This window comes from Salvelinus alpinus, chromosome 7, assembly GCF_045679555.1.
Source record: "Salvelinus alpinus chromosome 7, SLU_Salpinus.1, whole genome shotgun sequence".
Classification (NCBI taxonomy): Eukaryota; Metazoa; Chordata; class Actinopteri; order Salmoniformes; family Salmonidae; genus Salvelinus; species Salvelinus alpinus.
In genome coordinates, this window is record NC_092092.1 from 61,183,907 (window position 1) to 61,306,648 (window position 122,742).

General features: G+C 45.4%; 11 protein-coding genes and 1 long non-coding RNA gene across 29 annotated transcripts; 2 read left to right on the plus strand and 10 right to left on the minus strand.

The window, feature by feature from the left end:
• Positions 1 to 8,913: 8,913 nt before the first annotated feature.
• On the plus strand, positions 8,914 to 24,147 carry LOC139581404 (wolframin-like). Of its 2 annotated transcripts, none has more exons than XM_071411131.1 (10): positions 8,914 to 9,128; positions 11,133 to 11,513; positions 13,117 to 13,193; positions 13,411 to 13,555; positions 13,929 to 14,102; positions 16,766 to 16,846; positions 16,934 to 17,088; positions 17,253 to 17,489; positions 20,279 to 21,154; positions 21,536 to 24,147. In XM_071411131.1, exons 2-10 carry the CDS (start codon positions 11,135 to 11,137, stop codon positions 22,319 to 22,321), a joined length of 2,910 nt encoding a protein of 969 aa, XP_071267232.1. In that variant the 5' UTR covers positions 8,914 to 9,128; positions 11,133 to 11,134; the 3' UTR covers positions 22,322 to 24,147. The 2 variants fall into 2 exon arrangements, with proteins under 2 accessions (XP_071267232.1, XP_071267231.1); XM_071411130.1 differs by lacking the exon at positions 8,914 to 9,128 and adding an exon at positions 9,541 to 9,685.
• Positions 17,693 to 20,074, minus strand: LOC139580265 (probable cyclin-dependent serine/threonine-protein kinase DDB_G0292550). The gene is made up of 3 exons (XM_071408815.1): positions 18,697 to 20,074; positions 18,553 to 18,655; positions 17,693 to 18,491 (listed from the first exon to the last, which is right to left on the minus strand). The coding sequence occupies exons 1-3, from the start codon at positions 20,072 to 20,074 to the stop codon at positions 17,693 to 17,695; spliced, it is 2,280 nt and encodes a 759-aa protein (XP_071264916.1).
• A 336-nt stretch (positions 24,148 to 24,483) lies between the features above and the next one.
• LOC139581405 (serine/threonine-protein phosphatase 2A 55 kDa regulatory subunit B gamma isoform-like) lies at positions 24,484 to 58,320 on the minus strand. 5 transcript variants are annotated; one of them, XM_071411134.1, is made up of 10 exons: positions 57,412 to 58,320; positions 51,474 to 51,623; positions 40,343 to 40,440; positions 40,025 to 40,136; positions 39,743 to 39,855; positions 37,856 to 38,033; positions 37,223 to 37,387; positions 36,932 to 37,101; positions 26,842 to 26,933; positions 24,484 to 26,553 (listed from the first exon to the last, which is right to left on the minus strand). In XM_071411134.1, exons 2-10 carry the CDS (start codon positions 51,553 to 51,555, stop codon positions 26,259 to 26,261), a joined length of 1,305 nt encoding a protein of 434 aa, XP_071267235.1. In that variant the 5' UTR covers positions 51,556 to 51,623; positions 57,412 to 58,320; the 3' UTR covers positions 24,484 to 26,258. The 5 variants fall into 5 exon arrangements, with proteins under 5 accessions (XP_071267235.1, XP_071267233.1, XP_071267236.1 ...); XM_071411132.1 differs by having other exon boundaries at positions 40,025 to 40,190; positions 57,412 to 58,313; XM_071411135.1 differs by lacking the exon at positions 51,474 to 51,623.
• Positions 58,321 to 70,742: 12,422 nt separating this feature from the next.
• On the minus strand, positions 70,743 to 75,950 carry LOC139581407 (zinc finger protein 500-like). Of its 2 annotated transcripts, none has more exons than XM_071411144.1 (6): positions 75,572 to 75,950; positions 74,882 to 75,320; positions 74,654 to 74,778; positions 74,329 to 74,449; positions 73,017 to 73,797; positions 70,743 to 71,096 (listed from the first exon to the last, which is right to left on the minus strand). In XM_071411144.1, the coding sequence occupies exons 2-6, from the start codon at positions 75,183 to 75,185 to the stop codon at positions 70,985 to 70,987; spliced, it is 1,443 nt and encodes a 480-aa protein (XP_071267245.1). In that variant the 5' UTR covers positions 75,186 to 75,320; positions 75,572 to 75,950; the 3' UTR covers positions 70,743 to 70,984. The 2 variants fall into 2 exon arrangements, with proteins under 2 accessions (XP_071267245.1, XP_071267244.1); XM_071411143.1 differs by having other exon boundaries at positions 74,329 to 74,473; positions 75,572 to 75,941.
• A 4,363-nt stretch (positions 75,951 to 80,313) lies between these two features.
• On the minus strand, positions 80,314 to 86,051 carry LOC139581406 (zinc finger protein 25-like). 5 transcript variants are annotated; one of them, XM_071411137.1, is made up of 5 exons: positions 85,716 to 85,948; positions 84,753 to 85,105; positions 84,461 to 84,600; positions 82,364 to 82,424; positions 80,314 to 82,266 (listed from the first exon to the last, which is right to left on the minus strand). In XM_071411137.1, exons 2-5 carry the CDS (start codon positions 85,042 to 85,044, stop codon positions 80,864 to 80,866), a joined length of 1,896 nt encoding a protein of 631 aa, XP_071267238.1. In that variant the 5' UTR covers positions 85,045 to 85,105; positions 85,716 to 85,948; the 3' UTR covers positions 80,314 to 80,863. The 5 variants fall into 5 exon arrangements, with proteins under 5 accessions (XP_071267238.1, XP_071267241.1, XP_071267243.1 ...); XM_071411140.1 differs by lacking the exon at positions 85,716 to 85,948 and adding an exon at positions 85,951 to 86,051 and having other exon boundaries at positions 80,730 to 82,266; XM_071411142.1 differs by having other exon boundaries at positions 80,730 to 82,266; positions 82,364 to 82,421; positions 85,823 to 85,944.
• A 901-nt stretch (positions 86,052 to 86,952) lies between these two features.
• LOC139581408 (uncharacterized) lies at positions 86,953 to 94,670 on the minus strand. 4 transcript variants are annotated; one of them, XM_071411146.1, is made up of 3 exons: positions 93,957 to 94,670; positions 93,359 to 93,870; positions 86,953 to 87,967 (listed from the first exon to the last, which is right to left on the minus strand). In XM_071411146.1, exons 2-3 carry the CDS (start codon positions 93,678 to 93,680, stop codon positions 87,078 to 87,080), a joined length of 1,212 nt encoding a protein of 403 aa, XP_071267247.1. In that variant the 5' UTR covers positions 93,681 to 93,870; positions 93,957 to 94,670; the 3' UTR covers positions 86,953 to 87,077. The 4 variants fall into 4 exon arrangements, with proteins under 4 accessions (XP_071267247.1, XP_071267248.1, XP_071267246.1 ...); XM_071411147.1 differs by having other exon boundaries at positions 94,294 to 94,472; XM_071411145.1 differs by having other exon boundaries at positions 94,130 to 94,318.
• A 352-nt stretch (positions 94,671 to 95,022) lies between these two features.
• Positions 95,023 to 101,010, minus strand: LOC139581410 (zinc finger protein 316-like). 3 transcript variants are annotated; one of them, XM_071411151.1, is made up of 3 exons: positions 100,873 to 101,010; positions 96,059 to 96,543; positions 95,023 to 95,987 (listed from the first exon to the last, which is right to left on the minus strand). In XM_071411151.1, the coding sequence occupies exons 2-3, from the start codon at positions 96,378 to 96,380 to the stop codon at positions 95,143 to 95,145; spliced, it is 1,167 nt and encodes a 388-aa protein (XP_071267252.1). In that variant the 5' UTR covers positions 96,381 to 96,543; positions 100,873 to 101,010; the 3' UTR covers positions 95,023 to 95,142. The 3 variants fall into 3 exon arrangements, with proteins under 3 accessions (XP_071267252.1, XP_071267251.1, XP_071267253.1); XM_071411150.1 differs by lacking the exon at positions 100,873 to 101,010 and adding an exon at positions 97,752 to 98,050; XM_071411152.1 differs by lacking the exon at positions 100,873 to 101,010 and adding an exon at positions 97,752 to 97,968 and having other exon boundaries at positions 96,059 to 96,560.
• Positions 100,030 to 100,413, minus strand: LOC139581901 (gastrula zinc finger protein XlCGF7.1-like). Its single transcript, XM_071412100.1, has one exon. The coding sequence runs from the start codon at positions 100,411 to 100,413 to the stop codon at positions 100,030 to 100,032; it is 384 nt and encodes a 127-aa protein (XP_071268201.1).
• Positions 101,011 to 101,108: 98 nt separating the features above from the next.
• LOC139581413 (uncharacterized) lies at positions 101,109 to 102,667 on the plus strand. The gene is made up of 2 exons (XR_011676215.1): positions 101,109 to 101,246; positions 102,082 to 102,667. It is a non-coding gene; the product is annotated as an uncharacterized lncRNA (long non-coding RNA).
• A 12-nt stretch (positions 102,668 to 102,679) lies between these two features.
• LOC139581411 (zinc finger protein 232-like) lies at positions 102,680 to 105,360 on the minus strand. Of its 2 annotated transcripts, none has more exons than XM_071411153.1 (3): positions 105,185 to 105,360; positions 104,161 to 104,676; positions 102,680 to 104,078 (listed from the first exon to the last, which is right to left on the minus strand). In XM_071411153.1, exons 2-3 carry the CDS (start codon positions 104,480 to 104,482, stop codon positions 103,342 to 103,344), a joined length of 1,059 nt encoding a protein of 352 aa, XP_071267254.1. In that variant the 5' UTR covers positions 104,483 to 104,676; positions 105,185 to 105,360; the 3' UTR covers positions 102,680 to 103,341. The 2 variants fall into 2 exon arrangements, with proteins under 2 accessions (XP_071267254.1, XP_071267255.1); XM_071411154.1 differs by having other exon boundaries at positions 104,161 to 104,605; positions 105,185 to 105,320.
• Positions 105,361 to 106,000: 640 nt separating this feature from the next.
• Positions 106,001 to 107,917, minus strand: LOC139581412 (uncharacterized). Of its 2 annotated transcripts, none has more exons than XM_071411156.1 (3): positions 107,714 to 107,917; positions 106,954 to 107,375; positions 106,001 to 106,874 (listed from the first exon to the last, which is right to left on the minus strand). In XM_071411156.1, exons 2-3 carry the CDS (start codon positions 107,261 to 107,263, stop codon positions 106,432 to 106,434), a joined length of 753 nt encoding a protein of 250 aa, XP_071267257.1. In that variant the 5' UTR covers positions 107,264 to 107,375; positions 107,714 to 107,917; the 3' UTR covers positions 106,001 to 106,431. The 2 variants fall into 2 exon arrangements, with proteins under 2 accessions (XP_071267257.1, XP_071267256.1); XM_071411155.1 differs by having other exon boundaries at positions 106,001 to 106,877; positions 107,714 to 107,878.
• Positions 107,918 to 118,525: 10,608 nt separating this feature from the next.
• On the minus strand, positions 118,526 to 119,985 carry LOC139581418 (macrophage migration inhibitory factor-like). The gene is made up of 3 exons (XM_071411167.1): positions 119,512 to 119,985; positions 118,914 to 119,083; positions 118,526 to 118,826 (listed from the first exon to the last, which is right to left on the minus strand). The coding sequence occupies exons 1-3, from the start codon at positions 119,617 to 119,619 to the stop codon at positions 118,760 to 118,762; spliced, it is 345 nt and encodes a 114-aa protein (XP_071267268.1). The 5' UTR covers positions 119,620 to 119,985; the 3' UTR covers positions 118,526 to 118,759.
• Positions 119,986 to 122,742: the final 2,757 nt, after the last annotated feature.

Below are 122,742 nucleotides of genomic sequence, written 5' to 3' on the forward strand. Positions count from 1 at the left end.
TAATTCTCTTTTTATTCTGACATTTCACATTCTTAAAATAAAGTGGTGATCCTACCTGACCTAAGACAGGGGATTTTTACTAGGATTAAATGTCAGGAATTGTGAAAAACGGAGTTTAAATGTATTTGGCTAAGGTGTATGTAAACTTCTGACTTCAACTGTAGGTGACTAGGCTTCGTAGGCATGACTTACACTCTAATAGGTAGAGTACATGGGTTTGATTCTAGTGTTCCACATAGTTACCCAAAACAACAGCCAAAAGCACAAACAGAGCAGACCACAGACTGCACACAGTACATGTTGGTAGAAGAAGAGCTTGGTGTACCATTTATTGATTTGTTCCTGTCCATTCAAAGACCTAACGGGGTGTTCCTGTCCATTCAAAGACCTAACGGGGTGTTCCTGTCCATTCGAGGACCTAACGGGGTGTTCCTGTCCATTCGAAGACCTAACGGGGTGTTCCTGTCCATTCAAAGACTTAACGGGGTGTTCCTGTCCATTCAAAGACCTAACAGGGTGTTCCTGTCCATTCAAAGACCTAACGGGGTGTTCCTGTCCATTCAAAGACCTAACGGAGAGTTCCTGTCCATTTATAGACCTAACGGAGTGTTCCTGTCCATTTATAGACCTAACGGAGTGTTCCTGTCCATTCAAAGACCTAACGGGGTGTTCCTGTCCATTCAAAGACCTAACGGGATGTTCCTGTCCATTCAAAGACCTAACGGAGAGTTCCTGTCCATTCAAAGACCTAACGGGGTGTTCCTGTCCATTCAAAGACCTAACGGGGTGTTCCTGTCCATTCAAAGACCTAACGGGGTGTTCCTGTCCATTCAAAGACCTAACGGGGTGTTCCTGTCCATTCAAAGACCTAACGGGGTGTTCCTGTCCATTCAAAGACCTAACGGGGTGTTCCTGTCCATTCAAAGACCTAACGGGGTGTTCCTGTCCATTCAAAGACCTAACGGAGTGTTCCTGTCCATTTATAGACCTAACGGAGTGTTCCTGTCCATTTATAGACCTAACGGAGTGTTCCTGTCCATTCAAAGACCTAACGGAGTGTTCCTGTCCATTCAAAGACCTAACGGGGTGTTCCTGTACATTCAAAGACCTAACGGGGTGTTCCTGTCCATTCAAAGACCTAACGGGGTGTTCCTGTCCATTCAAAGACCTAACGGGGTGTTCCTGTCCATTCAAAGACCTAACGGGGTGTTCCTGTCCATTCAAAGACCTAACGGGGTGTTCCTGTCCATTCAAAGACCTAACGGGGTGTTCCTGTCCATTTATAGACCTAACGGGGTGTTCCTGTCCATTTATAGACCTAACGGAGTGTTCCTGTCCATTTATAGACCTAACGGAGTGTTCCTGTCCATTCAAAGACCTAACGGAGTGTTCCTGTCCATTCAAAGACCTAACGGAGTGTTCCTGTACATTCAAAGACCTAACGGGGTGTTCCTGTCCATTCAAAGACCTAACGGGGTGTTCCTGTCCATTCAAAGACCTAACTGGGTGTTCCTGTCCATTCAAAGACCTAACGGGGTGTTCCTGTCCATTCAAAGACCTAACGGGGTGTTCCTGTCCATTTTAAAAGACCTAACGGAGTGTTCCTGTCCATTCAAAGACCTAATGGAGTGTAAACAGATCGCCGTCTGTGAAGTTAACAGTGTATGAGAACAGAACCATGGAAACAGAACTGTTCCATTACGCATTTCAGTACTGTGCTTTACGTTAAAATAGCCCTTCATACCTTCGTCACTCAGCGTCATAATACAGAGCTAGAATATCTAGATCAGAATCAAGATCAAAAGCTGCTGTGTGGCCAGTGCAGGGAACAACACGTGGGCTCAGGATAGGAAATGGAATGGATATATTTGCTTCAGTGGTTGGAAAGTAAACATTCTAGTGTGTTCATTACAATGTTAAGAAAATGTTTAACAAAGCTTGTACATGCTGCTACATAGACTATATATACACACTGCTCCGGTGTTGTAATGAAGTGTCCTATACCAAAGCTGCTAACTAAGCAACATTCTACTGCGCACATACTCACTAGCAACAAACAGGATGTGTGTTAGCATAGCAACAGTTTACAAAAGACTTAAAGCTGTGAGAACTGACTCATCGCTCAAAACAAATAATACAACCCCAAAACCAAAGGAACACTCAAATCCACAAACAGAACAAAAACAGATGTGTACAGCTGCCAACCGATGGCCCCTTGCGGTCCTTGTTTAAAGTGCGTCCCTTCTTTCTCCCGGGCTTCATCCTTTATCCTCATCTTCATCATCCTCCTCATCTTCACATCTCCCAGAGCCTAAGAATAGAAGAGGATCAATTTGGAGAAGTGAGTTTGCCCGCCCCGCCTGCGATCTAGCAGGGAGCTACATCACACATGAGCACACTGGCTGAGCTGGGCTTCCTGTTACAATGTAAATCTCTTTGAGCTCTTGGAAAAACACCATGTAAATCCTATCCATCATCATTATCACAGCAGCATCTGTCACAAGTTACCACTCCTGTCAATATGGCTGCTGTGGTACTCAGGCTTGGTTCCATTCTAAAGAACTACTCCCTTCCCTACAAAGTAGTGGATACTAGGGCCACATTCATTCTGTTGGTGACACATACAGATGTTAATCTACTCAGTCACTGTCCGTTCTCACACGACCCCTGGCTGGTTGCTATGGTTACCTGAGGTTCCCTTCTTCCTGTGCGGCTCTGCTCATCAATTCGCCAGGGCAGCGATGGGCAGAGCCTGTTTCTGCAGAAGCCTGTTACCTAGAGACAGGGCTGCGTCAGTTCTGTAAATACTGTAACTCTTTCTATTGAACACAAATCATATTTCTGTTACCATAGTCTACATCTATCTTTTTCTTAATCGCCATTCCTTCCTGATCCCTGATCTGAATGAACTGTATAATAGGTGACATCAATACAGTGAATACCTAACATGAGGCTGGACCCTGTCCTATCGTTTTAAACCAGTCACCACCTGACAGGGACAAGGAAAGGATGATAGAGCTGATAGGAGGGTCAGAGAGTCTATTGTCTGGAACAAAACACTACTGTGATCTCTACCCTGAACCACTAAGTAACTGATGCTAGCTCCAGCCCTGCTGTTCTCCATCTGTAACCCTCCCTGGCCTGGCTGGGTGAAGACCTAACACCCTGATGGAGATTAGCACAATGAAAGGGATTGGCCTCATAACAAGCAAATTATTCCAAACCTCCGGCTTGAGTTTATTACCCAATCCATGGGAACGTGTGTGTGTGTGTGTGGACTTATATTACTATCCTCGTGGCTACCGGAAATCCCCACAAGGATAGTAAAACAAGGAACATTCTCCCACGTGAGAACATTTCCCAGGTCCCCAAGAGGACAAAGGCTATTTTAGGGTAAGGGTTAGGGTTAATGTTAGGTTTGAGGGTTAAGGAAAATCAGATTTTGAATGGAAAAAAATGTGTAGGTCCCCACAAAGCACAGTAATACCAGACATGTGTGTGTGGGTGGGTGGGTGCATGTGTGCATTCAGAAATGCAAGAGCAAAGGTACTACACAGAAAGTGTGTGTGTGTTTGTGTCACAGAGTTGAATGGAAAGTGCCCGAGCAGTAAACACCCACATCCCCTCCAACTGGATGCAGTAATCTACTAATCAGGTTTCATTTATAGAACTGCTTCAATGGAACTGCTGCCCTCTTTCCTGTCTCGCTCTCTCTCCCACTCTTTCGCTCTCTCTCTTTTTATTTCCCTCCATCTCTCACGTCCCTCTCATTCCCTCTCTTTCTCTTTGTCACCTCTGTCTGTGTGGAACAGCAGTGGTTACAGGGTGAGGGTGTGGAGCTGACAGTCCAGGCTCTCCCTGGAGGCCCTGAGAACCTGCATCTCAGACTCCAGACACGTTTTGCGCTCCTACAGAGAGAGAGAGAGAGAGAGAGAGGGGTGAGAGAGGGAAGGGGGTTTAGAAATAAAGTATTTCAGTGTGGTTTTTAGAAATGGTCTGTGTCAAAGTTGTAAATGTGGTCAGTACTGGTCAGTAGCTCTTATGCTTCATGTGTCTGAGCAGCAGCTCCAGCAGCACACTGAAGTCCTGCGAGTACAGACCCAACGTACGAGCCAACTCTGCCTCCTCTTCATCATCCTCCTCCCCCTCCTAAATCCTACAGTATATTCTATGGCTTTGAATGTATTTGTGTTTCTGTTCATTGGAGTTACTATGATGAACAGCACTTTACAATTAGAACCTGACTGACTGAGTCCTATACACCCATCTAATGGTGAAATACTGCTATTGCATCAGTTTCCAAATATGATAAAGGCTTGCACATAGCACTTAATCTGATATGCACCTCACTCGCACACACACACACACACACACAGACCTGTGAGGGCCTGCAGATGTTGTTTGCCCAGAAGGTGTTCTTTCTTGTTGTGCAGAGAGCTGAAGTACTGATTACAGGTATGACAGAACAAATCACTACAGTCAGACCCCTGAGAGAGGGGGGGAGAGCGACTGAGAGAGAGGGGGGGTGGCAGAGGGAGAGAAAGTGAGAGAGTAGGAGAGAGAGAGAGAGGGGGAGAGAGAGTCCCTCGAACCAATTTCACAAAAAAAAACGGGTTTTTTTTGGAACTCAGTCGGGGTCTCAACTTAAATTTGTTTGTGTACTATCTAAACTTGTAGAAAGCATGGTCGAATTACCGACCAGGGTGAGGCCCATTGATCAACAGTTTTCATATTAAAAACTGCAAACATTTGCCTCAACCCTATGGCAAGATGTGTAGAATTGCATGAAATTAGCTGTAAAACTGCAAATGTTTCTCTCAGCCCTTTGGCAAAATGTGCAGAATTGGAAGAAAGAAACTACAAAGTCTTCGCTGTCACGAAGCTAAAATGTTTTGCTCGTAAGGAGGGGGGTATGGATGTGGGTACGAAGACCCACGAGCCCCTGCTGCCCTTATGATGAGTTCCGTTTTTTGTGGCCCCCACCCCCGTCAAAGTTGCCTGTCAAGGTGAAGGTCAGAATGGCTTGTGTAGAAAGAGGAGCAGTTAAGTTACTTACATCTATGGGATTCAGAGCCATGGTCTCCTCCATCTCAGTGTCAACTCCCTGGGGTCCTGACAACAACAAAACATAACAACAATCATCAACAAAAACCATCAACATAGAGCTCATCTAATTACATAACTACTACACCCTAGAGTCTAGGCACTATGCTACACACTACACAAACATTGTACACAAACATTGAACACACACCAAAGAGCTTTGGTCCCCTGCTCAGGGCCTTCCTCCGGAGGAAGACTTTGTATGCCTCAGTGTTCTGGTAGTCTGTCAGCCCTGTGCTGTGGTGTCAGAGGAAGGCCCAAAAAATTGCCAAGGACTGCAGCCACCTTTGTCATAGACTGTTCTCTCTGCTACCACACGGCAAGTGGTACCGGAGTGCCAAGTCTAGGTCAAAAAGGCTTCTTAACAGCTTCTAACCACAAACCATAAAACTTCGAAACAGTCAATCAAAATGGCCAAAAGTATCTGGACATCTCATTCCAAAATCATGGGAATTAATATGAAGTTGTTCCCCCCCTTAGCTACTATAACAGCCTCCACTCTTCTGGGAAGGCTTTCCACTAGATGTAGGAACATTACTGCAGGGACTTGCTTCCATTCAGCCACAAGAGCATTAGTGAGGTCGGGCACTGAGGTTGGGCGATTAGGCCTGGCTCGCAGTCGACATTCCAATTCATCCCAAAGATGTTCGATGGGGTTGAGGTCGGGGCTCTGTGCAGGCCAGTCAAGTTTTTCCACAATGATCTCAACAAATCATTTCTGTATGGACTTTGCTTTGTGCATGGGGGCATTGTCATGCTGAAACAGGAAAGGGTCTTCCCCAAAGTTGGAAGCACAGAATCGTCTAGAATGTCATTGTATGCTGTAAAGTCAAAATTTTCCTTCACTGGAACTAAGGGGCCCGAACCATGAAAAACAGCCCCAGACAGTTATTCCTCCTCCACCAAACTTTACAGTTGGCACTACGCATTGGGGCAGGTAGCGTTCTCCTGGCATCCGCCAAACCCAGATTCGTTTGTCGGGCTGCCAGATGGTGAAGCGTGATTCATCACTCCAGAGAACGCGTTTCCACTGCTCCAGAGTCCAATGGTGGCAAGCTTTACACCACTCCAGACGACGCTTGGCATTGCGCATGGGAATCTTAGGCTTGTGTGCGGCTGCTTGGCCATGGAAACCCATTTCATAAAGCTCCTGATGAACAGTTATTGTGCTGACGTTGCTTCCAGAGGCAGTTTGGAACTCGGTAGTGAGTATTGCAACCGAGGACAGACGATTTTTACGCACTTCTGCACTCATCGGCCCCATTCTGTGAGCTTGTGTGACCTACCACTTCCGGCTGAGCCATTGTTTCTCCTAAACATTTCCACCTCACAATTACAGCACTTCCAGTTGACCAGGGCAACTCTGGCAGGGAAGAAATTTGACTAACTGACTTGTTGGAAAGGTGCCATCCTAAATAATGCAACTCCCCAATTCCAAAAAACGATCTGCATTTTAACCACACACAGTGCTAACTGCTATTTTGCTTCTCAATGATCATGCAAGTACCGCGCAATTAGGATACCTAGTGGTTCCACCTCTGGGCAGCCGAACGTTCTAGGCAGCGTGTGTTTGGAATGTCTAGTTCTAAATTGTCGACCAAATCTTTAGTGTACAACATGAAGTTTCCCCTCCATGTTAATGAGTGGGAAGTGGCAGCGGAGCAGTGGAAGCACTGAGCAGAACCTACGTAGGTAGCCGAGTGGGCAGCAGCTACGTAGGTAGCCGAGTGGGCAGTAGCTACGTAGGTAGCCGAGTGGGCAGCAGCTACGTAGGTAGCCGAGTGGGCAGCAGCTACGTAGGTAGCCGAGTGGGCAGCAGCTACGTAGGTAGCCGAGTGGGCAGCAGCTACGTAGGTAGCCGAGTGGGCAGCAGCTACGTAGGTAGCCGAGTGGGCAGCAGCTACGTAGGTAGCCGAGTGGGCAGCAGCTACGTAGGTAGCCGAGTGGGCAGCAGCTACGTAGGTAGCCGAGTGGGCAGCAGCTACGTAGGTAGCAGTGGGCAGAAGCTACGTAGGTAGCAGTGGGCAGAAGCTACGTAGGTAGCAGAGTGGGCCGCAGCTACGTTAAAAAAAATCCTGCACATGCGCAGAAATCTCCGTACCAATTGCCACGGCAAGTTGGGTTCCAGAAAATTTGGAACCGCAGCCACTCCATTTTTAAAATGTATTTTACGTCGGAGGGCGAACTCCGACCTTGCAGGCGTCCAGAGAAACTGTGTGTGTGTATGCATCACCCTGTTGTTGGAGCTCTAGGTGCTGTTAACTTTCTCTGAGGTTTCCTCTTCTTCCCCTTCGGCCAGCCACCTTTCCGTTTCTATGGCAAAATACAACATTGACATTGGCATCCCTGACCCATTAAAAACATCATCACTCTCAGTATCATTATGATTTAAAAACATCATCGCTGTCAGTATCATTATGATTTAAAAACATCATCGCTCTAAGTATCATTATGATTTAAAAACATCATCGCTGTCAGTATCATTATGATTTAAAAACATCATCGCTCTCAGTATCATTATGATTTAAAAACATCATCGCTCTCAGTATCATTATGATTTAAAAACATCATCGCTCTCAGTATCATTATGATTTAAAAACATCATCGCTCTAAGTATCATTATGATTTAAAAACATCATCGCTCTAAGTATCATTATGATTTAAAAACATCATCGCTGTCAGTATCAGTATGATATAAAAACATCATCGCTGTCAGTATCATTATGATTTAAAAACATCATCGCTGTCAGTATCATTATGATTTAAAAACATCATCGCTCTAAGTATCATTATGATTTAAAAACATCATCGCTGTCAGTATCATTATGATTTAAAAACATCATCGCTCTAAGTATCATTATGATTTGCATGCATGTCTGGAGAATAGTGTTATTGCTTTCTCTCCACCTTTTGGTTCAATCTGAATATGAACCTCCAGTGGTTCCTGGTCCTCCTCCAGCAGCAGACAGGGCTCCAGGGACACCATCAGGCCCAGGGGAGGGAGGGGAGACGGGGGCTGGGTGGCAGGGCTGTGGGGTTCCCCGTGAGGAGCTCCACACTGGTATGGAGGGATGACATGTCGTCCTGGAGCAGGAGGGGCTGTGGAGGTGCTGTTGTGAATATGCAGACGAACACACACAATCATCATCAATATAAAGTGATGCAGGTTTAACATTGTTGTAAATGGGCTGCTCTTACCATTAGACTGCAGTTCAGGTCTTGTCTCTGAGGTCAACTGACCCAGGTAGGACTCACTGGTACCATGAGGGTCAGACTCTGTGGGGACGCATACAATTCTGAGAAGCTAAATAAAAAATTAAATGCAGTAGATGGTTATCAGATCTGAGTCAACACATTATGAAATTAACTGCAAAAGGAAATAACATCTGAATTGGCCTTTTGTCTTAATGTAGCCTATTGCAGTGGCAGATCCACAAGTGGTGACCCCAAAATAAAGGTTGGCATCCCCGACCTACCTCTGCTGACCATCCACATTCTGGACGGACAAGGTGACATGTACCCCAACGATGAAGGTGACAGGTGGCGTTGTCCCATCCTCGTCCGGTGTTGTGTGTGTTTATTGCTTGCCAACATTTTACTCCCTCTATGTTAAATAACGCACATACATTAATAATTAATTTCGGTTGCCTATCCTGACGTGAAGTTTGTTCTATAGAAAGTGTTTGACTCTGATGTGTGCCACAAAGTATTTGACTCTAGTCACAAAATTAAGGAAATTAGAGGGGGGGGGTGAACTCTGGCAGGGGGGAGATTTTCGGCATAACACCTGTATCACTCCGGAGCCAGGTGCAATGTCGCGGCTCCCCGGTTCACACCCCGCCCCCAAGCTGGGCACCCGGACGAGAGCGAACCCGTGGAGGGAGATAGGAGAGACCTCTGTGACTGTCGCCCGGCTCTGCGGCAGCTCAAGGTTCATTGCGGGATATTAGAAATGCACTTAGACCTGCGACCAAGGAGACAGCCACAACAAATGATGTAACCAGGAAGAGCTAACGAGCAAGGAGGTAGGAGCTATGCAAATTTGAGTGGAACGTTTACATGAAAAGATAAAGGCTCTGGACATTCATTTACAATGTAAATTCTTATGACATGATGTGACTGAAGCATTCCCAATTTTACGCGTAACTGAACGTATGAGGTTTAGTGCTTATCGATGCATGTAGGTTATGGCACATCAAACCACGAAAAGATGTACAAATGTCATCAGCCAATTACCGTATTCTCTGAACCAGAGGCATTTCGATTATCTACTGGTGATGGCTGAAAGAGAAAGCTCGGGAAATGGTTCGACTTCCTGTTTCTGTAGCCAATGAAATTAAGAGAAAACGAAGGAGTCAATGAGAACGTCCAATCATAGGCGGAGTAGAAAGTGGGCGTTTATAATGTCTGTAGAGCTGAAGGAGTTCCCTCTCATCCATATAAGTAGAGTTTAATCACAGATGCGCTTGTGGAACGGAGTTGTCAAAAGTGAGATGACGAGGCCCTGAACAACTTAAACTGGACATTTCTAACAGAGTCTTATCGACTAGACGAAACACTGATTGAGTCTTTGACTGCAAAGGTGAGAGAATAAAGCTGACATTTTTGTTTTGGACATGCTGTACTCAGTGGTGTAAAAAAAAAAAAAAATGTAAGTACTACTTAAGTAGTTTTTGGGGGTATCTGTACTTTACTTTAATATTACATTTTTTTTTATGTTTACGTTTACATTCCTAAAGAAAATAATGTACTTTTTTACATAGATTTTCCCTGACACCCAAAGGTACTCGTTACATTCGGAATGCTTAGCAGTACAGGAAAATAGTCAAATTCACTCACTTATAAAGAGAACATCCCTGGTCATCCCTAATGCCTCTGATCAGATCGACTCAATAACACAAATGCTTTGTTTGTAAATGATGTCCGAGTGTTGGTGTGCAACTGGCTATCTGTAAAAAAGTAAATGTAAAACAATTGTGCCATCTGGTTTGCTTAATATAGGGAATGTGAAATAATTTAGACTTACTTTTGACACTTAAGTATATTTAACACCAAATACTTTTAGACTTTTACTTAAGTGACTTTCACTTTTACTTGAGTCATTTTCTATTAAGGTATTTTTTATTTCACTCAAGTATGACGGGTAATTTTTCCACCACGGGTTGTACCATAGTCAGAACTGCCAGCTCGTGGTCATATTTATGGTTCCTTTGTCGTTGACAGAAGAATAGATTTTAAAACGAGTGTCTGCATAAGGCGCTATAGATAAACGCATTTGCTAAATGCATATTTGTATAATATATTATTGTGTTTTCCACTAGATTTTAAACTGGTCACCAACTTTTAATAATGCATTCTAAAACATTGATTCACCTGTCATTTGCTTATTAGCTTTGTTATTGAATGACTTTCCTACTGGTGGAGTCATTGGCTTGGGGGAGATCCCCAGCATTGCAGCAAAGCACGTCATGGTCACTCAAGCTCTTGCATGCCAACCAGCTTGTCACCCTCCTCTTATTGTGCTAGCATCTTCATGCTGTCTGAAGTAGAATTGGTGTTTAGGCAATTTATTGGTTAGAGTTTGGCTGGGATAGCTGAACTTGGACCATATGGCAATTTGGGGGACAAGAAAGGCAGTGAAACTGACACAGCGCCATGTTTTGGGGTTGAGAGACATGTCTTAGCACTTTGTCCTGAAGGGAAGCTATGGGCTCCCTTAGACAGTGACAGTTGAATGATTGGAGCAGAAGAGCAGAGTGTGTCATGCAGCTGTTGTGTCACTGCACCAGGTGTCCTCCTCACATTGACAATGTGGCCACTCTCTCTCTCCTCTCCCCTGGCCACACTCTGCTGCAGCTGTGTCAACAGACCCTCGCTTCCAGCTGGCACGCCCCTCATGCATCGTTGTCCCTTCCTTGATTGATTACTGACAAGATTTTTGAATGATTCTGAAAAGCTCCATCTATAAAAGTTCAATGTTATTTACACCAGGCCGAGTTTAAACTATTTTATCCTCTTCTGTCTTTCAGACATGGAACCGTCACCCCCCAGCACCCCAACCACCCTGAAACCTAGCCCCACCTCCCCTCCCCCAGCTACCCCTAAATCTACCCAAGGCATTAGACCCACCTTGAACCTGCCTATATCCACCCCATCCATCCCGACCTCTCCGGTCTCATCTTCCTCCTCTTCTATTCCTGGTCCCCCTCTCTCTCCTTCCTCGCCCTCCCTCTCCACCCCTCCTGCCTCCCCCCTGCGACAGCCCATCAGGCCTGTCTCCCAGGCAGGACGATCCCAGCTCAATACTGCCAGCCGGTCAGCTGAGGAGAGGAGGGGGGCTGGTGCTGCTGGAGATACCCCGGTCAGCCCCCCTACTACCCCTCTACGACAGGCTTCAGTAGCTCAGCCAGGTGAGTACAGCCAAAGAGACACACACAACACATTACAACACAACACATTACAACACAACACATTACAACACAACACATTACAACACAATACATTACACTGCAACTGTAAGGACCAACGACTGAGATGAGAAACAGGTACAGGGAGTCAACATTTAATGAAGAACAGACATGAAACAAGACAGCCCCAGCGTCAGCACACGGGCAAAACAACGACATTCCACAATCAATGCAGCAGCGGGGAACCGAGATGGGGAACTGACAAATGTAGGGGAGGTAATAAACAGGTGATTGAGTCCAGGTGAGTCCAATAATACGCTGATGTGCGTGACGGGAAAAGGCAGGTGTGTGCGTAATGATGGTGGCAGGAGTGCGTAATACAGGGGAGCCTGGCGCCGTTGGGCGCCAGGGGGGGAAAAGCGGGAGCAGGCGTGACAGCAACACAACACATTACAAAGAACACAACACTTTACAAAAGAACACATCAATACATTACAACACATTACAACACAACACAACACATTACAACACAACACAACACATTACATTACATTACAACACAACACATTACAACACATTACATTACAACACAACACATTACATTACAACACAATACATTACAACACAGCACAACACATTACATTACAACACAATACATTACAACACAGCGCATTACAACACAGCGCATTACAACACAGCACATTACAACACAGCACATTACAACACAACACAACACATTACAACACAACACATTACAACACACCAAAGCTCAAACAACAATAATAACCATACCACGTATTTGTGATAAACGTGTTGGTGTCGTGTCAGTGCCAGGGGGTGAGAAGTAGATGTTGAGTGAGCTAAATAAACTGTTATTTTAGGGCTGAGGCGCAGGGCTGGGCTAGGTCCACAATGCTGCCAGGAATCGATGGCTTGTAAGGGAAGGAACTGGATGCATGTAGAAGCACAGCACATGCGGACGGTTCCCTCTGCTCCTTAGTGACACAACACAGATTTACCACCTCTAGAAGCTTTATACAGTACAGAAAGACCTCACTTAGCCTATATAGTATAACAAGGGCTCTAAAACACATTTGACCAACATTTGCCTGCTCATAGTTCTTTAAAATCACGATCATGCACATCAGATGATGTCATCAGTGATTTCATCTGAAACATGTATCTTCTGCTCTTTGACTCCAAAACAGATGATGATGTTGCTGGAGATGATGAATTTGATGTTGAAAAGGGTGGATGTTTCCTTTACAAATACACAAACGGTATTAGAGATGGGAAGAAGGACAGGTGTCAGTAACGGTTAGAGAGACTGTCTGTTGGGGGGGGCGCTACTGAAGTGGGCTCTGTTCAGTGACAGTTGTTGTGCGCAGTTAGCATCTGTCTACAGGAAGGAACATCCTGCTCTTAATGAATAACACAACTGCTCAAGACTGCTACTGTTTGTGTGAGTCATACTGTATGCATCTGTTGTTTCCTAAAATGCTATGCAACATCTGTTACTGTATGTATCAATGCTGCCGGTCACCATGTAATAACCTTGTGCCAATAACCATCATGATGAATAGATGGGTGTTGTGTCTCTGTGTAGAGGAGCCAGAGGAGGAGCTGAGTGTGGAGGAGCTGGAGGGGAGGGCCAAGTCTGGAGATGCCAAATCCCAGAGTAGGGTGAGTATTACCCATAGTCTACCTCAGAGAGACCACCAGAGCAAACATGAATAGTCCTAACATATGAACTACAACGGGTCTTCATAAGGACCCATTGTCAGTGTGGGCAGAACTGCAGATTCATTTAGTGTGATTAGAATTGTTTGCATCGTCCCACATCTGGCAAGTTTCTTTGAATGTGCACATATTGTAGGTGATATATATTGTCTGTGTGTAGATGGGCCGGTACTACTTGGCCCTGGCTGAGGAGAGAGATGAGGAGGTGAACAACTGTACAGCAGTGAGCTGGCTGGTGCAGGCCACCAAACAGGGCCGCAAGGACGCAGTCAAGATGCTACAGCGCTGCCTAGCAACCAGGAAAGGTGAGGGGGCGCGGCCTAAACCACTAACAGGAAGCATGGTTAGGTGTAGGGTGTAGTTACCCCTAAACTCTGATCTTAGATCAGTTCAGCATTTCCCCCTACTAATGGTTAAGGTTACAATTTGGGGGAGGGGAAGCTGATCCTAGATCTGTACCTAGGGGAAACTTCACCCTGGAACAGTATGGCGAACTAGAGCAAATCAAGATAATATTTTTGAATTGCGTCTGAAAAAGTAGTGTGCAATTAAATGGAGTATGCACTTAAACGATAAGAACTTATCAAGAGTCAACTGTCATTGGGAATGTTGAACTGATTGTTTCAGTGCATGGCGTTTATTATGAGGCATTAAGGTTGAGTTTGTGGTTACCATTAGGCATCACGTCAGAGAACTTTGAGGAGGTGAAGAAGCTGTGTACGGAGACAAGATTTGAGAGAGGAGTGAGGAAGGCTGCTCTGGTCATGTACTGGAAGCTCAACCCAGAGAAGAAGAGAAGGGTGGCAGTGTCTGAGATGCTGGAGAACGTGGAACACGTCAACACTGAGCCAGGTACTGTACTGACATGACATACAGTACCAGTCAAAAGTTTGGACACCTACTCATTCAAAGGTTTTTCTTTATTTTTACTATTTTCTACATTGTAGATAAATAGTGAAGACATCAAAACTATGAAATAACCCATATGGAATCATGTAGTAACCAAAAAACTGTTTTAGATTTTAGATTCTACAAAGTAGCCACCCTTTGCCTTGATGACAGCTTTGTACAATCTTGGCATTCTCTCAACCAGCTTCACCTGGAATGCTTTTCCAACAATCTTGAAGGAGTTCACACATTTGCTGAGTACTTGTTGGCTGCTTTTCCTTCACTCTGCAGTCCAACTGATTGTTTCAGTGCATGGCGTCTGTGCATCCAACTCATCCCGAAACTATCTTAATTGGGTTGAGGTCGGGTGATTGCGGAGGCCAGGTCATCTGATGCAGCATGATCACTCTCCTTCTTGGTCAAATAGCCCTTACACAGCCTGGAGGTGTGTTTTGGGTCATTGTCCTGTTGAAAAACAAATGATAGTCCCACTAAGCCCAAACCAGATGGGATGGCGTATTGCTGGAGAATGCTGTGGTAGCCATGCTGGTTAAGTCTGCCTTGAATTCTAAATAAATCACTAACAGTGTCACCAGCAAAGCACCGCCACACCTCCTCCTCCATGCTTCACGGTAGGAACCACACATGCAGAGATCATCCGTTCACCTGCTCTGTGTCTCACAAAGACACGGCGGTTGGAACAAAAAATTTGGATTCATCAGTCCAAAGGACAGATTTACACCATTGCTCGTTTCTTGGCCCAAGCAATTCTCTTCTTCTCATTGGTGTCCTTTAGTAGTGGTTTCTTTACAGCAATTGGACCATGAAGGCCTGATTCACGCAGTCTCCTCTGAACAGTTGATGTTGAGATGTCTTCGAATACTCATACTAACCGCACTAACTGTAGTATTTGTGATGTGAATTGGGTATATAGTATGGTTATTGGTCATAGTATGGATATAGTCAGTATGCGAAAAGCTTCCGGATGTCGTACTAAACTCGCTAAAATATGAAGTATACAGAGGACACTATTTCGTACTTTAGGGCCCATGACGCAATTTTTCAGGAAATGGGCGTGGCTTCACACCATTTTCAGATTTGAAGAAAATGGCGGAAAATATGCAGCCGAAGTACGAGAGCGCAAACAAATTCATTGCTTTAACTAATTATGACAAATGTTAAGAAAATGTTGAACAATGAAATAAAGTATTGACTTTTCAAATAAGTTACCTTACACGTTATGTTGACTGACAATTTGTTAGCTACATTGTCCTTACGAACTAAATAGCATATCATTACAGCAGTATGTACCGGTATGTTAGCTAGCAACCTAACGTTAGTTGGCTACTTATACATCAAAATTGCCAGGATATTAACTATAGGCTATCTAACTAACTACCCAACATTTGTTGACATGATTATTCCCGTCATTCTTAGCTTAGCTGAATGGAATAGTCATTGTGCGTTCTCAATGGACATTCGGGTGGTTTCGTAAATTCGCTCCGGCAATCTACTCCGATTTCAGAGCACTCGTCTGAGTGTACCAGAGCGCAGAAAAGTGAATTTACGAGCGTTCAACACCCATTGAATGTGGCCGATGTCAGTAAACGTCTGCAAAAAAAGTGTAATTAAATTGTTGCCAGCAGCACAGTTAGTCACCAACACTCTAGATAACATGACAACTGCCTAACCATCTCTGCTAGGGTGAGTAAAATGGTCAGAGTGGTCTCATTTGTGTCTGTAAGAAGCTAGCCAACGTTAGCTTGGGTGCTTGACTGCCGTTGTTAGGTCAGAACGCTCAAATCAACCCTACTCCTCGGCCCAAGCGTCCAGTGTGCTCTCTGAATTTACAAACGGACAACCTGACAGCGCTCTGAATTTACGAGCACACTCTGGCACTCCAAATTGAATTTAAGAACACATCCGAAGTCGTATAATGTAATTTGTTGCGCTAACTAGCTAGCAAGAAGTTGCATAGCAACAGCATCAACTTCCAGTAGACAGGTGACAAGCTAGTACGCTCAACTGAAAGGATACCGTTCGTTTCCAGTATACTAAAATGATGTTCCGGATTGACTGACCTTCATGTAATGATGGACTGTTTCTCTTTGCTTATTTGAGCTGTTCTTGCCATAATATGGACTTGGTCTTTTACCAAATAGGACTATCTTCTGTATACCAACCCTACCTTGTCACAAAACAACTGATTGGCTCAAATGCATTAAGAAGGAAATAAATTCCACTAATTAACTTTTAACAAGGCACACCTGTTAATTGAAATGCATTCCAGGTGACTACTGAAGAAAAAGTAGTCACCTGGAGTCGCCTACATTCAAGAAGCATATCAAACTGGGATAATGTTGTAGGTTACACTGGCAAGTACAATAATATTATATTTACCAGAGCATATTATTTAATTATAAATCTGATTATTTCACATGGAGATGTGGGAATCTAAAAGGCTAGCTAGCTTATTGGCTATGTTAGCCAGCTAACTAGCAAGGGGGAGACAACCAACTTTCAACTCAAACGAGAAGACAACAAGAGAACCTCTGCTATTTCAGGGTTACCAAAAGGTACACATTTAGTAAAAACTTTGTGTTTCTCTGTAATTCCTCCACCCCAAGATGACGCTGCCTCCCAGGGCCCCATATCCAGCTCTATGCAGAAACAGAGGAGAGTTCTGGAGAGCCTCGTCACCAGCAAAGGTTGGTGTGTGTTTGTGTTATAGGATCAAATGGAAAGGTAATGTAATAGTGAGTAAGGACTACCTCTCTCTCTCTGTGTCTCTGCAGCTAGTTGCTATGACGTGGGTCTGGATGACTTTGTAGAGACCACTAAGAAGTACGCTCAGGGCATCCCCCCCTCTCCCACCATGGCTGGGGACGGCGGTGACGATGACGATGATGAAGCTGTGAAGAACCCAGACGCCTTGCCCCTTCACAAGAAGGTCTGAACCTTTTTATCTCTCTGGGATTGCATGTGTTTATAACATCTTCACACACAGACGTAATTATCTTGCTCATGGATTTACCCTCTCTCTCTCTCTGTCTCTCTCTCGCTCTCTGTCACTCCCTCTCCACCTCCCTTTCTCTCCCCCTGCCTCTGCCCTAGGTGTTGAAGTTCCCCCTACACGCCCTGTTGGAGATCAAGGAGCACCTGATTAACTGGGCGTCCCGGGCAGGCATGCAGTGGCTCAGTGCCCTCATCCCCACGCACCACGTCAACGCTCTCATCTTCTTCTTCATCATCAGCAACCTCACCATCGACTTCTTCATCTTTCTCATCCCCCTGCTCATCTTCTACCTGTCCTTGTTCTCCATGGTCATCTGCACACTGCGCATCTTCCAGGTGGGATACCCTTCACACGGCTCTGGCCTTAGAGCAGAGGAACTGAAAGAGGATAACCTGTCGTTAACCTGTAACAAACTAGCAAGTACTCTCATTTAGGGAGTACTTGACCTTTGGTGTTTTCTTGAAAAACAGAATGAAAATGGTTAGTAGTATGTAACTGCTATGGTAAGTTATTCCATGACAGCTATAGGATTTGTGGTTCAGTGCGTAAAGAGCTGTTGGTGTTCTTGTTCTGTAGAGAGCTGTTGGTGTTGTGGTTCTGTAGAGAGCTGTTGGTGTTGTTCTGTAGAGAGCTGTTGGTGTTCTTGTTCTGTAGAGAGCTGTTGGTGTTGTTCTTGTTCTGTAGAGAGCTGTTGGTGTTGTTCTTGTTCTGTAAAGAGCTGTTGGTGTTGTTCTTGTTCTGTAAAGAGCTGTTGGTGTTGTTCTTGTTCTGTAGAGAGCTGTTGGTGTTGTTCTTGTTCTGTAGAGAGCTGTTGGTGTTGTTCTTGTTCTGTAGAGAGCTGTTGGTGTTGTTCTTGTTCTGTAGAGAGCTGTTGTTCTTGTTCTGTAGAGAGATGTTGTTCTTGTTCTGTAAAGAGCTGTTGTTGTTCTTGTTCTGTAAAGAGCTGTTGGTGTTGTTCTTGTTCTGTAGAGCCGTTGATGTTGTTCTTGTTCTGTAGAGAGCTGTTGGTGTTGTTCTGTAGAGAGCTGTTGGTGTTCTTGTTCTGTAAAGAACCGTTGGTGTTGTTCTTGTTCTGTAGAGAGCTGTTGGTGTTGTTCTGTAGCGAGTTGTTCTTGTTCTGTAGAGAGTTGTTCTTGTTCTGTAGAGAGCTGTTGGTGTTGTGGTTCTGTAGAGAGCTGTTGGTGTTGTGGTTCTGTAGAGAGCTGTTGGTGTTGTTCTGTAGAGAGATGTTGGTGTTCTTGTTCTGTAGAGAGCTGTTGGTGTTCTTGTTCTGTAGAGAGCTGTTGGTGTTGTTCTTGTTCTGTAGAGAGCTGTTGGTGTTCTTGTTCTGTAGAGAGCTGTTGGTGTTGTTCTTGTTCTGTAGAGAGCTGTTGGTGTTGTTCTTGTTCTGTAGAGAGCTGTTGGTGTTGTTCTTGTTCTGTAAAGAGCTGTTGTTGTTCTTGTTCTGTAAAGAGCTGTTGTTGTTCTTGTTCTGTAAAGAGCTGTTGGTGTTGTTCTTGTTCTGTAGAGAGCTGTTGGTGGTGTTCTTGTTCTGTAGAGAGCTGTTGGTGTTGTTCTTGTTCTGTAAAGAGCTGTTGGTGTTGTTCTTGTTCTGTAAAGAGCTGTTGGTGTTGTTCTTGTTCTGTAAAGAGCTGTTGGTGTTGTTCTTGTTCTGTAGAGAGCTGTTGGTGTTGTTCTTGTTCTGTAGAGAGATGTTGTTCTTGTTCTGTAAAGAGCTGTTGTTGTTCTTGTTCTGTAAAGAGCTGTTGGTGGTGTTCTTGTTCTGTAGAGAGCCGTTGATGTTGTTCTTGTTCTGTAGAGAGCTGTTGGTGTTGTTCTGTAGAGAGCTGTTGGTGTTCTTGTTCTGTAAAGAACCGTTGGTGTTGTTCTTGTTCTGTAGAGAGCTGTTGGTGTTGTTCTGTAGAGAGCTGTTGGTGTTGTTCTGTAGAGAGTTGTTCTTGTTCTGTAGAGAGCTGTTGGTGTTGTGGTTCTGTAGAGAGCTGTTGGTGTTGTGGTTCTGTAGAGAGCTGTTGGTGTTGTTCTGTAGAGAGCTGTTGGTGTTCTTGTTCTGTAGAGAGCTGTTGGTGTTGTTCTTGTTCTGTAGAGAGATGTTGGTGTTGTTCTTGTTCTGTAGAGAGTTGTTGATGTTCTTGTTCTGTAGAGAGCTGTTGGTGTTCTTGTTCTGTAGAGAGCTGTTGGTGTTCTTGTTCTGTATAGAGCTGTTGGTGTTGTTCTTGTTCTGTAGAGAGCTGTTGGTGTTGTTCTTGTTATGTAGAGAGCTGTTGGTGTTGTTCTTGTTCTGTAGAGAGCTGTTGGTGTTGTTCTTGTTCTGTAAAGAGCTGTTGGTGTTGTTCTTGTTCTGTAGAGAGCTGTTGGTGTTGTTCTGTAGAGAGATGTTGTTCTTGTTCTGTAGAGAGCTGTTGGTGTTGTTCTGTAGAGAGATGTTGTTCTTGTTCTGTAGAGAGCTGTTGGTGTTCTTGTTCTGTAGAGAGCTGTTGGTGTTCTTGTTCTGTATAGAGCTGTTGGTGTTGTTCTTGTTCTGTAGAGAGCTGTTGGTGTTGTTCTTGTTATGTAGAGAGCTGTTGGTGTTGTTCTTGTTCTGTAGAGAGCTGTTGGTGTTCTTGTTCTGTAGAGAGCTGTTGGTGTTGTTCTTGTTATGTAGAGAGCTGTTGGTGTTGTTCTTGTTCTGTAGAGAGCTGTTGGTGTTGTTCTTGTTCTGTAAAGAGCTGTTGGTGTTGTTCTTGTTCTGTAAAGAGCTGTTGTTGTTCTTGTTCTGTAAAGAGCTGTTGGTGTTGTTCTTGTTCTGTAGAGAGCTGTTGGTGTTGTTCTGTAGAGAGCTGTTGGTGTTGTTCTGTAGAGAGCTGTTCTTGTTCTGTAGAGAGCTGTTGGTGTTGTTCTTGTTCTGTAGAGAGCTGTTGGTGTTGTTCTTCCAGAACTCCATGATGACTTACAGGTAGTTTTAAAAGTAGTAGTGGTAGTGGGTTGCTAGGTAACGATGTAAATGATGCCGCTTTATATGAACGTGGCCATGTGTATGTTGTCTCATATATCATGGGCAGGAGAGGCTTTAATAATGGGACATCCAAACCACCCATTGTATAATGATTGTTCAGTGTGTAAAGAGCTGTTGGTGTTGTGCTTCCAGAACTCCAAGGCGTGGGAGAACTTCCGGGCCCTTACAGACCTGCTGTTACGTTTCGAGCCCGGCCTGGACCTAGAGCAAGCTGAGAGTAACTTCGGCTGGACCCACCTGGAGCCCTACCTCTACTTCCTGCTGTCGGTGGTCTTCGTGGTCTTCTCCTTCCCCGTGGCTGACAAGACCTGGATCCCCTGCTCCGAGCTGGCCACCGTGGCCCTGTTCTTCACCGTCACCTCCTTCCTCAGCCTCCAAGCCTCCGCTGAGCTCTTCGCCCGCCGCGCCCTGCTCACAGAGGTCTTATCGGGGGTCTGTGCCCTTACACAACTATTACCCGATAGTGTCTGGTTCCTGCGGGTGTTAGGAACAACGTTTGTGACGGTGCCGCTAGGGGAGATGGTGGCGCTGAACGTGGGCGTGCCGTGTCTTCTCTACGGGCACCTGATCTACCTGCTGTTCCGCATGGCCCAGCGGAGGGGCTTCAGGGGCACCTACCTCTGCCTCGTACCCTACATGGTCTGCTTCGTCTGGTGTGAGCTCTGCCTGGCCCTGCTCCACTCCTCCTCCACCATCGGTCTGATTCGGACCTGTGCGGGCTACCTCCTCTTTCTGTTCGCAATGCCTGTCCTCACCTTGGGCTTGGCGGCCATGTTGCTCTTCAAGGTCCTCCAGTGGTTCATGGCTCTGGAGATCACCAAGATGCTGGTGACTCTGACTGTGTGCGCGGTCCCGGTGGTGTTGCGGTTGTGGACGCGGGTCAGCCTGAACCCGCTGGCGGTGGTGCGGTTCCTGTCACGGAGCAGCGTGGTAAAGCTCATCCTGGTGTGGCTAAGTGCTTTGTTGATGTTCTGCTGGATGTATGTCTACCGCTCAGAAGGCATGAAGGTAATCACAAGAAGTAGTTTGCTACATTATGCTACATTATGCCCAAAGCGCTAATTAAAACAAAATACAGGTTATATTTACAGCAGAGTGCTATTTACAGCAGAGTGCTATTTACAGCAGAGTGCTATTTACAGCAGAGTGCTATTTACAGCAGAGTGCTATTTACAGCAGAGTGCTATTTACAGCAGAGTGCTATTTACAGCAGAGTGCTATTTACAGCAGAGTGCTATTTACAGCAGAGTGCTATTTACAGCAGAGTGCTATTTACAGTGTTCAAATGTAACAACATAAAGAATACATTAAGTGTATGAAAAGCGTTAAATGCAATACATTAACAATCTCAATATAAAGTTAAATCAAATGTGAATGTTTGTTGAACAGGTGTATAACTCCACCCTCACGTGGCCGGAGTACAGTAACCTGTGTGGGCCCAAGGCCTGGAAGGAATACAACATGGCTCAAACTCAGATCCTGTGTTCTCACCTGGAGGGCCACCGGGTCACCTGGACGGGACGCTTCAAATACGCCCGCATTACCGACATCGACAACGGAGCCCAGTCCGTCATCGGCCTACTTCCTGTGTTCGTAGGGAACTGGATGAGATGTCTCTATGGTGAGGCCTATCCCCTCTGTGAAAACACCACCGACCCCACTGCCCCTCACCAGGCCCTTCCCGCACCTTTTCCAGAAGACCCCTTATGCAAACTGAAAAAGCTGGCCAAGCACGAGTGCCACGTGAAGCACTTCGACCGCCACAAGTTCGAGGTGACCTTGGGCATGCCCCTGGAGAGGAAGAGTAAGAACGGGACCATCATAGAGGACGAGGACGCCACCAAGGACATCGTCCTGAGGGCCAGTAGTGAGTTTGGCCCAGTGCTGCTGCACCTGAGCGCTGGCAGCTTGGTAGAGTTCAGTACGGTTCTAGAAGGACGCTTGGGCTCCAAGTGGCCTGTGTTTGAGCTGAAGGCCATCCACTGTCTGACGTGTGCGGACGCCCGCGTGCCCAGCGGCAGGCAGTATAAGATAGAACACGACTGGAGGCGCACGGCCCAGGGGGCCCTGCAGTTTGCCTTTGACTTCTTCTTCAACCCCTTCCTCACCGCACGGCTGGAGCAGGACACTGAGACACAGACCACACAGGGCAGAGGAGGAGTGGACCAAGGCTAGTGGTGGATAAATGCAGAGGACTGTACACTATGTGGAGTGTATAAGTGTACACTATGTGCAGTGTGTAAGTGTACACTAAGAGAACTGATTCCAGTATGGATTGTAAGTAATGCATCATGTCGACCACTATCAGGAGTGTGAGTGTACACTATGTGGATTGTACACTGGGAATGTACACACAATCACATAAAGGTTTGTCAGTAAGACATGCATTATGTCTCCCTATAGAAGTCTGTGGTTCTGCAGGGTGTTTTCCACTATGCTGGAGTCCCAGTACCGCGGTTCAACTGCTTCTAGTGGGGGGGTGTCTGCTCTATGAGCCCCTACTGTAGACTAGTAAAACCAGCTTAGAATCATAGTTGAATCATAGTGTTCGTAGTGTGTGAGTGTTTTCATAGCTGCTGAGTCATAGTGGGAGAGGATAATATCACAGAACATAACGAAACCACTGAATTACAAAGGATGGAGACAATTTACACTAACTTTACACTTTCATACACCACAAACACAATCACTTCCACACAAATACACACACCACCTCAACCTCCTCATTCATAGACAGTGTTTTCGGTCTGTCAAAGTTTGAGAAAGTGTGTGGGACAATGCCGATCAACATTGTGGTCAATAAGCTTATTGACTTGCTCTTGACATGCAGTCCAAATGTCTAATTCTGCCATTCAACCACATAGTCCTGCCGTTTGCATCCATGACACTAAGGGCTAGATCATCATATTCGCACTAGCCGACACCCACATAACTGTGTCAGAGCTGTCAAATCCACAAGCGGCTCCTGGTATTATACCTAGCAGACATTGCCATTGGCTGCATGGAGTCGCATTAAGAGAAATCCCATGCAGCTTTGTTTTACAAGTTTGAACACTGGAATATGAGATGTAATCCACACCTCAATTAGGCTGATAGAAATCCTCATTATTTAGTTGAATGATTTTTCAATTTGAGCGTAATTATTTCTATATAGCCTTCACTTTCTCATTCTGAACTTCTAGCGTGAGTGGGACGGGTGTGGCTTCGTGACAATGATCAAGAGCAGCCGCTCACTGATTTGACAGCTCCAACACAGTTCCACCTCCGACACCGCCAAAACATCCACTGGTTAACGATCTGATTGAATCTAGGCCTTACTGGAAATGTTTTTGTCTGTTTGACTTATCAAGTCTGTTTACATATGAAGTAAAAGTAGGACTTTTTAACTACATTTAAAATACTTAATAGTGTTTGTGTTTTACGTATGAATTGTATTTTCAAAATGAACTGCTTTTTTTAACAGTTTGAGGCCTGAATTCAGTTTCATTTTAGGTACTTGTAAAGAATTGTACAGTTCTTGAATATTTTTTTTGTTTTCTTAAATAGTTTTTCATTATAAGATCATGATGGAGAAACAAATGGACGTAAACTGTTCCAGTTGTCTCCTTAAATATTGAGCTTTAATCATTGTCATGTTGAGACCCTTCATGTTGTGAATATTAATTGCCCTGTCTATTCAAATCACATTGGTAAATAGTTCTGATGCCACATTAACCTAGCAGCGTATAGGCTACTGAAATCCTGTCAGCGTTTCTCTTTACAGAGAATGACATATTCAACCTCCGATAGTTGACCTGTATCAAAGTGCACTTGTGTCCAAATAGATTTTTGCTGGTGTGCCTTGTTGTCCCTCCCTGCTGTGTGGGGTTCTGTTCTGATCTGATCCCACAGTTCCAGTCTGCAGCAGGCCTCTAATGATGAGGTCACTGTCACAGGATGTGATGTCACTATTGTAACCCTCTACTCTACCGTGACCAATAAACCAATCATGGAAATGTAAACCTCTCCTAAAGGGTTATTGCAATCACACATGCAAAGTTCTGATTCGGCTTCATTGTTGTAATGACAGTGTATTACCACTAGGTGATGGTCAAGACTACAACACAGACTCATCCACCCCGGGACTGTTTTAGTGATGTAGTTCAAATGTATTGATCCATATGAAGACTCATGTTGCAGCTACACTTCTATAAAGTACACAAACAGCAAAGAATAAATTATTAGCACTCACTATACATCAATGTTAACTGATTGAATAGTGATCATATTGGAATTGATTTAACAGCTACAGAAGTTTAATAGACACCACAGCCTAACCCTAACCCATTAGGATGCAATATTGTTGAAATCTTTATTCAAGAAAAAAAAAAAAACATTAACATATTCGTAATTGTTCATGAGATCTTTTTCCCGTTGAAAATACATGAACACAAAATATGTGAATCAATGCCAGGGCAGCAGGACATGAAATCAAACACAAGTGACAGATGTTAAAAATATATATAAATTAACAATAACTGTTCTCAAAAAAAATCTGAATTTGTTGAAAGGCTGGAGGGAAGAGTTTAATAATCCCTCTCTTGTTGCCATGAACACCATCGTCAGAGATGATTGGCTCTGCACTCTTGGTTCTTGATCCGAAACAACAAACCTAGAAATGTCAAAAAGAGTTGAATATACAGCAGATACCATTCAGGCCCTTTAAAGGTTTAGATTACAACGTTGATTAAACATTCCTCTAAAGGTTTAGATAACAACCCTGATAAATCATAACTTTAAAGGTTTAGATTACAACCCTGATAAAACAGTCCTTTAAAGGTTTAGATTACAACGTTAATAAAACATTCCTTTAAAGGTGTAGATTACAACATTAATAAAACATTCCTTTAAAGGTTTAGATTACAATGTTAATAAAACATTCCTTTAAAAGTTTAGATTGGAACGTTAATAAAACATTCCTTTAACAGTTTAGATTGGAACGTTAATAAAACATTCCTTTAACAGTTTAGATTACAACGTTGATAACATTCCCCATACCTCTGGTTCAGTATCTTCATTTAAAACCTATGTATTATTTGGGCTTCATTTCAAATGTACACCGTAAAACTGAACACTGGTAAACATGCTTTTTGTGTCCGGTAAACACAAACAAAAGGAGAGCTCTTTGTTGTTGTCTATGGTAACTAGTGCTGTGTAGAGGCAGAGCTCCAGAAGCCTTTTTACAGCCTGTTTATGGTTAGAAAGGCAGCCAGTATTTAGATTTAGATAAATTTAGATAAAAATAAAAAAAATCCATCATGCAGCATATTTTTTGCTTGATTGTTGGACTTGATTTTTGCTTCATTCCTTGTGTTTCATTGCAAAGTTGCACGACACAGCCAAGTTCCCCAGCAGTCTTCACAATCAACTGAAACATCAGGATTAAATGTCACCTAGGTGTGACAGACAGCCTTGTGGAACCCAATGTCCTACTGACTAATGTCTTGTGTACCATTAACTGTCATTGTCATCACTTTTACCATCATCATTAATGATAATTTAAAAATGTAACATGATTTAACAAAAAAACTATAATTAGACTTCAAACATTCCGCAAACATTTCCACTAGTTACCACCAGGAACCACAACGGGTTTTTTACACCAAAGTCAAGAATCAATCCAGACTGTAGGAGAGGACTGAGCACAGACATGTACAGAAACAGAGGGAGGAGGAAGGGGAAGAAGAGGCAGATGATCAGAAAAAGACAGACATGTGAAAGCTCCTCCTGTCAAGAGGTCAAACCCCTCAGAATGCAAAAATGACCAATAGCAAAACAAACACCATCAGATCAGTCACAATCCAGAGGTCAACATTCAACACATCCATGATTTAGAATTCCATAAACCATAACCCAGCATCATTCTTATTGGGTTATCCAGCTCCCCCTGTCTAGGCCTAGGGTGGACCAGTCCATCGACTGAGAACTGTGGAGTGTGTGTCTTTACAGCATCTCCCTGTCAACTAGAGAGAGAGTGTGTGTGTGTGTGCATATGTTACATGTTCTTGCTTGGCTTACTGTCTGAATGAATGTGTGCATCAGTGTGTGTGTCTCCAGCCTCCTGCTCTCTCTCTCAGCCATGCATCTCCTGGTTGAGTTTGTCCTGGAAGATGTACAGGTTGTTCGTGGCAGCGATGGCGATGATGTTCTCCGTGGGGTGCCAGGCCGTGTGCAGGATCTTCTTGGTGAAGTCCAGGCTGTCCACGCTGATGTCATCCTTGCGTTGTTTCCCGCCCTGGCAGACGCGCCGAGGCTTGAGCACGGCCCGAGGCTTACTGCTCTCCCTGGACGCCTCCAGGGTCACGTCACGGTTGGTGTTCCGGTCAAACATCCGGAAGAAATTGTTGTAGGCCCCAGTCATGATCACACTGGGAGAGGGGGATGGAGGGAGAAAGAGAAGAGTTGAGAGGAGACAGGAAGTCAATGTGCCTAGGTCCTTGAGAATGTCCAATTCTGCCCTTGCGCTGAATAACGCCATGAGCACAGACATTCATTCCCAGAGCAACGAACAAGGGATTAGAAGAGCCACTCACAATCTCTCTCACTCTCTCTCTCTCTCTCTCACTCACTCACTCACTCACTCACTCACTCACTCACTCACTCACTCACTCACTCACACACACACACACACACACACACACACACACTTCGTCTACCTGTCTGAGCCGTTCCAGGCACACTCAAACTTGTCGAAGATGCAGTCGTTCTCGTACAGGGAGCAAAGCTTGCTGCGGAGGTAGTCATGCACCTGCAGGATCACACACAGAGATTTAATCAACACACTGTTCACAGCCAACACACACACACACAGTCAGGACACAGTGTGCAACACTGACAGGGACAGCTCTAAACAGAATCCACAGCATAGTACTCACATAGACAGCTGTGAGTACCTAATATATTTTAGGAGAACTACAGAACCACATTCTAATCTAATCCATTTAGGACAGAGCCAGGCAGGTGCACGCGCAGGCGCATGCACACACACTTCGCTATTGATTTGTTGGACCTGTTTGCATCAGCATTTTGTCTGCGTGGTGATGTCTAAGTCCAGCGGTCAATCTACGGTCAAACTGAGTTTGTGGTATGGTTGTAAATCAAAACATATTGGTATGTTTGCTTCCATACCGTTCTCGCTGACCAATGAAAATGTGTTGAAGAAAACATTGCCTGTTCTCTCCCCTCACAACTCACCCACCCCTCCCTCCTTAACACTTGCACCCTCACATCTTTCCTTTTTTACTTCAGTGTTAACCTGTTCTCCCCCTCATCCTCTCCTGTCCTCTCCTCAATAAAGGAAAGACTTCAGTTAATACGGCCAAATCAGAAGAGTTTTACAGTTCTTACATTCTCCCATCCCCCCACCTTCTCTCAGTCTCCTTGCTGCATTGCAGATGTAGATAGGCCTCAGTAAGGTACCCCCCCTACTCTCCCAGTATAGTGGCTGAGTAAGGTATCCTCCCCTACTCTCCCAGTGTAGTGGCTCAGTAAGGTATCCCCCCTACTCTCCCAGTGTAGTGGCTCATTAAGGTATCATCCCCTCCTCTCCCAGTGTAGTGGCTCAGTAAAGATACCAGCCCTACTCTCCCAGTGTAGTGGCTCAGTAAGGTTTCCCCCCGCCCCCTACTCTCCCAGTGTAGTGGCTCAGTAAGGTATCCCCCCTACTCTCCCAGTGTAGTGGCTCAGTAAGGTATCCCCCCTACTCTCCCAGTGTAGTGGCTCCGTAAAGGTATCCCCCCTACTCTCCCAGTGTAGTGGCTCAGTAAGGTACCCCCCCTACTCTCCCAGTGTAGTGGCTCAGTAAGGTATCCCCCCCTACTCTCCCAGTGTAGTGGCTCAGTAAGGTATCCCCCCCTACTCTCCCAGTGTAGTGGCTCAGTAAGGTATCCCCCCTACTCTCCCAGTGTAGTGGCTCAGTAAGGTATCCCCCCCTACTCTCCCAGTGTAGTGGCTCAGTAAGGTACCCCCCCTACTCTCCCAGTGTAGTGGCTCCATAAAGGTATCCCCCCTACTCTCCCAGTGTAGTGGCTCCATAAAGGTATCCCCCCTACTCTCCCAGTGTAGTGGCTCAGTAAGGTATCCTCCCTACTCTCCCAGTGTAGTGGCTCCGTAAAGGTATCCTCCCCTACTCTCCCAGTGTAGTGGCTCAGTAAGGTATCCTCCCCTACTCTCCCAGTGTAGTGGCTCCGTAAAGGTATCCTCCCCTACTCTCCCAGTGTAGTGGCTCAGTAAAGTATCCTCCCTACTCTCCCAGTGTAGTGGCTCCGTAAAGGTATCCTCCCCTACTCTCCCAGTGTAGTGGCTCAGTAAGGTATCCTCCCTACTCTCCCAGTGTAGTGGCTCCGTAAAGGTATCCTCCCCTACTCTCCCAGTGTAGTGGCTCAGTAAGGTATCCCCCCTACTCTCCCAGTGTAGTGGCTCCGTAAAGGTATCCTCCCCTACTCTCCCAGTGTAGTGGCTCAGTAAGGTATCCTCCCCTACTCTCCCAGTGTAGTGGCTCAGTAAGGTATCCTCCCCTACTCTCCCAGTGTAGTGGCTCAGTAAGGTATCCCCCCCTACTCTCCCAGTGTAGTGGCTCAGTAAAGGTATCCCCCGTACTCTCCCAGTGTAGTGGCTCAGTAAGGTATCTCCCCTACTCTTCCTGTGTAGTGGCTCAGTAAGGTATCCCCCCTACTCTTCCAGTGTAGTGGCTCAGTAAAGGTATCCCCTGTACTCTCCCAGTGTAGTGGCTCAGTAAGGTATCTCCCCTACTCTTCCTGTGTAGTGGCTCAGTAAGGTATCCCCGCTACTCTTCCAGTGTAGTGGCTCAGTAAGGTATCCCCCCTACTCTCCCAGTGTAGTGGCTCATTAAGGTATCCCCCCCTACTCTCCCAGTGTAGTGGCTCAGTAAGGTATCCCCCCCTCCTCTCCCAGTGTAGTGGCTCAGTAAGGTTCCCCTCCTACTCTCCCAGTGTAGTGGCTCAGTAAGGTTTCCCCTCCTACTCTCCCAGCGTAGTGGCTCAGTAAGGTATCCCCCCTACTCTCTGTGTAGTGGCTCAGTAAGGTATCCCCCTACTCTCCCAGTATAGTGGCTCAGTAAGGTATCACCCCTACTCTCCCAGTGTAGTGGCTCAGTAAGGTATCCCCCCCTACTCTCCCAGTGTAGTGGCTCAGTAAGGTATCCCCCTACTCTCCCAGTATAGTGGCTCAGTAAGGTATCACCCCTACTCTCCCAGTATAGTGGCTCAGTAAGGGTATCCCCCCTACTCTCCCAGTGTAGTGGCTCAGTAAGGTATCCCCCCTACTCTCCCAGTGTAGTGGCTCAGTAAAGGTATCCCCCCTACTCTCCCAATGTAGTGGCTCAGTAAGGTATCCCCCCCTACTCTCCCAGTGTAGTGGCTCAGTAAGGTATCCCCCCTACTCTCCCAGTGTAGTGGCTCCATAAAGGTATCCCCCCTACTCTCCCAGTGTAGTGGCTCAGTAAGGTATCCCCCCTACTCTCCCAGTGTAGTGGCTCAGTAAGGTATCCCCCCTACTCTCCCAGTGTAGTGGCTCAGTAAGGTATCCCCCCTACTCTCCCAGTGTAGTGGCTCAGTAAGGTATCCCCCCTACTCTCCCAGTGTAGTGGCTCAGTAAGGTATCCCCCCTACTCTCTCAGTGTAGTGGCTCAGTAAGGTATCATCCCCTACTCTCCCAGTGTAGTGGCTCAGTAAAGGTATCCCCCCTACTCTCCCAGTGTAGTGGCTCCGTAAAGGTATCCTCCCCTACTCTCCCAGTGTAGTGGCTCAGTAAAGTATCCTCCCTACTCTCCCAGTGTAGTGGCTCCGTAAAGGTATCCTCCCCTACTCTCCCAGTGTAGTGGCTCAGTAAGGTATCCTCCCTACTCTCCCAGTGTAGTGGCTCCGTAAAGGTATCCTCCCCTACTCTCCCAGTGTAGTGGCTCAGTAAGGTATCCCCCCTACTCTCCCAGTGTAGTGGCTCCGTAAAGGTATCCTCCCCTACTCTCCCAGTGTAGTGGCTCAGTAAGGTATCCTCCCCTACTCTCCCAGTGTAGTGGCTCAGTAAGGTATCCCCCCCTACTCTCCCAGTGTAGTGGCTCAGTAAGGTATCCCCCCTACTCTCCCAGTGTAGTGGCTCCATAAAGGTATCCCCCCTACTCTCCCAGTGTAGTGGCTCAGTAAGGTATCCCCCCTTACTCTCCCAGTGTAGTGGCTCAGTAAGGTATCCCCCCTACTCTCCCAGTGTAGTGGCTCAGTAAGGTATCCCCCCTCCTCTCCCAGTGTAGTGGCTCAGTAAGGTATCCCCCCTACTCTCCCAGTGTAGTGGCTCAGTAAGGTATCCCCCCTACTCTCTCAGTGTAGTGGCTCAGTAAGGTATCATCCCCTACTCTCCCAGTGTAGTGGCTCAGTAAAGGTATCCCCCGTACTCTCCCAGTGTAGTGGCTCAGTAAAGGTATCCCCCGTACTCTCCCAGTGTAGTGGCTCAGTAAGGTATCCCCCCTACTCTCCCAGTGTAGTGGCTCAGTAAGGTATCCCCCCTACTCTCCCAGTGTAGTGGCTCAGTAAGGTATCCCCCCTACTCTTCCAGTGTAGTGGCTCAGTAAGGTATCCCCCCTACTCTTCCAGTGTAGTGGCTCAGTAAGGTATCCCCCCTACTCTTCCAGTGTAGTGGCTCAGTAAAGGTATCCCCCGTACTCTCCCAGTGTAGTGGCTCAGTAAGGTATCTCCCCTACTCTTCCAGTGTAGTGGCTCAGTAAGGTATCTCCCCTACTCTTCCAGTGTAGTGGCTCAGTAAAGGTATCCCCCGTACTCTCCCAGTGTAGTGGCTCAGTAAGGTATCTCCCCTACTCTTCCTGTGTAGTGGCTCAGTAAGGTATTCCCCCTACTCTTCCAGTGTAGTGGCTCAGTAAAGGTATCCCCTGTACTCTCCCAGTGTAGTGGCTCAGTAAGGTATCTCCCCTACTCTTCCTGTGTAGTGGCTCAGTAAGGTATCCCCCCTACTCTTCCAGTGTAGTGGCTCAGTAAGGTATCCCCCCTACTCTCCCAGTGTAGTGGCTCATTAAGGTATCCCCCCCTACTCTCCCAGTGTAGTGGCTCAGTAAGGTATCCCCCCCTCCTCTCCCAGTGTAGTGGCTCAGTAAGGTTTCCCCTCCTACTCTCCCAGTGTAGTGGCTCAGTAAGGTTTCCCCTCCTACTCTCCCAGCGTAGTGGCTCAGTAAGGTATCCCCCCTACTCTCTGTGTAGTGGCTCAGTAAGGTATCCCCCTACTCTCCCAGTATAGTGGCTCAGTAAGGTATCACCCCTACTCTCCCAGTGTAGTGGCTCAGTAAGGTATCCCCCCCTACTCTCCCAGTGTAGTGGCTCAGTAAGGTATCCCCCTACTCTCCCAGTGTAGTGGCTCCATAAAGGTATCCCCCCTACTCTCCCAGTGTAGTGGCTCAGTAAGGTATCCCCCCTACTCTCCCAGTGTAGTGGCTCAGTAAGGTATCCCCCCCTACTCTCTCAGTGTAGTGGCTCAGTAAGGTATCCCCCTACTCTCCCAGTATAGTGGCTCAGTAAGGTATCACCCCTACTCTCCCAGTATAGTGGCTCAGTAAGGGTATCCCCCCTACTCTCCCAGTGTAGTGGCTCAGTAAGGTATCCCCCCTACTCTCCCAGTGTAGTGGCTCAGTAAAGGTATCCCCCCTACTCTCCCAATGTAGTGGCTCAGTAAGGTATCCCCCCCTACTCTCCCAGTGTAGTGGCTCAGTAAGGTATCCCCCCTACTCTCCCAGTGTAGTGGCTCAGTAAGGTATCCCCCCTACTCTCCCAGTGTAGTGGCTCCGTAAAGGTATCCTCCCCTACTCTCCCAGTGTAGTGGCTCAGTAAGGTATCCCCCCCTACTCTCCCAGTGTAGTGGCTCAGTAAGGTATCCCCCCTACTCTCCCAGTGTAGTGGCTCCATAAAGGTATCCCCCCTACTCTCCCAGTGTAGTGGCTCAGTAAGGTATCCCCCCTACTCTCCCAGTGTAGTGGCTCAGTAAGGTATCCCCCCTACTCTTCCAGTGTAGTGGCTCAGTAAGGTATCCCCCCTACTCTCCCAGTGTAGTGGCTCATTAAGGTATCCCCCCTACTCTCCCAGTGTAGTGGCTCAGTAAGGTATCCCCCCCTCCTCTCCCAGTGTAGTGGCTCAGTAAGGTATCCTCCCCTACTCTCCCAGTGTAGTGGCTCAGTAAGGTATCCCCCCTACTCTCCCAGTGTAGTGGCTCAGTAAAGGTATCCCCCCCTACTCTCCCAGTGTAGTGGCTCAGTAAGGTATCCCCCCTACTCTCCCAGTGTAGTGGCTCCATAAAGGTATCCCCCCTACTCTCCCAGTGTAGTGGATCAGTAAGGTATCCCCCCCTACTCTCCCAGTGTAGTGGCTCAGTAAGGTATCCCCCCTACTCTCCCAGTGTAGTGGCTCAGTAAGGTATCCCCCCTACTCTCCCAGTGTAGTGGCTCAGTAAGGTATCCCCCCTACTCTCCCAGTGTAGTGGCTCAGTAAGGTATCCCCCCTACTCTCCCAGTGTAGTGGCTCAGTAAGGTATCCCCCCTACTCTCCCAGTGTAGTGGCTCAGTAAGGTATCATCCCCTACTCTCCCAGTGTAGTGGCTCAGTAAAGGTATCCCCCGTACTCTCCCAGTGTAGTGGCTCAGTAAAGGTATCCCCCGTACTCTCCAAGTGTAGTGGCTAAGTAAGGTATCCCCCCTACTCTCCCAGTGTAGTGGCTCAGTAAGGTATCCCCCCTACTCTCCCAGTGTAGTGGCTCAGTAAGGTATCCCCCCTACTCTTCCAGTGTAGTGGCTCAGTAAGGTATCCCCCCTACTCTTCAAGTGTAGTGGCTCAGTAAAGGTATCCCCCGTACTCTCCCAGTGTAGTGGCTCAGTAAGGTATCTCCCCTACTCTTCCAGTGTAGTGGCTCAGTAAGGTATCTCCCCTACTCTTCCAGTGTAGTGGCTCAGTAAAGGTATCCCCCGTACTCTCCCAGTGTAGTGGCTCAGTAAGGTATCTCCCCTACTCTTCCTGTGTAGTCGCTCAGTAAGGTATCCCCCCTACTCTTCCAGTGTAGTGGCTCAGTAAAGGTATCCCCCGTACTCTCCCAGTGTAGTGGCTCAGTAAGGTATCTCCCCTACTCTTCCTGTGTAGTGGCTCAGTAAGGTATCCCCCCTACTCTTCCAGTGTAGTGGCTCAGTAAGGTATCCCCCCTACTCTCCCAATGTAGTGGCTCATTAAGGTATCCCCCCCTACTCTCCCAGTGTAGTGGCTCAGTAAGGTATCCCCCCCTCCTCTCCCAGTGTAGTGGCTCAGTAAGGTTTCCCCTCCTACTCTCCCAGTGTAGTGGCTCAGTAAGGTTTCCCCTCCTACTCTCCCAGCGTAGTGGCTCAGTAAGGTATCCCCCCTACTCTCTGTGTAGTGGCTCAGTAAGGTATCCCCCTACTCTCCCAGTATAGTGGCTCAGTAAGGTATCACCCCTACTCTCCCAGTGTAGTGGCTCAGTAAGGTATCCCCCCCTACTCTCCCAGTGTAGTGGCTCAGTAAGGTATCCCCCCTACTCTCCCAGTGTAGTGGCTCCATAAAGGTATCCCCCCTACTCTCCCAGTGTAGTGGCTCAGTAAGGTATCCCCCCTACTCTCCCAGTGTAGTGGCTCAGTAAGGTATCCCCCCCTACTCTCTCAGTGTAGTGGCTCAGTAAGGTATCCCCCTACTCTCCCAGTATAGTGGCTCAGTAAGGTATCACCCCTACTCTCCCAGTATAGTGGCTCAGTAAGGGTATCCCCCCTACTCTCCCAGTGTAGTGGCTCAGTAAGGTATCCCCCCTACTCTCCCAGTGTAGTGGCTCAGTAAGGTATCCCCCCTACTCTCCCAATGTAGTGGCTCAGTAAGGTATCCCCCCCCTACTCTCCCAGTGTAGTGGCTCAGTAAGGTATCCCCCCTACTCTCCCAGTGTAGTGGCTCAGTAAGGTATCCCCCCTACTCTCCCAGTGTAGTGGCTCCGTAAAGGTATCCTCCCCTACTCTCCCAGTGTAGTGGCTCAGTAAGGTATCCCCCCCTACTCTCCCAGTGTAGTGGCTCAGTAAGGTATCCCCCCTACTCTCCCAGTGTAGTGGCTCCATAAAGGTATCCCCCCTACTCTCCCAGTGTAGTGGCTCAGTAAGGTATCCCCCCTACTCTCCCAGTGTAGTGGCTCAGTAAGGTATCCCCCCTACTCTCCCAGTGTAGTGGCTCAGTAAGGTATCCCCCCTACTCTCCCAGTGTAGTGGCTCATTAAGGTATCCCCCCCTACTCTCCCAGTGTAGTGGCTCAGTAAGGTATCCCCCCCTCCTCTCCCAGTGTAGTGGCTCAGTAAGGTTTCCCCTCCTACTCTCCCAGTGTAGTGGCTCAGTAAGGTTTCCCCTCCTACTCTCCCAGCGTAGTGGCTCAGTAAGGTATCCCCCCTACTCTCTGTGTAGTGGCTCAGTAAGGTATCCCCCTACTCTCCCAGTATAGTGGCTCAGTAAGGTATCACCCCTACTCTCCCAGTGTAGTGGCTCAGTAAGGTATCCCCCCCTACTCTCCCAGTGTAGTGGCTCAGTAAGGTATCCCCCCTACTCTCCCAGTGTAGTGGCTCCATAAAGGTATCCCCCCTACTCTCCCAGTGTAGTGGCTCAGTAAGGTATCCCCCCTACTCTCCCAGTGTAGTGGCTCAGTAAGGTATCCCCCCCTACTCTCCCAGTGTAGTGGCTCCATAAAGGTATCCCCCCTACTCTCCCAGTGTAGTGGCTCAGTAAGGTATCCCCCCCTACTCTCCCAGTGTAGTGGCTCAGTAAGGTATCCCCCCTACTCTCCCAGTGTAGTGGCTCAGTAAGGTATCCCCCCTACTCTCCCAGTGTAGTGGCTCAGTAAGGTATCCCCCCCTACTCTCTCAGTGTAGTGGCTCAGTAAGGTATCATCCCCTACTCTCCCAGTGTAGTGGCTCAGTAAGGTATCATCCCCTACTCTCCCAGTGTAGTGGCTCAGTAAAGGTATCCCCCGTACTCTCCCAGTGTAGTGGCTCAGTAAAGGTATCCCCCGTACTCTCCCAGTGTAGTGGCTCAGTAAGGTATCCCCCCTACTCTCCCAGTGTAGTGGCTCAGTAAGGTATCCCCCCTACTCTCCCAGTGTAGTGGCTCAGTAAGGTATCCCCCCTACTCTCCCAGTGTAGTGGCTCAGTAAGGTATCCCCCCTACTCTCCCAGTGTAGTGGCTCAGTAAGGTATCCCCCCTACTCTTCCAGTGTAGTGGCTCAGTAAAGGTATCCCCCGTACTCTCCCAGTGTAGTGGCTCAGTAAGGTATCTCCCCTACTCTTCCAGTGTAGTGGCTCAGTAAGGTATCCCCCCTACTCTTCCAGTGTAGTGGCTCAGTAAGGTATCCCCCCTACTCTCCCAGTGTAGTGGCTCATTAAGGTATCCCCCCCTACTCTCCCAGTGTAGTGGCTCAGTAAGGTATCCCCCCCTCCTCTCCCAGTGTAGTGGCTCAGTAAGGTTTCCCCTCCTACTCTCCCAGTGTAGTGGCTCAGTAAGGTTTCCCCTCCTACTCTCCCAGCATAGTGGCTCAGTAAGGTATCCCCCCTACTCTCTGTGTAGTGGCTCAGTAAGGTATCCCCCTACTCTCCCAGTATAGTGGCTCAGTAAGGTATCACCCCTACTCTCCCAGTGTAGTGGCTCAGTAAGGTATCCCCCTACTCTCCCAGTATAGTGGCTCAGTAAGGTATCACCCCTACTCTCCCAGTGTAGTGGCTCAGTAAGGTATCCCCCTTCTCTCCCAGTATAGTGGCTCAGTAAGGGTATCCCCCCTACTCTCCCAGTGTAGTGGCTCAGTAAGGTATCCCCCCTACTCTCCCAGTGTAGTGGCTCAGTAAGGTATCCCCCCTACTCTCCCAATGTAGTGGCTCAGTAAGGTATCCCCCCTACTCTCCCAATGTAGTGGCTCAGTAAGGTATCCCCCCTACTCTCCCAGTGTAGTGGCTCATTAAGGTATCCCCCCCTACTCTCCCAGTGTAGTGGCTCATTAAGGTATCCCCCCTACTCTCCCAGTTTAGTGGCTCAGTAAGGTATCCCCCCTACTCTCCCAGTGTAGTGGCTCATTAAGGTATCATCCCCTCCTCTCCCAGTGTAGTGGCTCAGTAAAGATACCCCCCCTACTCTCCCAGTGTAGTGGCTCAGTAAGGTATCCCCCCCTCCTCTCCCAGTGTAGTGGCTCAGTAAGGTATCCCCCCCTACTCTCCCAGTGTAGTGGCTCAGTAAAGATACCCCCCCTACTCTCCCAGTGTAGTGGCTCAGTAAGGTATCCCCCCCTACTCTCCCAGTGTAGTGGCTCAGTAAGGTATCCCCCCCTACTCTCCCAGTGTAGTGGCTCAGTAAAGATACCCCCCCTACTCTCCCAGTGTAGTGGCTCAGTAAGGTATCCCCCCTACTCTCCCAGTGTAGTGGCTCAGTAAGGTATCCCCCCCCTACTCTCCCAGTGTAGTGGCTCAGTAAGGTATCATCCCCTCCTCTCCCAGTGTAGTGGCTCAGTAAAGATACCCCCCCTACTCTCCCAGTGTAGTGGCTCAGTAAGGTATCCCCCCCTACTCTCCCAGTGTAGTGGCTCAGTAAGGTATCCCCCCTACTCTCCCAGTGTAGTGGCTCAGTAAGGTATCCCCACCTACTCTCCCAGTGTAGTGGCTCAGTAAGGTACCCCCACATTACATACTGTCTGTGTCTCTGTGTTAATAGTGATATTGGACTCCTCACCTGGTATATCTCCAGGGGCTTGTTCTCCATGTTGAGGTCCCACACCTTGGCGGTGAGGTAGTCTCTGGTCAGCAGGTAGCGCCCGCTGTGGCTGAACTTGACGTCCGACACAGACGAGATGATCTCCGAGAAGAAGGAGCGGTTACTGGGGTCTTCCGGCTCCTCAAACACTGGGGGAGGAGACGGGGAGAGAGAGAGAGAGAGAGAGAGAGTGTGTGTGTGTGTGATGTACATTATCTGTAATGTAAGTGTGTGTCTGACTGTAGGCTGTGTCTGTGTGTGTGTACTCACGTTTGGAGTGTTTGTCACACAGTGCGGCCTCTCTCATGTCACAGAGCCGTAGAGTTCCTTTACTGCTGCTATAGACCAGCAGGTTACAGTGGTGAGGGTGGAACTCTGCTGCTGTTATCACCTCTGTCAGATCCTCCATGTTCACTGGCTTGATGTCCACGATGTCTGGGGCACGGGTTCAGGACTACAACATACTGTCTATATAACAGCATACACACATTTGATTGCGTACGAGAGTGATTACAAACATAGCATATTCAGAATGATACACCAAAACACACTGACATTATTACATATAGTATTATACACATACCTTTAGGGGGTGCTAGCGGTAGTGGGAGGATAATCCCAATTTCAGATTAATTGTACCACGCAAATCCTGTCTGGGGTGAGGAGTGTGTGTGTTCTATTTAGCTGCGTTACATGCCACAAAAGGAGAGAAATATTTATAGATGTAATAATTAATTGAGCTGCATTTTCACTCCTCAGGAATGATTCCCCTCACCCGCATCACTGTGTGTGTGTGTGTGTGTGTGTGTGTGTGTGTGTGTGTGTGTGTGTGTGTGTGTGTGTGTGTGTGTGTGTGTGAATGAACAGTGTGTGTATTGACCCATTGTCTGATCTAAAGGATACTGAAGCTGCGGTTGGTGATGCCCAGGTGCCAGAGGTTGATCCTCAGGTCGTCAGCTGACATGTAGGTCTCGTGGTCGGAGTTGACGGAGATGGAGTTGACATGGTAGGTGTGGGCGTTGGCAAAGACACGCCGAGGACTCACCTCCACCATCAGATCCATGGGCTTCAACACCGGCACCTAGACAGAGTACAGACAGTCAGAACACACAACACACCAGGGTTCCCCAACTGGTGGCCCGCGTACCGAATGTGGCCCGCAGATGGTTTCATTTGGTCCCCTAAGGATTTTAAAAAGGATTTTTTTTAAATAAATACTTTTTATTTTCCATTCTTGGGCATAGAATACTATAAAAACACCAGCATGTCAGCTCCAAGTGATTTTAGTTTTGGAAATCTATTCCCAAGTATTTTCACGCATGTTTAAGTCAAATGTGACATCTGTTTGGGCTTCTTGCGGTCAATTTGCAGTCTACAAATATTTGTAATTACAGTATGTTCCGCGTCAAGACAAAATCCTCTGTCACGGCTGTCGTAAGAACGGGACCAAGGCGCAGCATATTTAATTCAAAGAGAAACTTAAACAAAACAAAATATATCAATAAACGTGACTATGTGGTGCACATGCACAAACACAAAACAATATCCCACAAACACAGGTGGGAAAAAATATCTACTTTAATATGATTACCAGCTGCCTCTAATTGGGAATCACACAAAAACACCAACATAGAAAACATAAACTAGAACACAACATAGAAATTATAAACTAGAATACCCCCTAGTCACGTCCTGACCTCATACACCATAGAGAAACAAGGGCTCTCTATGGTCAGGGCGTGACATCCTCCCGTGGCTGAATCTAGTTGATGATCCCTATCAGAGGATACAGCCTGAAACACAGATACATGTGTCATGTGGTGAGTAGACCCACAATGATGAGATCAAATGATAGAGTCCACATTCACAGAATAAGTCAAAAATAAATCGGTTTATTTCATTTTGGCCAAAATGGGAGATTCAAATTGATTGTATCTTTACAGAGAGCACAGAGAAATCACTGAGATATACCCATTAGGAATGCCTGTAATACTGGGATATTATCGCTTGTGGAAATTAAGGCAGAGAAAAGCTAGGTTTCTCACTAATTGATTTTTTCTGTATCTATTGGTCATGTGACATTGTTCAAAATCTTCCGTCTGTGCTTTAGTGCACAGGGATGATGATATGAAAAGAGTGCAACAAATAATGTCAACCACTAAAGAGGAGTATTGCTGTGTTTTCACCAACACAGAGACCACAGTCCCCCCCAAAAAAAACAGAACAGCTGGCAGTATGTTGTCGCCAAGCACACGCACGCACGCACGCACGCACGCACACACACACACACACACGCAGCGTTTCAATCGGTGACGTCACTCGCTCTGAGATCTTGAAGTAGTCATTTCCCTTGCTTAGCAAGGGCAGCGGCTTTTGTGGAGCAGTAGGTGGTGTGCTGGGAGGCAGCTGTTGATGTGTTCAGAGGGTCCCTGGTTCAAGTGCAGATTGGGACAAGGAGAGGGACAGAAGCAATAATCCTACACACACCTTGTGCCAATGACCCACTTTTATAAATGCAAACACATCTGCACCACTGACCTACTTATGCTATCTGATCTGGAACACGTGCATGTGTGCGAATGTGTGTGTGTGCACAGAACACACACAGGACATAGATACAGAGGGAAGGGAAAGAAAAACAGAGACAGACAGAAATAAAAACAGACAGACAGACAGTAGTCCAGAGTGACATGATACATTTAAGGAGAGATGGATAGATTCAGTAGATAGACAGATGAGACAGAAGAAGGAGAGGAGGAGAAAGCTGGTTGAGGAAGAGGAGGTGTGTACCTGTAGTGAGGTGACAGTGGAGAGGTTCTTCATCCTGCCCTCCTCATCCTTCAGGTTATAGCCTTCAGGCCTCTTGTCCCGCTCACTCACCTTCCACAGCTTAACGGTCTTATCTGATAGACGGACGGCACAATACTCCAATCATCCACCTCAAACAGTCTTATTACACAGACAGGATAATTCCCCAGTCATATGTCTCAAACCATCTTAACTGACTGACAGGCAGGACAAGTGTTAATGGTAGGGTAATAACTCCCTGGTGCAAAGGCAGCAATCCCTCACCATTGGTGGAGAGGAGGAAGTGAGAGGCGTTCTGCTGAGGCAGCCATCGTATCTTGTTGATCTTCTCCTCGATCTCCAGACTCTTCAGGTAGTCAAACTCCGGCTCATGACTCTGGAAGGTGTTGTAGACATTATACTCCCCCTGGGAGAACGGCTCTGTCTTACACTGTGTGTGTGTGTATATATATATGCACACATATGAATGAGAGCCAGAGAAGACAGTTTTGTAAGTAATCATGTGAAATTGACCCTAAACCTGAACATCTATGTAATGAACAAACACAGTGCCAGGTCTGTGGCTGGTGTGTGTGCATGTACCTCAGGTTCACTCTGGAAGATGACCACACGCCCCCCCTTGTCCCCCGTGGCCAGGAGCTCTCCAGTGTGGTTGAACTCTACAGTGGAGATGATATCAGCTGGGGGGGAGATGGGAGAGAGAGATGGGAGAGAGAGAGAGAGGGGGGGGGGGTGAGATGGGAGAGAGATAGAGGTGGGGTGAAATGGGGGAGAGAGGGGGGGGGGGGTGAGATGGGAGAGAGAGAGAGAGATGGGGTGAGATGGGAGAGAGGGAGAGAGAGATGGGGTTAGATGGGAGAGAAAGAGAGAGAGAGAGATGGGGTGAGATGGGAGAGAGAGGTGGGGTGAGATGGGGGAGAGAGAGAGATTGGGTGAGATGTGTGTGTGTGTGTGAGAGAGAGAGCGAGAGAGCGAGAGAGAGCGAGAGAGAGAGAGAGAGAGAGAGAGAGAGAGAGAGAGAGACGGGGTGAGATGTGTGTGTGTGTGAGAGAGAGAGAGAGAGAGAGAGAGAGAGAGAGAGAGAGAGAGAGAGAGAGAGAGAGAGAGAGAGAGAGAGGGGGGGAGATGTGTGTGAGAGAGAGAGAGAGAGAGAGAGAGAGAGAGAGAGAGAGAGAGAGAGAGAGACGGGGTGAGATGTGTGTGTGAGAGAGAGAGAGAGAGAGAGGGGGTGAGATGTGTGTGTGTGTGTGTGAGAGAGAGAGAGAGAGAGAGAGAGAGAGAGAGACGGGGTGAGAGAGAGAGACGGGGTGAGATGTGAGAGAGAGAGACGGGGTGAGATGTGAGGTGAGAGAGAGAGACGGGGTGAGGTGAGAGAGAGAGAGAGAGACGGGGTGAGATGTGAGGTGAGAGAGAGAGAGACGGGGTGAGATGTGTGGTGAGATAGAGGTGGGGTGAGATGTGTGAGAGAGAGAGGTGGGGTGAGATGTGTGAGAGAGAGAGAGAGGTGGGGTGAGATGTGTGAGAGAGAGAGGTGGGGTGAGAGATAGAGGTGGGGTGAGATAGAGGTGGGGTGAGAGATAGAGGTGGGGTGAGATAGAGGTGGGGTGAGAGATAGAGGTGGGGTGAGATAGAGGTGGGGTGAGAGATAGAGGTGGGGTGAGATGGGAGGGAGAGAGAGAGAGAGAGATGGGGTGAGGGAGAGAGAGAGATGGGGTAAGATGGGAGGGAGAGAGATGGGGTAAGATGGGAGGGAGAGAGAGATGGGGTGAGATGGGAGGGAGAGAGAGATGGGGTGAGATGGGGGAGGGAGAGAGAGAGAGATGGGGTGAGATGGGGGGGGAGAGAGAGAGAGGTGGGGTGAGATGGGGGGGAGAGAGAGAGAGAGGTGGGGTGAGATGAGAGAGAGAGAGATGGGGTAAGATGGGAGGGAGAGAGAGATGGGGTGAGATGGGAGAGAGAGAGTAGCTATTAGCAAACAGAACACAGATAAACATGCACCATAATTCACTATTCATTATCAGCTGGTACTGTAAGCAGCATCACCCAACAATACAGTAAGTAAACAAATTAATCAAATCTAAAACACACCACAGCTACAGACTGGGTCGTGAAAAGTGGTGACTGAATAGTAAATATTGCTCTTTGAACTCTCCTAACCCTCCAGTCATTTCCCCACATATCTGAGACACTACAGGCCAGTCTAAGGAGGCCTGTTTTAGCAGCCAGGGACCATCCTGTCAGATAGCATCTCCTACTTACAGCTGACTGATTAAATATTACATTACATTAAAGTGGTAATCACAGTCAATGGATAGCCTACATGATTCATTATATTAGAATGGATTCTGTCTCACATAACCAATGGCTCTATTGATAATAGGTAACATTTCTAAAATAAACGAGAAAAAAAAATCACATTTATTTAACCAGGTAGGCTAGTTGAGAACAAGTTCTCATTTGCAACTGCAACCTGGCCAAGATAAAGCAAAGCAGTACAACACATACAACAACACAGGGTTACACATGGAATAAACAAACATACAATCAATAATACAGTAGAAATGTCTATATGCAGCATGTGCAAATGAGGTAGGATAAGAGAGGTAAGGCAATAAATAGGCCATGGTGGCCAAGTAATTACAATATAGCAATTAACCACTGGAATGGTAGAATGTGCAGGTGATGAATGTGCAAGTAGAGATACTGTAACGGTCGTCGGATGAAGAAGGATTTACACTGAACAAAATAACAAAGTGAGAAACGAAACCGAAACAGTCCTGTCAGGTGCTGAACACTAAACAGAAAACAACTACCCACCAAACACAGGTGGGAAAAGGCTACCTAAGTATGGTTCCCAATCAGAGACAACGATAGACAGCTGTCCCTGATTGAGAACCATACCCGGCCAAAACAAAGAAATACCAAAACATAGAAAAATGAACATAGAATGCCCACCCAAATCACACCCTGACCAAACCAAAATAGAGACATAAAAGCTCTCTAAGGTCAGGGCGTGACAGATACTGGGGTACAAAGGAGCAAGATAAATAAATAAATACAGTAGGGGGATGAGGTAGATTGGATGGGCTATTTACAGATGGGCTATGTACAGGTGCAGTGATCTGTGAGATACTCTGACAGCTGGTGCTTAAAGCTAGTGAGGGAGATATGAGTTTCCAGCTTCAGAGATTTTTGCAGTTCGTTCCAGTCATTGGCAGCAGAGAACTGGAAGGAGAGGCGGCCAAAGGAAGAATTGGCTTTGGGGGTGACCAGAGAGATATACCTGCTGGAGCGTGTGCTACGGGTGGGTGCTACTATGGTGACCAGTGAGCTGAGATAAGGCTTTACCTAGCAGAGACTTGTAGATGACCTGGAGCCAGTGGGTTTGGCGACGAGTATGAAGCGAGGGCCAGCCAACGAGAGTGTACAGGTCGCAATGGTGGGTAGTATATGGGGCTTTGGTGACAAAACGGATGGCACTGTGATAGACTGCATCCAATTTGTTGAGTAGTGTTGGAGGCTATTTTGTAAATGACATTGCCGAAGTAGAGGATCAGTAGGATGGTCAGTTTTACGAGGGTATGTTTGGCAGCATGAGTGAAGGATGCTTTGTTGCGAAATAGGAAGCCGATCCTAGATTTAATTTTGGATTGGAGATGTTTAATGTTAGTCTGGAAGGAGAGTTTACAGTCTAACCAGACACCTAGGTATTTGTAGTTGTCCACATATTCTAAGTCAGAACCGTCCAGAGTAGTGATGCTGTGCAGGTGCGGGCAGCGATCGGGTGGAAAAGCATGCATTTAGTTTTACTTGCATTTAAGAGCAGTTGGAGGCCACCGAAGGAGAGTTGTAAGGCATTGAAGCTCGTCTGGAGGTTAGTTAACACAGTGTCCAAAGAAGGGCCATAGGTATACAAAATGGTGTCGTCTGCGTGGAGGTGGATCAAAGAATCACCAGCAGCAAGAGCGACATCATTGATGTGTACAGAGAAAAGAGTCGGCCCGAGAATTGAACTCTGTGGCACCCACATAGAGACTGCCAGAGGTCTGGACAACAGGCCCTCCGATTTGACACACTGAACTCTATTTGAGAAGTAGTTGGTGAACCAGACAAGGCAGTCATTTGAGAAACCAAGGCTGTTGAATCTGCCGATAAGAATGTGGTGATTGACAGAGTCGAAAGCCTTGGCCAGGTTGATGAATAAATACAGCTACACAGTATTGTTTCTTATTGATGGAGGTTATGATGTCGTTTAGGACCTTGAGCGTGGCTGAGGTGCACCCATGACCAGCTCGGAAACCAGATTGCATAGCGGAGAAGGTACGGTGGGATTCGAAATGATCGGTAATCTGATTGTTAACTTGGCTTTCAAAGACCTTAGAAAGGTAGGGTAGAATAGATATAGGTCTGTAGCAGTTTGTGTCTAGACTGTCTCCCCCTTGGAAGAGGGGGATGACTGCGCGGAAGCCTTCCAATCTTTGGGAATCTCAGATGATAAGAAAGAGAGGTTGAACAGGCTAGTAATAGGGGTTGCAACAATTTCGGCAGATAATTTTAGAAAGAGAGGGTCCAGATTGTCTAGCCCAGATGATTTATACGGGTCCAGATTTTGCAGCTCTTTCGGAACATCAGCTATCTGGATTTGGGTGAAGGAGAAGTAGGGAAGGCTTGGGCGAGTTGCTGTAGGGGGTGCAGGGCAGTTGACCGGGGGTAGGGGTAGCCAGGTGGAAAGCATGGCCAACCGTAGAAAAATGCTTATTGAAATTCTCAATTATAGTGGATTTATCGGTGGTGACAGTGTTTCCTAGCCTCAGTGCAGTGGGCAGCTGGGAGGAGGTGCTCTTATTCTCCATGGACTTTACAGTGTCCCAGAACTTTTCTGCATGAAAAAGCTAGCCTTAGCTTTCCTAACTGCCTGTGTATATTTGTTCCTAACTTCCCTGAAAAGTTGCATATCACGGGGGCTGTTCGATGCTATTAGGTCTGCTTATAAACTGTGATTAAACCATTACCAAATAGGTTAGAAACCATTAGTAAAGTGTGATTAAACCATGGTATTGATAATGATAACAGGAAGAAGTGGAGATGTGGAGTGGCAGGTTAGATCCAGCCTTTGAACCCTGCTGAGATCTGGCCTTAAGGAGTGAATGATGGGAGGAGGGAGACAATGATTTGTGCTGAGTCTCTCTCTCTATCTCTAAGAGGGGACTGGGCAGGGTATTTCCCGTGCAGGGGTTGCCATGGCAACATGTTGAAGTGGTCTGGCCCTATCAGTAGCAGTCTGGTTGGTGAGGCAGGTAGCAGCAGTCTGGTTAGTGAGGCAGGCAGCAGCAGTCTGGTTGGTGAGGCAGGCAGCAGCAGTCTGGTTGGTGAGGCAGGCAACAGCAGTCTGGTTGGTGAGGCAGGCAGCAGCAGTCTGGTTGGTGAGGCAGGCAGCAGCAGTCTGGTTGGTGAGGCAGGCAGCAGCAGTCTGGTTGGTGAGGCAGGCAGCAGCAGTCTGGTTGGTGAGGCAGGCAGCAGCAGCAGAAGCCCACAAACATCCCAAATTAAACCTGAGGTGTGTTCAGTTCGCTTGAACGTTTGCTATGTTACAGAACGGTTTGTCCTGAAACGTTCCCCAAAACGTTCTTGTACGTTCTTGAACCGTACAGTGGCTTGCGAAAGTATTCACCCTCTTTTTCCTATTTTGTTGCCTTACAACCTGGAATGAAAATAGATTTTGGGGGGGGATTTGTATCATTTGATTTACACAACATGCCTACTACTTTGAAGATGCAAAATATTTTTTATTGTGAAACAAACAAGAAATAAGACAAAAAACAGAACTTAAGTGTTCACAACTATTCACCCCCCCAAAGTCAATACTTTGTAGAGCCATCTTTGGCAGCAATTACAGCTGCAGGTCTCGTGGGGTATGTCTCTATAAGCTTGGCACATCTAGCCACTGGGATTTTTGCCCATTCCTCAAGGAAAAACTGCTCCAGCTCCTTCAAGTTGGATGGGTTCCGCGGGTGTACAGCAATCTTTAAGTCATACCACAGATTCTCAATTGGATTGAGGTCTGGTCTTTGACTAGGCCATTCTAAGACATGTAAATGTTTCCCCTTAAACCACCCGAGTGTTGCTTTAGCAGTATGCTTAGGGTCATTGTCCTGCTGGAAGGTGAACCTCCGTCCCAGTCTTAAATCCCTGGAAGATTGAAACAGGTTTCCCTCAAGAATGTCCCTGTATTTAGCACCATCAATCATTCCTTCAATTCTAACCAGTTTGATGCTGATGTTGCCACCACCATGCTTCACTGTGGGGATATTGTTCTCAGGGTGATGAGAGGTGTTGGGTTTGCGCCAGACATAGCGTTTTCCTTGATGGCCAAAAAGCTACATTTTAGTCTCATCTGACCAGAGTACCTTCTTCCATATGTTTGGGGAGTCTCCCACATGCCTTTTGGCGAACAGCAAACGTGTTTGCGTATTTTTTTCTTTAAGCAATGGCTTTTTTCTGGCCACTTCTGTAAAGCCCAGTACTGTGGAGTGTATGGCTTAAAGTGGTCCTATGGACAGATACACCAATCTCCACTGTGGCGCTTGGCAGCTCCTTCAGGGTTATCTTTGGTCTCTTTGTTGCCTCTCTGATTAATTCCCTCCTTGCCTGGTCCGTGAGTTTTGGTGGGCGGCCCTCTCTTGGCAGGTTTGTTGTGGTGCCATATTCTTTCCATTTTTTAATAATGGATTTAATGGTGCTCTGTGGGATGTTCAAAGTTTCTGATACTTTTTTTATAACCCAACCCTGATCTGTACTTCTCCACAACTTTGTCCCTGACCTGTTTTGAGAGCTCCTTAGTCTTCATGGGGCCACTTGCTTGGTGGTGCCCCTTGCTTAGTGGTGTTGCAGACTCTGTATATACTGAGATCATGTGACAGATCATGTGACTCTTAGATTGCACACAGGTAGACTTTATTTAACTAATTATGTGACTTCTGAAGGTAATTGGTTGCACCAGATCTTATTTAGGGGCTTCATAGCAAAGGGGGTGTATACATATGCACGCACCAATTTTTTTTAATATAATTTTTTTAAACAAGTAATTTTTTTCCATTTCACATCACCAATTTGGACTATTTTGTGTATGTCCATTACATGAAATAAAAATAAATTTAAATGACATGTTGTAATGCAACAAAATAGGAAAAACGCCAAGGAGGATGAATACATTTGCAAGGCACTGTATGTTTCCTCCCATTTGGTGGGTGTGGCTTGAAGCAATGAGTGGCGTATTTAAAAGGACAGTGACCATGCTGACAGCGTTCCCCAAACCACAACAAACCCCTCCGTTTTTCAACTAGTCGTTCAGTACAGCACTGCTTCTGCCGCCAAGGACACACGCTAAACACACAATCCTCACAGTACATACACACCCATATATTTCAGAGCTCACACATCAAGGCACACACACACACACACACACACACACACACACACACACACACACACACACACACACACACACACACACACACACACACACACACACACACACACACACACACACACACACACACACACACACACACACACACACACACACACACACACACAAAGCTTAGCATCACCAGAGACAAGACATACATACAGTAGCGAAATGGAATATGGAGCACATTCTCTCCTCTCAGTACTGGGACACACATCAACAACCCAATGGAAGTCTACTGTATTGTAGCAGCACTATTGTTCCGTACAGCGATAGCCTCCCCATGCAGAGTCCATATACCAGCCCTATGGTGCAGTGGGAAGCAGAGTGGATGTGTCCTAGTGTCATAGCAGGCCTGGTCTCCCATTACAGTACCACCAGAACTGACCAGAGATAGGTACACTGGTCTGGCTGACCGGCTCACTACCTAACTACAGAGAACCAGTCTGACCGGCTCACTACCTAACTACAGGGAACCAGTCTGACCGGCTCATTATCTAACTACAGAGAACCAGTCTGACCGGCTCACTACCTAACTACAGAGAACCAGTCTGACCGGCTCATTACCTAACTACAGAGAACCAGTCTGACCGGCTCACTACCTAACTACAGAGAACCAGTCTGACCGGCTCATTATCTGACTACAGAGAACCAGTCGGAATGACTCACTACCTAACTACAGAGAACCAGTCTGACCGGCTCACTACCTAACTACAGAGAACCAGTCTGACCGGCTCATTATCTAACTACAGAGAACCAGTCTGACCGGCTCACTACCTAACTACAGAGAACCAGTCTGACCGGCTCATTATCTAACTACAGAGAACCAGTCTGACCGGCTCATTACCTAACTACAGAGAACCAGTCTGACCGGCTCACTACCTAACTACAGAGAACCAGTCTGACCGGCTCATTACCTAACTACAGGGAACCAGTCTGACCGGCTCACTACCTAACTACAGAGAACCAGTCTGACCGGCTCATTACCTAACTACAGAGAACCAGTCTGACCGGCTCATTACCTAACTACAGAGAACCAGTCTGACCGGCTCATTATCTAACTACAGAGAACCAGTCTGACCGGCTCACTACCTAACTACAGGGAACCAGTTTGACCGGCTCACTGCCTAACTACAGAGAACCAGTCTGACCGGCTCATTATCTGACTACAGAGAACCAGTCTGACCAGCTCATTATCTGACTACAGAGAACCAGTATGACCGGCTCACTACCTAACTACAGAGAACCAGTCTGACCGGATCACTACCTAACTACAGAGAACCAGTCTGACCGGCTCATTATCTAACTACAGAGAACCAGTCTGACCGGCTCATTATCTAACTACAGAGAACCAGTCTGACCGGCTCACTACCTAACTACAGAGAACCAGTCTGACCAGCTCATTATCTGACTACAGAGAACCAGTCTGACCGGCTCACTACCTAACTACAGGGAACCAGTCTGACCGGCTCCTTATCTGACTACAGAGAACCAGTCTGACCGGCTCACTACCTAACTACAGAGAACCAGTCTGACCAGCTCCTTATCTGACTACAGAGAACCAGTCTGACCGGCTCACTACCTAACTACAGAGAACCAGTCTGACCGGCTCATTACCTAACTACAGAGAACCAGTCTGACCAGCTCATTATCTGACTACAGAGAACCAGTCTGACCGGCTCACTACCTAACTACAGAGAACCAGTCTGACCAGCTCATTATCTGACTACAGAGAACCAGTCTGACCGGCTCACTACCTAACTACAGGGAACCAGTCTGACCGGCTCACTACCTAACTACAGAGAACCAGTCTGACCGGCTAACTACCTAACTACAGGGAACCAGTCTGGCCGGCTCTCTACCTAACAACAGAGAACCATTCTGACCGGCTCACTACCTAACAACAGAGAACCAGTCTGACCGGCTAACTACCTAACTACAGAGAACCAGTCTGACCGGCTCACTACCTAACTACAGAGAACCAGTCTGACCGACTCATTATCTAACTACAGAGAACCAGTCTGAGCACATATACACAGGCATAAGGCATGCACGCACACGTTGTCCACATACACACACATACATGCACGTACACACACACACACAACACACACACACGTCCCTCACAAACGAACAACAAAAAAAACACACACACAGACAAGTCTGTCCATCCCACACTTATCTTGTCACCCAGAACCAAATCATGAGACTATTCACACACCAATACATACAGTAAAACACACACACACACACACACACACACACACACACACACACACACACACACACACACACACACACACACACACACACACACACACACACACACACACACACACACACACACACACACACACACACACAGGAGGTAAGGAGATAAGGAGGGTGGGGGCGTCCTACTGTTCCAATTAGAGCCATCTCTGGTCTGGGTAAACATTGCTGCCAATATCACTCTCTTAACAGCATGGACAAATTAACACCTAACAGGGGACGTGTGTGTGGGTGGGTATGTTGGGGATGGGCCGTGTGTGTACATGTGTCTGTGCACACACTCAATTACCCTCCTAAAAAAAAAATGGAAAATTGACCCATTCCCCATGTTGGGTGTGTGTCAGAAGGTTTTCAGGGAGGATAGCAGATAAGTGATCTGGGCGTGACACAACAGGGTGATCCCAATACTCCAGAACACACAACAATGGAGCTAAACTACTGGGAACAAAATGGTTACACAATCTGTGAGTGAGTGAGTGAGTGAGTGAGTGAGTGAGTGAGTGAGTGAGTGAGTGAGTGAGTGAGTGAGTGAGTGAGTGAGTGAGTGAGTGAGTGAGTGAGTGAGTGAGTGAGTGAGTGAGTGAGTGAGTGAGATAGTCCTCTCTCCTACAGCACTGACCCTAGAGATAGTCCTCTCTCCTACAGCACTGACCCTAGAGATAGTCCTCTCTCCTACAGCACTGACCCTAGAGATAGTCCTCTCTCCTAAAGCACTGACCCTAGAGATAGTCCTCTCTCCTACAGCACTGACAGAGATAGTCCTCTGTCCTACAGCACTGACAGAGATAGTCCTCTCTCCTACAGCACTGACCCTAGAGATAGTCCTCTGTCCTACAGCACTGACAGAGATAGTCCTCTGTCCCTAAAGCACTGACACTGGAGATAGTCCTCTGTCCTACAGCACTGACACTGGAGATAGTCCTCTGTCCTACAGCGCTGACCCAAGAGATAGTCCTCTGTCCTACAGCGCTGACACTAGAGATAGTCCTCTGTCCTACAGAACTGACCCTAGAGATAGTCCTCTGTCCTACAGCACTGACCCCAAGACATAGTCCTCTGTCCTACACCACTGACACTAGAGATAGTCCTCTGTCCTACAGCACTGACACCAGAGATTGTCCTCTGTCCTACAGCACTGACCCTAGAGATTGTCTTCTGTCCTACAGCACTGACACCAGAGATAGTCCTCTGTCCTACAGCACTGACACTAGACATAGTCCTCTGTCCTACAGCACTGACACTAGAGATAGTCCTCTGTCCTACAGCGCTGACACTAGAGATAGTCCTCTGTCCTACAGCGCTGACACTAGAGATAGTCCTCTGTCCTACAGCGCTGACACTAGAGATAGTCCTCTGTCCTACAGCACTGACACTAGAGATAGTCCTCTGTCCTACAGCACTGACACTAGAGATAGTCCTCTGTCCTACAGCACTGACACTAGAGATAGTCCTCTGTCCTACAGCGCTGACACTAGAGATAGTCCTCTGTCCTACAGCACTGACACTAGAGATAGTCCTCTGTCCTACAGCACTGACACTAGAGATAGTCCTCTGTCCTACAGCACTGACACTAGAGATAGTCCTCTGTCCTACAGCGCTGACACTAGAGATAGTCCTCTGTCCTACAGCGCTGACACTAGAGATAGTCCTCTGTCCTACAGCACTGACTCCAGTGACAATGATTGTGTTTCTCAGAGTTAAGTAGGACACATCCTCTGTGAGACTGGAGTTGGTCTGGTCAAAGTCTATTTCAGGAAAGTGATGGCGCCACACACACAAACACAGAGAGAGAAAGAGACACTCACAGAGACAGATGCGCACAGAGACAGACACAGTCGCACACACACACAAACAATCTATTCACACAGACAGACAGATAGACAGTCGCTCGCACACACACAGTGCTCTGGGTCTTGATAGATCTGAATAGGTGATTAAGTGAAAAGTACTTGATACTGTGTAGTGTAAACACACCTTCAGTGTAAGAGGCAAACGGCTCGGGCTCCAGAGAGAGGGAAGTGATGTCGGAGCACAGGACCTGGATAGGGTTCAACATCCTGGGGGAGGAGTCCGGGAGAGGGGAGGAGGCGGGGCGGGCTCTTCAGGCTAAAGCCACGAGCAGCCCTGCAAGAGGGGGGCAGCAGGGTCTCAGTTACACTGCATCACAACCATCCAGAGGGATGCCACAGGAAGGGAGGGAAGGAGAGAGGAGGAGGTGGGGGGCTCTAAAGTGTCTCGTTTCCTTCTTCTGCACTATAATGAAAGTAATGGTGGCATTGTTATTACTGTAGTGACTGATTCAAACAAATCATGCACGTTGTCATGGTTTTATTATTATCGTTAACATGTCCATTTCACCATCCTACCATCTCTGTCCAGGACCTCCTAGCCATAGGACAGGAGGGTTGTACAGGGAGGGGGAGTCTATAGGGCAGGAGGGGGGAGAGAGAGGGGGAGGGGGACAGGAGGGTTGTACAGGGAGGGGAACAGGAGGGTTGTACAGGGAGGGGGAGTCTATAGGGCAGCAGGGGGGAGAGGGAGGGGGACAGGAGTGTTGTACAGGGAGGGGTAGTCTATAGAGCAGGAGGGGGGAGAGAGGGGGAGGGGGACAGGAGGAAATGGGTTAAATATCCTCCCCTCTTCGAGCCTAGGGCAGGAAACGCTGGAGACTGGAGAGAGGCCTCGGTCTTGACATAGCTACAGATACACTGCTGTGTGCACACACACACTTCATCAATAGCCAATGTAATGAGTAATATCAGGAGGGAAGGAGGAATAAGCAGGGGTGGGTGGATATGTAGATAGATGGAGGTGTGGAGAGATGGGTTGAGGTGGTGGGGATGGATGAAGAGGAGGGGGGGTTGAATACCGGTATCTACAACATCCTAATCCTTGTGGAACTATGGGATCTGTTTATTCCTGTGTTTCAACAATCATCTCTATAACGCCATAGTATCTGGTAAAAAGACACTGCACTCTCCTATCTTCAGCAAAGGTTTTCAGAGCCAAATCAGCACCATAACACAGGTCTAGACAATATGTTTTGGGACTAGGTGAATGGCCCTGCTAATACATCACACCTCTCTGCCAGGACAGGAGTCGCATGGTGTTGGCTGTATGTACTCCTCCCTGTGTTTCTGAATCATCAGGGACTCTGTCTGATGGCATCATTTAATATGGCTATTGTTAGAGGGCGGGGTTAGCCTGTCAATCACCCAAGGCCACTCCCAACACGCCAAATGTATCTTCCTGTTCTGTTTCCATGGTGATGGACGGATGGTGATGTGTGATGTATGGGAGACAGTGTGCATGCAATGGAACACACGTTCCACCCACACACACCCTCGTGAAAGACAATGTACAGTATTCAGTATGCATTGACACACACAGAAAGTATTTCAGAGACACACACACACACACACACACACACACACACACACACACACACACTACTGTTTGAGACTGTGAGATTATATAATTTGTTTGTATGTATGAATTAACAAACAACTGAAAATAGCACAGTGTGTAATGGATTATCTAGACAGGGTAATTCCAGGTACACAAGCCCTTAACATTCTGGAATGGTAATCCTACCTCTGAGACCTGCTGCTGAACAATGTTGCTGTGTGAAAGTGGCCCAGTGTTCCAGCCAAATGAACAGTGTAGAGTTCAGATTAACAGGAGGGACAGAGGGAAATAGATTGGGATATTAATCCTGAATTCTGATACAGTGATGAAACTCAGACAACTACCTCCTCTGTTCTGACGCACGTCACTCGACAGTCAGCCGCCCACACACACTCAACAATAACCAGAGAGAGAGATTTCTGTTTTAATTTATTTCTGGTGTGTTTTAATTTCTGAGCAAGAAAATTAATGAGTCACTTGTATATATGCATGTATGGTATGTACAGTACCCAGAGAGAGTCACACACAACCACCTGCACACACATTCGGACACACACTCGGACACAGTGCTCTTACGGTAAATTAGTGAGTGGCCTTGAACATTATATCACGGTTACACAAGCTTACAGAATGGGTTACACAACCACAGAGGGACAGAATCAGAAAATCTGTTTCTGGAGAGAGAGAGAGAGAGAGAGAGAGAGAGAGGAGAAAAGAGAACACGAAATAAAGGAGAGATCAGAGCTAAATGATAGAGGGATGACAGGAGAGAGAGGTGACAGGAGAGAGAGGTGACAGGAGATAGAGAGATGACAGGAGAGAGAGAGAGATGACAGGAGAGAGAGAGAGATGACAGGAGAGAGAGAGAGATGACAGGAGAGAGAGAGAGATGACAGGACAAAGAGAGAGATGACAGGACAGAGAGATGACAGGAGCGAGAGATGACAGGAGAGATCAGAGCTAAAGGATAGAGGGATGACAGGAGAGAGAGAGATGACAGGAGGGAGCGATGACAGGAGAGAGAGATGAGAGGAGAGAGAGATGACAGGGGAGAGAGAGAGAGAGATGACAGGAGAGAGAGAGATGACAGGAGAGAGAGAGATGACGAGAGCGAGAGATGACAGGAGAGATCAGAGCTAAAGGATAGAGGGATGACAGGAGAGAGAGAGATGACAGGAGAGAGAGAGATGACAGGAGAGAGAGAGATGACAGGAGAGAGAGATGAGAGGAGAGAGAGATGAGAGGAGAGAGAGATGAGGAGAGAGAGATGACAGGAGAGAGAGATGACAGGAGAGATCAGAGCTAAAGGATAGAGGGATGACAGGAGAGAGAGAGATGACAGGAGAGAGAGAGATGACAGTAGAGAGAGAGATGACAGGAGAGAGAGAGATGACGAGAGCGAGAGATGACAGGAGAGAGCAATGACAGGAGATAGAGATGACAGGAGAGAGAGATGACAGGAGAGATCAGAGCTAAAGGATAGAGGGATGACAGGAGAGAGAGAGATGACAGGAGAGAGAGAGATGACAGGAGAGAGAGAGATGACAGGAGAGAGAGATGAGAGGAGAGAGAGATGAGATGAGAGGAGAGAGAGAGGAGAGAGAGATGAGAGGAGAGAGAGATGACAGGAGAGAGAGATGACAGGAGAGAGAGAGATGACAGGAGAGAGAGATCAGAGCTAAAGGATAGAGAGATGACAGGAGAGAGAGATGACAGGAGAGAGAGATGACAGGAGAGATCAGAGCTGAAGGATAGAGGGATGACAGGAGAGAGAGAGATGACAGGAGGGAGAGATGACAGGAGAGAGAGGAGAGATCAGAGCTAAAGGATAGAGGGATGACAGGAGAGAGAGATGACAGGAGGGAGAGATGACAGGATAGAGAGATGACAGGATAGAGAGAGGAGAGATCAGAGCTAAAGGATAGAGGGATGACAGGAGAGAGAGGAGAGATCAGAGCTGAATGATAGAGGGATGACAGGAGAGAGAAAGGAGAGATCAGAGCTGAAGGATAGAGGGATGACAGGAGAGAGAGAGGAGAGATCAGAGCTGAAGGATAGAGAGATGACAGGAGAGAGAGAGGAGAGATCAGAGCTGAAGGATAGAGGGATGACAGGAGGGAGAGATCAGAGCTGACGGATAGAGGGATGACAGGAGAGAGAGAGGAGAGATCAGAGCTGAAGGATAGAGGGATGACAGGAGTGAGAGGAGAGATCAGAGCTGACAGATAGAGGGATGACAGGAGAGAGAGGAGAGATCAAAGCTGACTGATAGAGGAATGACAGGAGAGAGAGAGATGACAGGTGGGGGAGAGATGACAGGATAGAGAGATGACATGAGAGATGAGAGATCAGAGCTGAAGGATAGAGGGATGACAGGAGAGAGAGAGAGAGAGAGAGGAGAGATCAGAGCTGAAGGATAGAGGGATGACAGGAGAGAGAGAGGAGAGATCAGAGCTGAATGATAGAGGAATGACAGGAGAGAGAGAGGAGAGATCAGAGCTGAAGGATATATATTTTATTTAACATTTATTTAACTAGGCAAGTCAGTACTGCACTGACTAAAACTGACTGCACTGACTGTAGTGACTGTAACTGACTGCACTGACTGTAACTTACTGACTGCACTGACTGTACTGACTGTACTGACTAACTGACTGTACTGACTGACTGACTGTACTAACTAACTGACTGTACTGACTGACTGACTGACTGACTGTACTGACTAACTGACTGTACTGACTAACTCACTGTACTGACTAACTGACTGTACTGACTGCACTGACTGCACTGACTAACTGCACTGACTGCACTGACTGCACTGACTGTAACTGACTGTAACTGACTGTAACTGACTGTACTGACTAATTGACTGTACTGACTAACTGACTGTACTGACTAACTGACTGTACTGACTAACTGACTGCACTGACTAACTGACTAACTGACTGTGCTGACTAACTGACTGTACAGACTGTACAGACTGTACTGACTAACTGACTGTACAGACTAACTGACTGTACTGACTGCACTGACTGTACTGACTAACTGACTGTACAGACTAACTGACTGTACTGACTGCACTGACTGCACTGACTAACTGCACTGACTGACTGCACTGATTGCACTGACTGTACTGACTAACTGACTAACTGACTGTACTGACTGCACTGACTGCACTGACTGCACTGACTGCACTGACTGTACTGACTAACTGACTAACTGACTAACTGACTGTACTGACTGCACTGACTGTAACTGACTGGACTGACTGACTGGACTGACTAATTGACTGCACTGACTGTACTGACTGTAACTGACTGACTGCACTGACTAATTGACTGCACTGACTGTACTGACTGTAACTGACTGACTGCACTGACTGTACTGACTAACTGACTGTACTGACTGCATTTACTAACTGACTGTAACTGACTAACTGACTGTACTGACTGCACTGACTAACTGACTGCACTGACTAATTGACTGACTAACTGACTGTACTGACTGTACTGACTGTACTGACTAACTGACTAACTGACTGTACTGACTGTACTGACTGTACTGACTGTACTGACTGTACTGACTAACTAACTGACTGTACTGACTAACTGACTGTACTGACTGCACTGACTAACTGACTGTACTGACTGTACGCACTGACTAACTGACTGTACTGACTGCACTGACTAACTGACTGTACTGACTAACTGACTGTACTGACTAACTGACTGTACTGACTGCACTGACTAACTGACTGTACTGACTAACTGACTGACTGCACTGACTAACTGACTGTACTGACTGCACTGACTAACTGACTGTACTGACTAACTGACTGTACCTGACTGTACTGACTAACTGACTGTACTGACTAACTGACTGTACTGACTAACTGACTGTACCTGACTGTACTGACTAACTGACTAACTGACTGTACTGAGTAACAGACTGTACTGACTAACTGACTAACTGACTAACTGACTGTACTGACTGTACTGACTAACTGACTGTATTGACTGTACTGACTAACTGACAGTACTGACTGACTGTACTGACTGTACTGACTGTACCTGACTAACTGACTGTACTGACTGTACTGACTGTACTGACTAACTGACTATACTGACTAACTGACTGTACTGACTGTACTGACTAACTGACTGTACTGACTGTACTGACTAACTGACTGTACTGACTAACTCCTTTGAAAGATTCTGGATCCTCTTATGAGAGATTATAGATCTACCCTATGAGTAAAGAGATTGTGAGAGAGAAAACACACACACTTACATAAACAGTCGTAGAGCACACACATACTTTAAGTCATTTAGAAGACGCTCTTATCCAGAGCAATTAAGGTTAAGTGCCTTGCTCAAGGGAACAGACAGATTTTTGTTCACCTTGTCGGCTTGGGATTTGAACCAGCATCCTTTCAGTTACTGGCCCAACACTTAACCGCTATGTTACCTGCCGCCCCACACACACAGCCCCTGTCCTCTCTTACCTTCAGTCACATAGTTGTGGTCTCGGAGGAAGCTGTGGTTCAGTGTTCGGGTGGTGTCAGTGTCCTCGCCCATCAGCAGAGGTGCGGTGTGTGCCCGTCCCGGGGGGGCAGCCTAGATCCGTGGGGGGGGTCCCGGCCAGCGCAGCGTCCATAGTGCCCAACGCCCCCTCAGCACAGGTGCGCAGAATGAAGCATTCTGGGACAGGGAGAGGGCCGACGACACGGATACGCAGGCAGAGCAGTGAATGACACACCAGCTCTTACACAAACATACACGTTCACTTAACACACACACATTAACACACACACACAGCCCATTGCCTCTGGTCACACACACACACACACACACACACACACACACACACACACACACACACACACACACACACACACACACACACACACACACACACACACACACACACACACACACACACACACACACACACACACACACACACACACACACACACACACACACACAGAGGTTGAGAGCAATGGATCTTCGTTTCTCCGTCGATGCTCCCAGCCGAGCCCCGGACTCAGTCAGTATCTGCAGTGCTGCTTCTCTTGCTGGGGTGCTCTCTCTCTCACACACACACACACACACACACACACAGACCTAACACATTAACACACACACATTAACACACACACACACTGCCCATTGCCTCTGGTCAGGTACTCCTCGACAGAGCCTCCATGAAGACAGTCCTTCTCTCTCACAGCCGATGGAGTCCCTCTCTTTCGCTACCAGGCTGTTTTTCTGCTGCAGTGTCAGCTCTGGCGTATGAGTGTGTGTGAAAGCGCGCGTGTGTGTGTGTGTGTGTGTGTGTGTGTGTGTGTGTGTGTGTGTGTGTGTGTGTGTGTGTGTGTGTGTGTGTGTGTGTGTGTGTGTGTGTGTGTGTGTGTGTGTGTGTGTGTGTGTGTGTGTGTGTGTGTGTGTGTGTGTGAGAGAGAGAGAGAGTGGTAGCGAGAGAGGGGAATGGAGGGAGGGAGGGAGGGAAAGAGGGAGGTTCTATACTGCTGATGTGGTATGGGTGTGACACATCAGAATAGACTCCTCCCAGCTCAGCCAATCAGAGACCAACTGCAATCTGCATGACCACTGACGGCAAATTATTAGAGACAAGAGGGAGAGAGAGAGAGAGAGAATTATAAAGAGGGAGCGGGAATGGATGGATGGAAGAAAAAGAGAGGTGGGGGAGAAAATGGAGAGCAGAGAGCAATGGAAGTGACAGTGACATTTGGTTTCATCTCTGCTTCTGGCCCACTGCCATTAGGTTTTAACCCCAAGCAGGGAATATAAGGCCTATTTATCAGCTCTAACCCCCAATCATCAGCTTTCACCACCATCTCAACCCCCTAAACACAGCTACAACCTACTCAACCAATAAAGCCCCCCACACATCATGAAACTAATAAAACCCACTGGATATGATAACTAAAATAACCCACTGGATATGATAACTAATAAAACCCACTGGATATGATAACTAAAATAACCCACTATCTCACTGGAATAAAGATGTCCTCCGTTCCTGTCATTATTGAAAGAGATTGTGATATCTCACATCTCAAAATAGGTCAAATCAAATCAAATTGTATTTGTCACATACGCATGGTTAGCAGATGTTAATGCGAGAGTAGCGAAATGCTTGTGCTTCTAGTTCCGACAATGCAGTAATAACCAACGAGTAATCTAACCTAACAAATCCACAACTACTACCTTATACACACAAGTGTAAAGGGATAAAGAATATGTACATAAAGATATATGGGCTACTTAATGTTAGATCCCTCACTTCCAAGGCAGTTATAGTCAATGAACTAATCACTGATCATAATCTTGATGTGATTGGCCCGACTGAAACATGGCTTATTAAGCCTGATGAATTTACTGTGTTAAATGAGGCCTCACCTCCTGGTTACACTAGTGACCATATCCCCCGCGCATCCCGCAAAGGCGGAGGTGTTGCTAACATTTCTGATAGCAAATTTAAATTGACAAAAAAAAAGGCCTCCTGAGCCACATTCCTTTCGGACCTTGTAGTCATGGCAGATAATATTAACATTTTTGGTGACTTTAATATTCACATGGAAATGTCCACAGACCCATTCCAAAAGGCTTTCAGAGCCACCATGTTGGGTTTTGTTCAACATGTCTCCGGACCTACTCACTGCCACAGTCATACTCTGGACCTAGTTTTGTCCAGTGGAATAAATGTTGTGGATCGTAATGTTTTCCTCATAATCCTGGACTATCGGACCACCATTTTATTACGTTTGCAATCGCAACACATATTCTGCTCAGACCCCAACCAAGGAGCATCAAAAGCCGTGCTATAAATTCTCAGACAACCCAAAGATTCCTAGATGCCCTTCCAGACTCCCTCCACCTACCCAAGGACATCAGAGTACAAAAATCAGTTAACCACCTAACTGAGGAACTCAATTTAACCTTGCGCAATACCCTAGATGCAGTTTCACCCATAAAAACAAAAAACATTTGTCATAAGAAACTAGCTCCCTGGTATACAGAAAATACCCGAGCTCTAAAGCAAGCTTCCAGAAAATTGGAACGGAAATGGCGCCACACCAAACTGGAAGTCTTCCGACTAGCTTGGAAAGACAGTACCGTGCAGTATCGAAGAGCCCTCACTGCTGCTCGATCATCCTATTTTCCAACTTCATTGAGAAAAATAAGAACAATCCAAAATGTATTTTTGATACTGTCGCAATGCTAACTAAAAATCAGCATTCCCCAAGAGAGGATGGCATTCACTTCAGCAGTGATAAATTCATGAACTTCTTTGATGAAAATATCATGATTAGAAAGCAAATTACGGATTCCTCTTTAAAACTGCGTATTCCTCCAAAAGCTCAGTTGTCCTGAGTCTGCACAACTCTGTCAGGACCTAGGATCAAGGGAGACACTCAAGTTTTTTAATACTATATCTCTTGACACAATGATGAAAATAATCATGGCCTCTAAACCTTCAAGCTGCATACTGGACCCTATTCCAACTAAACTACTGAAAGAGCTGCTTCCTGTGCTTGGACCTCCTATGTTGAACATAATAAACGGCTCTCTATCCACCGGATGTGTACCAAACTCACTAAAAGTGGCAGTAATAAAGCCTCTCTTGAAAAAGCAAAACCTTGACCCAGAAAATATAAAAAACTATCGGCCTATATCGAATCTCCCATTCCTCTGACAAATCAACTGTACATTTCGGTGTTCCTCAAGGCTCCGTTTTAGGACGACTATTGTTTTCACTATATATTTTACCTCTTGGTGATGTCATTCGGAAACATAATGTTGACTTTCACTGTTATGCAGGCGACACACAGCTGTACATTTCGATGAAACATGGTGAAGCCCCTAAATTGCTCTCCCTGGAAGCCTGTGTTTCAGACATAAGGAAGTGGATGGCGGCAAATGTTCTACTCTTAAACTCGGAGAAAACAGAGATGCTAGTTCTAGGTCCCAAGAAACAAAGAGATCTTCTGTTGAATTTGACAATTAATCTTGATGGTTGTACAGTCGTCTCAAATAAAACTGTGTAGGACCTCGGCATTACTCTGGACCCTGATCTCTCTTTTGACGAACATATCAAGACTGTTTCAAGGACAGCTTTTTTCCATCTTCGTAACATTGCAAAAATCAGAACATTTCTGTCCAAAAATTATGCAGAAAAATTTATCCATGCTTTTGTCACTTCTGGGTTAGACTACTGCAATGCTCTAATTTCCGGCTACCCGGATAAAGCACTAAATAAACTTCAGTTAGTACTAAACACGGCTGCTAGAATCTTGACTAGAACCCAAAAATGTGATCATATTACTCCAGTGCTAGCCTCTCTACACTGGCTTCCTGTTAAGGCAAGGGCTGATTTCAAGGTTTTACTGCTAACCTACAAAGCATTACATGGGCTTGCTCCAACCTATCTTTCCGATTTGGTCCTGCCGTACATACCTACACGTACGCTACGGTCACAAGACGCAGGCCTCCTTACTGTCCCTAGAATTTCTAAGCAAACAGCTGGAGGCAGAGCTTTCTACTATAGAGCTCCATTTTATGGAATGGTCTGCCTATCCATGTGAGAGACGCAGACTCGGTCTTGACCTTTAAGTCTTTATTGAAGACTCATCTCTTCAGTAGGTCCTATGATTGAGTGTAGTCTAGCCCAGGAGTGTGAAGGTGAACGGAAAGTCACTGGAGCAACGAACCACCCTTGCTGTCTCTGCCTGGCCGGTTCCCATCTCTCCACTAGGATTCTCTGCCTCAAACCCTATTACAGGGGCTGAGTCACTGGCATACTGGTGGTCTTCCATGCCTTCCCTAGGAGGGAAGACATTGACGTGATCTTCCTGTCTGGGTTGGCGCCACCCCTTGGGTTTATGCCATGGGGGAGATCTTCGTGGGCTATACTCGGCCTTGCCTCAGGATGGTAAGTTGGGGGTTGAAGATATCCCTCTAGTGGTGTGGGGGCTGTGCTTTGGCAAAGTGGGTGGGGTTATATCCTGCCTGTTTGGCCCTGTCAGGGGGTATCGTCAGACGGGGCCACAGTGTCTCCCGACCCCTCCTGTCTTAGCCTCCAGTATTTATGCTGCAATAGTTTGTGTCGGGGGGCTAGGGTCAGTCTGTTATATCTGGAGTATTTATTTTGTCTTATCTGGTGTTCTGTGTGAATTTAAGTATGCTCTCTCTGTTTATCTTTCTTTCTTTCTCTCTTTCTCTCTCTCTCTCTCTCTCTTGGAGGACCTGAGCTCTAGGACCAAGCCTCAGGACTACCTGGCCTGATGACTACTTGCTGTCCCCAGTCCACCTGGTCGTACTGCTGCTCCAGTTTCAACTGTTCTACCTGCGGCTATGGAACCCTGACCTGTTCACCGGACGTGCTACCTGTTCCAGACCTGCTGTTTTCAACTCTCTAGAGACAGCAGGAGCGGTAGAGATACTCTGAATGATTGGCTATGAAAAGCCAACTGACATTTACTCTTGAGGTGCTGACCTGTTGCACCCTCTACAACCACCCTAATTATTATTATTTGACCCTGCTGGTCATCTATGAACATTTGAACATCTTGGCCATGTTCTGTTATAATCCCCATCCGGCACAGCCAGAAGAGGACTGGCCACCCCTCATAGCCTGGTCCCTCTCTAGGTTTCTTCCTAGGTTCTGGCCTTTCTAGGGAGTTTTTCCTAGCCACCGTGCTTCTACACCTGCATTGCTTGCTGTTTGGGGTTTTAGGCTGGGTTTCTGTACAGCACTTTATGACATCAACTGATGTAAGAAGGTCTTTATAAATACATTTGAGTCTTGCCATCCCACTTAAACATCTTAATATCCCTGAGCAATATATATAATCTCAAACACACACTTTTTTTATATCCTTCCCACAATTCAGCTCGATCTTCATCCACCCCACCGCAGTATGTCCTTCAAGGGCTGCCATCCCTGACCCTGGCCGCAGACGAGAGGGTTAGACCTCGGGCCTTGTATCCCACAGCGACACCGCCACTCAGCCGTGAAGGCTTGCCCACAGACTGTGCCTGTTGCCTTGGCGATGCTGGAACGCAGCCACTAGGTTGGACCCAAGGCACAGAGCGCATCTCAATAGTCTGATGTGGTTTCTCCTCCCCTTCATCTGCACTGATCTGTAAAGGCAGAGGAGGTGACAACAACATGGTGGGACTATGTCTGCGGGGCATTCACTTCCACCACTCCAGTTGGTTCACGTCAGTACAGATTAAGGGAACAAGACAAGGAGAGGAAGACATTTTAGACTATTGAGATGCAGCCATGGTGTCCCAAACTACAGGGAACATCCTCCCTAAGGGATATACTGGTAAGGGGGGATGGACGGATCAGAGGAAGAGCCAGTGAACAGACTGATGTTGTTGGAACCAGTCCAGACAGCACTGCCAAAGTTCAACCCTCAACTGAGACATAAACCTCAAAATGAATCCCCGGTTTTAATAAACAAATAAAAGATATGGGATGATTTGATGATAAACTGTGTTTGTATGATTCACTGAGGATTCATTAGAATCTCACAACACAAAAAGCATTATTCATAGACAGTCTACAGGTTGAATGTCCCTCGACAAATTAATTTCCTCACATAAAGCATACGCCATAATAACGGTTTAGCACTTGGTTTCCCAAACTCTGTTCTACCCTAGAACTAAACAGCTGATTTAAATAATCAACGCTTGATGAGTTTGGGAAACCAAGTGCTAGACTGTTATCATGGCGTGGAGCAGGTTCAGAGCTTCAAGTTCCTTGGAGTCCAAGCACTCCAAGACAGTCGTGAAGAGGGTATGACAAAACCTCAGGAGACTGAAAAGATTTGGCATGGGTCCTCAGATCCTCAAAAGGTTCTACAGCTGCACCATCGAGAGCATCCTGAGTGGTTGCATCACAGCCTGGTATGGCAACTGCTCGGCTTCCGACCGCAAGGCACTACAGAGGGTAGTGCAAATGGCCCAGTACATCACTTTGGCCAAGCTTCCTGCCATCTGGAACCTCTATACCAGGCGGCGTCAGAGGAAGGCCCTAACAATTGTCAAAGACTCCAGCCACTCTAGTCATAGACTGTTCTCTCTGCTACCACACCTAATCAAATGGCTACCCAGGCTATTTGCATTGCCCCCTCCCCCTCTCTTTTACACCATTGCTACGCTCTGTTATCATCTATGCAGTCACTTTAATAACTCTACCTTCATGTACATATTACCTAAACTAACCAGTGCCACCGCACATTGACTCTGTACCAGTACGCCCTGTACATAGTCTCGCTATCGTTATTTTACTGCTGTTTTTTAATTACTTGTTACTTTAATTTCTTATTCTTATCTGTATTTTTAAAACTGCATTGTTGGTTAGGGGCTCGTAAGTAAGCATTTCACTGTAAGGTCTACACCTGTTGTATTCGGTGCATGTGACTAATACAATCTGATTTGATTTGAAACCCTGGTCGAGCAATATCTTTTATCTTGATCATCAAACGGTCGAATCAGAGAGCCTGATGCTGTGGGTGAAGTTCTTAGTGACCCGGTGATCTTCCCTCATCCAATCCCCACTCCAGAACACTCTGCTCCACTCAGCCACAGAGTTGCCTAGCAACCCACAGAGCCACTCAGAATACACATGTAATGATGGGGCGGTGAGTCGAAGGAGGTGCAGGTGAAACGTTTTAATAAAACAACAAAACCAAGAACACGACACTAACATAAGGCAGTACCCCGATACACAAGAACAATACCAACTGGTGAGTGAACCTGGGAAAGTGACATATAAAGGGGAGGAAATGATGAAGGGAGTAGAGTCCAGGAGTGAATCATAATCATAATGATTCACAGGTGCGTGTAATGATGAGTGCAAGGTGTCCGTAATGATGTATCCCAGGACCGGTGGTTAGTACTCTGGCGATGTCGTACGCCAGAGGGAAGGGGCAGGAGCAGACGTGACAACACAGGAACTTCAGAGCGCTAGGATAATGAATCCCCACTCTATCCCGGCACTCCTCTTCCCAACCGGAAACACATTCACTGTAATTATATCTCCATCCATCTTTTTCACAAAGGGGAATATGCTACACACCAGTGCATGGTCTCACCCCTTCCATGCACACTGGGTTGATGTGGGTTATAAATGGTTATAAATCACATCGATAAATCCACAGTTGTGTGAGGACAGTGATAGAATGCTCTGGTATTTAGAATGCTGTACGGTAAAAGATGGTTCTGAATCACGTCGTCAAAATCCATATTTCAACAGACACAAAAGGGCTTACGAGACAGACGCCAGTGATTAACGTTTTTTAAATATATTTTTTGTATTTTTCCCTAATTCTGATCTTGTCTCGTCGCTGCAACTCCCCAACGGGCTCGGGAGAGTAGAAGGTTGAGTCATGCGTCCTCCTAAACATGACCCGCCAAACCACACTTCTTAACACCCGCCCGCTTAAACCAGAAGCACTAATGTGTCGGAAGAAACACTGTTCAACTGACAACTGAGGTCAGCCAGCAGGCGCCCAGCCCGCCACAAGGAGTCGCTAGAGCGCGATGAGCCAAGTAAAGCCCCTCCCGGTCAAACCCTCCCCTAACCCGGACGACACTGGGACAATTTTTCGCCGCCTGACCGGACTCCAGTTTACGGCCAGTTGTGATACAGCCCGGATCTAACCCGGGTCTGTAGTGACGCCTCTAGCACTGCAACGCAGTGCCATAGACCGCTGTGCCAATTGGGAGGCCAGTGATGAAAGTTTTAAACCAGCGTCCGCTAACACAATTAGCACATGAAGTGCTTCAGTACAGTCTGGTAGATTAATAAACATGCTGCCTTCAAGTACAGACAGCAATGTAATCCCCTAAAGGCAGGATTCAGTACAATCAGTAATGGCAACCTAAATGAAGACATGGCCCCTGGGGACCAGACGGTAGAGCAGATTACGAGCAGCCTTGGGCGACAAACCTCTAACCCCCACTGTTGGCAGTCTCTCTCGCTCTCCGACACACACAGGATGTATGTACAGTACACACATGCACCAAAACACACATTTGAGGGGTGATGACTCCATAACCCCCTACGGAGTTATATTTTATTACTTATTTTTTGGGGGGTCATTTTACTGCTAAGGGGGGGGGGGGGGGCTGATGGAAGGGAATTTTTGGGCAGGGAAGAGGCAGGAGAATAGTTTTTTGGAGAATTGAACAAGTAGCCTGAGGCAGGAAGACACCAAGTGTAACAACATATATAAAAACAGTTATAGTTGGATCAGAAATGGAGATGGGTAACTGGGTACATCCTCATAATACAGTACAGTACAAGAACTGCATAATACAGTACAGTACAAGAACTGCATAATACAGTACAAGACCATTCCCACATACTGAAGTTCATTTATGACGAAAACCACGCCATTTACTGTAGGTCATGAAAACGTCTGACAATATTTAGGTGACAGCCACGGCATGTGCCTGCATAACTGTTCATTTGTTTCCTTTCCCTGGGGGCAAAGCTGCTTATGTTTTCAGGGGCTGAAAGGGGATTACATACACCACACCAAAATATACACACCAAAAAATACACTGTGTACAAAACATTGAATAAGCAGTAATATAACTTATTGGTGAATTGTGAAGAGACATTGTATACACAGTGTACAAAACATTAAGGACACCTGCTCTTTCCATGACAGACTGACCAGGTGAAAGCTATGATCCCTTATTGATGTTACTTGTTAAATCCACTTCAATCAGTGTAGATGAAGGGAAGGAGACAGGTTAGAGAATGATTTTTAAGCCTTGAGACAATTGAGACATGGATTGTGTATGTGTGAATGGTCAAGACAAAATATTTAAGCGCCTTTGAACAGGGTATGGTAGTATATGCCAGGCGCACCGGCTTGAGTGTGTCAAGAACTGCAATGCTGCTGGCTTTTTCACGCTCAACAGTTAACCGTGTGTATCAAGGATGGCCCACCACCCAAAGGACATCCAGTCAACTGCGGGAAGCATTGGAGTCAACATGGGCCAGCATCTCTGTGGAACGCATTTGACACCTTGTAGTTCATGCCCGATGAATTGAGGCTGTTCTGAGGACAAAAGGGGGTGCAACTCAATATTAGGAAGGTGTTCCCAATGTTTTCTACACTCGATGTATATACATACCAAAATATATCAACAGAAAACACAGCAAAGCCTTGAACACTCCTATACGCACAGAGCAAAGCTATAACACCACTCTCTCTAGCCCCCACACAGTGAATGCACACACAGCGATTCCTCTCCCTCTGTGCTCTCTGTGAGGGCTGAGAGGTGTTATAACACTAAAGCCCTGGGTCTGAGGTCTGTAATGGAACAGTTAAACCCCACAGACCTTGGGGGAGGGGAGAGGTCAGAGAATGTAATGTTTCAATTAACAAATCATGGCCTCAGTAGCATGGGGAATCGACCCACCCAGAAAGCTACTCCGTACTCAGGTGGGTGTGTGTATGTGTGTGTGAGTGAGAGAAATAGAGAGGGATAAAGAGATAGAAAGAAGACAAAGAGATACTAATCAAGAATACCTGTTCACAGTATACATTTTAGTCATTTGCAGACACTTATCCAGAGCGACTTACAAATTAGCGCATTAATCTTAAGATAGCTAGGTGGGACAACCACATATCACAGTAAGTACATTTTTCTTTCAATCAGAAAAGTCAAAGCTAGTAAGGGGGGAAAAGTCAAGTGCGCGTGTTAGCTCACGAATGGCATGGGGCATGGGTGGGGGGTGGGGGGGGGGCGGTGCTGTGGGACATGCATACGTAGCAGCAAGAGGAACAGCCCCTCACTACCTTCAGGCTACGCTCAAACCCTACACCCCAACCCAAGCACTCCGTTCTGAAACCTCTGGTCTCTTGGTCCTCCCACCCCTACGGGAGGGCAGCTCCTGTTCAGCCCAGTCCAAACACTTCTCTGTCCTGGTACCCCAATGGTGGAACCATCTTGCCCGTAAGCTAGGACAGCAGAGTCCCTGGCGGTATTCCAAAAACATCTGAAACCCTACCTCTTCAAAAACGATGTTAAATAATCCCACAGCAACCCCCCCCTTGCACCCCCTTCTCAACCCAAACCACCCGCTTACTAGCAGTGACTTTGCTGATAGCTTCTTTGAGGAAAAATGTACCTACTATGACTGTGATATGTGGTTGTCCCACCTAACTATCTTAAGATAAACGCACTAAGTTTCTCTGGATAATGACTAAAATGTAGTGGAATGTGCAGAGGAGCGAAGTGAAATTGGAGAACTTGGGAGGGTTGAACACCAGCGGGCTGCAGCGTTCCGGATAATTTGCTGGCTTTTATGGCACAAGCTGGGAGCCCAGCCAACAGAGAGTTGCAGTTGTTCAGACGGGAGAGGACAAGTGCCTGGATTAGGACCTGCGCTGCTTCCTGTGTGAGGTAGGGTTGTACTCTACGGATGTTGTAGAGCATCAACCTGCAGGAGCGAGTCACTGCTTTGATGTTTGCAGAGATTGACAAGGTGATGTCAAGGGTCAAGCCAAGGTTCTTCGCACTCTGGGAGGGGAACACAGTGGAGTTGTCAACTGTGATGGTGAGGTCTTGGAGCAGGCAGGCCTTCCCCTGGAGGAAGAGCAACTCTGTCTTGTCGAGGTTGAGCTTGAGGTGGTGGGCCAACGCCCAAGCTGAGATATCTGCCAGGCACGCAGAAATGTGTGTGCAGAGACTGAGACGCCCAGCCCTGAGAGGGTGGAGAGGAACTGATGGTTCACGGTGTCAAAGACAGCGGATAGATCTAGGAGGATGAAACAGAGGAGAGTCAGCTTTGGGGGTGCTGAGAGCTTCCGTGACACAGAGAAGAGCAGTCTCGGTTGAGTGACCCATCTTGAAGCCTGACTGGTTAGAGTCAAGAAGATCATTCTGAGATAGTAAGAGAGTTGGTCAGAGAAAGCATGATCAAGTGTTTTGGAGAGAAAAGAAAGGGATTTGTTTGTTTTGACGTCAGAGTAGTCAAGTGTTCATTTCTCGAGGAGGGGAGTGACTCGGACCATTTTGTAGTCAGAGGGGACGCAGCCAGTGGTCAGGGAGTCGGGAGGCCAGACCTCACTAGTTGCAGGATTTAATCTGGAGAGAGAGGGGAGAAAGAGGCCAAAGCGTAGGGTAGTTCTGTGTGAGAGACCAGTGAACTCAATAGGCTGAGTCAATGAGGAGCGGATGTCCTCCACCTTTTCAAAGTGGTTGACAGAGTCGTGCACAGAGAGGGAGGAGGGAGGAGAAGGTGGGAAATCGTTTCCTAGGGTTAGAGGCAGAAGCTTGAAATGTTAAGTGATAGAAGTTGCTTCAGCAGTGGATACAGAGGAAGAGAAGGAGGGAGTGAAAGGATGATAACTTCCGGAGGACCTTTCCTCCATTTCCGCAGCCTCATTCTGTCAGCTCGCAGAGAGACACAGTCAGGGAGCAGGAGGGGAGGGCCGAGAGGTAAGGGGACAGTGCAAGTCATAGGACGCGGAAAGGGAGGAGAGTAGGGTCGAAGAGGCAAAATCAGGAGACAGAAGGGAGAAGGATTTACCAGAAGGGAGAGATGATAGGATAGAAGAGGAGAGAGTAGAGGAAGAGAGCGAGAGCGAAGATTGCGATGGCGCATGACCATCTGGGTAGGGGCTGGGTGGTTAGGGTTGGAGGAAAGGGAGACAGAAAAAATAAACTAAGTAGTGATCAGAGACCTGGAGGGGGGCTGCAGTGAGCTTAGTAGGAAAACAGCCTCTAGTAATGATGAGGTCAAGCATATTGCCTGCCTTGTGTGTGGGAGGGGACTGGGAAAGGGTGAAGTCACAAGAGGCAAGGAGGGAGGGGAAAGAGAGAGTTGGAAAGAAATCAAGAGCAGCGAGCCATCGTCAGGAAATTAGCCTATCAAGGTGTCAAGCTCATTGAGGAACTCTAAGGACACCTGGTGGGCGATGGATGTCAAAAATCCTAAACTTGAGTGGACAAGTGACAGTAGGGAATTCAAATGAGACAGGTGAGAGAGGGAGAAAGGAGAAAATCTCCAGTTAGGAGAAATTGGTAGCCCTATGCCACCACAATGACCAGATGCTCTCAGACTATGAGAGAAAACGTAGTCAGATGAAGTGAGGGCAGCTGGAGAAGCAGTGTTCTCTGGGGTGGGGTGATCAATGTCTCTATCAGGACAACAAAGTCAAGGGACTGAAGGGATGAACTCAGCGTTCTTGATCGCAAATTGGCAGTTCGAAACGCTGCCAGAGACCAGGAATTCCACATGGGCTGTGAGCGCAGGGTAAATTAGAAGGGTTGCAGCCAAGGGGTGGGGAGGCTCTGTAAAGCCTACTGGGAGAGGAGTGAACAGGTATAGAAAACACACACATAGTTGCCAAAGCTACAGAAAAGCTAAATTTGATCTGAAAATTACTAGGTAAGATACTCAAGTGAGAGTGTGGTGTGGCGCCTTCCTCGAACAGGTCGGCAGAACAGCCTGACACAACCTGAGGGAACAGGGGAAAGGGACTTCTCTCTGTAAAAAGCAGAGAATGTGACTTGCAAAGCCAACAGCAGGCCAATAATGCTCCACACACACTAGACGTAAAACGTGCCGACGTCTTCAACCAGCCTACTATACTTTAAGTGCATGTCTTCTATACATTATAATGGAGAACACAGCAGTAAGACTGCTCTCTGGTGGCAATTAATGGTACTGCACTTACCCCCCAAAAAGTACAGTACCTTCTAAAATCTTGTTCCTGCTTTTCCTTACCTTATGGACCAAAGAAAGCATATTCAGAAATAAGATACTGTATCATCATTGTAAGACCGACCATGAATACACCTGGTTTTATTTCGGTTAATTACTTTATATGAACACTACACATGGAGGATGACTAACGACACAAAATAGGGAATGTTATGCTAATCGTATCATAGATAATCAATCAGTTTGCACGTTTGTCACCTTTGCTAACATACACAACCATGTAGAGTAAAGGGTAAAAGCACCGTCTCAGTATAAAAACACTACTAACAATATAACAACCTTTTAAATTATGCAACACTTAGAAATGCCTTCTCTTCCTCCCGTAGGGAGCGCTGCTTTCCTTTCTCGCTCTCACCATTTCCTGTCTTCATCATTGTCTCTTGACAGGTGGAGTCATTCCTATGGGACATTAGTTTAAAATGCAGACAGAGGTGCAGGTAGGCCTAATTCACATAAGACAAAATGCTAAATACAGTGCATTCGGAAAGTATTCTGATCCCTTTCCTTTTCCCAACATTTTGTTACGTTACAGCCTTATTCTGAAATGGATTAAATTCATTGTTTTCCTCATCAATCTACACACAATACCCCATAATGACAAAAGCAAAAACAGGTTTTTAGAAAAACAAATAGCTTATTTACATAAGTATTCAGACCCTTTGCAATGAGACTCGAAATTGCGCTCAGGTGCATCCTGTTTCCATTGATCATCCTTGAGATGTTTCTACAACTTCTATATAAGGTCCCACAGTTGACAGTGCATGTCAGAGCAAAAACCAAGCCATGAGGTTGAAGTAATTGTCCGTAGAGCTCCAAGACAGGATTGTGTCAAGGCAGAGATCTGGGGAGGAAGGGTACCAAAAAATGTCTTCTGCATTGAAGGTCCCCAAGAACATAGTGGCCTCCATCATTTTTAAATGTAAAAATTATGGAACCACCAACACTCTTACTAGAGCTGGCCACCTGGCCAAACTGAGCAAGAACCCGATGGTCACTCTGACAGAGCTCCAGCGTTCCTTTGTGGAGATGGTTGTCCTTCTGGAAGGTTCTCCCATCTCTGCAACACTCCACCAATCAGGCCTTTATGGTAGAGTGGCCAGACAGAAGCCACTCCTGAGTAAAAAAGGCACATGACAGCTTGTTGGGAGTTTGCCAAAAGGCACCTAAAGGACTCTCAGACCATGATAAACAAGATTCTTTGTTTTGCTAAAACCAAGAATGAACTTTTTGGCCAGAATGCCAAGCATCACGTCTGAAGGAAACCTTGCACCATCCCTACAGTGAAGCATGGTGGTGGCAGCATCATGCTGTGGGGATCTTTTTCAGTGGCAGGGACTGGGAGACTAGTCAGGATCAAGGGAAAGATGAATGGAGCAAAGTACAGAGAGATGCTTGATGAAAACCTGCTCCAAAGCGCTCAAGACCTCAGACTGGGATGAAGGTTCACCTTCCAACAGGACAACGACCCTAAGCACACAGCCAAGACAATGCAGGAGTGGCTTTGGGACGAGTCTCTGAATGTCCTAGCCAGAGCTCAGACTTCAACCCAATCAAACATCTCGAGACGCTCCCCATCCAACCTGACAGAGCTTGAGAGAATCTACAAAGAATTGGAAAAACTCTCCAAATACTGGTGTGTCAAGCTTGTAGCGTCATACCCAATAAGACCCGAAGCTGTAATCACTGCCAAAGGTGCTTAAACATTGTAATGAGTAAAGGGTCTGCATCCCACTGCTGGCTTGCTTCTGAAGCTAAGCGGCGTTGGTCCTGGTCGGTGCCTAGATGGGAGACCAGATGCTGCTGGAAGTGGTGTTGGAGGGACAGTAGGAGGCACTCTTTCCTTTGGTCTAAAACAATATCCCAATTCCCCAGGGCAGTGATTGGGGACATTGCCCTGTGTAAGGTGTCGTCTTTCGGATGGGATGTTGCACTTATCGTAAGAGTAGTGGTGTTAACCCCGGTGTCCTGGCTAAATTCCCAATCTGGCCCTCATACCATCAGTCACCTAATCATCCCCAGCTTACAATTGACTCATTCATCCCCCCTCCTCTACCCTGTAACTATTCCCCAGGTTTATTTTTTATACATTTGCAAAATATTCTAAAAACCTGTTTTTGCTTATTCATTATGGGGTATTAAGTGTAGATTGAGAAAAATAACAATTTAATCAATTTTAGAATAAGGCTATAACGTAATAAAATGTGGAAAAAGTCAAGGGGTCTGAATACTTTCCAAATGCACTGTAAGAACACTCATTTTCCATTTTAAAATGTTTTCTCCCATTAGCTCCTACTGAATGTGACCCTGTTGACCATTTACCCAGTAGAGGGGAGAGCGTTGCCATCCTGGTCATACTCATCCTCATGGTATGGCAGGCCCTGGTGTACCCTCTGGTAGTGCACCCTCAGGTTGCCCCTGTGGGCGAACCTCTTGCCACACTCCTGGCAGACGAAGGGTCTCTTCCCCAGGTGGACGTCTCTCTGGTGGGCCCGGAGGTTCCCGCTGCGGGCAAAACGCTTTCCACACTGGGTGCAGCCAAACGGCCTTTCCCCTGTGTGGACACGGGTGTGCACCGTGAGCTCTGACGGAGTCAGGAAGCTCTTGTCGCATACCAAGCAGGGGTACATCCTCACCCCTGTGTGGCGCAGCAGGTGTCTGCGCTGGTGGGACGGGTAGCTGAAGCTCTTGCCGCAGTACGGGCAAGTGTAGGGTCTCGCCCCGCCCAGTGTGTGTGCGTGACCTTGTGCGTGTTTCTGAGCGTGTGCATTGGGGTGTGGTCTGACTGGATCCTTGGCAGCCAATGACCAGCGGTTCTGATGAACTAGGCCCCTCCCTCTGTCGTCTCTTGGTCTCAGGCCTCTCTGGGATTGGTTGGTTTGGTCCTGTGACTGTCGGGGCTCTCTCTGCTCTAGTACCTGGTCTGGGCTCTGGTCCAGGAAGCTTGGATCCTGAAGCTCTAGAGGAACCCCACTGGCCCAGGGGTCAAGCCCAGGAGACCTGTGGTCGGGTCTGGGAGAGAAATGTCCAACCCGGGGGCCATGGAAGAAGGAGGTGGAGCTCTGGCTCTGAAGAGGTCTGGGGTCTCCCTCCCAATGGGATACTACCAAGAGATAGGAACAACATCATGAAGGGGGCTCAATACACTCATTCCAACAATTCCACAAGTATAAAATACAATACAGTATGAAAAGACAAGGTTTATTTGCTCTAAAATCGCAGCGTCTAGTTGCGATAGTTGTTGGCCAAAATGCTTGATTTTGCGTGCGGCAATTCTGACATTTTGGATGGCAATTTGCAATGATTTTGTCACGAAAATTCGCTGACGGGGGGAAAAGTTTGTTGACGGTTTGATTGAACTATTGTATGCAGTAAAAGTGCGGTGACTGGTTAAGATTGAAAGCCCTCTTTTTGTACTGAGGTGATTGGACAGTTTTATGTGGTAATGTAAATATTGATTTGGACTGTTTTATGCAATAATAGTGTGGTGATTGGAAAATTTGCAAGCCCTAGCATAATATGCAAGGAATTGTTGATTCACCCAAAAAAATAATCTATCGTAGAATCGCTAAATCCTGGAAGGACTGTAAAACACAACTTGTAGATTGATTGGTTAAGGATTACACTTCCTTACACTTTGCCTTGGTCCCTGTTGTGTCAGACAAGGGTTCTCCCAGCCTCTGACCCCCAGCAGAAGAGCTCCTCCCTGGCCCTTGGCCCTCCCCCTCCACAGGGGCAGGGTGGGACTCCTCGAACTGTGGAAGAGGGCAATGTTTAAGCTGAAGGGAAAGAATAAAACATTAATGTGGGGGCCAGCGGCACAGCTGTGTTAACAGCCTTTGAATAAATGAACCATTGAAAACTCAAAGCAGCATGACTATCTTTGTGACATAGAATAAAATGGTAATTAAATAGAGAAAGACAGACATTCTTATTGTGTTAGAGAATGACTGACTGACCTCTTCTTTGATGGAGGACCCCTCCAGCTCAGTCCTCTCCTTTTTCATCCTGTGGGACTTCTTACACCCGCTGTCCTGGACCAGTGGGGGGGTCTCAGAGGCCGCATCCGAATCCCAGCTTGAACCTGAACAAACGGTGCAGGACAGACAACCAGACAGTAGTTTAGGGGTGTTTTCAACCAAAATGTTCCTAAGATCATTTTCAGATGAGACATCTGGTTTTCTTACCAGCCCTTGGTTCAGACTGCTGCCTAGGGCTGCCATCTCCTCCTGTTTTTCTCACTGGTCCTTCTACCACATCCAGTAGGCCCTCTCCTTCTTCTTCCTCTCCTTCCTTCTTCAGCCTCCTCTCTGCCCGCTCCAGCCTCCCCCTCAGGCCTGTGATCTCCTCTCCTCTCTGTGTAAGCTCCTCCTGCTGCTCACACAGACTGCTCTCAAAGATTTTGGCGATCTCACACACCGCTGCCGCCAGCAGGGAGTCCATGACGGTGGCCAGCTGGGCATGAAACGTGTTCCTTACAGACTCCAGCATTGTGGCTATGTTGGTGTCCTTACCCCCTGCTCTGGGGGCAACAGGGGTAGATAGGGTGGAGGTTTACACCGAGTCCCAAGGAGAGGAGCACTTCTTTGCTGTCAATCAGGTGGGGTGGTGAAGAGGAGGATGTCACTATGGTAGAAGATGATACAGTAATTTATAAAGATGTGACCCTCTATCTGACATACAGCAATGTTGAAGTCAACCTGGCTACATCCGTCTCCTCTCCAGTCCACCAGTTATCTGGATCTGAGCCAGTCTGTGAAGCATAACTAGCTACAAAGCCAAGTAGCCAACACCACACCCTTCCAGAATCACTGCTCGTTAGCTGGCTAAACCACTAATATCCAGTCTACATGCTGTTAATAACAGATGAGACTTACCTTAAAACAAACACTGAAGACTGTGAAGAGTGCAGCCAGGCAAATCAAGATAGCTAGACAGCTAAACAAGGGTAGCTCTGGATGGCAGACTCAGTTAACGTTATCTAGCTAGCTGGTTAACAAAGACGCAAGAAACCTGGAAGAGCAGTTACTGTATGTAGCTACAGTACTTGCTTTATTGGTCGAGTCATTTGGAATTCGAGTAGACAACTCAAACTCTCAGATTTATGGATTTTTCAATTGACTAAAATGGCTAGCGAAATCTATGGAAGCAAGCCATGTTGATTCTCAGTCTCGCGATAATGAGACGTTCTTCTCTACGGGATTTGCAATTCCCTAGCCGGAAAGATGGGAGTGACCGCAAAAGGGAAATGAGTTTGGAGATCTAAAGCTTTTTATTTTATTTTATTAACAACAAATCAATACAGGAAGTACATGTGGGAACACAAATATATAAATAATATACAAAGAACAATTGGGCTAGGGGGTACAATATCACATTACACAAGGACCTTAAGGGACAAACATACACTTATAATTCGAACAGGTTTCTTGTTAGTAGAGTATTTAATTGTCCTTAAATATAGTTACATTTATTTTTGTAAGGTAAGACAATGTGGTGTTTTGATTGTAAATTTACATTTGTGAATATGAAATTTGTCCAAAAGAATAATGAAATAAATTACATATAATTGTTTCTGCTTATTTCTATCGTAAGTAAAGAATCCAAGCAGTACATCTCTCCACAATAGTGTAAAATCTTCATAAATGCGTTCAATTATAAATCTACTGATGTCTTGCCACAGTTTCCTTACATGAATACAATGCCAAAAAAGATGCAACACCGTCTCTGGGTGGTCATTACAAAAGGTACAATTTGAGTTTATGTTTTCCTTAAACTTCTTCATTTAGTGGCTGGCAGGATATTATTTATGAACAATTTTAAAGGAAACTTCCTTAATGTTGTTAACAAGTGTGTGTGGCAACATCCAAACTTTTTTCCAACAAATATTATCAATAAATCTGTTCCAATAAGGCATGAGATAAGGTATAGATACAACATCCTGCTGAAACAAGGTTCGTATCGCTCTGTTGTTGCATGGACCAAAAGAGAAACAAATCGTTCCTACTGATGAGTTAACAGGGTCAACGGAAGGTAGGCTCTGAGGGTCAGGTCTTGACACATTCCTGAATAATAAAGCAACACCTGAGGGAATGGCATCTAAAACAATTGCAAAATCTTTAGGTGTTACAGGGACCTTGTAACGTGATAAGAATTCCTCATAACTAAGTAAAAAACCCTCTGCATTTACCAGTTGGCTCACCAATAGGATATTATTTCGGAACCAATATTCTAAAAACAAAGAAGTATTTTTATACAATATATCCCAATTATTCCATATATAATATCTGCGTGGAGAAGAAATATGCTTACAAATTAAGAACCATGACAAGAAAACCTGCCGATGAAAAGCAGAATGTTTCACTAACTCAAATCTAGGTGAGGTGCCATATTTCAATTTGACAGAGCTGTTACCATTTGTATAGAGTCTTAATATCCTTACAGAACAAATCCCCAAAGCCAAGTCTCTCAAGGGGGTGGAAGATGAACTGATGCTCTACTGTGTCAAATGCTTTATAAAAATCTAAAAGTAATATGAAGCTATCCTCAGTTATTAGGTCTGAGTAGTCAAGTATGTCTAATACTAGTCTCATATTGTTAGAAATATGTCTGTTCCTCATGATGCCAGACTGTGTTTCATCAATGATTGCATCCAGGACTTCTTTATTTATTTTTGCAAGTAGTAAGGCTAATATCTTATAGTCATTATTAAGAAGACAAATTGGACGCCAGTTATCGATGAGCAGCACTTATTTTTTAGGTTTAGGTATCAGTGTTATTAACCCCTGACTCATTGTAGGAGGGAGAACATTGTTTTTAATACACTCTAAAAAAGACTTCAAATAGGAAGGGAGCTCCTTGTTCAGAAAATCATTTGTAAAATTCTGAAGTAATTCCATTAACACCTGGAGATCTAAAGCACAGACAGAAGGGATTAACCCAGACTGGGGTTATATAATTGAAGCATCCGTTTAGAAGGTTCTCACCACATATGGTAGTGAGAGAATGTCTAGTCACGGTTAGTGGGAGAGGATGGAACTAGGTGAAACTGGGCCGACATTCTGCTATTTTTCTCATCGATTAAACATCTGATCTCAATACATTTTTCTGTTCCCAAAACTACGAACACAGTACACTAAATTTGATAGACTTGACTCTTCGCCAAAGTTTTTTTTTTTTTTTTAATTGCGTTGTTTAGGAGTGCAAGGTCGAATTAAGTTTGTGCACACACGCATATCACCGAGGAGGCGTTCCCTAACAAAAGTATGCAAATACATGCTACAACGCGCTAATAGGATCTCGCGCTTGGTCCTGCCCACTATGCTTCATTTGCTCCCATTGGAAACGACACATATTAACTATTTTGGGTTAGTTCTATCTTTATCTAAAGCCTTAAACTTCAAATCTGTTTTGTAATACTGACTGGCCAAACAGCAAGTTACAAGTGACAAATCGGGTTGGTTTGTGACAGCAGTCGGCTACGCTAGTTGTCATAGTTCATAGTAACTAAGGGTGTGTGCACAGTGGTATAGGCTGATTGGTAACCATCAGAAGTTACAGTATGCAGCAAGCTAAGGTTACAACACATGCCATGGACGTTTCCCAATTGTTTTGAATGGTCAAAATCATAGTGTAAGAACACTTCTAAAGCCTCAAAGGATAAGATTATCCAATTTCCAAAACAAGTCCTTTTTGGCTAGCCACAGCAGTCAACTAGTTAGTGGTTTAGCTTTCTGGTACATTCACTCATTTGTTTAAACATTTAGCAAGCTCGTTAGCTACCACATGTTCTTGTCAAACTGTCAACATAGTAGCTAGCAAGCAACAAGATATGCCAAATAAGTCTTAAAACCATTTGCCGGCAAATAAATCAGATTTGACATCTCAGACAAGTCACATTGCCAGGAATCATATTTGTATCTGACTTCACACCACCTACCAAGGTGGTTTGAAACGTGGCTTGAAATATCAGATTCCATGTGCTTTTGGCTGTTCAGACTGCAGGAAAATGAACAGATTCAAATTGGATATGCGAAAAAAGAAAAGAAAAACGATTTGAGTCACTTCAATGTGAACATGGCTTTTAACTGTACCTGAAGATCTAACGACTTGAAATAATTATTGCAAATGAGGAACATGTACTATTTGTTATCCTTTATTACTGGAGGTCTCTACTGCCCATGTTTGTGCAAGCACTGCAATTCATAAAAGGTCACTAATAAACTGGGTGATCCATGAAAAACCCTATTGAAGTATGCATGACCTATTGAAGAAAGTCAACCTCCAGTAAATACATTTTATTAATGTAAAAAAAACAAAAAAAAACTGATGGAGCAAAAGTACACTGCTCAAAAAAATAAAGGGAACACTTAAACAACACAATGTAACTCCAAGTCAATCACACTTCTGTGAAATCAAACTGTCCACTTAGGAAGCAACACTGATTGACAATAAATTTCACATGCTGTTGTGCAAATGGAATAGACAAAAGGTGGAAATTATAGGCAATTAGCAAGACACCCCCAATAAAGGAGTGGTTCTGCAGGTGGTGACCACAGACCACTTCTCAGTTCCTATGCTTCCTGGCTGATGTTTTGGTCACTTTTGAATGCTGGCGGTGCTTTCACTCTAGTGGTAGCATGAGACGGAGTCTACAACCCACACAAGTGGCTCAGGTAGTGCAGCATCCAGGATGGCACATCAATGCGAGCTGTGGCAAGAAGGATTGCTGTATCTGTCAGCGTAGTGTCCAGAGCATGGTGGCGCTACCAGGAGACAGGCCAGTACATCAGGAGACGTGGAGGAGGCCGTAGGAGGGCAACAACCCAGCAGCAGGACCGCTACCACCGCCTTTGTGCAAGGAGGAGCACTGCCAGAGCCCTGCAAAATGACCTCCAGCAGGCCACAAATGTGCAGAAGAGGACTGGCCACCCCTCATAGCCTGGTTCCTCTCTAGGTTTCTTCCTAGGTTTTGGCCTTTCTAGGGAGTTTTTCCGAGCCACCGTGCTTCTACACCTGCATTGCTTGCTGTTTGGGGTTTTAGGCTGGGTTTCTGTACAGCACTTCGAGATATTAGCTGATGTACGAAGGGCTATATAAAATAAACTTGATTTGATTTTGCAGGGCTCTGGCAGTGCTCCTCCTTGCACAAAGGCGGAGGTAGCGGTCCTGCTGCTGGGTTGTTGCCCTCCTCCACGTCTCCTGTTGTACTGGCCTGTCTCCTGGTAGCGCCTCCATGCTCTGGACACTACGCTGGCAGACACAGCAAACCTTCTTGCCACAGCTCGCATTGATGTGCCATCCTGGATGAGCTGCACTACCTGAGCCACTTGTGTGGGTTGTAGACTCCGTCTCATGCTACCACTAGAGTGAAAGCACCGCCAGCATTCAAAAGTGATCAAAACATCAGCCAGGAAGCATAGGAACTGAGAAGTGGTCTGTGGTCACCACCTGCAGAACCACTCCTTTATTGGGGTGTCTTGCTAATTGCCTATAATTTCCACCTTTTGTCTATTCCATTTGCACAACAGCTTGTGAAATTTATTGTCAATCAGTGTTGCTTCCTAAATGGACAGTTTGATTTCACAGAAGTGTGATTGACTTGGAGTTACATTGTGTTGTTTAAGTGTTCCCTTTATTTTTTTGAGCAGTGAATATTCCCTGGGCTTTTCTTTACAACATAGAGAATGTACAGTACAACGAACATGTTATATTTGTCATAATAACATAGAAATGATAGAGACGTGTTTACATGAAACTAAAAACATAAAACTAAAAACATGGCTCCAAGACGTTGAAATCAAAAATGCCATAAACCGGTCTGGCACTGACTTAAAAAAAATGTGATCCTGCAACCCCATATCACAGTTTGATCAGTGATACCCATATTAAGCACCATATCACAAACATTGACCACCAAATCACAAGTTTTTGCTCTTTTAGCGTCCTCTCTCAGCATCATGTAAATTCACTGGCCACCAGGGTTGGGGTCAATTCCCTTTTCACTCAGCCAGTCAATGATTACAAAAAGACTAATTGAAAATAAACAGCACTTTTCAAATCACAAATGTAACTTCAAATGGACGTAACAATCTGACTTCCTGAATGTAGTTGATCCCGGTCCTGCTGAACACTCCAACTTGACTAGGCCGAGCCATGTGTGGACAGACTCAGGCATGGACAGTTTCATAGTGGATCCTCAGGGAGTTACTGTTGTGGAAAGTCCTGTTACAGCGAGGACAGCGGGACCGCGGGTTGGGTTTCTTGAATTGGTGGACTTGTAGCAGATGTCTCTTACGTTCGGCCATGGTCTCAAATTGCTGGACACACCTGAGGCATTGGTACTTCTTCCCCGGGTGGGCGGACCTCCTGTGGCTGATCAAGATGGGGTGACAGCGGAATTTCTTGCCGCACTCTTCGCAGCTGAGCGGTTTCTCACCTGTGTGGATGCGGAAGTGTTGAACGAGGCTCATCTGTGAACTTAGCAGCTTTTTACACACTGTGCATTGAAACAGGCCGTCTGTTTCTGTCATTTGCTTCCGTTTGCTGTTTGCCTTTGCACGTCGATCGTCTTTGCTCTTTGACTTAATGGCAGGCTGCTGCTCAGCACCGTTAGCAATGGGATCCTCCACTGGTGCAGTCCAGGAGAGGTATCTGCTGCTCTCCTCACCTCCGTACACATCCGCATGGGCTTTACGCAAATGTAATATCAGGAACTGCTTTACACGGAACCTCTGCCCACACTGGTTACAAGGGTACGGTCTCTCACCTGTGTGAATGCGTTCGTGGACCTGCAGGGAACTTGCAGAAGTGTACTCCTTATGGCAAACGTGACAAGAATAAAGTTGTGGATGTGTGCTGCCTTTAGGGGAGCCATCTTTGTTGTTGGGGGAGGTAGGTTTGTCTTTGGGTGGTAGAGGTTTGGCCTTGCTGGAAGAAAGAGGTTTGTTGTTGGGGGAAGTAGGCTTTGTTCTGCTGGGGGAGAGGGATTTCACTTTGTGGTTGATAGAGTTCGACTTTTCTTTAACGTTAGAGCAAGGTTTGTTCTTTTCTGTTTTGCCGTGGCTGTTCAATGTGTGCACACGGAGTGCACTTGGATACGGAAACTTTTTGGGACACTTAGGACATTTGTATGTCCCCTTGTTATGAGACCTCATGTGCACAGAAAGGCCAAACTCTCTGTGAAAGCCCTTCCCACAGTATTTGCAGCAGAAACTCTTGTCAGTTCCACTGGTTGTTGCTTCTTCCTCTGCATTAGGTTCCATTTTTAAATGCTTTCTTCTCCTTCCTACCTTCTTTTTCACTATGTCACTCGTTTTCCCATGTGTCCCCTCTCTGTGTTTGCTTTGTAAGTCACAATCTTTTCCTTGTCTTGTGCTGTGCCTCAAGACATTCTTGTCTAATAAGACACTGCTCTGGGGTTCCGGATTTTCTTGTTTGAATGTGCACAACAGACTACCATGGGTCTTCCTCAGCCCCCGCCCCACTGAACCACAACCATACCCTGACCCGGCCGCGCTCAGTTCAGGTATGTCTTTTAACCGTCTGTTTAACAACCGCTCCGCAGCCGACCCTGGAGGAGAGAGGAGCGGAAAGAGCGGGATCAGTAATGATGTCCTGCACCAGGAGCTGAATTACAATTACGAGGGGCAAGGATGATTTACTCTTACCTTTTCGTGGAGGACTCCTGGCTAGGGCTGTCAGCAAGTGGTTATCAAAATCTTCAGCCTGCTAAAACACACTCATAATGAATATGCTCACAACCAAAAACGCCAAAGTACTACTAAAGCAGACATTTAAAGAGTGACTTTGATGATAAAAAATATAAAATCATGGAAATCCAGATGTTTTAGGCATTGTTATAGTGAAACGTCAATTTATTTAGACAGTTCGTTGCAAAAGTGATATATTTAGGTGTTTTGGTAGCAAACCTAGCTCTTTTTGCCCCTCGCAGTTCAACTCTGATGTAGAGGTGCCTTAAGAAGGTTCATCTCAAGGGACGGGTTCGGTTTGAAATGTACTCCCTTCTAGATACTCCCTTCTAGATAGCAGCATACCACCCTGCATACCACTGCTGGCTTGCTTCTGAAGCTAAGCAGGGTTGGTCCTGGTCAGTCCTTGGATGGGAGACCAGATGCTGCTGGAAGTGGTGTTGGAGGGCCAGTAGGAGGCACTCTTTCCTCTGGTCTAAACAAAAAAAAGATCCCAATGCCCCAGGGCAGTGATTGGGGACACTGCTCTGTGTAGGGTGCCGTCTTTCGGATGGGATGTTAAACGGGTGTCCTGACTCTCTGAGGTCATTAAAGATCCCATGGCACTTATCGTAAGAGTAGGGGTGTTAACCCCGGTGTCCTGGCTAAATTCCCAATCTGGCCCTCAACCATCACGGTCACCTAATAATCCCCAGTTTACAATTGGCACATTCATCCCCCTCCTCTCCCCTGTACCTATTCCCCAGGTCGTTGCTGCAAATGAGAACGTGTTCTCAGTCAACTTACCTGGTAAAATAACGGTAAAATAAAAAAAAATATGCTGGGTGGTACCACGTCATCTCAAGGGAGGGGTTCGGTATGAAATACACTCCCTTCTAGATATGCTGGGTGGTACCACGTCATCTCAAGGGAGGGGTTCGGTATGAAATACACTCCCTTCTAGATATGCTGGGTGGTACCACGTCATCTCAAGGGAGGGGTTCGGTATGAAATACACTCCCTTCTAGATATGCTGGGTGGTACCACGTCAAGGCTTGCTATAAAGGCAGGTGACAACGCACCTTATTTGGTAATGGTCTTGGTAAGTGGAGTGTGCCAATATAGTTTGCGTTATGCTTCCTTGACTAGACCTCTGACTTTACACAAAATTGAAAAGGCACATTGCCACATTTGACCAAATTCAACCTTTTTGCTTACTGTTTCATACACATCTATGAGCTTCTACGAAGAAGAAAAAAAACTTGTAGGCAAATTGGATTATACGTTTATATTCGTAGCTACATCCATCGTAACGAGAAATAGATGACAATGGTGATCATCTCAACTTGTTGTATTTTTTCCCAACTGCTATGACAGAATGGTGGCGCATTGTGAGTTTTAATCCCACATGGGGCAGATAAATATATTTTTTAAATACTTCATTTACAATATTCATCCCGTGCCCACACACTTCTAATTCTGAAAAGCATTCTTGTGAGAAGAGTCGCCCTTGTAGTCATTGTAGGTTTTCATACAATACCCAAGACCAATCTGTGAGTTAATTTGACCATTGGAAAAAGAGCTACTGTGTAAATACTGCAATGCTGGTTGGATTGAGCCCCTAATCTTAATTTTCAAGGTTATGATTGCACCTTTCTTCCCAATACAATAACGCAATAAATGTGAGGCCACATTTCATGGGGATTCAAACTTACACCGCAAGGTTGTAAGTAGATGTCAGAAACTCAGCACCTTACCACTGTGAGCTAACTGTCCAGAGCCATATTTCTGTGATGCACATAATTTTATTATCAGAGCATGCCAGTGGACATCTGGTAAATATGCTTTAATGAGAAAGTGTTTGGATCAGGTACAACTACGTTTACCCACCCCAATTCCCCCAACCTGAATGCATTTTTTGAAAATGTTCATGTGTTGGGCAAAGGCTGAAATTGGGGTTGAGAGTTACCTAATTAACAGAAGAAATGTTTTTGTTCAGCCGTGTGCTACATTTGGGTGTGCACTATGACTGTCTGTTTATTGATTCAGGTTTCCCACACCGGACCGGTCACTGACCTCTTGTTTGATGTTAGGGATGCGCCATAGAGACACACTCAGTGGTCGCAGGTCCACCCATGGCCATTCATTTTCCTTTTTGATCTTCGAGGGTGGAATTAAAGAATCTTCTGACTGAAGGGGCTCACACCAATCGGGTACTGCATAGAAACCCAAAGATAGAAATGTAATGACACAGAAAAATAAAGCTCAGCTGACACCAACTGGGAGGGGAAAAAATGCATATCATGTCTACACAGTTATCAAGACCTGAAATTGTATGTTGCTATTTGTCTACGCAATATCAAGTTACCTTCTTCTTCTATCTCAGCAATTGTCGTCACGTTAGTGACTGTTTGCCCAGAGGTGTTGGCAGCCGTACCATCCAAATCCTTTATTTTTCCACCCTCTTTCAACCTCATCTCTGCCAGCCTCAGCTTCCCGTTCAATGCTGAGATCTCCTCTACACTCTGCGTCAGCTCTGCCTGCTGCTCACTCAGACTGCCCTCAAAGATCTTGGAGATCTCACACACGGCTGCAGTGAGCAGGGAGTCCATGACGGAGGACAGCTGCAACCTGAAGGTGTTCTGCACCTTCTCCGACATCTTTAATCTCCCTGGCTCAGGTTTGTGTGACGTCCCCCAGGTTCTAGAGTTGGAAGCTCAGCTGTCAATCAAGACGAATCATGTAAACATCAGGAGGTTAAACAGGACAACAGTACAGTAGACTAACGCTGTATTCAAGATCAGGAATTTTTTGGGCATATTTGACCACATAAAAAATGTAAAGATTCTAACTTTAAACTGAAGAAAATTGTTTTCAAACTAAAGAAACGATGCTGATTAGGGAGTGATCAAAGAGGTATTGCAGAAGGTGCAGCTTTAATACGATGCTTTTGTTAACACTTTGTCATCAACATAACATTTATACCTCAAATACCTTAATTATTTAACTTTTAAAAAACGGATATATCCGGATGTATGGCGATGTAGTAACGTTACACGACCCGAGATGAAGACACTGTGGACTAGCACAAGCGAGTTTAACATGTCTTGTGTCACATAGATAACTCTATAAACGTATATACATGCACGTTATACTGTTTTTAATGTTGTCATTTGCAAAGACGTGTGCATTGCTTACAGACGAGCAAGTCCAACACAACATGCAGTGAACGTGCATTGCTAGCTAGCTGGGGGTCCGCGCGCGAAAACGTAAACATGTCAAAGACATTGATGGCAGACACATTGATGGCAGTCAGTCGGTCAGCACGAACCTGCTAAAACAGCGGTCTCTAAAACAACTGACTCCGTTGGCTTGGTCGTCGGCGTATTTTGGTGTATATCTTCAACGTATGGAGCATGCAATATAAACAATATTTACTTTTGTTAGAACTGTCCGCTGTAGTGCAAATGCTCGAATTAGCTACCACACCAACATTTTTCCGACTGGACCTCGCCTCTCGGCCAACCCTCGCGATGTTCCATATCCAATAAGATTCCGATGTGTACCTGAGCACTGGCACGAGATTCCAATAGGGTCCAGCTGCGACGTCATCTCTCAGAGCAGTCATCCCTCAGGGTCTCTTCTTCTTCGATGAGGTTTAACGGCGGTTGGCATCCAATAAATGTTGCATTACCGCCACCTACTAGACTGGAGTACAACCCCCTATACTTTGCTTGAACAAAATAAACAAATACCCAACCATCTAACACTACACTCACAAAAAATTTAAATAAATAACACCACCCTACTCCACTATTTAAATGTATTTAGTCCTACCTCGGGCCAACAACCTGAAAGGATGGGACACCGCCACTTAGCACACACTGTAACTCTTCTGATGTCAAGTCTCGCACATCCAAATACTTCTCTGCAGCTGCCACCACAACCTCAATTGTCTGCGACTTACGTTCCATCCCTGCAGTACAGTTGATAACCATTGCTATAAATTCTAAAAATCCAATCTTACTGAAACATATATCACTTGTACTGGTACATATCTACAACTCACACCACTTCTCTCAGGATCTCTCCCCCTTGACCCATTTTCCTCTACTTCCTTCACTGCCTCAGCATACAACTATTTCTGCACTACTCTAACCCTGGAAACCTCAACCTGCTTCTCTTGCGCTGAACATGTCTGATGCCAAGCCCCGTGGGCACCCCTGCAATTAACCTCCCTCCTACACACTGCTGCCACATGCCCATAAGCTTGACACCTGTAACAATGTAATGTATTCGGCACAAATGCTTGTACAGGTCTGTGACATCGAGGTGATCATACTGCGAATGTGCGGGAACTCATAAATCTTTTTCTTTGAGGAGAGAATCTCTGTCAAATGTATTTATTATCCCGAGGAAGATATCTGTTACTCTGTGGGCCGTTGTGGTTTGGACAAGGCTACTTACATTTGACCATTTTACTTTTAAGATGCGTGTGTGTGTGTGTGTGTGTGTGTGTGTCACAGTTACACCGTTTGACCAACAATTTAAGAAAGGATGAGAATAACTTATTTACAAAGTTTTATACCTCTCAACATTAAATGAATCAGCAACTAATAGATACATTGAACATAGTACACGTGGGCAGTTATTTCCTCTGATTTTCTAAATCAACCTGCTTCATCTCAAAGGTCTACCTTGCTGCATGAATCTGTTCATGTATTTTCAGGTCAGCTCTAGAATAGAATCTGTTCCCACAGTCCGTGCAGTTGTAAGGCCTCTCTGCAGTGTGAAGGACCCTGTGTTTCTCCAAGCCGCTCTGAAGGCTGAAGCTCTTCCCACACTGAGAGCAGCTGAATGCCCTCTCCCTCGTGTGGCGCTGCATGTGTACCCTGAAGTGGCACATGTACACAAAGCCCATACCGCACTGGGAGCAGGTGAAGGCCTTCTTCCCTGTGTGGTGGTACTTCTGGTGGTCTTTCAGGTTTCGGAGTTGAGGGAAGCTCTTTCCACAGTGTGGACAGCTGAAGGGTTTGACCCTCAGCTGTGCCGTTGTGTTGATGCTTTCGAGGGCCCCCGCAGCATGCTCGGTCCCCTGGGTGGGTATCACTGACCTTGAAAGTAGGAGCTGCTCCTTCATGATCCATGGTGTTGGAGGTAGTGGAGGCTCCCTGGCCAATGGTGCTGGAGGTAGAGGTGGAGGCTCACTGTCCCATGGTGCTGGAGGAAAAGGCTCACTGGCCCATGGTGCTGGAGGAAGAGGCTCACTGGCCCATGGTGCTGGGAGTGGAGGTGGAGGCTGAGGCTCACTCGTCCAAGCCCCAGCATGTGAGCTCAATCTCTGCAGACGACTCAGGCTCACTATGGAGGCATCTGTGGATGTGACCATCTGGGTAACCAGATCCTCCCAGTCATTGGGCTCTTCTTTGATATGGACCACATGGGCCTCACTCTCGTCCATCCTTTCAGAGACACAGAAAGAGCTAGGTGTGGCCATTTCCTGTGGACGATCTCTCTCTGGAAGAGCGCTGTGTCCACCTGACTGGAACATCTCCTGTTTGATAACACAACCTTCCTCTGCTCCTGAGGATAGAACAGAAATAAGTTATAGATCCTATATCAGGTGTGTGTGTGTGTTAGTCTGATTAATCAGGCTGTAATACACAATTAATTGGTATATACAGCCTGAAACTAATGCCTGCAAAACTCTGTAAAATGTTCCTTAAAAGCCAGAATAGTGAATACAATTACATTTAAACTCTAGCGGTTGTCTGTGTGGTTTGTCCTTCAGCTGCTCAAAATTTGAGACAAAATATCCACAGTTAAGTACTGTTTTCTAATTTTTTTAAAGAGTTGGTAGGTATATGGTTCAGTTCAACACCGAAGTAAAGTCAGTTTTATATTTGATATTCGGTTCTCTCATCAATAGCTACTGAACCAAGCATGCCATGACAATTAAAAAAAATCTTACTTAAATTAAAAAAAGTGGATTGTTCTCCATCCTCCCGATTCAGAATATAAACATTTTATACCAATAAAAATAACTTTACCTCTGTGCCGAACCAAACCATATACCTACCGGCTCTTTAAAGTCGGGTAAACAATACTTTTCTGTGGATATTTTGTCTCAAATTTTGAGCAGCTGAAGGACAAACCGCACAGAAACCAGTATTACCTCCGATGAACCATCAAAACAGGCAAAGCGCCAATACAGGACTAAGATCGAATCCTACTACACCGGCTCTGATGCGCATCGGATGTGGCAGGGCTGGCAAACTATTACGGATTACAAAGGGAAACCCAGCTGCATGCTGCCCAGTGACACAAGCCTACCAGGAGCTAAATGCCTTCTATGCTCGCTACAAGGCAAGCAACACTGATCCATGCATGAGGGCACCAGCTGTTCCGGACAACTGTGTGATCACGCTCTCCGTAGCCGATGTGAGTAAGACCTTTAAACAGGTTAACATTCACAAGGCCGCAGGGCCAGACGGAGTACGAGGACGCGTACTCGGAGCATGCGTTGACCCGCTGGCAAGTGTCTTCACTGACATTTTCAACCTCTCCCAGACCCAGTCTGTAATACCTACATGTTTTAAGCAGATCACCATAGTCCCTGTGCCCAAGAACGCCAAGGTCTAAATGACTATCGCCCCGTAGCACTCACATCTGTAGCCATGAAATGCTCTGAAAGGCTGGTCATGGTTCACATCAACACCATCATCCCAGACACCCTGGACCCACTCCAATTCGCATACCGCCCTAACAGACCCACAGATGACACAATCTCTATTGCACTCCACACTGCCCTTTCCCACTTGGACAAGAGGAACACCTATGTGAGAATGCTGTTCCTTGACTACAGAGCAGCGTTCAACACCATAGTGCCCTCCAAGCCCATCACTAAGCTAAGGACCCTGGGACTGAACACCTCCCTCTGCAACCGGATCCTGGACTTCCTGACGGGCCACCCCCAGGCGGTAAGCGTAGGCAACAACACGTCCGCCACGCTGACCCTCAATACGGGGGCCCCTCAGGGGTGTGTGCTTCCCCACCTGTACTGAAATCAAATAAAATTGTATTTGTCACATGCTTCGTGAACAACAGGTGTGTTCTAACAGTGAAATGCTTACACAACAATGTAAGCATGTAAGCAATAATAAATAATAGATACACAATGAGTAATGATAACTTGGCTACAGGGTAGCCAAGGTAGAGTCAATGTGCAGTGGTACACGGTAATAGATGGAAAATATGTACATTTAACTAGGAATAAAATTACAGATAGTAAACAGTACCAGCAGCAGCATATGTGATGAGTCAAAAGTGTGTGGGGAGGGGGGCGGTATACCGTATTTTATGATATACCTGTATTGATGCAGGTACCGGTTTGGGTTTTTACTTTACCTTCTATGCCAGTATTTGAATGTTTAGTTTGTTAAATGTGATACGCCATGTGTAATGTCAATTTTTATAGTTTACTACGCTACTTGAGTCATCTCTCTCCGCTCTTCCTCTCCCTGCCACTTTCCACACAGACCTAGCCACGCCCCGTCACTCAGAGCGCATTTGATGTTCCTCAACCCCGAGACACTTAAGTTCAGTCTGCATGGTCTACGCAGCACATGCAACAATGTTCATGACAACAATGCTGTTTTCACTTTGCTTCTTAATATAAATCCACTAGCGTTCTATAATGACACTATTGGTTTGTGATTCTTCCATCAGCAAACAGCTAGTTTGTAATTTCTTTGCAATTTGCCCTAAATCTTGTGACGCTAATAGCTAGCTAGCTAATAAATGTACTGAGTAAGAGCAAACGTAGCTAGCTAATAGAGCCTGATAATACCAGTGATGGTGTAGACCTAAATCAGCATGTTGTTTGTGCAACAGTATCTTCTAAATCAAAGAGGAATATGCAAAGCAATAATTTATTAGCTACAGACTAAGAGAAAACATGCAATCTAACCAAAATTGAAAGGGTCCCGTAGGAAACACTTACCAAAACTTTAGTTCCTACCCTGTCACAATAACTGCTCCCTGGCATTTTAATTCGTTGTCATCTCAAACAACACCGTATTCAAAGTGCCCACTAATATATTCTAATTATAGAATTAGAATAGTCATTCTATTTCCATGATTTCAACAGTTTTGCTCTAATTCGCAAGTCAAATCGCAATTGCAACATTTGGTTAAAAATAATTCCTAGATTATTTGCCCATATCGTGCAGACCTATGTGGCAGAGTGGAAATGATCTCAATTGAGCAGTGGTGTAAAGTACTTCAGTAAAAATACTTTCAAGTACTACTTAAGTAATTTTTTTTGGTATCTGTACTTTACTATTTTTGACAACTTTTACTTTTACTTCACTTCATTCCTAAAGAAAATACTGTACTTTTTACTCCATACATTTTCCCTGACACCTAAAAGTACTCTTTACATTTTGAATGCTTAGCAGGACAGAAAATGGTCCAATTCACGCACTTGTCAAGAGAACATCCCTGGTCATCTACTGTCTCTGATCTGGAGGACTCACTAAACACAAATGCTTTGTTTGTAAATTATGTCTGAGTGTTGGAGTGTGCCCCTGGCTATCCGTAAATAAACATTTTATCCGTAAAGAAACATCTGGTTCGCTTAACATAGGGAATTTGAAATTATTTATACTTTTACTTCTGATACTTAAGTACATTTTATCAATTACATTTACTATTGATACTTAAGTATATTTTAAAACCAAATACTTTAAAACTTTTACTCAAGTAGTATTTTACTGGGTGACTTTCACTTGAGTAATTTTCTAATAACGCATCTTTACTTTTACTCAAGAATGACAATTGGGTACTTTTTCCACCACTGCAACTGAGTGCAGGAAATGCAGAAATGATAAGTGCTGAACTTTGTTTTGGGTGAAGTTGAATTGAACAGCATAAAACAATCAGAATGGAGAAACACTAATTGAAATCACTTAGAATGTATGTGTTGCCACCCTAGGATCACTCACTACTCATAAAGCAAATGTAGAACTTGTATTATTCAAATACTAAAAATACCGTCAAATACCGTCCAATTAAAAAAAAAATACTGTGATATAATATTTTGTCCATATTGCCCAGCCCTAAGACTTGGTTAATAAGTACCGCTTTCCATGCGGTAGCATAGGGCCTTCCTCTGACATCATCTGGTATAAAGGTCCTGACTGGAAGGGAGCTCAGCCCAAGTGATGTACTGGGCTGTACGCACTACCCTCTGTACCGCCTTGCAGTCGAATGCCAAGCAGTTGCCATACCAAGTGGTGATGCAGCCAGTCAAGATGCTCTTAATGGCGCAGCTGTAGATCTTTTTGAGGATCTGAGGGCCCATGCCAAATCTTTTCAGCCTCCTGAGGGGGAATAGGCATTGTTGTTCCCTCTTCACGACTGTGTTGGTGTGTTTGGACCAGTGGAGGCTGCTGAGGGAAGGACGGCTCATAATAATGGCCGGAACGAAGCAAATGGAATGGCATCAAACACATGGAAACCATGTGTTTTATGTATTTGATACCATTCCTCTAATTCCACCCCAGCCATTACCACGAGCCCGTCCTCACCAATTAAGGTGCCACCAACCTCCTGTGGTTTGGACCATGATAGATCCTTAGTGATGTGGACACTGAGGACCTTGAAGCTCTCAACCCGCTACACAACAGCCCCGTCGATGTGAATGGGGGCTTGCTCGGCCCTCCGTTTCCTATAGCTCCTTTGTCTTGCTCAGATTGAGGGAGAGGTTGTTGTAATGGCACTACACTGCCAGATATCTGACCTCCTCCCTATAGGCTGTCTTATCGTCGTCGGTGATCATGCCTACCACAACCGTGTCAAGCAGCTCGATCACTGGGGCCAAGCTCCCTGCCCTCCAAGACCTCTTTACCAGGCAGTGTCAGAGGAAGGCCCTAAAACTGGTCAAAGACTCCAGCCACCTAAATCATAGACTGTTCTCTCTGCTACCACATGGCAAGTGATACCGATGCACAAAGTCTGGAACCAACAGGACCCTGAACAGCTTCTACCCACCCAAGCCTTAAGACTGCTAAAGAGTTAGACCGGGTAGCTATTGGGTAACTATTTTGCTATCTGGATTAGTGTTGTCACGATACCAGAATTTTGACTTCGATACCAGGTTGAGTATCACAATACTCAATACATCACAATACTCAATACCACAAAAAAAAAGGCATATTAGCCTAAGTCACAGAATGGCACTTGATCCAGACAGAGCAGTAGCTGAGTTTATCTGTTGGGCATTTTTTTGTTCAATATCATTATTATATTAGAACATTTTTACGTCCTTTTTTTTAGAGCCATGTTTGCATTAATTGAATCAATTATACAATCAATTTGACTTCCAACCAATCTAACTACAAACAACATAATGGTAATAATTTATTTGAATGGTAAATCTCTATTTACACTGAATATTCTGACTCATCATATATGCTGCTGAAACTGTTGATGGTCTGTCAGTTTATTCCTAGTGATATGTACATATCTACCTGAAATACCTCGTACCCCTGCACATCGACTCAGTACTGGTACCCTGTGTATATAGCCAAGTGATTACCTCATACCCCTGCACATTAACTCAGTACTAGTACCCCTTGTTTATAGCCAAGTTATCGTTACTCATTGTTTATCTATTATTACGTGGGACTTTTTAAATATTTCCAAATGGTATTTCTCTCTGCACTGTTGGGAACGATTTGGAAGCATTTCACTGTTAGTCCACACACACACCTGTTGTTCACGAAGCATGTGATGAATAGCATTTGATTTTAATTTGAGATTTTATTCATATTCTGGCTTGTAAGGAAAATGTATCACGATTTTGCAGGTATACGTTTCAGGCTGTATATACCAATTAATTGTGCATTACAGCCTGATTAATCAGACTGTGTGTGTGTGTGTGTGTATATATATATATCTCTCCTCACTCACCTAACAGAGCCTCTTCCCTCTCCTCAGTGTCTCCAGCACAACCACAGCTCCTACACATCCCTGTCTGCTCTCTCTCTTCCCTCTTCTTTTTCTGCTCTCTCTCTTCAACTTCCCTCCTCTTCCTCTCCTCCTCTCCGTCCCTCCATCTCTGCTCACACTGCTGTAGCCTCTCCTTCAAGATTTCCACTTCCCGCTTGCTCCCGGTCACTTCCTTCAGGAAGCTGTCCTTCACCAGCCGAGTGATCTCATGCACAGCGGTTTTGAGGACTGTTTCCATGACTCCATTGAGCTGGTACTGGAAGGTGAGAATGGCCTCTGACATAACTGCAACAACATCAACACTGGAACCCCCCCCCCCTTCCCTTATTGGTACCAGTCCCAGAGTTCACAGCCAGTCTTCTATGGATGAGCTGCCCCCCTTGTTTCCCAGTTTGGTTCACTATAATGGAAAGACTTGGATTTAGTCTCCTCCAGATCACAACAGTGCCCAGAGAGTCAGGTATCTCTTCCTCCTAGAAACAGGGGCAAGCTGTCAAATACACCAAATGTGGTCTTGATGTGCCTCAAATATCTTGTCAATTATAGGAGGCTCACTTACCAATGATTTAGCGCAGAAACATGCTCGTAACTAACAAATTAATAAACCCGTACACCCCTTTTTACTTGTGGTTAGGTGTATGCATTTATCAAACTTGCTAGCTATCTTTAGCTAGAGCTAATAACACATTGTAGTACTGCAGAATGTCTGTCCATTTCACAAAATATTCTTACCACTTCCCAAACGTTATTTGTTGTTCGTCATAAAAATCAGCTAGTTACAAATATCCTATCTCTCCTAGAACTGTACACATAAGTATCAAAGACAGGTAGCTAGCTAGCTACTGGAATAAGCTAGCAGCTACTAGATAGACGGCTACACCAAAGATATAACTAACCCAAGACGGTTCATCTGTGTCGTTTAGAGCGTGAGCAAATGAAGCATAGTGGGCAGAACAAGCAAGGAGATGGGCGAAGGCATGTACGAGCTAGCGATATCCTATTGGCACGTTGTAGCATTATTTCCATATTTCTGTTAGGGAACGCTCCTCTGTGAAGTCCGCGTGTGCACAAACTCAATTCGACCTTACATTGAGTTATTTAAAACGAGTGCATGTTGTCAAAGCGTCAAGTCTATAAAACCTAGTGCACTGTGTTCGTAACAGATTTTAATTTTGGGACCAGAAAAATGTATTCAGTTAAGATGTTTCATTGATTAGAAAATCAGACCAGTTTCACCTAGCTCCCACTACCCGCAACTATACTTCCTCTCACTACCATATTTGGGGGTGAGAAAACGTTCTAAACGGAGGATTCAGCGTTATAGCGCCTGTGACGTGTCGGGTTACCCCTTCTGTCTTTGGCTAGACTGGAGAGGTTGGGCCCCGTCCCTCTGCTCTGTGACATCGAGGTGATCATACTGCGAATGCAATTGCGCAGAATTGGTACATATTTTTCTTCAATGTTGGAATCTCTGTCAGAGTAACATAAATGTATTTATTTGCCAGAGGAAGTTATGTGCCGTTTTGATTCGGACAAGGCCACTAACGTATTACTCTTTTACTTAAGATATGTCTTTGTGTGTAACAGTTAACGATATTGTTAAGAAAGGATGAGAATAATGAGAATAATTTCTATATAGTGTTTTATTCCTGTCAACATTAAAATGCATCAGCAACAATACATTGAACATAGTACACATGGGCAGTTATTCCCCCCTCTAATTTTCCAAATTAACCTGCTCCACCTCAAAGGTCTACCTTGCACTGTATTTGTTCATGTCTTTTCAGGTCCGATCTAGAATAGAATCTGTTCCCACAGTCCGTGCAGTGGTAAGGCCTCTCTGCAGTGTGAATGACCCTGTGTCTCTTCAAGCCGCTCTGAAGGCTGAAGCTCTTCCCACACTGAGAGCAGCTGAACGGCCTCTCCCCTGTGTGGCACTGCATGTGTACCCTGAGGTGGCACATGTACACAAAACCCTTACCACACTGTGAGCAGGTGAAGGCCTTCTTCCCTGTGTGGTGGTATTTCTGGTGGTCTTTCAGGTTTCGAAGCTGAGGGAAGCTCTTCCCACAGTGTGGGCAGCTGTAGGGTTTGACCTGTGCCGTTGTGTTGATGCTCAGGCCGTTGGGACAGGTCTCGAGGGCCCCCACAGCATGCTCTGTCCCCTGGTTGGGTATCACTGACCTTGGGAGTAAGTGCTGCTCCTTCCTGGTCCATGGTGGAGGCTCCCTGGCCAGAGGTGCTAGAGGCAGAGGTTCCCTGGACCATGGTGCTAGAGGCTGAGGATCACTGGCCCATGATGCTGGGAGTGGAGGCTGAGGCTCACTGGTCCATGCCCCAGGATTTGAGCTCAATCTCTGCAGACGACTCAGGCTCATTATGGGGGAATCTGTGGATGTGACCATCTGGTTTACCAAGTCCCCCCAGTCATCGGGCTCCTCTTTGATATGGACCACATGGTCCTCCCTCTCTACCATCCTCTCAGAGAAACAGGAAGAGCCAGGCGTGGCTGTATCCTGTGGACCTTCTCCCGCGCTGGGTCCATCTGGCTGGAACATCTCCGGTTTGATATCAAAACCTTTCTCTGCTCCTGAGGACAGAACCAAACACAGTCAGAGATTCTATATTGTGTGTGTGCGTGTGCGTGTGTGTGGATCTCACCTAACAGTCTCTCTTCTCTCTCCTCAGTGTTTCCAGCACAACCACATCTCCTACACACCCCCCTCTGCTCTGTCTCTTCCCTCTTCTTTCTTTGCTCTTTCTCTTCAACTTCCCTCCTCTGCCGCTCCTCCTCTCCATCCCTCCATCTCTGCTCACACTGCTGCAGCCTCTCCTTCAAGATTTCCAATTCCTGCTTGCCACCTGTCACTTCTTCCAGGAAGTTGTCCTTCACCAGCCGAGTTATCTCATGCACAGCGGTTTTGAGGACCGTTTCCATGACTCCATTGAGCTGGTACTGGAAGGTGAGGATGGCCTCTGACATAGTTGCAACACTGGAAAATCCAATACCAGTCCCAAAGTTCACAGCCAGTCTTCTATGGATGAGCTGCCCTCCTTGTTTCCCAGTTTGTTTCACTACAAGGGAAAGACTGGGATTTAGCCTCCTCCAGATCACACCAGTGTCCAGAGAGTGAGGGATCTTCCTCCTGGAAACAGAGGCAAGCTGTCAAATACACCAAATGTGGTCTTAATGTGGCTCTAATACCTTGTCAGTAATAGCAAGCTCACCTACCAATGATTTAGCCCAGAAACATACTTGTAACAAACAATTAATAAACCCTTACTTACAGTGCTTTACACAATACCCCATAATAACAAAGCGAAAAACAGTTTTTTCGAAATTGTTGCAAATAAAAAAAATATATAAATACCTTATTTAGATAAGTATTTAGACCCTTTGCTATGGGACTCGAAATTGAGATCAGGTGCATCCTGTTCCCATTGATCATCCTTGAGATGTTTCTACAACTTGATTCGAGTCCCCCTGGGTTAAATTCAATTGATTGTACATAATTTGGAAAGGCACACACCTGTCTATATAAGGTCCCTCAGTTGACAGTGCATGTCAGAACAAAAACCATGCCATGAGGTTGAAGGAATTGTCCGTAGAGCTCCGAGGCACAAATGTGATATTTCAGTTATTTTTAATACATTTGCAAACATTCCTAAAAAATATATGTTTGCTTTGTCATTATGAGGTATTGTGTGTAGATTGAGGCAGGAAAACAATTGAATCAATTTGAGAATAAAGCTGTAACATAACAAAATTTAGAAAAAGTCAAGGGGTCTGATTACTTTCCGAATGCACTGTACATCGCTTTTGGCTGTGGCTAGGTATACCAAATAATGCATTTCTCAGGTTTTCTAGCTAGTAGATGCTTTTGGCAACGCGTGTTGTGACAAAACGTCAAGGATCGTCCTATTAAACAGACTTTCCAAACGTAGGTCTGTTGTAGACCCATTCCCTCATGTCAAAATAAAAGTTCTGCACCTGCGACATATGTGGATAAATAAATAGTAACTTGTGGGGTAATTTTATTTTGACATGAGGTAAGGTTAGGCAGAGAGGAAGACCCACGTTTTGGAAGTATATTTAATAATAGGTTCCTTTAGATATGTCTCAAATTCCCCCGTCTTAATGACTAACCATCCTGCCCACCTCCACAGTACGTTTAACTGGAATTCTATTTAACTCCTGGCTTCCCACGGACGGTTGTTGTGCAACCCGATAGTGTAGATAGCAAGGCTAAATATGTAAATACACCCGCGTTGCTAACAGCTAAACAGCTATTGATAGTAACACGGGGTTGTGTAGCAGCTTTCTGACCATTTGACTCAAAAAATATATACTTACCACTTTCCAAACGTGTTTTTTTGTTGTGCTAAAACCCATCAACTAGTTACAAACATCGTAGCTATGTCTCTTAGAACTGTACACAGAGGTAAAAGAGAAAGGTAGCAACTGTATTTTTTTAAGATGTCACGTTTTATACCGGAACTCCGAGGCATGCGTAGAAATCGTTAAGCAGTTTATTTCGAAGCAGTGTGCTGTTGCTTGTATCGCTTTGTCAGAAGCACGTGATCAATGACGCCCGAAGCTTCGTTTTGTCGAACAATCACGTAATAGTTTTGCCATTGGTTTCGAGCCAAAAAGGCCACCCAAAGATTTTCTGTGGCTTCCCTGAGCACGCGCTGCGACGTGCGCGACGTCAACTGTAATTTGGCTGTTCTGAATTATTTTGACCAGCAGGTGCCACTAGTGTACAACGTGTTGATCAAAGCCTAGAGTAATGAACCTATATACTCGACACAATCGGCTGGAAATATCATTGCACTCCACACTGCCCTTTCCCACCAGGACAAAAGGAACACCTATGTGAGAATGCTGATCATTGACTACAGCTCAACGTTCAACACCATAGTGCCCACGAAGCAAATCACTAAGCTACTGGATCCTGGACTTCCTGATGGGCAGCCCCCAGGTGGTAAGGTTAGGTAACAACATGTTCTTCAGCACTGGGGCCCCTCAGGGGTGTGTACTTAGTCCCCTCCTGTACTCCTTGTTCACCCATGACTGCGTAGCCAAACACAACTCCAACACCATAATTAAGTTTGCTGATGACACAACAGTGATCCCTGACAACGATGAGACAGCCTATAGGGAGGAGGTCAGAGAATTGGCAGTGTGGTGCCAGGACAACAACCTCTCCATCAATGTGAGCAAGACAAAGGAGCTGATTGTGGACTACAGTAAAAGGCAGGCCGAACAGGCCCCCATTAACATCAACGGGGCTGTAGAGGAGCGGGTCGAGAGTTTCAAGTTCCTTGGTGTCCACATCACCAACGAACTATCATTGTCCAAACACACCAAGACAGTCGTGAAGAGGGCACGGCAAAACCTTTTCCCCCTCGGGGGACTGAAAAGATTTGGCATGGGCCCCCAGATCCTCAAAAAGTTCTACAGCTGCACATTCGAGAGCATCCTGACCAGGTGCATCACCGCCTGGTATGGCAACTGCTTGGCATCTGACCGTAAGGCCCTACAGAGGGTAGTGCGTATGGCCCAGTACATCACTGGGGCCAAGCTTCCTGCCATCCAGGACCTATATAATAGGCGGTGTCAGAGGAAAGCACATAAAATTGTCAGACTCCAGTCACCCAAGTCATAGACTTTTTTCTATGCTACCGCATAACAAGCGGTACCGGAGCGCCAAGTCTAGGACCAAAAGGCTCCTTAACAGCTCCTACCCCCAAGCCATAAGAACAATTAATCAAATGGCCACTGGACTATTACATTGACCTACCCCCCCCATTTGTTTTGTACACTGCTGCTACTCGTGGTTTATTATCTATGCATAGTCACTTCACCCCTACCTACATGTACAAATGACCTAAACTAACCTGTACCCACGTACATTGACTCGGTACCGGTACCTCTTGTATATAGCCTCGATATTGTTATATTATTGTGTTACTTGCTATTGTGTTACTTTTTATAATTTTTTACTTTAGTTTATATGGTAAATATTTTCTTATCTCTTCTTGAACTCCACTGTTGGTTAAGGGCTGGTAAGTAAGAATTTCACTGTAAGGTCTACACTTGTTGTATTTGGCGCATGTGACAAATAAAGTTTGATTTGACTTGAAATGCTCAATGCTTCATGAAGCTTCGTTTCCCCATCACTACTGTATATTATAGCACAAATTAATCATTATAGCTAAACTAATAGCTAACTAACTAGACTGGTTGGGTTCCGCACCCCCTGATCTGTGACACAGAGGTGATCATACTGCCAATGCGATTGCACAGATCTGGTACATATTTCTTTCATGTTAGAATCTCTGTCTAAAGCACAGTTCCAAATGTATTTACTTGCCTAAGTTGCTCTATGGGCCATTCGGGCTCAGACAAGGCTACTTGCTTATTACTCTTTTACTTTTAAGATATCTGTGTGTGTATGTAACAATTAACACTGTGTGACCAATCATTTATTAAGAAAGGATGAGAATAATTTATTCATAAAGAGTTTTATACCTCTCAACATTAAATGAATCAGCAACTAATAGATACATTGAACATAGTACACGTGGGCAGTTATTTCCTCTGATTTTCTAAATCAACCTGCTTCATCTCAAAGGTCTACCTTGCTGCATGAATCTATCTGTTCATGTCTTTTCAGGTCCGCTCTAGAATTGAATCTGTTACCACAGTCCGTGCAGTGGTAAGGCCTCTCTGCAGTGTGAATGACCCTGTGTCTCTTCAAGCCGCTCTGAAGGCTGAAGCTCTTCCCACACTGAGAGCAGCTGAACGGCCTCTCCCCTGTGTGGCACTGCATGTGTACCCTGAGGTGGGACATGTACACAAAACCCTTACCACACTGGGAGCAGGTGAAGGCCTTCTTCCCTGTGTGGTGGTACTTCTGGTGGTCTTTCAGGTTTCGGAGCTGAGGGAAGCTCTTCCCACAGTGTGGACAGCTGAAGGGTTTGACCCTCAGATGTGCCGTTGTGTTGATCATCAGGCCATAGGGGCTGGTCTCGAGGGCCCCCACAGTATGCTCTGTCCCCTGGGTGGGTATAACTAACCTTGGGAGAAGGTCTTGCTTCTTCCTGGCCAATGGTAATGGAGGAAGAGGCTCCCTGGTCTATCCCCCATGATGTGAGCTCAATCTCTGTAGACGACTCAGGCTGATTATGGGGGAAACTGTGGATGTGATCATCTGGGAAACCAAGTCCACCCAGTCATTGAGCTCTTCTTTGATATGGACCACTTGGGCCTTTGTCTCTTCCATCCTTTCAGAGACAAAGAGCTGGGTGTGGCCGTTTCCTGTGGACCCTCTATCTCTGGGAAAGCACTGGGTCCACCTGGCTGGAACATCTCCTGTTTGATAACACAACCTTCCTCTTCTCCTGAGGATGGAACAGAACAAAGTTATAGATCCTATATCGTGTGGGTGTGTGCATCTCTCCTCACTCACCTGACAGTGCCTCTTCTATCTCCTCATTGTCTCCAGCACAACCACATCTTCTACACACCCCACTCTGCTCTTTCTCTTCAACTTCCCTCCTCTTCCTCTCCCCCTCTCTGTCTCTCCATCTCTGCTCACACTGCTGCAGCCTCTCCTTCAAGACTCCACTTCTTGCCTGCTCTGTGTCACTTCCTCCAGGAAGTTGTCCTTCACCAGCCGATTGATCTCATGCACAGCGGTTTTGAGGACCGTTTCCATGACTCCATTGAACTGGTACTGGAAGGTGAGGATGGCTTCTGACATAACTGCAACAACATCAACACTGCCTCCTCCAGATCACACCAGTGGCCAGAGAGTCAGGGATCTTCCGCCTGGAAACAGAGGTAAGCTGTCAAATACACCAAATGTGGTCTGGATGTGCCTCAAATATCTTGTCAGTAATAGGCATCTCACTTACAAATGATTTATCCCAGCAACATTCTTGTAACTAACTCATTAATAAACCCTTACACCACCTTTTACTTGTGGTTAGGTGTGCAAATAATGCATTTATCAAGCTTCCTAGCTAGCTTTAGCTACAGATAATAACAGCTCTGTCAATTTCACAAAATATTCTTACCACTTTCTGAACGTTGTTATTTGTTGTTCGTCAACAAATCAGCTAGTTACAAATATCCTATCTCTCCTAGAACTGTACACATACGTATCAAAGACAGCTAGCTAGCTATTGTAATAAGCTAACAGCTACTAGATAGACGGCTAGACCAAAGATATAACTAACCCAAGATGGTTCAACAATGACTTTTAGAGTGTGAGCAAATGAAGCATAGTGGGCAGAACAAACAAGGAGATGGGCGAAGGCATGTACGAGCTAGCGATATCCTATTGGCACGTTGTAGCATTATTTCCCTATTTCCGTTAGGGAACGCCCCTCTGTGAAGTTTGCGTATGCATAAACTAAATTCGACCTTTCAACCCTAAACAATTTTTTAAAACGTTTGCAGAGCGTCAAGTCTATAAAACCGAGTGCACTGTGTTCGTAACATATTTTCGTTTTGGGAACAGAAAAATATATTGAGATCAGGTGTTTCATTGATGAGAAAATTAGCGGAATGTCGGCCCAGTTTCACCTAGTTCCCACTACCCACAACTAGACTTCCTCTCAATGCCATATTTGGTGGTGAGAAAACGTTCTAAATATATGCTTCACCTTTATAGCCCCTGTGACGTATCTGGGTTACCCCTTCTGTCTTTGGCTAGACTGGAGAAGGTTGGGTCTCGTCCCGCTGGTCTGTGACATCGAGGTGATCATACTGCGAATGCAATTGCGCAGAACTGGGAAATCTTATTCTTCAACGTTTGAATCTCTGTCAAATGCATTTATTTTAATGTTACTCTATGTGCCATTTTGATTCGGACAAGGCCACTTACTCAGGTTTATTTTGCTTAAGTTAATTGTTTGTGTATGTAACAGTTAACACTGTGACCAATAATTTATTAAGAAAGGATGAGAATAATTTCTTCATATACTGTTTTATTCCTTTCAACATTAAATGCACCCTACTGCCAATGTGATTGCTTAGATCTGTTAAATATTTTTCTTTGATGGTAGAATCTGTCTAAAGCACAGTTCCAAATGTATTTATGTGACAGAGTAAGTTACTCTATGGGCCGTTCAGGCTCAATAAGCAAGGCTACTTGCTTATTACTCTTACTTTTAAGATATCTCTCTGTGTGTGTGTGTGTGTGTGTGTGTGTGTGTGTGTGACAAATAACACTGTGTGATCAATCATTTATTAAGAAAGGATGAGAATAATTTATTCAAAGAGTTTTATTCCTCTCAACATTAAATGCATCAGCAACAACACATTGAACATAGTACACGTGGGCAGTTTTTTCCCCCACTCTAATTTTCTAAATCAACCTGCTTCTGCTCAAAGGTCTACCTTGCTGCATGAATCTGTTCATGTCTGCTCTAGAATTGAATCTGTTCCCACATTCCAAGCAATGGTAAGTATGGTAGTATTTCTAACCAAAAGGAGAAAGAAAACTATTCAAAACAACTTTATAAGATTTGCAAAAATGAAGCAATCTATCATCACAAAAAATAGTCAGAGTTGAAAAGCTCCATGAACAGAGCTGTCTTTTGCCTTTTATAGAAAGTACATCCTTTTATCTTTGTGACAGTTAGCAGATGTGCAGAAACAGGCCCTGGGAACAGAGTTGTAAGAAGTAATTTAGTTCATCTGTGTAGATCATGATAGCTGATATCGCCTCCACTCTGTTCCTCCCTGCAAATCCCACATAGCTAAATTCCTGCTGATCGTAAACACAGGAGGTCACATACTGTGTCACATCCAAGCAGCTCATAAATCTGTACGCTCAGATTTATGACTAAGTCACACAAGACAAGCCCGTATCAGTAAAACTAACATAACAGTAGACAATTCTCTTAAGTAAAAACAGCATAGTATGTAATTAATATTTAATTTCCACCACATAAGGCATCTCTGCAGTGTGAATGACCCTGTGTTTCTTTAAGCCACTCTGAAGGCTGAAGCTCTTCCCACACTGAGAGCAGCTGAACGGCCTGTCCCCCGTGTGGCGCTGCATGTGTACCCTGAAGTGGGACATGTACACAAAACCCTTACCACACTGGGAGCAGGTGAAGGCCTTCTTCCCTGTGTGGTGGTACTTCTGATGGTGTTTGAGATTTCGGAGCTGAGGGAAGCTCTTCCCACAGTGTGGACAGCTGTAGGGTTTGACCCCGAGCTCTGCCATTGTGTTGATGCTCAGGCCATTGGGACTGGTCTCGAGGGCCCCTACAGCATGCTCTGTCCCCTGGGTGGGTATCAATGACCTTGGGAGTAGGTGCTGCTCCTTCCTGGTCCATGGTGCTGGAGGTAGAGGTGGAGGGTCCCTGGCCAATTGTGCTGGAGGTTGAGGCTCACTGATCCATCCCCCAGGATGTGAGCTCAATCTCTGCAAATGACTCAGGCTCATCATGGGAGAATCTGGGGATGTGATCATCTGGGTAACCAAGTCCCCCCAGTCATCGGACTCCTCTTTGATATGGACCACCCTCTCTTCCATCCTTTCAGAGACACAGGAAGAGCTGGGTGTGGCCATTTCCTGTGGACACTCGCTCTCTGGGAGAGTGCTGGGTCCACCTGGCTGGAACATCTCCTGTTTGATAGCACAACCTTCCTCTTCTCCTGAGGATGGAACAGAACAAAGTTATAAATCCTATATCAGGTGTGTGTGTGTATGTATGTATGTATATCGCTCCTCACTCACCTAACCGAGCCTCTTCCCTCTCCTCAGTGTCTCCAGCACAACCACATCTTCTACATATCCCCCTCGGCTCGCACTCTTCCCTCTTCTTTTTCTGCTCTCTCTCTTCAACTTCCCTCCTCTTCCTCTCCTCCTCTCCGTCCCTCCATCTCTGCTCACACTGCTGCAGCCTCTCCTTCAAGACATCCACTTCCTGCTTGCTCCATGTCACTTCCTCCAGGAAGCTGTCCTTCACCAGCCGAGTGATCTCATGCACAGCAGTTTTTAGGACTGTTTCCATGACTCCATTGAGCTGGTACTGGAAGGTGAGGATGGCCTCTGACATAGTTGCAACAACATCAATCCAACACTGGAAAATCAACCCCCCTTCCCTTATTGGTACCAGTGCCAGAGTTCACAGCCAGTCTTCTATGGATGAGCTGCCCCCCTTGTTTCCCAGTTTGGTTCACTATAATGGAAAGACTTGGATTTAGCCTCCTCCAGATCACACCAGTGCCCAGAGTCAGGTATCTCTTCCTCCTGGAAATATGGGCAAGCGTTCAAATACACTAAATGTGGTCTTAATGTGCTTCAAATATCTTGTCAGTAATAGAACGTTCACCTACCAATAATTTAGCCCTGAAACATGATTGTGACGAACAAATTAATAAACCCTTACTTACACCACGTTTGGCTGTGGTTAGGTAAACCACATACCGTTATCGCATTTCAAGCTTGCTAACTAGTAGGTGCTTTTAGCAACGCATGTGTATTTACATACACTGTTTAATAATACAATCATTTAGATATGTCTCAAATTCCCCCACCATAATGACTAACCGTCCTGCCCTCCAGCACAGTAAGTTGAAATGGAATTGTATTTTACTCCTGGCTTCCACCGGACTGTTTCTGTGCCACCCAATACAATAGAAAGCAACGCTAGAATGTAAATACAACCGCGTTTCTAATTAACCTAGCTAACTAAGCTAATAACACAGGGTTGTGTAGCAGCTTTCTGACCATTTGACACAAAGAAAAATATGCTTACCACTTTCCAAACGTTATTTTTGGTGTGCGTCAACAAATCAACTAGTTACAAAACCTTCTACCTATCTCTACTAGAACTGTACACAGAGGTAAAAGAGACAGGCAGCTACTATATATTAGTGATGTCACGTTTTATACTGGAACTCTGAGGCATGCGTAGAAGTAGCTAAACAGATTATTTCGAAGCAGTGGACGGATGCTTGTATTGCTTTGTCAGAAGCACGTGATCAATGACGTCCGAATCGTCGTTTTGTCGAACCACCTGATTTTTTTCGGTAGAATACAAAAAAAATTAGCCCAAATATTTTATCTGCGGCTACCCTGCGCGTGCGACGTCAACTGTAACAATTTAGCTATTGTAAATTATTTTTACCAGCAGCTGCCACTAGTGTACGTGTTGATCAAAGCCAAGAGTAATGAACATATTTTCGACCCAATTAGCTTGAAATGCTCAATGCTTCAGGAAGCTTCGTTTCCCGAACACTACTGTATATTATAGCACAGATTATACATTATAGCTAAACTAATACCTAACTAGACTGTAGAGGATGGGTCTCTCCCACACTGATCTGTGACATCGAGGTGATTATACTGCCAATGCAATTGCACCGATCTGGTAAATATTTTTATTTGATGTGACAATCTGTCTAAAGCACTATTCCAAATGTATTTATTTGCCTAAGTTGCTCTATGGACCATTCGGGGTGAGACAAGGGTACTTGCTTATTACTCTTACTTTTAAGAGATCTGTGTGTGTGTATGTAACAATTAAATAACACTGTGTGACCAACCATTTATTCAGAAAGGATGAGAATCATGTATTCAAAGAGTTTTATTCCTTTCAACATTAAATTAATCAGCAACTATAGATACATTGAACATAGTACACGTGGGCAGTTATTTTCTAAATCAACCTGCTTCATCTCAAAGGTCTACCTTGCTGCATGAATCTATCTGTTCATGTCTTTTCAGGTCCGCTCTAGAATTGAATCTGTTACCACAGTCCGTGCAGTGGTAAGGCCTCTCTGCAGTGTGAATGACCCTGTGTCTCTTCAAGCCGCTCTGAAGGCTGAAGCTCTTCCCACACTGAGAGCAGCTGAACGGCCTCTCCCCTGTGTGGCACTGCATGTGTACCCTGAGGTGGGACATGTACACAAAACCCTTACCACACTGGGAGCAGGTGAAGGCCTTCTTCCCTGTGTGGTGGTACTTCTGGTGGTCTTTCAGGTTTCGGAGCTGAGGGAAGCTCTACCCACAGTGTGGACAGCTGAAGGGTTTGACCCCCAGCTCTGCCGTTGTGTTGCTCATCAGGCCGTAGGGGCTGTCCTCGAGGGCACCCACAGCATGCTCTGTTCCCTGGGTGGGTATCACTGACCTTGGGAGTAGGTGCTGCTCTTTTCTGGTCCATGGTGCTGGTACTGTAGGAAGAAGCTCACTGGCCCCATGATGTGACTTCAATCTCTCCAGATGACTCTGGCTCATTATGGGGGAATATGTGGATGTGGACATCTGGGTAACCAGATCCCCCCAGTCATCAGGCTCCTCTTTGATGCGGATGACATGGGCCTCCCTCTCTTCCATCCTTTCAGAGACACAGGAAGAGCTGGGTGTAACCGTTTCCTCTCTCTCTGGGAGAGTGCTGGGTCCACCTGGCTGGAAGATCTCCTGTTTGATAACACAACCTTCCTCTGCTGCTGAGGACAAAACAGTAGGAAGTTATAGATCCTATATAATTTGTGTGTGTGTATCTATATATATCTCCTCACTCACCTAACAGAGCCTCTTCTCTCTCCTCAGTGTCTCCAGCACAACCACATCTCCTACACATCCCCCTCTGCTCTCTCTCTTCCCTCTTCTTTCTCTGCTCTTTATCTTCCCTCCTCTTCTCCTCTCCATCCCTCCATCTGTGTTCACACTGCTGCAGCCTCTCCTTCAAGATGTCCACTTCCCGCTTGCTCCCTGTCACTTCTTCCAGGAAGTTGTCCTTCACCAGCCGAGTGATCTCATGCACAGCGGTTTTGAGGACTGTTTCCATGACTCCATTGAGCTGGTACTGGAAGGTGAGAATGGCCTCTGACATAACTGCAACAACATCAATCCAACACTGGAAAAAAACACTTCACTTCCAAAGTTCAACAAGCTATGAAACTGGCACGTAGCTTCCAGATTACACCAGCACCAAGGGAGTCCGCCTGGAAACAGGAACAAACTGTCAAATACATGATAAGGGAGACCTTGCAGTGTGGACTGTCATCTTGCCAGTGAAATAGGGAAGCTCAGCGACCAATAGTCATTCAGGCAAACAAAATGTTTAGCTATTAGTAATAGCTAGATATTTAAGACATTATTAGCGTCATAGCTAGTTAGCACTACCAGAGCTATTAGTTAGCTAGATAGCAGAATGTTGTCCTGCTTTTCTTGCTAGCACAGTAGCAAATGTTATCAAGTTAGCTAACCTAGCTAACTTGTGATACCACAGGAGTGGTAGCAGCTTCATTTGACTCGAATAGAAAGTATCCTTAATACTTGCCAAACTCTGACACATGTTTCGTGTCAATCAGCTAGTTGGAAACGTTCAATCTCTCATCCTAGTGCCACGGAGTGTGTAACAATATGTGCTGACTGTACACAGGTAACGTTAGCTAGCTAACAACGTTAGACGGCTGGGTCCCGCCCCCTGGCACGTGCTTCAAGGGGATCATCATGAGAAGGTGATTGCGCAGATGTTGTCTCCAGAATGGATATTCGATTAAAAAAATAAGTCTCTTTCTTTTCGTAACTGGTTTGAGAACACAATTATTTTGGTTGGTCAGTTACTGAATGAGGATGGATATCTACTCTCATATGCAGAATTTCTTGATAAATTTAGAATTCCAATAACCCTGAAGAATATGCAATTGTTTTTGATGCGATTCCAAGGAGGGTTGCATTTCTTTTAAATTCCTCTGTGGTTGATGTAAGTAACATAGATTTACATGAAAATATATTCATTGGCAATATTAACATCAAAGATAAATGTAGTAATAAACAGATTAGGAATATTGTTTGTGATACTACAATTCCTTCAGGAAGATTTTTTTGGTTGAATATCTATGGTGATATACAATGGTGGAAAGCATGGAAAATAACTAACAAATATTGTATCAGTAACAAGGTAAATGAAGTTTCATTTAAAATATTACATAGAATTTATCCTGTGAAACATGTTTTGGAAAGATTCAAGCTGAATATTGACTATAATTGTGATTTCTGTTGTGATTTTTTTGCCTGTATTTATAGTAGAATTTTTTGGATTGACATACAGAACTTTGTTACAAAACAAATAGGACCGGTTGTACAATTTAATGGTTTTGATATTATGATTTTTTAAAGAAATTCTGACATTGATAAAGATGTAGTATATTTAATTCAACTGCTAATAATATTAGGTACATTTCATATTCACAAATGCAAATGGTCTAATTCACAAGGTAACTTTTTTCACTTTATAAATTAATTTAAACAATATGGCATTACTTTAAACAAAAACAAAAAACAAAAAGGCAATTCGAACTTGTTTTAATGAATATGATTTGTTTGTTTAGGATTCCTGGCAATGTAAATAGTTTGTATGTATGATTGTTTGCATGTGACTATTCCTCTTTTGTTTGTGGATGCAGACTCTATAATAAATAGATGATCTCTTATCTACATTGTTCCATGAGGTAGATAGATAACCTTCACAATGTTCGACTGGTGGAAGACTCCTTCTTAAACATACTGGGCTTGGGAATGTATGAACAGGAATAGCAAGTAACCTATATTTGCATGTGCAAAGCTTGTTCAAGAATCAAATCAAATCAAATTTATTTATATAGCCCTTCTTACATCAGCTGATATCTCAAAGTGCTGTACAGAAACCCAGCCTAAAACCCCAAACAGCAAGCAATGCAGGTGTAGAAGCATGGTGGCTAGGAAGAACTCCCTAGAAAGGCCAAAACCTAGGAAGAAACCTAGAGAGGAACCAGGCTATGAGGGGTGGCCAGTCCTCTTCTGGCTGTGCCGGGTGGAGATTATAACAGAACATGGCCAAGATGTTCAAATGTTCATAAATGACCAGCATGGTCAAATAATAATAATCACAGTAGTTGTCGAGGGTGCAACAAGTCAGCACCTCAGGAGTAAATGTCAGTTGGCTTTTCATAGCCGATCATTAAGAGTATCTCTACCGCTCCTGCTGTCTCTAGAGAGTTGAAAACAGCAGGTCTGGGACAGGTAGCACGTCCGGTGAACAGGTCAGGGTTCCATAGCCGCATGCAGAACAGTTGAAACTGGAGCAGCAGCACGGCCAGGTGGACTGGGGACAGCAAGGAGTCATCATGCCAGGTAGTCCTGAGGCATGGTCCTAGGGCTCAGGTCCTCCGAGATAGAGAAAGAAAGAGAGAATTAGAGAGAGCATACTTAAATTCACACAGGACACCGGATAAGACAGGAGAAGTACTCCAGATATAACAGACTGACCCTAGCCCCCCGACACATAAACTACTGCAGCATAAATACTGGAGGCTGAGACAGGAGGGATCAGGAAACACTGTGGCCCCATCTGATGATACTCCCGGACAGGGCCAAACAAGCAGGATATAACCCCACCCACTTTGCCAAAGCACAGCCCCCACACCACTAGAGGGATATCTTCAACCACCAACTTACCAACCTGAGACAAGGCTGAGTATAGCCCACAAAGATCTCCGCCACGGCACAACCCAAGGGGGGGCGCCAACCAAGACAGGAAGATCACGTCAGTGACTCAACCCACTCAAGTGACGCACCCCTCCTAGGGACGGCATGGAAGAGCACCAGTAAGCCAGTGACTCAGCCCCTGTAATAGGGTTAGAGGCAGAGAATCCCAGTGGAGAGAGGGGAACCGGTCAGGCAGAGACAGCAAGGGCGGTTCGTTGCTCCAGAGCCTTTCCGTTCACCTTCACACTCCTGGGCCAGACTACGCTTTTAGTTGAGAGGTTGAATATTACCTCTTGTTTTTAGAGAGGGAAAAAGGCAATTAACACACTGACTGTAGGATTCATAGCATGTTGCTAGTGTAGGAGGGGATATGGAGAGTTTACTAACCAGTGGAGGGCGAAATGGCTACTTTGAATACAGAGTTAAACTGGTAATCTGAGTTAGTTAGTGGGGAGGTGGAGGCTGGTGTTCAGCCAAACCTTTCCTCACAAGAGTTTGGGAGTGTTGATCTGAATAAATGGTTGTTCTACTTGTATAGGCCTTTCAAACAATGATTTACCTACAGGCCAGAACAAGACGCTTTTTAAAGTTTATTTTACTTTTACCGCTTTTCCTCCCCAATTTCGTGATATCCAATTGGTAGTTATAGTCTTGTCCCATGCGCCACCTCATGGGACACAGCCTGGGACCGCTGCACCACTCAGGAGGCCCAGAACAAGGCACCTTATAAGGTTACAATTGTCACACAGCACTGAATGATGAAACTCTTGAATAGCTATTTCAAGTGGAGAAACAGCCCATGTTCCTAGGTCAGCTTACTCTTTACTTGATCTCCTGGCCTGATGATTAATACCAATTACAGAATTATACTCTGTTATATCTTGAGTTATCATAACAGTGTATTATACATAACAGTGTATTGTACATTTAAGCAATAAGGCATGAGGGTGGGGTGGTATATGGCCAATATGCCACGGCTAAGGGCTGTTCTTATGCACGAAGCAACACGGAGTGCCTGGATACAGCCCTTAGCTGTGGTATATTGGCCATATACCACAAACCCCCAAGGTGCCTTATTGCTATTATAAACTGGTTATCAACGTAATTAGATCAGTAAAAATACATGTTTTGTCATACCGGTGGTATATGGTCTGATATACCACGGCTGTCAGCCAATCAGCATTCAGGGCTCGAGCCACCCAGTTTATGAAAGAGTTTATACCATGGCATTGTTGAATACTCCTTTCTGATTGTCTTGAAGGGCATTCTAGAGGAAGCATTATTTCCCTATAACACACGGTATATTCACACCTTATAAAATTCAATGGCTATAGTTAATTTTTACAAGTTAGTTTGAGATGCTTTTGAAATGTATGTTGTACTAAATGATAGTTTTAACCAATGTTCCCTCTAAACTGCGCGCGTGCGCATTCTTGTCCATCTCTGTACCCTGTTGTACGTCCTGGGTTTCTTCGCAGCAGAAGAAATATTAGCCCATAGGGAGAAGCACAAGATTGAATTTCACTCAACTTTCTAGAGCAGTGGTCACCCACCGGTCGATCTCCCAGGCATTCCTAAAGGGTTCCTATTTTTTTAAATTCATCTCGGTCTGTTGGCGGTAGCTGCAGCTGATTCAGCTTCCCTGTGCGCCGGGTAGGCGAACTGTTGCCATTTTTAACCATTTCATGTCTCTAAACTAAAGGTACATACTCTGCCTTCTTGTAACTTAAAGCCAGTGGTGGAAAGTACTCAATTGTCATTGTAGTGCCTAAATTGGCCAAAAAAATTGTCCCGATACAATTTCCATTCTAATCCTTTAGCCACGATGGAGAGTGGTGAAATGTTGATTCAAGATTAAAAATAATAATACATGTATTTGTTGTTCTTCAGAATACAAACATGTACAGAATTCTACCAAAACGAATGGTAAACATAGTCTGGTATGGCCAAAATACTATGTGCTGCCATTCCAGTCACTCCCAGTAGGCCTTGGAGCACGTTTGCCTTTTAACTGTAATCTCCATTGGCCTGTAGAGGGGGTATGCACATTTGACAGGGGATTAGTGGCAAACACCGGCCCCAATTTTATATGGTGTGAAATCAAAAACAATTATTTACTTAACTTGAAGGAGCCTTCCTCTTAGACTGCACCTTCTTGCAGTAGGTAGATCTTGATATTGGTCTTTCTATAATGTTGGTTCTTGTCTTTAGGCGTACTGCACGTACTAACCCCTTGGAATCAAGCTTGGTCTCAACAAAATGTCCAAGTATCCATGCACTACGTGGTGCCGTGGGGTCTATGACCAGAACCACATCTCCATCATGGAAGCTGCGTTTCACTTTACCCCACTTTTCTTTCCTGCAAGAGTGGCAGGTACTCCTGTGTCCATCTCTTCCGAAGAAAGACGGCCATGTACTGGACATGCTTCCGAAGTCGTCTGATGTACAGGTCGTTTTTTTTTAAAGGTTCCAGGGGGTAGGGCAGGCTACGACTTTAACAGTCAAATGTGATTTGGCGTGAGTGCTTCTAGATCCAGGGGTCGTTGGTTACCGTGGTGATTGGGCAGCTGTTTAGAATGGCCTCTACTTCACACAGCACAGTGTGCAATCTCTCCTAAACTAGGGTCTGTTGTTTCAGGACAGAATGAAGCACCTGGCAAATCATCCCAACGAGCCTTTCCCAGACTCCTCCATGGTGGGATTCCCCAGGGGGATTGAAACTCTGTAGTATTCCTTCATGAAGGAGAGCATCTTGGATCTTGCCTTGATTTAAAGCAGATAGAGCATCTCTGAGTTCTCTCTCAGTGCCAACAAAGTTAGTCCCATTATCATGTCTCACGTGTTGTACTTGTCCTCTTCTGCACATAAATCTTCTTATGGCGTTGATACACGAATCCATGTCAAGAGAGTAAGCAATTTCAATGTGTAATGCTCTAGTGGACATACATGTAAAGATCACTCCATATCTTTCAACATTTCCTCTTCCTTTTTTGATTTCTATAGGACCAAAGTAATCCACACCTAAATTGGTAAATTGTGGGATGTCTGGCATGATCCTTTCAAGTGGAAAATCTGCCATCTTCTGCTCACCAATCTTGCCTCTTTGCTTTCTGCACACAACACACCCTGTCATGATTTTCCTTGCTGTAGAGTTTGAATTGGTGATCCAATATCTTTGACGGAGAAGTGAGAGCATGTGATTCCTTCCACCATGTCCTGTTTGTTGATGTATGTGGTGGAGGATAAGTGTATATATGTGAAGGTCTTTGGAGAGAATGACAGGGTGCTTGACTTCTTCAGGCATCGCTGTCTTACACAGCCGTCCCCTGATTCTGAGAACTCAATCCACCAACACTGGATCCAATTTATGAGTGCTACTTCCTTTCTTGACTGTAGATGGCGTCATTGTCAAAATCAAGATCTCTTTACTGTACCTTTACTGTGCTTAAAACAGTTTCGACCATTCTGTGCAATCGAGTGGGGCGTGGCCTCTGAAATGCAAGTCTCTTTAGCGGGAAGTAATTTGCCATTGGTGTGTTTATAGTAGTGATTGGAAGTTCGGCTCTTTTTACTGAAAATCTTTTCGACCCGTTCAGTCAAAAGAACGATTCTTTAGACTAATTTTGTTCGAGTCAGTAATGCCCAGAGCACACAGAACCCCTAGTGGTGAACGGTGACCTGAAACTCGAAAGAGTCATGATTTTACAAGCTTCTCGTTCACAATAGGGGATTTATTGGAGCTGTCATTCATGACTGAGACATGTAAACGTGTGATTTAAACAATATACATGTTTTGATTGATATGCATACAAATAAGATTAATTCTTGATATATTTTAAACTAAATTGTGGCCACAACCGGACTAGATTGTGAACGACTGTGCGATAAGCACAATGTCATTCGCGAACTGCAGCCCCTCAAACGATTCGTTCTCGAGTGGGAGCTGAGCAGATTCTAGAGGCTGTGTATGTTTTGGTTCTACAACCTCAAAGCTGTGTCCATCATAACATTTAATGATCAATTAAATGCATTTATTATTGCGCCATGCGATCAATTATCAGTTCTAAACATGTATGTTTCTCCTCTATACTCGTGTTCTATTCCCTGCGAGCATGTCAGACAGTTGGTGGTCGGAGCACGTCTCCGGAGCCGCTGAGCCAGAAGAGCGTGTACTAATCCTGCTGTAGGATTAATTGAGAACGAACGACTAAAATGAACGAATCACTCAGAAAAACGAATCATGACTCAGTAAAAAGAGTCGTTCAAAAATAATGAATCGTTCGCGAACCACACATGATTAGATTATAGGCCCTCTATAGGCTGCCAATGAACCATGATACTACTGCTTACTTCAAGCCACTAGAGTGGGCGCAGTGCTCTCCTCTCAATTGCTCAACATTCTCAACATTGCTATCTACCGCCCAAGTAAAGAACCAGCTGTATTTGCATGTCAATGACTGTTTGGCTTTAGGAGCAGAAATAAAACAACTTTTTCCTGATAATAGAAACGTTTAGAATGACTATGGACTGTTATACTAATGGTTATCTTCTTGCTCGCCTTTCATGTTTATAGAATAAACACTCAAAACAACACAATAAACAAGAGTTAACTTTTATTGTAACAACAATGCTGTCTCTTGATTTAATTGGATATCTTATCCATCCACTCTTCTTTAATTTCTTTGTTGGAAGAACAGTGGCGAATGTTGTGTTGTCCCAGGCCACGTTCCATTTTACACAACTTAATGTAGATCCTGAGACAGAGACAAAAGGAATGGGTCAAAATGTTCAATTTGTGTGTGTGTGTACACAGACCCCTTGACTTTTTCCATATTTTGTTACGTTACAGCCTTATTCTAAAATGGATAAAAAAAACAAATCCTCAGCAATCTACACACAATACCCCATAATGACAAAGCGAAAACAGGTTTTTAGACATTTTTGCAAATGTGTATATATAAAAATAAAAAAAACATAAATACCTTATTTACATAAGTATTCAGACTCTTTTGCTATGAGACTCGAAATTGAGCTCAGGTGCATCCTGTTTCCATTGATCATCCTTAACATGTTTCTATTCTACAACTTGATTGGAGTCCATCTGGGGCAAATTCTATTGATTGGACATGATTTGGAAAGGAACACACCTGTCTATATAAGGTCCCACAGTTGACAGTGCATGTCAGAGCAAAAACCAAGCCATGAGGTCGAAGGAATTGTCCATAAAGCTCTGAGACAGGATTATGTCGAGGCACAGATCTGGGGAAGGGTACCAAAAAATTGTCTGCCGCATTGAAGGTCCCCAAGAACACAGTGGACTCCATCATTATTATAATGGAAGAAGTTTGGAACCACCAAGACTCTTCCTCGAGCTGGCCGCTCGACCAAACTGAGCAATCGGGGGAGAAGGGCCTTGGTCAGGGAGGTGACCAAGAACCCGATGGTCACTCTGACAGAGCTCTGGAGTTCCTCTGTGGAGATGGGAGAACTTTCCAAGGACAACCATCTCTGCAGCACTCCACCAATCAGGCCTTTATTGTAGAGTGGCCAGATGGAAGCCACTCCTCAGTAAAAGGCACATGACAGCCCGCTTGGAGTTTGCCAAAAGGCACCTAAAGACTCTCAGACCATGAGAAACAAGATTATCTGGTCTGATGAAACCAAGATTGAACTCTTTGGCCTGAATGCCAAGCGTCACTTCTGGAGGAAACCTGGCACCATCCCTACGGTGAAGCATGGTGGTGGCAACATCATGCTGTGGGGATGTTTTTCAGCAGCAGGGACTGGGAGACTAGTCAGGATCGAGCAAAGTACAGAGAGATCCTTGATGAAAACCTGCTCCAGAGCGCTCAGGACATCAGACTTGGGCAAATGTTCACCTTCAAACAGGACAACAACCCTAAGCACACAGCCAAGAAAACGCAGGAGTGGCTTCGGGACAAGTCTCTGAATGTCCTTGAGTGGCCCAGCCAGAGCCTCGACTTGAACCTTATCGAACATCTCTGGAGAGACCTGAAAATAACTGTGCAGCAACGCTCCCCATCCAACCTGACAGAGCTTGAGAGGATCTACAGAAAAGAATGGGAGAAACTCCCCAAATACAGGTGTGCCAAGCTTGTAGTGTCATACCCAAGAAGACTCATGGCTGTAATCACTGCCAAAGATGCTTCAACAAAGTACTGAGTAAAGGGTCTGAATACTTATGTAAATGGTATATTTCAGTTAGATTTTTTAAATAAATTACAAGGATTTCTAAAAACCAGTTTTTGCTTCGTCATTATGGAGTATTGTGTGTAGATTGATGAAGAAAAAAAACTATTTAATCATTTTTAGAATAATGCTGTAACCTAACAAAATGTGGAAAAAGTCAAGGGGTCTGAATAGTTTCCGAAGGCACTGTATATGCAAGCATACATGCGTGTTCTGTACCTGTTAGGAGCGATGCTCAGGTGTTTGTTGAGCAGCTCACACAGTAGTTTAGAATACAGCAGGTTCTGTTCCTCACTGATAGCTCCAATGGTGTGGACAGAACCGTGTGGTTCCCCCAAACATCATCATCTGGTCTGGAAAGATGTCAACGAAAAAGTACTGCAGAAAACAAAATACTTTTATCTACCATAATGTCAAGCCGTGTCAATACACATGTATTTACTTTGTTTAATGGCTTAATACAATGTGAATGATTCATCGTATGTTGATAGGCAAACACTCACACCCATTCTTCTCAAAAGTCCCTCAGTTCTAAGAGGTAGTGCTGGTCCACAAGTGTTTTTAGTTCCATTTCATTCCTTCCTACTACATCTGTTTGTGAGCTATGGAAAAGTTAAGACACTGTATACAACACTACTTGAAATGGGTTCTGTACATTAACAATTTGCACTATAGTTATTTTCTTTTTACTCACCTCAGGTCCTGGATTTCCCATGGCTTTGGACAGTTCCATTAGTTTCAGATTGCAATCGGGTCTCAGAGCATATCGTATTATTTATGTAAATCCGAGACAGTCCATTTCGTATATGTTACGCTTCATATGATATGTACACTACATAAGCAAAAGTATGTGGACAACTGCTTGTTGAACATCTCATTCCAAAATCATGGGTATTAATATGGAGTTGGTTCCTCCTTTGCTGCTATAACAGTCTCCACTCTTCTAGGAAGGCTTTCCACTAGCTGTTGGAACATTGTTGCGGGGACTTGCTTCCATTCAACCACAAGAGCATTCGTGAGGTCGGGCACTGAGGTTGGGCGATTAGGTCTGGCTCGCAGTCGGTGTTCCAATTCATCCCAAAGGTGTATGATGGGGTTGAGGTCAGTGCTCTTTGCAGGCCAGTCAAGTCCTTCCACACAGACCTCGACAAACCATTTCTGAATGGACCTCGCTTTGTGCACGGGGGCATTGTCATGCTGAAACAGTAAAGGGCCTTCCCCAAACAAATTTGGAAGCACAGAATCCGAATTGCAATTTGTACAATATGTTACAAATTCCAATTTGTTGTGGTTAACATTAGCTTGGCTAAGGGTAGGCTTAAGGTTAGGTTAAAGGGGTAGGGTTAGCAAACATGCTAAGTAGCTGCAAAGTAGCTAAAAAGTAGTTAAAAAGTTGCTAATTAGCTAAAAATGTAAAGTTGTCCATGATGAAATTCGAACACGCAACCTTTGGGTTGCTAGACGTTTGTGTTATACTCCCACCCACCCTACTCACTTTTGCCTGAAGTAAACTTCTGTCTTATGTAACCATACCAAATGTAACATATCATACTAATTTCCCAATGTCTTGGATTTACATTTACTATGTTACGTCTTGTCTATGATACCAGGCTGCAAATAGAAGTGCTGCAGGCATGGAAGCCTTGGCTACATTTGTGTTCACCATGAAAACCGTCATAGTTGTAAGTTTACTTGAAGCAAGAGAAAGATATTTAGGTAAACCGCCTATGCCGAGGACCATTCTACACGTTAAGCAACTGTGTGAGCATATGAATGAGGTTTGGCTGCTTAAGTGTTTTTCATACACCAGTGGACACAAGAGAGGGTGTTATACATCTAGTGTCAGTACTATTGTTTCAATTCAGAACAGTCTCCAATGTATTCTGTACCATTCTATCCAGTGACCCTGATTGAACCCCAGAAATGGTGCAAGGCAACAAAGATGGTTGTCTGTATAGCGCAGGTGGAGCGTGACTACATCAATCTTTGATTTGACATGTAAAAATACACTACATCAGCCAACAGATACATCTACCAGAAATTACAGAGGATAAATACACAAAAAGTCAAAAGACATGTTTCTATTGCTGTCCTCTATTGGTGGACATGGGCTGCATGGCAAACATCAAGTGTCATGGGCACTCTGTACCATACATTCAATGATATACGAAGTCCAATTATTTACATATGTACAAAAGGCAAATATACACACCTAGCAAATCACTCCACCAGCGCAGAGTGGTTTACATTAGGCTAGGAGGCGATCAACTATACCTTGAACTTTACCTAATAATTTAACACAATAGATAGTCTGTGTGAGGTAATGTTGAACTGCGTCATGCATGCTCTCAATTAACCCAAATGCAAAGCATCCAGTAAGTTAAAGTTAAAGACAAAGGGAAAACAGAACAAGTTGGGATCAATGAGCATCACTTTATTGGAACATCAAAGCCAAGGCTCCAGTACGAATCAAGGGTCTGCATACAGCAAGGGTCCATTTAAGTGCATTTATCAATGCTGCTCTACGTCAGCCCAGAAACTGGGCATCTCTGCTCGTCTCTTCACAGCCTACTCTAATGCTGTACTACCGTTATTAAGGTGTGGGGGAAAGGAGGGGTCAGCTCCCATTGAAGTTCAGATCCCCTGATCAGCCGAAGGTAGAGTTGTTCCAGGCTACGTTCGCTGCCTCCAAGTCAAAGAAGTTCACGTAGATCCTGACACAGAGACACAAGAGGAATGGGTTAATATACTGCATGAACACTTCATATATATATATATATGTGTGTGTGTGTGTCCATTACCTGTCAGGGGAGATGCCCAGGTGTTTGTTGAGCAGTCCACACAGTAGTTTAGAGTATTGTTTCTGAGCTCCTTCGATCTTTCCAATGCTGTGAAGGGAGCAGAGAGCACAAGGGTCTCCTTTCCCTCCAAACATCATCAACTGGTCTGGGATGATGTGCACAGCAAGGTACTGAGAGACACACAAACAGAGCACAGAGCATACAGTCAGTGGGAGCTGGAACAATCGTGTGTTTAAAAGGCATGAGGAAAACTCCAACCATGACAGTGAAATTGTTCATGTAAACTTGTAATAAATAAGAACTAGTTGTTGGATTGTGTGTTACAGTATTTCTGTTCTGGACCTATCAAAGTACAGCAGACCTGCAGAACTGTAAAGCCTGTTCTATTTTTGGAGTACTACAATGTGCACATGCCCAGTTGTATAACGGTTCTGTTATGGATAGGTAAAGACTGAAAAGGTCTCTCAAGGGAAACAAAAGGGGGTACCCTGCAATGTCATTTTCGGTGCAGAAAAATGCGTCAGCATCAAAGCAACTAGCTAGCTATCTACAACAGGGGCAAAAAAAGGCATTGCTGTGCCACGTTTGGAAGACTCACCTGCACAGGTTTGCCCATCGCCTTGGCCAGTTCCTCTGTGGCCTCAGACAACAGTGCAGGCGGAATGTCACTCTTGGCCACATTAGTATTTACCAAAAACATAGGCATGTTGATCGCTTCGCTGAAGTTCTGTGTTGCAGGAATTTTAACCGTTAACTCAACTCTGATGCGGATGCAATCTGGAAGATAGCTCCTTCTTCTTCCGAGTTTTTATTGGCGGACTACAAACAAAAACGGTATATTGCCGCCACCTACCGCGTGGGGTGAAAACTGAGACATTTTTATGCAGAAAAAAAACTGGAAAAGGGAGAAAGCCGGGTGAAACGCACACGACAGTCATAAGTAAATAGCGACCACAAGTGGTTGTTCAGGCTACGTATGTTCTGTACTGGGTCTTGATTACGGAATGTAGGAAACAAACGGGACATTGACGCTCCAATTCGACAGATACCGTGGAATCATAGAGACGAGTTTGAAAACCCTGGCGGAATTGAGAAGAATTTGTACCTTGGGCTGGAGTTGATTGGAATATTCAATCACGCAATGTGCGCACATTTTGTTTACTGTTGGATAGGTTCTGAATACGGTTCTGAATGTCTTAGCTATTCACAAAGATTACTGAAACTGTACACAAATTGGGTTTTAAATAAAATGAAGCTATATTTGTATTTGTTGATCTCTCCTGTATCGAGGCAAATCATATATTATGTACGGTCATATGCTCAACAAACGTTGAAATGACGCTTCAAGAATAAATGAATCGAACATTCACAACATATTCAACCTACAACTCCTTTTCCACCAACTGCACGCAGTTGACTGCGTTGCGCAAATGACCGATCTCGAATAATAAACATTCTATACTGTATCCCATGTAAGTCATGCTCCTCTGGATCCTGCTGACTGTTTTCTCTACTAGTGAAGGTGAGTTGATGCTATGACACTGTTGATTAGGCCTGCCACTCAATACATCAATGGTTCCCAACATCAATGGTTCCCAACCTTTAACCATTCTTTTGACAAGGACTCATGCTGAGACCGAGGTCTCTTTTACAGATAAAAAAATATACATATCAATACAATATGAAAAGCACGAAAGAGATACACAACCCAGTCATAAAAAACAAACACATGCTTCATTAAAACGGTCCTCAATCAGCCATCTTAAATGCCCTAGAGGCACCAATTCATCCACTTTTCAAGAGTTTTAGTTTATTCCACAGGGTGCAAAAAAAAACTACAACGGATTTACCTAACTGTAGAGACCGAAGGAATCTCCAGAGGTCGCAATCCCTGAGATCGTGTATGGTAATCTATACATCTAAAGGTTATGAATGATGTCAGGTGCAGCGGGAGTTTTTATAAAAGAGCTTTATAAACAAAAAGAGAGCAACGCATCGATCTATGACACTTCACAGAGGACCAGCCTACGTTCTGATGCAGAATGTAGTGATGTAGTGTACTCAACCTGTCGCCCGTAATAAAGTGTTGTACGCTGTGATGAACTGCATCCATTGGTTTCAGTGTATTGGTAGCTGCATTCATATACAGTGCATTCGGAAAGTATTCAGACCCATTCCCCTTTTCCACATTTTGTTACGTTACAGCCTTATTCCAAAATGTATTAAATATATTTTACCCTCATCAATCTACTCACAATACTCCATAATGACAAAGTGAAAACAGGTTTTTAGCATTATTTGCAAATTTATGAAAAATGTCAAACAGAAATACCTTATTTACATAAGCATTCAGAACCTTTCAGAGACATGATTCTGTCGAGGAACAGATCTGGGGAATGGTACCAAAACATTTCTGCAGCATTGAAGGTCCCCAATAACCCAGTGGCCTCCATCATTCTTAAATAGAAGAAGTTTGGGTGGTTTGAGCACTGAATGCTGATTGGCTGAAAGCCATGGTATATCAGACCATATACCACAGGTATGACCAAAAAATACTTTTTATTGTTCCAATTACGTTGGTAACAAGTTTATAATAGCAATAACGCACTTCAGGGGTTTGTGGTATATGGTCAATATACCACGTCTCTGCATTGCGTTGTGCATAAGGACGCAATGGCTAAGGGCTAAATTAGCCATATACCACACACCCCTGTGCCTAATTACTTAATGGTGCCAGGTTGAATTTCCACTACCTTTCCAACTGCCTCTATTCTGTTCTTTCCAGCCTCTTCTCAGAGTGCCTTAATTCCAAGATCTCTTTGTTACTGCTGCATATAGTCTATGGTGCATTGCCTCAGCAGAATGCACCACTATATATCTATGGTCTCTCTTGTAGGCCAAAATACCAAATTGTCATGTTGCTTTAACGCTGATCAGATCAGTGTGGAAGTGTCCCTAGTAGTAGTTTTATCTACGCACTGTCAATCTACTTTTCCTCAATTGGTAGAGCAGGGCGCTTGTAATGCTAGGGTAGCGGTTTTGATTCCTGGGAACACACAGATGTAAAACGTATGCAAGCATGACTAAGTTGCTTAGGATAAAAGCATCTGCTAAATGAGAGAGCGCAAATAGATGCACCCAAAACCACTAATGCGCTTAAAATTGGTCTGTGTCACATGTATAATGGAGTGAAACAAACTACACTGAATAAAAATATAAACGCAACATGTAAAGTGTTGTTGCCATGTTTCATGAGCTGGAATAAAAGATCCCAGAAATGTTCCATATGCACAAAAAGATTTCTCTCAAATGTTTTGCACAAATCTGTTTACATCTGTTAGTGAGCATTTCTCCTTTCCCAAGGTAATCCATCCACCTGACCTGTGTGACATATCAAGAAGCTGATTAAACAGCAAGATCATTACACAGGTGCACCTTGTGCTAGGGACAATAAAACACCACTAAAATGTGCAGTTTTGTCACAACACAATGCCACAGATGTCTCAAGTTGAGGGAACGTGCAATTGGCATGCTAACTGCAGGAATATCCACCAGAGCGGTTGCCAGAGAATTTAATGTTGAGTTCTCTACCATAAGCTGCCTCCAACGACATTTTAGAAAATTTGGCAGTATGTTCAACTGGCCTCAATCGCAGACCACGTGTAACTATGCCAACCAAGGAACTCCACATCCAGGGGGTGGTGAGGAGTATTTCTGTCTGTAATAAAGCCCTTTTGTGTGGGAAAACTCATTCTGATCAGCTGGGTCTGGCTCCCAAGTGGGTGGGCCTATGCCCTCCCAGGCCCACCTGTGGCTGCAGCCCTGCCCA

Excerpts from the sequence above, each read along its gene's own strand:
- LOC139581412 (XM_071411155.1), bottom strand. The coding sequence starts at position 107,263 with ATGTCAGAGGCCATTCTCACCTTCCAGTACCAGCTCAATGGAGTCATG. Across the intron at positions 106,878-106,953 it reads GAGAGAAGAGGCTCTGTTAG|CAGCAGAGGAAGGTTGTGTT; the intron begins GTGAGTGAGGAG and ends TTTTGTCCTCAG.
- LOC139581406 (XM_071411137.1), bottom strand. The coding sequence starts at position 85,044 with ATGTCGGAGAAGGTGCAGAACACCTTCAGGTTGCAGCTGTCCTCCGTC. Across the intron at positions 84,601-84,752 it reads TGCTGAGATAGAAGAAGAAG|TACCCGATTGGTGTGAGCCC; the intron begins GTAACTTGATAT and ends GTTTCTATGCAG. Across the intron at positions 82,425-84,460 it reads TCCCTAACATCAAACAAGAG|CAGGCTGAAGATTTTGATAA; the intron begins GTCAGTGACCGG and ends AGTGTGTTTTAG.
- LOC139581411 (XM_071411153.1), bottom strand. The coding sequence starts at position 104,482 with ATGTCAGAGGCCATCCTCACCTTCCAGTACCAGCTCAATGGAGTCATG. Across the intron at positions 104,079-104,160 it reads GAGGGAAGAGGCTCGGTTAG|GAGAAGAGGAAGGTTGTGCT; the intron begins GTGAGTGAGGAG and ends TTCCATCCTCAG.
- LOC139581410 (XM_071411152.1), bottom strand. The coding sequence starts at position 97,790 with ATGGGTTTTAGCACAACAAAAAAACACGTTTGGAAAGTG. Across the intron at positions 96,561-97,751 it reads AAAAACACGTTTGGAAAGTG|CTTGCCTCTGTTTCCAGGAG; the intron begins GTAAGTATATAT and ends TGTATTTGACAG. Across the intron at positions 95,988-96,058 it reads GAGAGAAGAGAGACTGTTAG|GAGCAGAGAAAGGTTTTGAT; the intron begins GTGAGATCCACA and ends TTCTGTCCTCAG.
- LOC139581408 (XM_071411146.1), bottom strand. The coding sequence starts at position 93,680 with ATGTCAGAGGCCATTCTCACCTTCCAGTACCAGCTCAATGGAGTCATG. Across the intron at positions 87,968-93,358 it reads GAGGGAAGAGGCTCTGTTAG|GAGCAGAGGAAGGTTGTGTT; the intron begins GTGAGTGAGGAG and ends TTCTATCCTCAG.
- LOC139581901 (XM_071412100.1), bottom strand. The coding sequence starts at position 100,413 with ATGATCAACACAACGGCACATCTGAGGGTCAAACCCTTCAGCTGTCCA.
- LOC139581404 (XM_071411131.1), top strand. The coding sequence starts at position 11,135 with ATGGAACCGTCACCCCCCAGCACCCCAACCACCCTGAAACCTAGCCCC. Across the intron at positions 13,556-13,928 it reads CTGCCTAGCAACCAGGAAAG|GCATCACGTCAGAGAACTTT; the intron begins GTGAGGGGGCGC and ends GGTTACCATTAG. Across the intron at positions 17,490-20,278 it reads GCACACTGCGCATCTTCCAG|AACTCCAAGGCGTGGGAGAA; the intron begins GTGGGATACCCT and ends TTGTGCTTCCAG.
- LOC139580265 (XM_071408815.1), bottom strand. The coding sequence starts at position 20,074 with ATGGAGTTCTGGAAGAACAACACCAACAGCTCTCTACAGAACAAGAAC. Across the intron at positions 18,656-18,696 it reads GAACAAGAACAACACCAACA|AACAAGAACAACACCAACAG; the intron begins GCTCTCTACAGA and ends AGCTCTCTACAG. Across the intron at positions 18,492-18,552 it reads GAACAAGAACAACACCAACA|CTCTCTACAGAACAAGAACA; the intron begins GCTCTCTACAGA and ends CAACACCAACAG.
- LOC139581407 (XM_071411143.1), bottom strand. The coding sequence starts at position 75,185 with ATGCTGGAGTCTGTAAGGAACACGTTTCATGCCCAGCTGGCCACCGTC. Across the intron at positions 74,779-74,881 it reads GCAGTCTGAACCAAGGGCTG|GTTCAAGCTGGGATTCGGAT; the intron begins GTAAGAAAACCA and ends CCGTTTGTTCAG. Across the intron at positions 73,798-74,328 it reads AACAGGGACCAAGGCAAAGT|TATCCCATTGGGAGGGAGAC; the intron begins GTAAGGAAGTGT and ends ATCTCTTGGTAG.
- LOC139581418 (XM_071411167.1), bottom strand. The coding sequence starts at position 119,619 with ATGCCTATGTTTTTGGTAAATACTAATGTGGCCAAGAGTGACATTCCG. Across the intron at positions 119,084-119,511 it reads CGATGGGCAAACCTGTGCAG|TACCTTGCTGTGCACATCAT; the intron begins GTGAGTCTTCCA and ends TGTGTCTCTCAG. Across the intron at positions 118,827-118,913 it reads CTGGGCATCTCCCCTGACAG|GATCTACGTGAACTTCTTTG; the intron begins GTAATGGACACA and ends TCTCTGTGTCAG.
- LOC139581405 (XM_071411132.1), bottom strand. The coding sequence starts at position 51,555 with ATGTTGAACCCTATCCAGGTCCTGTGCTCCGACATCACTTCCCTCTCT. Across the intron at positions 40,441-51,473 it reads GTTTGCCTCTTACACTGAAG|CTGATATCATCTCCACTGTA; the intron begins GTGTGTTTACAC and ends TCTCCCCCCCAG. Across the intron at positions 26,554-26,841 it reads GCCTGGAACGGCTCAGACAG|TGTGATCATGACTGGGGCCT; the intron begins GTAGACGAAGTG and ends CCCCTCTCCCAG.